Raw genomic sequence first — 144,179 nt, forward strand, 5'->3', positions numbered from 1 at the left:
AGTGTTAACAGACACAATTCTTGCTAATACTTCAACCAGGATGTTTAGATGTGAGGTTAACAGGTATACTTGGAGATACTTAGCGCTTTCATCCATAGTTCTCAAAGATCTTTATAAAGGTGGGTAAGTATCATTTTTCCCATTTTATAGAAGGGGAAACCTGAGGTACAGAGATTCAGATTAAATTAAGACCCAGATTTTCAGAAGTATCCACCAAATTTGGATGCCCTAATTTTTGGATGCCCAGCTTGAGGCAGCTAGAGTCTCTTAGGGCCTGCTTTTCAGAAATGCTGAGCACCCACGACTTCAGTTTACTGATGTGGCTTAAAGCTGGGCCACCCCGACAATGTATTTTGCAATCTTTGTTCTTGCCATTTCTTGTTGATACTGGTGATTTTTTGGGGTAAGAAGGACTTGATCTCATTGCACCTTGAAGAAATAAAAATAATTTGCAGTCAGAACAATGAAGGTCAGTTTTGCCATATACCAGGTGCAGCAGGTTCAACCCTCTGATTTTCTAGTGGGTCTTTATCACATGCCAGTTCTCTGCAGCACTTAACTCAGCACTTACACTAGATCAGGGAACAGGTCATGTTATTCTAGCTTCTTCCTTTAATATTTTCAAACAACTCAACTATATTTTGTTTGATCATTAGACTGCTATGTTTTCAGTATTAAAATTCAGATGTCTGCCACTGTTGTTTGGTTCTCATTAATACGTTTTGGCAAATGCATTGCCATCTGCTAAACTCAAACCATTAACTTGTAAAAATGCTGTACTGTCTTATACCTTTAGAGCACTGCAATAGACTGATACTGTATTCCAGTGAATCTAGTCTTGCATTCCTACTCATCATGATCTGAATTAATTGTCTGCCTTGGAACATCATATGGTTCAGGAACTCCCAGAGCTTGTTTACTACAGATCTGATACATTTACTTTTAATGCTACTATTATAGATTGTTTCCCATTTCCAGTCGTTATTACCAAGGCAAATCTTATTTCCAGCACCCAGCCCAGCTATCAGGCCTGGGTAAATGGGTCTCTACAGGGAGGGGAAGAGCCCTTAGAGGGCTCCGGGTCAGGAACATTGTTAATATTGGACCCATGAAGTCAGACCTCATGATATGCAATGTGCTGTCACCACTATCTGTTAAATATAGTTTAGTGAATTTCAGTGCTGGGTAAAGGTGCTGGATTAATAGCCTTGGAGACTGAGGTTTTATATTAACCAATAAAATAAATGCAGTAAAGGAAGTATCTGTGCAAGCTACTCCCCACTGCCTAACCTAGGGGTGGGCAAACTATGGCCCGCCACCCATTTTAAGCCAGCTCTCGAGTTCCTGCTGGGGAGCGGGATCTGGGGCTTGTCCTGCTCCTGCACTTCAGCTGGGGAGCAGGGTCGGGGGCTGCTCCACACGGCTCCTGGAAGCAGTGGCATGGCCCCCCTCTGGTTCCTACGCTTAGGGGCAGCCAGGAGGCTCCGCTCTGCACACATCCCCTGCTCTACGTACCACCCCTGCAGCTCCCAGGGAACTGCAGCCAATGGGAGCTGCGGGGGTGGTGCCTGCAGCTGGGGCAGCGTGCATAGCCACCTGGTCGTGCCTCTGTGCAGGCACCAGAAAAGGGACATGCTGCTGCTTCCAGGAGCTGCTTGAGGTAAGCGCCACCCAGAGACTGCACTCCTGAGCCTCTCCCTGCACCCCAACCCTCTGTCCCAACCCTGATCCCCCTCCCACCCTCCAAACCCCTCAATCCCAGCCCCGAGCACCCTCCTACTGCCCAAACTCCTCATCCCCAACCCCACCCCAGCCGGAGCACTCACCCCGCCCCCACACTTCCCCCTCAGTCCCCTCCTGCACCTTGAACTCCTGATTTCTGGCCCCACCTCAGAGCCCTCTCCCCCAACTAGGGCCCTCACCCCCTCCCGCACCCCAACCCCAATTTTGTGAGCATTCATGGCCCACCATACAATTTCTATTCCCAGATGTGGCCCTCAGGCCAAAAAGTTTGCTCACTCCTGGCCTAACCAGTGTATTTCAACCATGATCTGGAGGGAACATCTGCAAGGGTAAGAAAAGGGTTCAGCCTCCATAATGAATTCAGTCCTTGGCTTCTGCTATCACTGCCAGTGGTTGTGATGCCTTTTTTCTATGAACTGGTGTCCATTAGGGAGTGACCACCAATTTACAGTATTTCACATAAGGCCACCAGGCCGAGAAACTCTGTTTGCTATCCATCAAAGCCCTGATTTTCTCTGTGTTGTGCTGATACTGAGCCTGGCTCAGAAACTGTAGGGGATGCAACATACTTTGCAATGCCGTCCCCTTCCAGAACAGATTAGAGCAGCCCTGATAGCTTTCCTGGCTGCCAAGTGTCCTATGAGCATAGATGATTGCCACAGGTCATACCCCGAACCAGGGGTAGACTGGGATTTGTAGTGGGGGGAGAATCTGACTTCAGATACCTTGGTTCCCTTAGTGCTTTGCAGGGCCAGATTTAGGGGCAAGTGACCCAGGCAACTGCCTGAGGTGCCAGGCTTTGGAGGCATTGGGGTCGGGGTGCTGTTTTTGTTTTATGACTTTGATGCACGATTTGTGTGCAAATTTATCATTTTATATGACAGGGATAAATCATGCATGCAGATCGTGCATCAAAGTCATGAAATGGGCTACAAATGCAACAGAAGTAAGGTATCCAAAAGTTTAACAAATAGAGGGGGCACCATTTGGTCTAGGGTAAGCCCTGGTGCCTTGTTCTAACCACTAGGCATTGCTGCCTGTCTATATACATTATTGTATGCAGTGGTGGTGTATCTGTGTAGGTCCCAGGATATTAGATATATTTTTCATTGGACCAACTTCTGTTGGTGAGAGAGAGACGCTTTCCAGCTTACACAGAGCGTGTCTTCAGGAAAAAACTGTAAAAGGTGTCTCTCTCACCAACAGAAATTGGTCCAATAAAAAATATTGCCTCACCCACATTGTCTCTATGCAGTCTTCATTCAGTTAAGATTGTTCTGAAGCAGGCTGGATTATAGTCTCTGACAGAGAGTTTGTGTCGGGGAGAAGAAGGAGGGGGAGTGGATCCCATTCTGCTGGAGTGTCCCGGGGGGTCATTTTTCAGCCGCAGTCTCAGACAAGCTAGTTGTAGTTTGTCCAGAAGCCCATTCCACTTACAGTAAGATGGCCAAAATTATTTTTTTATCTCCGGTTATTGTTCTTAGCACACTGAGCATGTTGCCTGCAGCCCCTCATGTTCCTCATTACACCTTGTTCCTGTATTTCCCTTGACTTTTAGCTGAACCCAGCGCATGGCAGCATTTCCCCGCAATAAAAATCCACACTTGGGTCCTGTCCCTGATGGACTGGAGCAACCCAGCCAGCCTCTCTTGCTGGCCTCCTGCGGAATATAAATGGGTTATCGTCGACACCTAGTGGTGCAGAGCTACTCTTACACCGGGAAGTTACAGAGAGGGAGTGCCGCGGAGAGACAGAGATCGGGGCAGCAGAGAGCTGGTTTCCTTCTGACACTGGATGCTCCTCATCAGTTTTCACGCCACACAAGCCCTGTATTGTGCTCGAGGAAAACACAGGGGAAAGGACGATGGCACCACCATTTCTGGGTGATACCTGCCTGGGATTTTAACCTTCTCCCTCCTAGCACATCAAAAACCAGCCTTTGCCAAGGTTCCCAGAAACGACTTCATTGCTTCTTGCTAGCCGGACAGGTGCAGGCAAGTGCAGTTCAATGCGGGCTTGGGGATTTCTTCAGCACGATCACGAAGTGTATATGCTCTAAATGCCTACAGTACTGAGGACTCTTGCAACTTCTTATGTGATGCATTTGCACAAAGGGAGAATTCCTCATTTAAGATGGGTAATAAGCAAACGATATTTACTGATGAACAGCTAGATGCTTATCAGGTAAGATTCCTAATTCTGCATTAAGGAGAAGGGGGTGATCTGAATGTGCCGCTCTGGTTTTTGATGTATGATCCAACTTAGCTTATAGGGACATGTTTATACTTTACTGTCACTCTCCCTCACCTCTTATACCTGTTAATTAGACAATTAGTGTGGGTTTCCGCATTCATATAAATCCAGTTCCCTATCCGGGTGCAAAAAGAACTCTTCCCCCTCCACCGAGAAGAGGAATCAAATCCCAGACATGGAAGGCCAGGAAACAGAGATTAAAGTTTGTGACCACAGTGATAAATGGGAGGTTTTAGAGTGATCCTTGCATTGAGCAGGTTTTAAAGAAGAGATTGTATCAATCAGACACACTTGCACTTCATGTCCCTGATCCCTTCAGTGGCAAGGAAATGTATACAGGTCAGTTTAATGTCTCCTAACAACTGTGTACTGCACTCACTGCTCTTCAAAGATGTAGAGAGGTGTTTTAATTTTAATCCGTTAGATACGGTTGCCCTAGGTTTGCTCACACTTCTGGGTGGAGATATTCCTTCTCCCCCTGACAGAGAGAGATCTGCATTTTGGGAGCAGCACTCTCCAGAAGTGACAGTTTTTTTACATCTTTTTGAATACAGCATGTCACCTCAGTTGCATTTTTCTCTGCCCACTAAAGTCTTTCCCCATCTCCATTCACAACATCTCAGCACACTGCAGAGATGCCTGAAGCAGAGTGGGGAGCTGCCCACACTAGCTGGCATCTTGCACAAATCCAAGAGAATAAAAGATGACAAAATGTAAAATAGGAGAAAGCAGAGAAAAGGGGGAGCTGTATAACCATCCTGAGAGGTATAGAGGGCCGGCTGCTCTGTTTTCTTCCACAAAGGGTTAATAACATTGCAACATTCAGCTTCTCTCCTCCTGACCCAGGACCTGATCTAAAGTCAATAGTCTTTTCACTGACCTCAGTGAGCTTTGGATTAAGCTTTAAAATGGAATGCATAATTTCAGAAACTAGATTTATTTAGAACAACCCCAGATGGGGACAGTCTCAGATTTCTTAATATTTAACAAATACTGAAGTAGGCAAATGGCAATGCTCTTCTATACTTTGCCTGTTACTTCTCACCTTAAAACAGCTCTCCCATGGTGAAATCAGGATAGTTTCATAATACAATATGAGAATAAATACATTCACACACTGATCCAATATCCTGACTGGATTCCTCCCTTTCATAATGTCACAGACGTGTGCTTTGTCATGTTCATATAGTGATCACAAGCAGCACACGGGGAAGGCTCATTTAACCTCACTTAGTTGCTGATCTCACCCCAACCTGCCATCGGTCATTCCAGTATATTCTGTAGCCTAAGCAAGCTTAACCATGGCTATGTTTATAGCAATGCTCAACATGCTTCAGAGAGGGAAATCAGAGATCTGTAAAACACCTAATGTCTGTATTCCTACTACCAATAAAAGTGAACACAGAGCAGAGACCCAGCTGCAGTAAAACAAAACAAGACCTGAATGTAATTAACATTAACATCTTGGCACAAGCTGGCAAATGTTAGAGCTGAAATGCCATCCTTAATTCATTACACTTCATCTAGAATTTGCAGCCCATACCTTTCATAACATCAGGAAATTTATCTCAGACCCTTGCAGTAGCTAGGCACAATAGGTTGAGTTAGCCTATGGAATTTCTCTTCTGCAGGAGGTCATAAAATTAATTAAAGTCACTGGATTTTTAAAAGGGCTGGATAATTTTATGACCAGTAATAACATATGTTTTTATGTATGTTAAGATGCGGGCACTTGAATCTCATGCTTCAGGACATCAGCTAATCACCTCCTGGGTCAGGAAGGAATATTGTACAATTTGTACAAAAAAAAAAAAAGTATGTATTACTCACATACACTGTGCAAATAGGTAGGCAAAGTGTTTTGTTGCTTATTTGCCTTCTCTGGAGCATCAGTTATTGCACATTGGTGGGAGCATGAGTGAAGGAGCAGGAGACCCTATCCTGCTTATCTCACACAAGCAGTCTCATTGACGGTAGCAGGGCTATCTGCATGAGTAAGGCAAACAAGATTTAGCCTAAGATGGAGTTTCAGCCTTTTCCTTTGAATATCCCAACTTGGGTAAATTAATTGCAGCTTCCAGTTTACTCAAGCAAAAAGCCAAATTCCCTGTGCTGGTTATTCCCATCTGTGGGTAAAGGACTTCTGTGATACCTACCCCAGAGCTTCCTTTCCATTCTTCTCTGAGGGCAGATTCAGGGGATCAGTGTTTGGATCCTCTAGATCTGTATGGATTTTGGGAACACCACTATAGCCCTGGGGCATCCACACAGAGAATTCTTTCTTCCACACTGCATTGTGTTCTCCCACTCTTCACTCTGGCTTCCTGCTGACCCTAGATCCCTGAACCACAGGAGCCATGTGGAGTGTTCCACAGGGATGAGGAAGAAGCCACATAACTCCCTGCATACTCCAGAGTAATTCCATTGAAGCTGAAGATTTACATCAGCATAAGTGGGGCAAGGTGTGACCAAGAGTATGCAGTAAGTTATGCAGCTTTTCTGTCATGTACTTGGCAGTGGCCCCATGGTTGCAGTAACTTACATGCTATGCTGTGTAGGTTTGGGGAGGTGGAGAATAGGCTGGAGACCTGCTGACTCACCTGCCCCCTTTCCACCGTTGAAATTCTTCAAAGATGTCTCTGTTGTGCTGGAGGAAGGGGAGCATGGAGCATTGGGCCCACAGCTTTTTAAAATATGGACTTTCCATTGTTTGGAAACAATGGGCGGGAATTTCAAAGGGGCCTAAGAGAGCTAGGATACCAAATCCATTGAGCCTAGGAGTTCCAGATCTACATAGAAGAGCCTCGACCATTTGAGCTAACAGACCAATTCCTTATAGTCTATGGTGCATATAGATTAGAGTACTCTTGATATGCACCTGTGTGCATGTAACTCACAGATGGTCTTTATAAAAGAGAGAACTCACCTCAGCAACATCAGGATTGTGGATTAAGAACATTACTCATGAAATGTTGTAAAAACGTTTAAAATGGACTTTGCAACTGATCAATTCTTATTTTGCACTTTTGGTAATTGGAATTAGGTAGCTTTTTTTCCCCTCCTTTATCTGTCTAGGGCCTAGGCATTTGTACCATACGCATCACAGTGGCATCTGAATGACTCCTTGGCAACTGAGGTATTGCCTTTTTATACATGGTACTTCAATAGAACTATACCATATATGCTTAAGGAGTTGGTCGTTTAGCTCTTGCTTTTAGATCCAGAAATTTTGGGTTCAGTCATCCACAAGATGATCCCTGTGTCATTACACTGTATAATGTGTTTTAAGGAGAAGTTTTTATAAGTCTGGAGATGAATATTTGACTGAAACTGTTTGTAAGAGAGCTATGTAGTGAGACTTGATCATATTTAAACCTCTCCATCTCTTATTTTAGTGAAAGATGGAGGCAAATTAACCATCACAATTCTACAAAGCTACAAATCTCCTAACACGTTCTCCTATCATTTGGCAGCCTTTATTCCCTTAGTGTAGTGCACGAGTTGACAATTCTTTAAATGATCATAAGCACATTGAAAAGCTTTGGAAATTTAAAGGAAATGGGCTTTTGCACAGATTGGTTTCCCAGCAGAACTTCATGTCAATTAAAAACTATATACTAATAGGAAAATTAATCCTACCAGGGCTTTCTGCTTTCTACTGCCATTGCCCTATGCTCAGGTTAGTGAAATCATTTTAACATACAAATGCAAAATAGAAGTAAGGTCTCAAGGAGAAAAGAGTAAACATTAGTCAATAGAAAAGAAACATTTCTCTAACAAAGTGTATTTTAAGATTGAGCTTTTAAAAGCTTCCTAAGGGGCAGTGAACACTCAATTTCCATTCAAATGAAACCCCTGGTGGCTTTGAAAATCCCATTCTCTGTGTCTAAGGGCCAGATTTTGTCACCCGTACTCACACTGAGTAGTATGTACCTGACATGACTTTGTGGGTACCCCCCGTGATTTCATTCAGACCATTTGTAGGCAGTTGTCTACACATGCAAGCTCTTCCAGAAGAAGGTAGGGTTTGAATTTAAAGCAGAATAGCTATTCCAGAACACTTCCACTTTCACAGATAATTTGGAAAAGGGCACTCTTATTCTGGAATAAGAGTGTCCACACATGGAGTTATTCTAGAATAGCTATTCCAGAATAACTCCATGTGTAGAGATGCCCTAAAATAAGCATGTGAGGAGTCCTGGTGTCTTCACTGGAGTCAGACTATATATATATATATATATATATATAGACACACACACACACACACACACATTTAAAAGGTAAGTATATATTTAAGTGTTTTGATGGACTGGAGCCTTAGTCAAGATTATGCTTGCGAAAGCTGCCACATTGACAACCTGGCAATCAAAGTCTTATGTCTATGGACTGAGCATGTCAAGCTCAGGCAACACCACTGTAAGATTTCTTTCACTATACAGCTAATCCGTGTCAGCCCTCAGTTTGGGGGATCACAGCTGTGGTGGGAGGGTGGTTCTTTCTTGTGTCATTGGCCTTGAGGCTGACACTTCCAAGTTCCAGTTGTGATGTGGGTAGGGGTGAAAGTAATTTAAGGACTTACCGGTACTCCGAGAGTCCTTAGGAGGGGCGTGGCCTCTACCAGAAGAGGCGGGGCCTTTAAATCCCCAGGCTTTAAATCAGGGTTTAAAGGGCCTGGGGCTGGGGCTGTGGTAGCAGCAGCTGGGAGCCCCGGGGTCTTTAAATCACCCCCGGAGCTATGAGCCCCAGCCTCTGGCAGAGCTTTAAAGGGCCTGGGGCTCCGCTGCAGTAGCGGCAGCCGGGAGCCCCTGGCCCTTTAAATCACCGCCAGAGCCCCACCGTCGCTACCCCAGGGCTCCAGCAGCAGGGCTCGGGTGGCCATTTAAAGGGCCCCGGAGGGTAGCGGTAGTGGGAGCTCCAAGCCCTTTAAATCGCCACCCAAGCTGCGCTGCCAGAGCCCCGGAGTAGCAGCGGCAGCCGGCAGCTCGGGCAGTGATTTAAAGGACCCAGGGCTCTGGCTGCTGCTACCACCCCGGGCCCTTTAAATTGTCCCCAGAGCCCTGCTGCCGGAGCCCTGGGGTAGTGACGGTGGTGCTCTGGCGGCAAGTTAAAGGGCCCGGGGCGGTACCAGTGGTTGAGTCCCTGGCCCTTTAAATTGCCGCCAGAGCCTGCCACCACTACCCCAGGGCTCTGGCAGGCTCCAGGGACGATTTAAAGGGCCCGGGGTGGTAGCGGTTACCGGAGCCCTGGACCCTTTAAATCGTCCTCAGAGCCCTGCTGCTGGAGCCCTGGGGAGGCGGCGGTGGGTCTCTGGCGGCTATTTTAAGGGCTCGGTAGCAGCTGCTGCAGCCCTGGATCCTTTAAATAGCTGCCAGAGCCCTTTCACCGATACCCCAGGGCTCCGGGGACGATTTAAAGGGCCCGGGGCGGTAGCTGCGTCAGGTGCCCCAGGCCCTTTAAATCGCCGCCCGAGCCCTGCCGCCGCTTCCCTAGGGCTCCGGCAGCAGGGATCTGGTGGCAATCTGCAGGGAGCCCCAGGCCCTTTAAATTGCTGCCAAGAGAAGCTGATCCCCCCGGTATGGCTCACCAGCTCTTACCGGTACGCCATACCGGGGCGTACCGGCTTACTTTCACCTCTGGATATGGGTTCCTGCTTGCTAAGAACTAAGCTGCAACTTCCAACTCATTACACATATGAGGAACAACTGTTAGCTTTTGACAGGGGTGAAAGTAAGGTGGTACGGGATGGTATGGCATACCGGTAAAAAGTGGCCACCAGTACCAGCCCCTCCCGCCTTACTTTAAAGTACTGCCGCGGCATAAGGACCCTGCTTAAAGCGCTGTCACAGCAGCGCTTTATCGTCGCTGCCCCTTTTGCCCCCCCGCCAGGCTGCCAACCGGGGGGCGGGGGCAGGAGCGGGGCGTAGCCACCACTGTACCGGTAAGTTTTCAATTTTACTTTCACCCCTGGTTTTTGATTAAGGCTAGCCAGAACTAGACTTGAACTCAATGTCTAGGGCTCTGAGCCAAAGCCCATAGAATGTAGTGGGTGTATCTTCTCTGAGTTCAATGGACTTTGAATCAGGCCCCTAGAGAGGAAAAGTACAATGGCAAACCCCTGGACAGATCAACTCTTTTGTAAAATAAACAAATGGTATCACTTCTAGTTGCAATATTATTCTGCCACAGGGGAAACAAGAAAATAAAATAAGGATTATAATCTACTGAATAAAGAAACATAAAGCAATTCAAAGTAATAAAGAAATATAATAAAGCAGTGTCAAGACCATATACTGGCCTCAATCTATACCTGGGTGACCTAAATGCAGTTACTGGCTCCCTGTAAATTAGGCTTGAACAGATCATTGGCTACTATGGTTCACTGGTAACTCTTGCCACTTGCTCACATTCTGCGCTTCTCAGAATCTTTCCATTCTGGGTCATGGTTCAAGCAGCAACGCATACGCTGGATGTCATAGATCTGTCATGATGGCGTCACTCAGAAGAAGTTGGACCACATCATCATACATGACAGGCGTCTCTTCACCTCCTGTAGAGTATATCATGGTGCAAAGTGTGCTGCAAATACAGACCAACAACTAGTGGTTGTCCGCATGGCATTGACACTCTGACAAGCAAGTAAGCTCTCTGCAATGATTAAGAAGTTTGACATCGAGGCACTTCTCTGTGTGCCAGGTTTAGCCAACAGGTTTTGTATTGATGTCAGCAATAGATTCTCAGCTCTAGCCGACCTGCCAGATGATGTTGAGGTTGCCTGGTCTCTTTTTACTTCCATCCTCCACTAATCCACTGAGCAGATGATCGGCTATAGACGCCCAGCATGCCGACCATGGCTATCAGAGGAGGCCTTCCAGACAATTAAATTGAAGGCCTCAGCCCGCCAGCACGGTGATAAGCGCTCTCATAATCAGCTGAAGCGAAAGTTCAACACCCTGGCACTCTGCAATCCTGAGGCATATTATAACCAAGTGGCGGATGATGCTGAATTTGGCTTAGTTAGATGAGGCTTAAAACCAGCATTCTGCACAATCCGCAACCTCAGCAGGCAAGAGATAGTTGCTACGAATGCCATCCTGAAGAACAGCCAACGCCATCCATGTAAATTGGATGATGACATCCTCTCACACTGGGTGGAACATTATCACAGCGCCCTGAACCACCCTCCAGCTGCCGCTTGTTCAGAGCTGGATGATTTGGCAGCCACTGTGGTTTTGGACCCAGACATTTGTACTGATGCACCAACGTTGGATGAAGTGAAGCCCATGCCATCTGCAAACTGAAAAATGGATGCGCAGTCAGTGCTGATGACATCCAGAGCTGCTAAAATGTGCTATTGACCATGTAGCTGAATCACTTCTGGCCATCTTTTGCCTGGTGTGGAGAACTGGAACATTGCCAACTGCCTGGAAGGACAGTATTGTCATCTCACTTTATAAGGGCAAGGGACCATGCAGTGAATGTAAGAGCTACGGGCCAATCACCTTGTTGTCTGTGCCAGGGAAGGTGTTTGCGCATGTTCTACTGGTGCATTTGGAGCCCTTGCTACATTGGAAGAGTAATTCCCAACAGTCAGGCTTTACGAGGAACAGGTCCACATTAGATGGCATTTAGGCCCTCTGCTTGTTGTCAGAGATACACCATGAGTTCAAGAAGCCCCAACACCCCCTCCCATGCCCCAACCCCCTGCAGGCCCCATGCCAACTGGACTATAAACTGGAATCTCAATGAAGATCAGAAATGACCGTTTATAGAGCTTCCGGTTGGTGAAGTGCCAGATAAAACAGCTTTTACCGTATATGCTAAGTAGTAATAATAATAACAAACAGTTGAGCCATTGGCTAATGTTAGCTTTTAGCTCAGACTATTTCACATCCCACATGTACTCCTTTGTAAAAACATTGGTCACTATAGGGTTAAAAGATCAATTGATAACAGCGAGGTACTGATCTGAAACAAAGTACTTTTATGGCCTACCAAGAAACACCATTTATAAAGTAAAAACAGGTCAGAAAGTTACATTTAATGATTTTTAAAAACTCTGCTTAACCCAATCATAAGTAGGGTACGTAAAGAAAATAAAATCTAATAATGGGGGGCTAGATAGTGCTACCCTCACTCACATTAGGTGGCTCCTTACTCCACAAGCAGTCCTGTTGAAATCAATGGGACTATCCATAATGGAAACTACTATCCAACATGAGAAAGAAGATCACAATTTTGTTCTTGGGCCCTGATGTTACACACATGAATAGCCTCTAGGGTTGCCAACTTTCTATTAGCACAAAACCGAACACTTTAGCCCTGCCCCTTCCCTGAGGCCCCACCCCCGTCCCGCCCCTTCCCCGAGACACTGCTCCCCACTCACTACATTCCCCCTCCTTCAGTGGCTCACTCTTTCCCACCCTCACTCCCTTTCACTGGGCTGGGGCAGGGTGTTGGGGTGCAGGAGAGGGTGAGGGCTCTAAATGGGGGTGTGGGCTCTGGGGTGAGGCCAGAAATGAGTGATTCAGGGTGTGGGAGGGGGTGAGGGGTTGGGGTAGGAAGTTGGGGTGCGGGAGGGGGTGAGGACTCCGGCTGGGGGTACTAACTCTGGGGTGGAGCTGGGGATGAGAGGTTTGGCGTGCTTGGGGGTGGGGCCGAAGGATTCAGAAGGGGGGGGGCTGTGGGTTGATGCAGGGGGTTGGGAGGGGTGAGGGGTTTGGGGTTCAGGAGGGGGTACGGGCTCTGGGCTGGGGGTGCTGGCTCTGGGGTGGGGCTGGGGATATGGAATTTGGGGTACAGGAGGGGGCTCCATGTTGGGGGGGCTCAGGGCTGGGGCAGAGGGTTGGGGCATGGGCTTACCTTGGATGGCTCCCGATCAGTGGTGCAGCGGGGCTAAGACAGGTTGCCTGCCTGTCCTTGCTCCATGCTGTGCCCCAGAAGCGTCCAGCAGGTCTGGCTCCTCGGTGGGGGAGAAAGGGAGGAGGCTCAGCAGCGTGTGCTGCTCTCACCTGCAGGCACCACCACCCCAGCTCCCAGTGGCCCCCCCGCTTAGGAGCCAGACCTGATTTTTAACGGCCCAGTCGGTGGTACTGACCAGAGCCGCCAGGGTCCCTTTTCGACCGGAACACCGGACACCCGGTCACCCTAATTAGACTCATTGACTTCAATGGGACTCATAGGAGGCAAACCAAGGTCCTGAAATCACATTTCATATCGCCATTGAACATATACCATACTAAATTACTTTTACTGTCCATCAGCTTCTGCCTCAAATTGCAGCTGTAGTCATTCAAAATAACAACATCAAAATCTTAAGTGTTCTTACGTGACATTCTGACAGCAGATTTTAAAGGCAAAACTTTACCAAAAAACAATGAATAAAAAGCAGTTTTGGCTTTACTACTGTAAATTATCTTGCTACAGATTTAGGTAATCTAAATGTTAAAGCCTGCATTGCACATTCTTAGTCTTCCAATCCAGCTTGTGTGTTTTTTCTGAGATGAATCAAATGCCCACTTAACAGCTACCATCATCAATATCGATCTAGCTGGCATTTTGATGGTCAGTTTTTAAAATTTGTTTGCAAATATAGACCCCAGTTCAGCAAGGTACTTAAGTATGTACATAACTTTAAACCTGTGAGTAACCCAGTTGACTTCAATGGGACCATGCATGCGTTTAAAGCAAGTGCTTGAATACCACACTGAACCTGGGCCATATTGATTTAGAACGATAAAATCAATTTCAATCTCACAACAGCTCAACCATAATCCTAGGGACATATTTTTATCTGTACAGTAACTGATTACATTTGTAGAACATTTGACGATCAAATCTTAAAACCCTACTGGAATCCCAAGAAAAATGACTGAATTATTATAGTTATGAAAAAAATCACTAATGGACAGTGTTGGTGGCAAGAACCTATACCCACTCACTTTGGGCAGACTCCGGTTAATTCAGGATGTGATTCCCTGATTGTGTCTTGGCAAAATCTTCTTTGCCTCAGTGCAGTACAATATAAATTTTGACATACTGTAAAAAATAATTAGGAATTTTCCAAAGTAAAACCTCTGGAATAAATCTTTTTAAAATTTTTTAAAACAGATGCAAGTGTTGCTGCATCAAATATTTCTTGTTTCTGGAGGCTGCTTTTGGAATTTAAATAAAATATATATTTAACTTTTAAGGGCCTGACCCTGTTCACATTAAAATCAGTGGCAAAACTCCCCTTTGGTTTCAGTAGGTGAAGGATCAGGTTCTTGTTACTTTTTGCCTCAGTTTGTCATTCTCTTCTGGAGTAATTGGATTTGATATGACCATTTTGCACGATTATTAGTTAGATAAGATGAATGAGGTAGTGTCTTTTACTGGACCAACTTCTGTTGGTGAGAGAGAGAAAAGCTTTTGAGACACACAGAGCTCTTCTTCAGGTCCTGCATACATGATTATTAGTTGTATTACAGTAGCACTTTGAGGTCCCATTGTGCTAAGTGCCATAGAAACACATTGGAGCAGGGACTGTCTCTTCCTTAGAGTTTATAATCTAAATAAACCAGTGTCGAGCCAAAGGGGGTAGGAGGGGAACTCGGATATACTTAATGAAGCCACACCAGGCGCATAAGTATAACCAGTTTTATTGCCAAAGTATAATAAGCTTCCCAGCCTTCATGCATTACTAAATACATGCTTTCCAGCAAGCAAGCATCAACGCTTACGCCTCTTCTGCTACGGACAGTCCCGGACCCTCTAGCCTTGTCCTTGCGGGCTCGTAGCAGGCGCTGCTCCAGCATGGGGAATTCCTGGGCACTCACAAGGCCAGGGTCCACAGGTGAGATTGTTCATCTAAAGCAATTCACATAGCTGTTTTTAATCATCACCTCCTTTTAAGGGGGGGGTGCATATTCACCTACAAGCAGGCTCTGGCAGGAAACGCTGCTGTTTTCTATTCCCACACTTCACAGTCTTGGGCCTCGCTTATCTCTTCACTTGTTTATTCAGTCCAGTGGCCGCATACCAGCCCAGCCAGTCAAAGCCAGTTCACTACTAGCTCCCGCCCCAAAACCATTCTGTAATAACAGCCCAAGGTAACTTGCGGTCAGCCCCAACAACCAGACACACAAAGAGTGGGAGAGCAGAGACAGAGGCCCAGACCTCAAAGGCATTTAGGCCTGGTCCACACTGACCCCCCACTTCGAACTAAGATACACAACTTCAGCTACGTGAATAATGTAGCTGACGTCAAAGTATCTTAGTTCGAACTTACCGTGGGTCTAGACGCAGCAGGCAGGCTCCCCCGTCGACTCCGCGTACTCCTCTCGCAGAGCAGGAGTACCAGCGTTGATGGCGAGCACTTTCGGGATCGATTTATCACGTCTAGACAAGACGCGATAAATCGAACCCAGAAGATCGATTGCTTACCGCCGGACCCGGAGGTAAGTATAGACGTACCCTTAGTTGCTTAATTCCCATTGATTTCAATGGGAGTCAGGCACCTATCTACCTTTGAGGATCTCAGCCAAAGTGACTTGTCCAAAGTCCCAGCAGCTAGTAGCGCAGCAAAGACTAGAATCCAGATGTCCTAATTCCCACTCTTGATCCCTACTCACTAGGCCATTCTGCCTTCTACTACTGTAGAATAAATCTTTCCCCTACATATTAGCTTTTAAATAATCACTCCAAAACCACACTGTGTTGAAGTTATGATTCATTTGGAGTTGATCCGTTGACTGCAATTGTGCCTCACTTAATGAATTAAAAGCATGCACATTTTCTACCATAATATTTGCCTGGTTATTTTTTATTCTTAGAATCCTCTAATTAAGAACTGACATCAGCTTCATTAGGGTGACCAGGTGTCTGGTTTTCGAACAGAACACCTGCTCGTAAGGGTCCCTGGTAGCTCCGGTCAGCACCATTAAGGCAGGCTAGACCCTACCTGTCCTGGCACCGCGCTGCATCCCAGAAGCGGCCAGCAGGTCCAGCTCCTAGGAAGGGGGGCCATGGGGCACTGCCCCCACCCTGAGCACTGGCTCCACACTCCCATTGGCCAGGAACCGGCCACTGGGAACTGAGGGGCGGGGCCTGTGGCAGGCAAGAGCAGTGCGTGGAGCCTCCTGCCTCCCCTGCCTACTAGTGTTGGACTTGCTGGCTGCTTCTGGGGCACGCGCAATGTGTCAGGACAGGCAGGCAGCCTGCCTTAGCCCCGCTGCGCCACTGACCGGGAGCAGCCCGAGATAAGCCCCTGCCCCAGCCCTGAGCTCCCCCCAAACCCAGAGCCCCCTCTTGCACCCCAAAGCCCTCATCACTGGCCTCACCCTGGAGCCCATACCCCCTCCTGCACCCCAACCCCCTGCCCCAGCCCTGAGCCCCCCTAAACCTGGAGCCCCCTCCTGCACCCCAAAGCCCTCATCCAGAGCCTATCCCCAGCCCAGAGCCCTCACCCCCTGCATCCCAACCCCCAGCCCTGAGTCCCCCCCAAACCTGGAGCCCCTTTCTGCACCTCAAACCCCTCATTCCCGGCCCCACTTCAGGTACTGCAACCCCAGCCCAGAGCCCTCACCCCCCCTGCACCCAACCCCCCTGTCCCAGCCCAGAGCCCCGTCCCACACCCTGAACCCTCATTCCCGGCCCTATCCCAGAGCCCTCAACCCCTCCTGCAATCCAACCCCCTGCCTCAACATGCAGCCGCCTCCCGCACTCCAAATCCCTTAGCCCTACCTCCCAGCCTGGAGCCCCCTCCCACACTCCAAGCCCCTGCTCCAGTCCAGTGAAAGTGAGTGAGGGTGGGGGAGAGTGAGCCACCAAGGGAGGGGGAATGTAGTGAGTGGGGGCAGGGCTTCTGGGAAGAGGTGGAGAAGGGGGCAGGGCCTTGGAGAAGGGGCAGGGCTAGGGTGTTCTGTTTTGTGCCGTTAGAAAGTTGGCAACCCTATTCATAATAAATATACCCTCTATGAAGCATGTGCAATATAAAGAGCAGAATTATACACTTGTAATCTTACAGGTTTATTTACCCTTAAATAATTGATGTGATAAATGTGCATTGCAGTAACCTCTCAAACCTGAAGCTTTAGTCTCAGAGCATCATCATCTTTGAATTCCTTTGTCAGTCATCCTGCATCCCCTTCTTGCTTTCCATAGCCCAACATGAAAATATTTGCCCCCAGAATTAGTGAATGGTTGGTTGTAAGTCACTCAGTGGGCTTTGCTGCTGCCATTCATAAACGGCAGGCTGCACTTTTGTGGCTGGCGACACCAGCAGATTCCATTGAGGGAATTACATCCTATGTACTCTGGGGCCATCTATCATGCTATGCTCTGAATGTACATTTGACATTTTTGTAAAAGTAAGTATCAGCATTTGCAGCACAATTATCTATCTCCCTAACTGTTAATGCTACTGAAAATTTACAAAGATGCAAATAATAGTTTACAGCAAGGTCTTACAGCAGGGGTAGCCAATTATTTTTTGTCAAAGTCCAAATTTCTTGGTCAAGATCCAGACTCCAGAGAAAATAATATTAAAAATTAATTATAATAATAAGTAAAAAGATTTCTGGGTCTGTTCAAAAGCTTCTGGCGGTCCGGATTTGGCCTGCAGTCTGCCTATTGACTACCCCTGGCTTACTGGACTGGGAGAGAAACTATTTGCAATCATGTCAGTGGGTCATTGCATCTCAGTACCCCTAAGGTCTATCACTGTGTTAGTATGAATCCTCATCCACCAGCTGTGGCACATTCATGGACACAGACTAAAGCCCCTTCTCTCCCCTTATTATAATAACACATACAGCAGCCTCTAGAGTGTGTTCTGTGTATCACAAAGCACTTTCTAAAATTGGGTAGAGACAATTAACCTCATATTATAAGCAAGGCTGAATGACTTGCCCAAGGTCACATACCCAGTCAGTAGCAGAGCCAAACCTGATTTGCTAACTCAGTGCCTTATCCTTTATACCATAGGGCCCTTATAAACTTGACTAGTTCAGTTCACCTGCTCCTTATTCCTCTCCTGAGCATAGAGTCTTCCATCTCCCAGGATTCTCAGTTAGCATGTGCATCCACACAGTAGCACTCTAATCCAGATTATAGCTGCATTTAAATAAAATGCTGTTAAATTTTATTAATGGAGATACCCTATCTCCTAGAGCTGGAAGGGATCTTGAAAGGTCATTGAGTCCAGCCCCCTGCCTTCACTAGCAGGACCAAGTACTGATTTTGCCCCAGATCCCTAAGTGGCCCCCTCAAGGATTGAACTCACAACCCTGGGTTTAGGAGGCCAATGTTCAAACCACTGAGCTATCCCTCCCCCCTTAATTTAAGGACTAGAGGAAAAAATGCCTGAAGCTAGCAGGAGGCATTTACATTTAATTTCACCTATTCACATGCTCTGAGAAGCTATGCTGGAAAGGTCTACAATTTACAAGGCCTAACTACAAAAGGTTAAAGGGGTGCACTTGTGGACCTTATGGAGGTAATGTGCAGACTTGTTCTCTCAGTGAGTAGCTCATGACCTGTCAGGACACCTTAACTCCAGAAAGAGTGTCAGTGAGGGAGACCCTTGTGTTGAAAGTACCCTAAAAGCATGTCTGTTCCTTAGCTTGGCCTTTTTGCTTTCCCTTCAAATTGTCTGTTTCATGACTCCTTGGAAAACTTCTGCAAAGCTGGACCAAGGGCTCTTTATCATAGGGATTCAAGGCTCTGTCCTAACACATGCAAGATGTATCCTGTGAAGGGCACTTCTCTGGCCATATAGTGTGCTGGATAGCTCATGAATAGTCCTTAAAAATCTGTATACGGAGCATGGCACCCCGAGAGTTCATTAAGGGCTCTGCTAGCTCTGGCAAATCTAGAGACACTCTGAACCTGACTCACGACTGCCTTGTCACTTACGTAAATGTGTAAAGTGCAGGTAAAACACTGCCATTCTCACTTGGTGATGTTTTACACTCACTTTGCATGAGAGCACTGTAAATAAGTACAAAAAGGGTACTAGAGTATCAGGCCCAGTAAATCTGCTCATGGTCACAGTAAAGTTAATGGCAAAACTTTCATTTCCCTCATTGGCAGCAGGATTGAACCCTATGTCTACAATTCAAGCTTTGAAACTTGACATCAGCCAAAGGTCTTGTGTGAATCTGCTAACTCAGGGATTCTCAGACTTTTTTACTGGTGACCCCTTTCACACAGCAAACCTCTGAGTGCGAACCCCCCCCTTATAAATTAAAAACACTTTTTTATATATTTAACACCATTATAAATGCTAGGGGCAAAGCAGGGTTTGGGATGGAGGTTGATAGCTTGCGACCCCTCATGTAATAACCTTGTGACCCCATGAAGGGTCCGACCCCCAGTTTGAGAAACCCTTGTGCTAACTGTACTTGTGCTGTAAACAGCTAAGATATTAATTGAACATTTATCTGTATTCTGCCAAATGCTGCAGTAGATGGTTTTATTCTTGGTGTCCAGACAGAAGTCTTCATTATTTCAAACTTCTTTTAATGCTAGAACCAAGAATTTGGATCCAAGTTTTTGAACTATCCCATTTTACAGCTTGGGTTGGAGTCAAAAGTCTCAACCCTGCTCCCACTGAAGTCAATGGAAGTGTTGCCATTCACGGGGAATTTAATGGACCTGATTCTCCAGTGGCCTTGGTGTAAGCATTCATAGTGCTCCTATGCAAACCGAGGACCAAGCGCTACCAGATTAGAAAGGTAACATCATATCCCCACTTTACTAACTGTAAATATGTATTATTAAATTACAAACATTTAGGTCTGATCTACACAGAGTTTTTGCACTGATTTATTAACAAAATCTGTTTAAAAACGATTTAGCAAAATTGGTGCCAAAACTGTTTGTAGACCAGCCCTTGCATTGAGAACATTAAGAATGCAAAGTAAAACACACAAAAGTTAGGAAATGCTAAATTAAGGTTATCCATGCAACCTTAATTCAGCCCTCTTGTACACATACTATTTTTGTCACAGAACCCTAGCTTTAACCAGGGCTTTATCCTGCATCGTGAAAGTTAATTGGAACTGTTGCTTTAGTTTGAAAGGGAGCTGGATAAAGTGCTCAATGCTGAGCTTGGACAGTAAATGAAGCAATTTTCTAGTCTGGGTTTTTTTTTTAACATTTTTCTTTTTAAAAAAATCCCAAAATTCTATCAAGTGCATTTATTTGTTAGACAGCAATAGAACTCTGGGTATCAGACTTCCTGGGTTTTCTGCCTTGTTCTAGGAGGAGAGTATGTTCTAATGATGAGACCGGGGGATTGAAATTTAGAACGCCTGAGTTCTATTTATAGTTCCACAGGAAAAGTATTTTCCAGCATTTAGAGCAAGGGACTAAAGTTAGGACTCTTGGGTATTTTTTTTTTTAATCTGTAGGTATCATAAAGGTAAGTATGCAGAAGTAGCCCAATTTTACTGAAAGCATATCCAAGCCTATAGATTTGGCATATTCTTTGTGAGAAGCAGTGTGGCTTAATGCAGTGGCTCTCAACCTTTCCAGATCACTGTACCCCGTTCAGGAGTCTGATTTGTCTTGCATACTAAGTTTCAGCTCACTTAAAAACTATTTGCTTACAAAATCAGACATAAAAATACAAAAGTGTCACAGCACACTAGTACTGAAACATGTGTGTCTTCTCCAGGGTCCAGGCACCTAATTAGTGTAGCCATGCCTGCGTGCGCACCTTAGAGGGAACTATCCGTGGACCACCTGAATGGAGCTCACTGACCACTGGTGGTCTGCAGACCACAGTTTGAGAACCTCTGGCGTAGGGGAATGAGGCCCTGCCCAATAGTAATGGTTGTATAGTGCAGAGGGTGGGATTGGAGCTCATGGCTGCCTGGCTCTCAGTCTATGCATTTTTTCCTAGGCCAAAGGGCATTTTGGTGAGGAAAGTAGGAGCAGGCACCCTTTTGTCAATGTTCTAAGCATTTAGAATTCTGTGTTCACTTTGAAGGGCTCTGGGATGCTCATTAAGGCCTGAGAACATGTACAATACAGCCTGGTAGGAAATCAGATTGTACCAGAAACTTGTGCATATGCACAAATGATGATTTTCTGTGGCTTAGATTTTGGCTAAATCTAGATAGATTTTCATAGGGGCAGCAAAAGGCACCTCTCTGATCCCAGGACTATTGCTCTGCTGAAATTCAACTTCCTGCTGCAACCTTGTCCCAACCTTGTGCACCCAGGAAAAGGTGGCTGGAATTTATCCCTGAAAGCATAAGATGGCTATTAATCCTCCCATGAGAATGGAAGAGAACCCCTCCCCCTTTTCTCTTAATCTCCCACCCCAAAAAACCTCTTTCAAAAGTCATCCAAATTAGGGTTATATTTAAGAATTGATCGCCTATGCTGAAAGGCCAGTACTTCTCTCTTGCTAATTAAGGTAACACATAATACACTACTTGGAACAAATTTCAGATTCTGAGCACATTTGAACAGACTCAGACTCATGACGTTTAGGCCTAGTGTTCAGTGTAAAGGTGATGGGGTATGGGGGAAGGAGAATTTTGAAAAGTTAATTGGACTTGGTTGGTTTATGACCAAAAGAAGCTCATTATATTCACTGCCCCAGTCAGATATACAGAAAAAAGAAATTTAATGGTGAAGGTGCATTAGCAGATAATGTGCACCTTTGGTTGTATGACATCTAACTTCTAAGGACATCAATGACCTTTCAACAGACATCTAATTAACTTTTATTTTTAAGGGCATTGGGACAGCTTGAATTGAACGTTAGGTCTACATAAAAGGAGGAGACATACTCTCAGTGGCTAAAGCATGTAACATTGTGCATTTCCTACTTGGAGAGCAGGATCTTGGTTCCAGAAACTTTCACACACAGAGAGCACCTCTAGTGGGTTGAAGGTAGTTCAGCATCTGTATAACAGTGGGGATCAAAAAGGATTAAATATTTTGGCCGGGGTCATGGGGATAAACTCTTAAGGACAAATCTTCAGTTTGTGCAAATTGTTATAACTTGGTTTACTATGGACATTTACACCAACTGAGGATCTGGCCCCTGCTTGTATGAAAAATGCCATCGGAGCTTCAATACCCATGCAGCACAGACTGGTATGTGGTTGTTAAGGTCTGATCAGAAAGACCCACATACAGTAATGTACATGGTAGTAAATGTTCTATCTCTTGGAAAGATGGGGTGATTCTATTGGGCTTTGAACTTCTAGTTTGAGGGAGGCTGGGTATTGCCAATCTAATACATAGACTACTAAACCCGTGTCGCTCCCAGCCCCATCCACCCTCCACTATGAAGGAGATAATATAATGTGCTAGTTTACTACTTATTCTTTCTCATTATATAATTTTCTGTATGAATGAAATCGCCATATGAAAATTAGATGATTCACCTCCACGTTTATCCCGGCCAAAAGTCTTTAATTAAATTGGAATTAAATTGCCAGAGTACCAGCCACTACAAAATTTAATAAAATTATTTACTATATGCCAGGTGGGATCAGCCAATCTTCTCAAATGCAAGACACTTTTTAGACATTGGGCTGATGTTTGAACATGCAGCCCTGAAATGAGTTTATAGACAGTGTGTTATGTAAAGTGCCTATATAAAGGGATGATGCCTTTGTTACTAGAGAGAAGCTTGAACCAAAATCCAGGGTGCAAACATCCATGAAGTTTCTACCAAAACTGCAGCTATCAACATGCCTAAACTTTGGGGTAGTTTTAATCTTATCCACACTTTGCAACTTGGCAAAGCCAGAGTCCATAGTCAGGAGCCCGAGCCAGTGGTCAAAACCTGAGGTCAGAAAGTGCAGCAAGTAAGGTATTAGGCAAGGAAGGGCTCAAGGTAGGGACAGGACCAAGGCAAGACTAGGTAGAAGGCAGGAGCAGCAGGAGCAAGGTAGCACAGGAGCAGGTACACTGGTGGGCATAAGTGTTGAGAAGGTAGCAAGCTGCTGCTCTTGCTGGCTTAAGAGCCACCCTGCTGGCCTCGGCAGCCAATCAGGTTGTGTGGCTAATCAAACTGCTGCTGCAGGCCAGCGGTACTGATGAGGCTGCCTGGAGTCTAGTCCTGCTGCAGGCCTTAATTCCTGATGGTTACATGGATGGCATTTTCATCCTCTGGACAGACAACCTAAACTCCTTCATACATTTCCACCATGACTTCAACAACCACCACCCCCATTAAAATTTCTCTAGAACATTCTCACATTAGCATCAACTTCCTGGACTCCACGATCAGCTTCAATAATGGAACCCTACAGACAACTATATCCAAGAAACCCACAGATCACCACACCTACCTTCACAGATCCAGTAACCACCCCAAACACACCAAGAAATCTGTTCTCTATAGCCAGCACTCAAGTACCACAGAATGTGCTCAACGAGAAGGCCTGGGATATACACCTTAATTCACTTAAAAACACCTTCACCCAACAAGGACACTCCATCAGAGAAGTAGGTCACCACATCATAGAATGGGCCACGCAAATACCCTGAGAGAACCTGCTTCAATACAAAAATAAAACCCCCTCCGATCACACACCTCTTGTTGTCACCTGGAACCTATATGGGATATCATCAATCAATTACAACCCATACTTGATGGGGACCACATCCTAAAAGACATCTTTCCTGAACCCTATCTTCTGGTCTTCAAATAATCCCCCCAACCTGTCCAGGCTCATCTCTAGAAGCAAACTCCCCACAGACCAGGACCCACGAACTGAAACTGGCACCAGACCCTGCCAGAAGAACAGATGCAAAACCTGTAGCCATATCTCCACTGCTATGATAATACAATACCCCCCACAACACACCTTTCAAGATCCATGAGTCTACCCATGCCTATCACAAAATGTGGTGTGTAGTAGGAAGAGGGCCTGAAACAGAAGCCCTTGTATCAGAGGCCTAGTATGAGGCCTGGGCTAAAGTAGTGGTCAAAGCTTTGCTAATATAAAGCAAAGTCAGTCATGACTAGAGGCAGGGCTTGCTCACAGGACCTGGCAAGAACAGGGCTGATATTGGAGAAACACTAGGGGTGGCTCCAGGCACCAGCACACCGAGCGCATGCCTGGGGCGGCAAGCCACGGGGGGCGGCTTGCTGGTCGCTGTGAGGGTGGCAGTCAGGCTTCCTTCAGTGGCATGCCTGCGGGAGGTCCGCCAGTCCCGCAGTTTCGGCGGCAATTCAGCAGTGGGTACGCCGAAGGCGCGGGACCGGTGGACCTCCTGCAGGCATGCTGCCAAATCCATGTTACCAGTGGACCTCCCGCAGGCATGCTGCCAAAGGCTGCCTGACTGCCGTGCTTGGGGTGGCAAAATACATAGAGCCGCCCCTGAGAAACACACATTCCTAAGTAGTGCTAGGCACAAGAATACCCACACAAACACATTCCAGAAGGATGGTGGCACCTAGCCACTGAAGGTATTGATCTGGGGAGCTAGGACTATGCTTCATTGACAATAAACCTGACCAAGTGCCTTCATACCTTAACAGATCTTGTGGTCATTGGACGGTTTGCTCAAGGTCTGCTGTGCCAGCTACTTGCACAGAACTGGGACGGCACATAGAGGGAACACATGCAGCCAAACAGCTAACAACATGGTGTACTTCTTCCAATGCACTAAATGCCCCAAATAACAACTATGTGGGTGAAACAAGACAATCACTCTTGAATGAACTTACACAGAAAAATGATAAAAGACAAAAATATATCTTATCGCCTGTGGGTGAACACTTTTCACAAAGTGATCACTCTATATCTGACCTCTCAGTCCTCATCCTCAAAGAAAATCTGCACACCTTCAAAGGACGAGCCTGGGAGCTTAAATTCACAACTTTGCTAGATACTAAAAATCATGAACTGAACAGAGTCACTGGATTTATGGCTTCTTACAATAATCTGTAAACCACTTAACCCCCCCCCCCAGCCTTTTCCCCCCTTTCCCCTCTCCCATGACTGGTGAGATGTTAATGGGTCACTTCATCTTGAATGGTCCCTTGAAATATGTTAACTACTTATGCTAAACAATCTGTTCTACCTTGTATATAGCTGTGACACTCTGAGTACATTTCCCAAACCTGAAGAAGAGCTCTATGTAGCTCAAAAGCTTGTCTCTGTTACAACAGAAGTTGGTCCAATAAAAGATATTACCTCACCCACATGACTCTCTATACCACTGTAAGACCCCATTGCTATTATAAAAATAATCATGTTCAGACTTGGCTGAGGGACATTGTCATGGCCCACCCTTGTTATAACACGGGATGTTTTTTTTCCTGGGTGCACTGTGGAAAGCCATGTAAAGGATGGGTTCTCAATCTGAGGATCAGCACCACCACCCCTGGATGGCCAGAGGGGAGTCCTGAAATATTTTTCTTTTTAACCTAGGGTCACAGTTTGGCAAAGGTTGAGATTCACTGATAGAAAGGACCCAGGGGAATGGAGAGCTTATCTTAGGAAAGGAGACTAAAAGAGCTTGGCATGTTTATCCTAGCAAATTGAAGGCTGAGAGGGGATATGATTACTGTCTATAAATACATTGGGGGATAGGGGTAAATACCAGGGAGCGAGAAGAGATATGTAAGCTAAAGGACACTGATGGCACAAGAACAAATGGATATAAACTGGCCATGAATAAATTCAGGGTGTAAATTAAAAGAAGGTTTCTAATCATCAGAAGAGTGAGGTTCTGGAAGAGCTTCCCAACAGGAGTAGTGGGGGCAAACAACCTAACTAGTTTTAAGACTGAACTTGATAAATTAGTGAGCAGGATTATGTGACAGGGTTGCCTGCAATAGCAGAGGACTCAACATGATGACCCTGGAAGTCGCTTCCAGTTCTATGTCCTATGCCACTGTGCTTTAGCTTAAGGCTCTAACAGGATTAAAACATGGCTCCCTAACATGAGTAAACCGTGCTTTTTTCTGTCCCCACACTCAAAAAGAAACTATGTTATAAAATAGCTGGGCCACCACTGTGTTTCCAAATCATCTTTAAATGTGTTTATTTCTGGAATATAGAGCAGCTTAAGTCATTCTTAAAAGGTAATTTTGTCTTTTTCATCTTTGCATCCACTTGCACATAAATCCCCCATTAGCTCGCTAGTTAAATAACAGTTTCCATGGCTTTCCTGAGTCTATATAATTACAGGAAGATTGCTAGTGACAGCATCACATTTATTTGTCAAACTACACCAGCCGTTCGTTGGTAAATGAAGTGTCTTTAAACTATACCTTGACAGTAGGTGCTGGAATTAATGAAGACTTAACCAGCTGGCTCTTATTTCACTTTGTGCAGTTCCCAGACAATGTGACATCACTGTCAGCAGCTCACAAGGAGCCCTCTGATTGTGCCCCTGTAACACTATTCTGTTACACAATACGGGAAAGGAGGAGCAGCCTCTCCTACCACTTCGTATAGAGAGGAGCAAGACAACTTAATAATTGATGGGAGCAGGCGTGATCGCCTACCTGGAAACCTGAGACAACCTAGAGGATGCTGCTACAACCAACTATTGCCCTTCCTGGAAGGAACAGGCAGTTGGCCAAAATGATTCTCAGTGCAGGAATTAAATGATTTTTCTTCAGGGGTCTAAAGAGCAAGAGTATTTGCTTCCCCTACCTGCTCTAATCAGGACATCTAACGGGTCAAACATTATTACCTTGCCACTAACTGACTGTGGAAAATGCAATATATTTTACATTATTTACATTAAAAGGAAAATAATTAAGGGCCAAATCCTCGTGCCAGCCTGATAAGCTGGGCAAGTGCTGGACACAGGAGTATGGTGGGGTGGAGCAGGAGGAACCCTCCTGCCAGGCCATGGAGCTGTGCTGCTGAGGCTCTGCTCCCTTCATGTGCCTCAGCCACAGACTGGAAGACCAGAGGATGCCCATTCCCTGTGTTTCCTCCCCAAACATTGCCCCTAGCCTCTTGTCCAGGAGAACCGTACCAATTATGTTACCAGGGAACCCTTCCTAGCTGTGGAGGCTGGGGCGAGATTTGCTCCAAGTGAATGACATTATAGGCCAGTCAGCCTAATTTTGATACCTGGAAAGATACTGGAATACATTAACAAAAAATAAATTTGTAAGCACCTAGAGTCAAATAGGGAACAGCCAGCATGGATTTATCAAGAACAAGTCATGCCAAACCAACCTAATATCCTCCTTTGACAGGGTTGCTGGCCTTGTGGATGAGGGGAAGCAGAATGTGATATATTTTGATTTTAGTAAGGCTTTTGACAGTCCCACATGACATTCTCATAAGCAAACTAGGGAAACGTGGTCTTGATGAATTTACTATGAGTCTATGCTGGAGGAAGGCGCTGGAGTAACAGAGCTGGTGAAGAGGAATTTTCTCTTTATCCACAGAACTGCACACTGCAGTATGGGCAGTGGCAGGTTATGTTTCCCCACAGTGCCTGACAACATAGCTCATCCTTTACCTCGTGTTGGATCAGCAAGGTGCTGAGCACTCTGGCCTCAATCCAGCAAAGCACTTGGGCATGTGCTTAGCAAGTGCATTGATAGATCAAGGCCAGAGTGCTCAGAACCACACAGGACTGAATCCCTGGGGAGCTTGCTGATCTAGGTGTAAATTTTCCACGGTCCATTCACTTGTTGGCCATTACTGAGACCTCCACCAAGGGCATCAACTAGAAGCAATGATGATGATGGGCTTTTTGCGGTATGGTCAGAAGTGCCAATCCTCAGGGGAAAAAAACCCCATTTCTTATGAATGTTTGTAAACTCTGACTAAAAAAAGAATCAGACATGGTTGAACCAGACAGCCCTCAGAATCACCATGAGCTCTGGCTGCTGTGCTTGGTTGTAGTCAGCCAACTCTGCTTTGAGGTTTAGTAAATTATTTCCATCTATGCAATGGCTTGTCTCTCCAAATACCATTGGGAAAGTGGATTAATTTGTAAGCTCATTGGAGCGGGACCATCTTTTTGTTCTGCGTTGTACGGTGCCTAGGATAATGGAGACCTGGTCCATCACTGGGGCTCTTAGGTGCTACCACAATATAAATAAGTATTAATAATAATTGTTTGCTATTTAGTTTGCTGTGTATATTTTGCAGTAAAAATTCAAAAGTTAAAAGACAGATTCCCCCCAAGTCCATTTATTGCATGTTTTTGGCACAGAGATCTTATTGGTCTTAGTCCCCTTTCTAGTCTGGTCATCTCACAATTCTGAGGCTAGCCTGAACAATGCCACACAAAGCACATATAGCAGACATGATATGTTTTCTGATGTTTCAGTCCATCAATAAATAAAACCCTTCTGACAGTCGCGTTCTCAGTTTTAGGTCAGTTCACATTTCAGTTATTTTACAGCCTACATTTCCCAACACCTCATTGTGAACCTAAACCAGGCTATGCATAAGATTACCTTCTTTTCAGGAATGTAGAAACCATTTTCTTGCAGTTGATAGCTGTATCTCTCTAGTACAGTAATGTGTTTTCTTTTTTAACAGGATTGTACCTTCTTCACTCGGAAAGAAATCCTTCGGTAAGCAGATCATACTCCATTCTTCCTTCATAATTTGTATGGAAAGGGCCAAATTATGCTCTCCTCACTCATGTGAGGAATCTCAGTAAAGCCAATGGGACTATTCATGTGAGTAAATGAGCACAGGATTTGGTCCTAAAATGTATCTATAATATACAAATGTATGAACTCACCAATACTCTACTAGCTAGGGAATCAGTTCTGCTACTGTTCTTATTGTCATACTGTTACATTGGCAAGACAGGTGATAGCAAAAAACAACTCTTGTAGTACCATGGCAGGGAAACTCAGGGAAGTCATTCTTCTGTTGAATGCCTCCCAACTTGTACTGTCATCTAAAATAACTTTGTAATTGCTAAACCTGCTCAGTTTAACCACTAAGGGCCCCATCCTTTCTTGTTAATGAAAGTTGTGCTATAGACTTTAGCGTGAGCAGAACAGGTGGGCCTGAAATTGCAGTAACATTAAAATGTGTTGGGTTATGGACAGCTTAATTTTCTTGAAGATACTAGGGCCTAATCCCATCCTTCTGAAGCGGGCAAAAATCTCATTGACTTCAGTGGAGGTGTTTTGCTTGCCTCAGTGCAGGATTGAGCCATACTGCGATCATCTGTGAGAAATGGCAGGTAAAAGGTTTTTGTCTTTGCAAATGTTAGGAGCTGTGTTGAGCTCATGAATAAATGTGTTCTGTATGGAAAACATTCTTTGCCTTTGCCTTTGCCTTTGCCTTGTGTCTGTAAAACTCCATGAGTCAAATGTTCAATGAGTTCTGTCCACAAAAGACTAAATGGCTCCATGATGAGTATACAGTTATTGGGAAAGTGGAGGTGAGTTTTAGCCAATAACTTGGATTATCTCTCTGTGCACAGAGGAAAGGATGCAGTCCTGCCCTGGGCTTCCTCAAAGCTACTGAGAGATGCATCCACTTATGCTGGGGCTGAATGTGTCCCAGGTCTCTACTGTCTTTAATTTATTATCTAAAATACTGCAGGGCTGTGGGAGAGCATTTCTGTGATGTGAATTGGCTAGATTGTGCTAGCTCTGAGCATGTGTGCAAGGGTGGGAATGGGTGCAAGGACCAGACAAACCCAGTCCCTGAACACAAGGTGTGAAAAGCTGTTCCAAGCTAGCACCAAGACAGGCACTAACTTCTTCAAATGTAGCTGCAACAGGTGTAGCAGCTGCTTCGCTCTCACCTTAGGCCATCAGACATTGAACCTTTCTCAGGTGCATACTGTGTTGGACTTGGTCACAGAGACCTCCTTGGGACTGTCACCGGATGTGCTGAAACTACCTCTGAACCCATTTTCCCTGCCAGCTTGGGACTCCAGAACCCTGTCTTGTTGAGCCAGACACTCTACTCCGCTGCAACATAGACCCAGGATCTGAACCATGCCCCCAAAGCTGCAGACTTTAACCAAAACTGCTCAGCAGGTTTCCTATCTACAGCACCCAGACACCCAGCTCCCAATGGGATCCAAACCCAAATAAATTTGCTTTACTCTGTATAAAGCTTTTACAGGGTAAACTCATAAATTGTCCGCCCTCTATAATACTGATAGAGAGATATGCACAGCTGTTTGCTCCCCCAGGTATTAATCACTTACTCTGGGTTAATTAATAAACAAAAGTGATTTTATTAAGTATAAAAAGTAGGATTTAAGTGGTTTCAAGTAATAACAGACAGAACAAAGTAAGTTACCAAGCAAAATAAAACAAAACACGCAAATCTAAGCCTAATACATTTAAGAAACTGAATACAGGTAAATCTCACCCTCTGAGATGTTCCAATAAACTTCTTTCACAGACTAGACTCCTTCTAAGTCTGGGCCCAATCCTTTTCCCGGTACACTTCTTGTTAGTTCCAACTCAGGTGGTAACTAGGGGATTTCTCATGACTACAGCTCCCTTTGTTCTGTTCCACCCCCTTTTATATCTTTGGCACAAGGCGGGAATCCTTTGTCTCTCTCTGGGTTCCCATCCTTCCTTCTAAATGGAAAAGCACCAGGTTTAAGATGGATTCCAGTGTCATATGACATGTTCACATGTCCTGTGAGACTTCATTACTCACTGGCTGGCACCCACATATACAGGAAGGCTTACAAGTAAACAGAGCCATTTACAACCAATTGTCCTGGTCGATGGGAGCCATCAAGATTCTAAACCACCATTAATGGTCCACACGTTGCATAATTACAATAGGATTTCAGAGTAATACTTCATATTTCTAGCTTCGGATACAAGAATGATACATTCATACAAATAGGATGAACACACTTAATATTTGGAAAAAACAGATGTAGGCTCAAAAATGTGGAATCCCAGCAAAGAAATAATCTACACTCAGTAGATTATAAGATTTGTAATGATACCTTACAGGAGACCTTTTGCATAAAGCATATTCCAGTTACATTATATTCACACTCATAAGCATATTTCTCATAAGCATATTTCCATAAACATATGGAGTGCAATGTAACACATGCCCCCAGAAGTTCCTGCTGGGATTAGGAGCTCCCTATTAACAAATAGGGAGGAACTCGTTGAGAATTTGAAAGTAGAAGGCAGCCTGGGTGAAAGTGATCATGAAATCATAGAGTTTGCAATTCTAAGGAAGGGTAGAAGGGAGAACAGCAAAATAGAGACAATGGATTTCAGGAAGGCAGATTTTGGGAAGCTCAGAGAGCTGATAGGTAAGGTCCCATGGGAATCAAGACTGAGGGGAAAAACAACTGAGGAGAGTTGGCAGTTTTTCAAAGGGACACTATTAAGGGCCCAAAAGCAAGCTATTCCACTGGTTAGGAAAGATAGAAAATGTGGCAAAAGACCACCTTGGCTTAACCACGAGATCTTGCATGATCTAAAAAATAAAAAGGAGTCATATAAAAAATGGAAACTAGGACAGATTACAAAGGATGAATATAGGCAAACAACACAGGAATGCAGGGGCAAGATTAGAAAGGCAAAGGCACAAAATGAGCTCAAACTAGCTACAGGAATAAAGGGAAACAAGAAGACTTTTTATCAATACATTAGAAGCAAGAGGAAGACCAAAGACAGGGTAGGCCCACTGCTTAGTGAAGAGGGAGAAACAGTAACAGGAAACTTGGAAATGGCAGAGATGTTTAATGACTTCTTTGTTTCGGTCTTCACCGAGAAGTCTGAAGGAATGCCTAACAGTGAATGCTAATGGGAAGGGGGTAGGTTTAGCAGATAAAATAAAAAAAGAACAAGTTAAAAATCACTTAGAAAAGTTAGATGCCTGCAAGTCACCAGGGCCTGATGAAATGCATCCTAGAATACTCAAGGAGCTAATAGAGGAGGTATCTGAGCCTCTAGCTATTATCTTTGGAAAATCATGGGAGACGGGAGAGATTCCAGAAGACTGGAAAAGGGCAAATATAGTGCCCATCTATAAAAAGGGAAATAAAAATAACCCAGGAAACTACAGACCAGTTAGTTTAACTTCTGTGCCAGGGAAGATAATGGAGCAAGTAATTAAGGAAATCATCTGCAAACATTTGGAAGGTGGTAAGGTGATAGGGAACAGCCAGCATGGATTTGTGAAGAACAAATCATGTCAAACAAATCTGATAGCTTTCTTTGATAGGATAAGGAGCCTTGTGGATAAGGGTGAAGCTGTGGATGTGGTATACCTAGACTTTAGTAAGGCATTTGATACGGGTCTCGCATGATATTCTTATCGAGAAACTAGGCAAATACAATTTAGATGGGGCTACTATAAGGTGGGTGCATAACTGGCTGGATAACCGTACTCAGAGAGTTGTTATTAATGGTTCCCAATCCTGCTGGAAAGGCATAACAAGTGGGGTACCGCAGGGGTCTGTTTTGGGACCGGCTCTGTTCAATATCTTCATCAATGACTTAGATATTGGCATAGAAAGTACACTTATTAAGTTTGTGGATGATACCAACCTGGGAGGGATTGCAACTGCTTTGGAGGACAGGGTCATAATTCAAAATGATCTGGACAAATTGGAGAAATGGTCTGAGTTAAACAGGATGAAGTTTAACAAAGACAAATGCAAAGTGCTCCACTTAGAAAGAAGAAATCAGTTTCACACATACAGAATGGGAAGAGACTGTCTAGGAAGGAGTACAGCAGAAAGGGATCTAGGGGTTATAGTGGACCACAAGCTAAATATGAGTCAACTGTGTGTGATGCTGTTGCAAGAAAAGCAAACATGATTCTGGGATGTATTAACAGGTTTGTTGTGAGCAAGACACGAGAAGTCATTCTTCCGCTCTACTCTGCTCTGGTTAGGCCTCACCTGGAGTATTGTGTCCAGTTCTGGGCACCGCATTTTAAAAAAGATGTGGAGAAATTGGAAAGGGTCCAGAGAAGAGCAACAAGAATGATTAAAGGTCTTGAGAACATGACCTATGAAGAAAGGCTGAAAGAATTGGGTTTGTTTAGTTTGGAAAAGAGAAGACTGAGAGGGGACATGATAGCAGTTTTCAGGTATTTAAAAGGGTGTCATAAGGAGGAGGGAGAAAACTTGTTCACCTTAGCCTCTAAGGATAGAACAAGAAGCAATGGGTTTAAACTGCAGCAAGGGAGGTCTAGGTTGGACATTAGGAAAAAGTTCCTAATTGTCAGGGTGGTTAAACACTGGAATAAATTGCCTAGGAAGGTTGTGGAATCTCCATCTCTGGAGATATTTAAGAGTAGGTTAGATAAATGTCTATCAGGGATGGTCTAGACAGTATTTGGTCCTGCCATGTGGGCACGGGACTGGACTCGATGACCTCTTGAGGTCCCTTCCAGTCCTAGAATCTATGAATGTATGAATCCCACAGGTTGTGATTTGTTGTAGGCCTGGCTGTAACTTCTTTGAGAAAGCGTTCCTCCCCAGTTGTGTACCCCCAGGAACGATATGTTATCATTACAGCTGGAAAGACATGTCATTTCTGTGTTCAATGTACCCTACAGAAAGCCATGCAGATAAAATAAAAATGAATGATAATTATATGTCCAGTCAAGGCTGCAGGACTCTCAGTTCTGCTGAAGAACAGCAACTTAGACAATAACAGAATTTGTCACAATTGGTACAGAGGAGTGAAGTGAGCACCAAACTAATGGACAAATTCGTAATGTAACTTTTAGAAATTGTTCAGTGATATTCCTGGGAGTTTGATATTGGGAGAAAGCATATAGCTTCCTGTGAAAATTCAGCCTATTTATGCAGACATGGCAGCACTGTATTCATCAAGAGCTCTGTAAAAATCAACTGATGTTGCACTCCTGTTGCACAGATTAATTTGATTCTCATATGCACACACACACACACTTTTATACACATCTCTAAAATGAACTTCTAATGCCACGTCCCTCTGTGGAACTCAAAGCACTTTACAAACATTAATGAATTAATTGTAACTGGACTACACTCCTGTGAGGGAAGTAATTATGATGATCTCCATTTTAGATAGGGGAAACTTAAGGACAGAGACAGGGCCAGTGCAAGGAAGTTTCGCGCCCTAGGTGAAACTTCCACCTTGCGCCCTCCCCACCTGCCCTGCGGCAGCTCCCCGCCCCCCCCCGCGGCAGCTTCTCACCCCCCCAGCCGGGGGAGCCGTGCGGCAGCTCCCCACCCCAGCTCACCTCTGCTACGCCCCCTCCCCGAGCACGCTGTTGCTGCTCCACTTCTCCCGCCTTAGAGCGGGGGCAGAGCAGAGGTGAGCTGGGGTGGGGAGCTGCCGCACGGCTCCCCCGGTTTTTTGGTGCCCCCAAATCTTGGCGCCCTAGGCAACTACCTAGTTCGCCTTAATGGTAGCACCGGCCCTGGACAGAGAAGATAAGTGACTTGCCCTGTTTCATACAGGAAGTCTGTAGTTAGGACTGAGACTGTAGATAGGACAAGGCATCTATAGTTAGGAATGAGTTAGGACTAACACACAGCTTTCTTGATTTCCACTCCTGGGCTTTAATCTCAAGACCATTCTCAGCAGCACAAGGGTGGAGAATGCTTTTGATCATTCCCATGTTGCTGAAGGAGGTACTGTATGTGGATAGAATCTGGAGAACAAAAGGCCAGAAAGTCTGACTTAATTTCTGAGGAGAATCTATTAAGAAATATTGATCGGGGAGAAGGCTATAAAACTCTTTAATAAGTTAGAGTCTTTGACATATAAGCTGGAGTTTGTTACAGCAGGCATCCTTCTGATGCACTCTTAGGTAACAAAAAGTTAAGTGGTTTACGTTCAAGGTTCTGGTCGGCTCTGAGTTCCAATTTCATAGAGACATGTTAACAGAAGGTCAGAATGTTTGAACCTTTTTTAGGTGTGGTGATTTGCCAAGCCTTATTCAAAGCTGCCTTTCTCTCTGGAGTCATTTCTGTCTCTCCTATTAGTTCATTTCTGAGGGCATGCTGGAAACACTCAGTAATAGAACCAATAGCCTGAGAAAATCATTGACTTCATCACAGTCAGAGATGGGATGAATTTCTGCTAAACATACAATATGCAGGATAGGCAATCCAGAGAGAAAAAATTACAGACCAATGAAGAATTCAGAACACCTGCATTAAAAGCCTGGCTGAATATGTCTCGGATGACAATCAGTACTAATGTGTCAACTAAATTTGTGGCAAGAATTTAATATTTGGAAAAAACAGATGTATGCTCAAAAATGTGAAATCCCAGCAAAGAAAGGAATTAAGGATTTAATTTTCTTCATTAAAGTTCTTATTCCCAAACTGCTAAAGCTGAACATGGAGAAGAATTTTTTTTCTTATCAGAGAAAAATTGCTTTATACCCAGCCCCCTCACAGCCCTGCACCAGTGACCAGCTTACTTCAGCTGTCTGTCCTCTGGGCTAGAATCTCAGCTGTGCCGAGTCTAGACTCACTGCAGAGTGGGAAAGAAAGGCCATCTTTGAGCTTCCAATTCTGGGGTATCCTTGGGTCAAAATGGCCCCCAGCATAATTTAGAGCAGCCTATGGGCTGTTCTAAACTATGCCATCTATAGTGGTCCCAAGGTAATCACAGTAATCTCAAAACTGGCAAATTGTAGCTATTATACATAATTTAGAACAACTTGTGTGGTCTCATTGCTCCTCATGGCACAAATCTGTGTAATATATGGGTTCATGAAATTTGAACAAGCACAGTAATGACTGAGACGCTAATGACATTTAACTGGATTTGAAAGAGACAAAGTAAGAGAGCAAATTTCCAAATACAGATCATGGTTAATATGTTATTGAAGGGGAAACCCTAGTTAAAACTCCTGATAGGTGTCTGTACAAAGAAAATATTTCTGCAATAGCAACTAAACAGCTGGAAAAATAGTGAAAATGGAATAGGTTCAGATGCTTATATGATTTACAAGCTCATTTGAGCAATTCTCTGGGTTATTATTGATTACCAAGCACATGTTCATTTTATGTGCTACTTGCTGATGTGGCAAGCAATTGAATCCATCCTTTGTTTCTATAAAAGTAAGGCTAACTGATTAATGTTGTCCTGCTCCAGCTGGCTGATTGAACCCACAGCCAATCTAACTGCATTGACAGGCAGTTGTCAGTGGTGATGAATCTCTATAGCGGCAATGAAGTAATTTGTTCAACAGCATCCTCCCACATGTTAGTGTTCTTATCTCTTTGGCCCACTGCCAGATTGGTTGCCTTATGGCATTGTCTAGGTCTCTAGTCCCTGTTACACTGACTGGGTCTCATCATACAAAGGATTTGTGCAGTTGTCAGTTTCTAGGCTCAGGAGGTTTTCTCCCGATGACTCTGAATTAATAATATTCTACTTCCTTGGAATCATAATCATCTCGATTTTTTTTAAATTACTTAGCCTTTGGTTTTAGGAAGGCCCCTTCACAACGATCCCTGTTAACATTATGTGATTTTAGTCTCACAATCTGGGAAGTATTACCTAGTGTGTTTGATCTTCTTAAGCCAGCTGACAGAAGGAAAATCTAAAAGATCATTTGTAGAAGATAAGATAGGTTTCTGCTTATTGTGGTCATTGTTTGTCTCAAAAACTTTTTGATATGTGCAGCCATATATTTCAGTGGACAACCTAGAGATAAATTGAAGCGAAGGCAGATGAATTACATCACTTTTGTTAAAGCAAAAGTTTTGTTTGGAGACTTTTCCCTATAATATTTCATTTAGTGAATCTAGCTTGCAGATGGTGATGGACTGATGACTCTGGGGACAGAGGTCTTTGTCCATAGTTAGAGAGCAGACAGTAACAATACAAGCTTCCTCATGCTGCCCTGTCAATGTGCCTGATCCCTGACCTACAAGGGAACGCAGGGACTATGGTTGAGATTCTCAAAGGTATTTAGGCACCTAATTCCTATTGAAGTCAATGGAGTTACATACCTAAATATCTTTGAGGATCTGGAATTTTACCCATTTAATCATTGGCCTATTCACTGAGACTGATAGAAGGAATGCAAATGTAATGGTGTTTTGTATGATCTGGAGCATGTGCACTATGACAGAGAACTGGACTGAGACCATCAACTTATTTCACATAAACCGTAGAACAGGGGTCAGCAACCTTTCAGAAGTGGTGTGCCGAGTCTTCATTTAGTCACTCTAATTTAAGGTTTCACTTGCCAGTAATACATTTTAATGTTTTTAGAAGGTCTCTTTCTATAAGTCTTTAATATATAAGTAAACTATTGTTGTATGTAAAGTAAATAAGATTTTTAAAATATTTAAGAAGCTTCATTTAAAATTAAATTAAAATGTAGAGCCCCCCGGACCAATTTCCAGGACCCAGGCAGTGTGAGTGCCACTGAAAATCAGCTCGCGTGCCGCCTTTGGCACGTGTTCCATAGGTCGCCTACCCCTGCCGTAGAACAACCTTTAAAATTAGTAGGGACTATTGGTCACTACTGACTTGGGTCAGATATGAATGAGCAACCTAAGGAGATAGGTTCTCTGTCGCATTATCACTTCCCTGATTCATCCAATTACTCAGCTATATTGTTTTAACCTACGGTTCAGACTGTGCTGTTGTAATGTCAGGATCAAATCACTTTGTTATGGGGGCATAAATACTTTTTGTCAGTAACCGTCTGCTCCATATAAGGTCCTTACAAACAATTTCTCATGTGCTTAACTTCAAGCTGGCAAGCAGTACCTCTGATGTCAATGGAATTACTCAGGCTTAAAGTTTAAGCATGTGCATAAGTGTTTGCAGGATCAGGATTTAAGAGAATGCATCAGGGGAATAGCACTGCACAGGTTTATTAGACAAAAGCCAAGGTTTTAATAGTGGTCTCTCATCAGCTGAGACACAGTAGCAGTTCATTTCAATGTTCCTGGCATTACAGGGGCAGAAGAGCCGCCAAAGTTACATGGAACAAAAATCTAGTGTCTCCTTGTCTTAGGGAGGCACAGTGACAATGGGTCTCCTCTCACTCCTTCTAAAAGGCTGGCAGGCAAAGAGTTAATTCCCTAAGTTTCCTTCTCTCTACTTTGTTGTGTGCTCACAGGGTTGGTTAGTATTAGGGTATGTGATGATTTTGTAAAATTTAGGCTCTGTTTCAGTTTTAGTTTTTGTTTAATCTAGGCGATTTACCTGGGAGGTAGGCACACACAAAAAGACTCAGGAGGAGGCAAAAGACAACCACAAAAGCATATTTGTCATGGTTAGTTTTGTTAAAAATCCTTCGTGCTCTCTTCTCTTTTGTGGAGTTTTCTCAATACGACTAAACTAGCGTGAGCATCACCCTTCCAAGCCAGTGAGTGGACTCTATTTCCCCCATGTAACATAGATGGTTACGCAACATGCTTATGTTTAGCTTACAACAAAATATCCAGTAACATACTTGGTCCAAAATTTAAATTTTGTGTCAACAAACCTTTACCAAATGTAAGAGCACTAGGAATGTGGGTGTGATTTTTGTAATTCTAATGGAAAACTTTTGCCTTCTTAAAAAAACTAAAACCAAAACCATTCCTCAGAGGTGTCTGCATCCCAAATGATGCAGTCTTGTGCTAGAGCATGGAACCTAAAATTGAAACTTGTATGAAGGATGCAGAGTTAATTGCCACTTTTGAATATATGAGTAACAAAAAATTGTATTTGATTAGATAGTAAGCTCTTTGGGCAGGGGATAGTCTTTTTGTTTGTTTGTTTGTTTGTTCTGTTTATACAGCGCTTGGCACAAGTGATCCTGTTCTCTGAGTGGTGCTCCTAGATACTACAGCAACACATAGTAATGATATTAGGAAAATTGGAATTGCCATAACAAATCAGACCAGTGATCTCTCTAGTCCAATACTTGGTGTCCAACAGTGCCGGTGTCAGCTGTTTCTGTGGCAGGTGCAAGGAACCCCGCAATGGGTAGCTATGGAATAACTTGGCCCCAGGGAAGGGAGATTGGAAAATAAAACGTTAGTTAGATGCTTGTAGATTTCAAGGCCAAAAGAGAACTTTATGACCATCTAGTGTGACCTCCTGCATAGCACAGTCCCTACAATTTCACCAGCTGTAACCTGCATTTAGTTTAACAGGGATGGTTTGTGATCTGAAGCATGAGGGTTTATATTCCACTATTGCCAGCCCCAAACATTGAAAAATCACGAGTTAGAGTCTAAAAGATCATGTGATTTCTAAATACAAGGTTTTTGGGGTGCTTTTTATTCGGTTTCTGGTTTCTGAGCTTTTAGAATTTACATTTTCATGCTTTTCCCGCAACCACAAGGGCTAGTAACTTTTTTTAAAAATGAAAGTTGAGATTCTCATGTAATAACATGACTCCAGGAGCTGGGGCTATAAGAAAATCAACAAATATTGTGAGACTCTTGATTCAATCATAAGTTGGCAACACTGATATCCCTCCCAAAACTCTTGGTCTTTTAATATCCTTATTATAATTCTGGACATTCTTAGCCATATAAATGTCCAGTCTTTTTGATTAGTTTTTCTTCATTGTCCAAGCTCAGTGAAATGCAAAAATTAAACAAGCAGTGAGAACTAAAATAGATCTTTAAAATACTTTCATCTAGAACAAGGTAAGATGTCAGTAGTACAGGGAAGGAAAATTGTTTTAAAATAGGATCGTGCTCAGAATCCTTCTTTAATATTAGGAAGTCAGAATTTGTATATAATTATATGGAAACAATCTATGGGCTTCAGAATTATTTTCTCTTGCAACATGTATAAAGGCACATAAGTCTTAGCACTGTATGTTGTCAATATCACATGTACAGCTTTGTGTAGCAAATTACTCAACCTGATCTGGACAGTGCTATGGTTGAAAATTCAGGGCTAATTTATCAAGTATAATTGACCCTGAAGAAATCTGTGGCCTGTATTGCTTCTTATTCTGCTACTAATTTGAAAACTATAATGAGGAAAAATGACATACAAGTTCTTGTACTGCAAAAATATATGGTGATCTAATAGCACATTAGTAATACATAGTCACAGATAATGGATGAAGATGAAGAACAGACTCCTACAAAAAGCTGACAGGCAGCAGTTTATGTATCAGTACTCTGGGGGAGGAAGGGTTGGGTATGTGCAGTATCAACAAGATACGACCTCACTGAACATGGGGCCCTTGGTATTGATGGCAATAGCTAAGTGTCTAATTTTGTAAATAAGAGCCACAGGTTCTTTCTTTTTACTCCATCGCCCCTAGGGGTCTCTGGGGCAAAAGATCTCTCTTCCCCTCTGATCTGGGCATATTACATTTGCCTTTTTCAAACTTCTATAATTTTGGCACTTACTCTTGAAGAAAAATACCTAGTATTTCCCCCTGTAAGACATATTGTGATATGGTATAGAGGGGCTCATGGAGTCACTCCTCCAACAGAAACAGACGCCCTGTTCAGGGATCTACATGCAGATTGGGGGATAGAATTCACCTCCTAACCCCAGGGCAGGGCACGAGGAAGCAATCTAATCTAGTTGCAGAATACTAGATGGGAATCAGAAGACTGCGGTTCTGCTCCCTGCTCTACCACTGACTTGCTTATGTGACCTTGGGCAAGGCACTTTATCACTATGCTTTTCATCTTTAAAATGGAAATAATGAATCTTATACTCCTTTGTAAAGTGCTTTGAACTCTGTAAATGAGCTTTATAGTAGCTAGGTAGAATTATTTCTAACATACCTATCACCTAGATCCATAGGCTCTGCAGCCCCTAAAATCCCTAGGCTAGAATAGGAGCTCTGATTCTTGGGCACCCACTAGATAATGGTTTGTGGTCATCAGATTGGCTTTTATTGTGGACCATTGGCTACACCCCTTCCCTTTGCCCAAACTCTTTCCCTTATCCCCGGGGTGGAGCTTGTGTGGATCGCAGTTAAAGCACTGACAAGGGGTGTGAAGTGCACCTGATAGGTTGGATTGAAATTCACCACTCAGCAGATGGGTCTAACAAATCTTTGTTAAGGCAAAACACCAGCATTCAGGGATCAGTTAATTACAATTGGGCAGCACATCCGGACAATCTCACTATTGTCTTTCCAGCACTGGACAATTCACAGCTTCTACTTCCCTTTATTAAGCTGATTTTATATAGCTTTTTGGGTTTTTTTTTAATGCATATGTATTAGTTTCTCATTCTCTATCAGTTCTCCAGCCCTGTCAGTAAAAGTATTGTGCCAACTTCCAACTTTATGCCGGTCTTTTCTAGCTCTGTAGTTGCTTGCATCTTCTGTTTTCCTTACAGACTTGATTACTCTGCAATTTTTTACACATGCGGCACACTTAAGGTGACCAGACGTTTCGTTTTTAAAGGGACAGTCCCATATTTAAGCCCTCCTGCAGGTATCCCACTTTTTTCTTAGAAAAGGGCAAATTTTCCCAGATTTTCTGTCTCCCCCCATCAGTACTAGAAGGTCCTACTGCTGGGCGGATCCTTGCTTGCCAGCTGCCAGTCGACCAGCGGTGAGTAGCAGGGTCCAGTGACTGATGATGGGGATGGGTGTGCAAGGCTTATGGCGGGGCAAAGCTGCAGCATGTGGGTCCGGTTGCTCCCCCTGCTGCGTGCCGGTTCTCAGACAGCAGGAACCCGCCCCACATCCCATTTCCGGACAGCACTGGCTGTGAGCTGTGGTAGCTGGTGAGTGCAGGTAGGTGCCAGGCAGTGGCCGGTTACATGTCACCTCTGCTGCCTACTCACTGTCCGTTTACGTGCTCCCCCTCTTGCTGTCCTCTCCCTGCTTTGCCCCTTCACTGCCCCCAGCCCCACTGCTCCTCCATATCCCCAATGGTGGGGTGTATTCTGCTCCCAGACCCTAGTTTGAGTGCTGAGCTCACCAACAGCCTGGTCGGCAGGCTCCTTCCTTCCCCCACTACCTCTGGCTGGGCTGGCGCCCTGAGAAAGCCCAAGACCCTCCGGACTGGGGCACTGTCCATGAGGAGCCAAGCTCTGCATGTGCTAAAGCCTGGTACAGCACTGGCATGGGGAAGCCTCTTCACCCCTCATTTAAGCTCTGGAATGGCAGTGGGGAAGCCATTTCCAGCCTGTTCATGGCCCAACCCTGTAGGCTCCACAGCAGCCCCCTGGGCAGGGGCTTAGCACCCTTTTCACCTGCTCTGTCCCCTAGGCACCCTCCCCTGCTGAGCCACCTCTCTGGCCTGGTTTGCTGAAGCCCCTGCAGTCAGGTTCCCTGGGCCCTGGTGCACAAAATGCATCCTTAGGGCTTAACCCCTTCCTGCCCATGCTGTAGTCGGGGGACAGGTCACAGCTGGGTTCTGTCGGTGGCCAGCAGCAGCCTGGAAGTGTTAGCTGCCTTCTGCCTTCTGACACTGCGTGGGCAGGAAGGGACAAGCTGCTTTCAGCCATACGGGAGCAGGGGGTGGGTGGGAAGAGATGAATTCTGCAAAGACACGGGCCAGGTCATCCCTCCCTCCCCCGCCCCCCACCTGCCCCATGGCTGGAAGCAGCTCCCATCCCTTCCCTCCCACATAGTGCCGAAATGCTGCAGCTGGCCACATTCTGATATGAACCCTGGCAGAAATCTGGGGATGGGGGGCATGCAACCCTGCGTGCCCCCACACACGTTGCTTCAGGAAGACACGGCACCTGGTACCAGGGGAGGTGGGTCCATCCTGGGAGCCCTGCCAGGCATGGAGAGTGGAGAGCACCAGACAGGGAGGGTCGAGTCGGTCGGTCACCCCCCCGTGTGAGAGAGATGTACGGGAGTGTGTGTGTGTGTCACCTCTCCCCGTGTGAACCCTAAAGCTTTAAAGATAAGAAGATAAATAAAACTAATCCAACTATGCCGTATTTCTTTTTAACAGGGGCTCAGTCAACTTGATGTTAATCTGAATGTTTGTACTGCAGAGTGCTGATTGCCATTGAACTAGCTTGAACATGAGTAATTTTACCAGGGGTCCCGTATTCAGCATAGGGAGATATGGTCACCCTAGCCACACTACATATGGTCAAATTGTAAACCTTTTAAATCCCAACAGGCTTCTGTCAGGCCTAAATACACCTTCACTCCCAACAATAGGGAGCTGTCTACTCTTGTACAGTGGAGAACAGGGCCTTCTATGCCTATTGGTGAATCTTCTCCTATCTGGATAGTACACTGGTATGAACAGAAGAACATAAGAATGGCCATTCTGGGTCAGACCAAAGGTCCAATCAGCCCAGTATCCTGTCTACCGACAGTGGCCAATGCCAGGTGTCCCAGAGGGAGTGAACCTAACAGGTAATGATCAAGTGATCTCTCTCCTGCCATCCATCTCCATCCTCTGACAAACAGAGGCTAGGGACACCATTCCTTACCCATCCTGGCTAAAGCCATTAATGGACTTAACCTCCATGAATTTATCTAATTCTCTTTTAAACCCTGTTATAGTTCTAGCCTTCACAACCTCGTCAGGCAAGGAGTTCCACAGGTTGACTGTGTGCTGTGTGAAGAAGAACTTCCTTAAAAGCTCTCCCTTCAAATCTAGGGCTTATAATCAATAAGCCTCTTACTGAATCAGCTGATGGAGGTTTTTTCTTTCTGCTGAAAGGCTGGATGGCTAATGGATTCTGCAGTACCATTGATGTCCTTGCTTAGTTTTCATTTTGGGTTCAGTTCCTCTCTGTTTCCAGAATCCTATCATTTATGCCAATGGTAAAACCAATATGACCTCTTTTTAAAATTGAACATAAACTAGCAGCTGAATTTGTCAATGTGAAAGTCTTTGGGAATGCTCAGGAATCAGCTCCCTTGCTTGCCTGCTAGGCTAACTTGCAGTAAGCTGTCATGGCTATGCTTGCATCTACTCCATACAAGAGGATTCAATGTGCTTTCCAGTTTCATTCATGCAACAACTTGCGATGGGCCAAATTCACACCGCCCCTCTTACACACACATAACCCAAAATAGGGGGCCTGGAGAGGAAGTGCGGGGTACTCCGAGCCCTACTTCTGGCTTCATCAAAACCAGTTCAAGCTCTACAGTTAAAACTGTGGAGTGGGAGACTGAGTCGAAGTGGGGGCTGGTGCAAAGGAACAGGATTGGCTCATTCATAGGCTCCTTGATGCACCCCTCCCCCATTTCACCAAGATCATTCCAAGCCATGGTAGAAGTAAAGGGATTGGAGGAGAAGGCCTTAAGTTCACAGTGGCTGCTTTTACAGCGTGGACAGGACAAGGGATGAGGTCAGGTCAGGACAAAGGCTGAGGCTGAGGCACCACTTCTCAACACTTTCCACTAGAGCTCCTGTGCAGTCTCAGCCAAAGATAAAGTTACCTGCCTGGCAGAGAACCTACAGGAAGGCGTCAGGAGTTAGCGAAGATGGATTATCTCATAGCGAAGGTCACTGAACTGAGACTAAGGAGGTCAATCCTTGTGTCTGCCATAGATGTCTTGTGTGACCTTGGACAGGTCACTGAATCTCTCTTTGCTTCTATTCTCCACCTATAGATACGGGGATAGATAATACTCGCTCTGTCTGGCTTGTCTATTTCGATTGCAAACTCTGCAGACATAGGTGGTAGGAACTAGGGGTACTGGTGGTACTGCTGCACCCCCTGGCTTGAAGTGATTTCTATCATATACAGAGTTTACAGTTTGGTTCAATGGCTCTCAGCACTCCCTCTATACAAATTGTTCCAGCACTGCTGCAGATCAGGGAGAGTCTTTTACTGTCTGTATATACAGTGCAGAAGGCTCCTGATCTTGGTTGAAGCCTTTAGGCGCTGCTGTAAGATGAATTGCACATAGTACTACCCCCAGCCCTCCCTTTAAGTGAATACTCTTTCAGGTGCATGGAGCCTCGCTAACTTAGGGAGGTGTAATTCACCAGCATTGGTTAAACCTGGCTTTACAAGTCGAGTGATTAAAGAACTGGGAAAGCAATGTACTGAATGTTGCAAATGGAAAATTGTATTTAAATTAGAACCCCTCAATGAATCAGGGAAATAGATGTTTCTAGAAATCAGGGGGGAGAAATGTACAGAAATGTAAACAGAGCACTGTCTTGGCCTGCTCTTATCAATTCAGTAAGGCACCTGGGGATAAGAGATGGCACTAATGACACCAGAAATGGTAACAATTTAGTGTGAAATTCAACTCGCTGCATTGTCCTGTGACAATTATCTATTGTGATACATCACAGTCTGACTGCCACAAAACCCTAATATATCCTGAGTATCATAACAGAAGTTGTGAGGAAGCAATATTTCATACCAGGCTGTCATGTTTCCCTAGACACACAGACCAAAGCATGCTCTTACAGCCTAGATGACTGCGGTCACCTAAAGAAAACAAGGGGCTGATCCTCGGATAGGACTCCATGTGGGGAGTGAGGGAACCCCGGTCTAAAAAACCCCCTTGCAGGATCTGGGCCAAAGAGAGAGAAAAGCGCACATCTCCATGAGAGAGAGAAAGCAGAGTGTGAATCTCAGATCCTTGCATTACATAGAAAAAAAGGCTTGTGAAAACAGACATTCTTGGAGCTAAAGCTGGGGCTAAACCCAGTGAAAATGGGTTATTCCATAGGCCGAAAAGATGCTCGTGTCTGATGCACAGTGTCTAGAACAAAAACTTGAGAATAACACTATCAAGGGCTGAAAATCATGGGAGGGAGGAAGAAAGGAATGCAGGCTTCTTCGGAGCCTCATGTTTCCTCCTCCTACTAGTGTGACGGTTCTGAGAAACTTTATCTATAACCAGCATACATTATCTGACAGACAGTAACCCAATCAGTGGCATTTTATTTACTGTATAACTGTCTTCATTGAGTGCAGAGTATTATCTGCAGAATAGATCAGAGTGGGAGTCAGTTAACTTCCTGTTGCTAGTGTATGATCTTGGGCAACTGACATCCTCTTTCTTTCTGCCATAGTTTTGCCATCTGTATAATGGGGATAGTACTTACCTGCTGTAACGGGTTGGATCACAGAAATCCCCTTGGGACTGCCAACTGATATGCTGAGACTACTTCTAACCCGTTTTCCCTGCCAGCTTGGGACTCCAGAACCTTGCCTGTTTGAGCCAGAAACACTAGCCTGCTACAAACCCAGACAGAGGTCTGAACAACGTCCCCCAAAAGCTGCAGGCTTAACTGAAAACAGCTTAAGAAGTGTTCCTGTCTCCAACACTCAGATGCCCTGCTCCCAATGGGGTCTAAACCCCAAATAAATCCATTTTACCCTGTATAAAGCTTATACAGGGTAAACTCATAAATTGTCCACCCTCTATAACACCGATGGAGAGATATGCACAGCTGTTTGCCCCCCCCCCCCAGATATTAATACATACTCTGGGTTAATTAATAAGTAAAAAGTGATTTTATTAAATACAAAAAGTAGGATTTAAGTGGTTCCAAGTAATAACAGACAGAACAAAATAAATTACCAAACAAAATAAAATAAAACATGCAAGTCTAAACCCAATAGAGTAAGAAAGTGATTACAGATGAAATCTCACTCTCAGATATGTTCCAGTAAGCTTCTTTTACAGACTAACCTCCTTCTAGTCTGGGTCCAGCAATCACTCACACCCCTGTGGTTACTGTCCTTTGTTCCAGTTTCTTTTAGGTATCCTTTGGGAGTGGAGAGGCTATCTCTTGAGCCAGCTGAAGACAAAATGGAGGGGTCTCCCAGGGGCTTAAATAGACTTTCTCTTGTGGGTGGAGATCCCCTCCTCTCGCCTATCCAAAACCAGCTCCAAGATGGAGTTTTGGAGTCAAATGGGCAAGTCACATGTCCATGCATGACTGAGTTTCTTACCAGCCAGGCCACATTCTCTCAGGAAACTGATCAACTGTTTCACGGAGGCTACTTAAAATTAAACAAGTACATAGCCAATATACATAACTTCGAATACAAAAATGATATATGCATACAAATAGGATGAATATATCCAGGAGATCATAACCTTTGCAGAGATATGTTACATGACATATCTAGCATAAAACATATTCCAGTTATGTCATATTTACTTTCATAAGCATATTTCCATAAAGCATTATGGGGTGCAACATCACACCTGCCTACCAGGGCATTGTGAGGTTGAATTAACTACGCATTGCAAAGTGCTTTGAGAGCTTTGGATGGAAACTCTTTGAATACAGCTGTTACGTGTTGTAATTACTGAGTATGTCTCAGTTCTCCAATCGCACTTTTACTTAAATTATACTAAATTTAAATTTTCCACTGAAAGATGACTGAGTACACTTACTTCCCCTAAGACCTATACACTATGGAGAAGGATTTAAAATCTAGATACCAATAATGATCTTAAAGCTCTGAGTCAACAGCATGGACTTCATTCTAGACAAAACATTGCCTCATTTTGGTGATGGTCAATGCACAGGGAAGATTTGTTTTTTTTAAATAATTTTAAAATGTATTAAAATAATTGAGTGCAGAGATTAAGAACAAGTTAATTTAAAAAAGTGTAAGGCCATCAGAATAGGCAGTTGCATCCTACACATAGCAACACACTTGCTGGATAATATTTTCTACTTATGACTAAGGCCACGGATTTAATGTAAAAATGTGCAGATATAGACCAAAGATCAGTGTGTGTTAGGTGTACCCCTCTGTACGCAATCCACAGAGGATATGAGTCTGTTACAGTCCTCAGAAACAGCCCTTGACTCTTTGGCTCTAGAGGTAGAAACTAAAGCATTTTGCTCTGGGAGCCCCTAGCTCAATCTTTGGTTGTGATCAAAATGGAAATAGTCACACAGAACCCGGTAGGAACATGGGTCTATTCAGACCTTTCTATTGTCTTCTTGCCTCAGAGCCACACAGATTCTGTGCAGCTCAATCAGCAGTGAAGGCATGTGCACAACCTGTCTCTCCTGTAATTGCTGATGGTAACAAATGGTTAAATTGTCCCCTGTAAGGCAGCCGGTGAGCTATGGTATTTCTGTTACGTGTTTTGTCAATCTAATTTTCCAGCAGACAAGTTTTTATTCCGGTAATAATGTTTCTGTTAGCAAACCCGTCTGTCTCTATTTCTCCCTCTAGACTGGTATAATTTGGCAAATTCCCAACCCTGCAAGTACAGGTGTTCAGGAATGCTTGGCTTTCCCAGCCAGAACACACCAATTCTGTAAATAAAAGTTATAATGCTTGAGATGGACTGAGCCTGGCCAGCAAACTAGTGGGGGAACAAGGTGCCAAACAGCATGCTGCAGAGGGGGTGGGCAAATGCACCCAACAAGCCTCAAAGCCTGCAAAGGAGGGAGAAACTGGTGCGTTCTCTTCTCTGCCCCGTATACTACAGGATCCCTTTTGTGCCTGCCTCCCAGGGGGGTGAAAGATATGTGCTGCTCAACATAGCATGCTCTCTTCAGCTTAGAGTGGATTTCCAAGCAGAAATTTGCCTAGGAGTCATACTGGCCATACCAGCAGTGCCCCCATCTAAGGGGCTGGAAATCCTCCATTTAAAGGGAGCAAGTGCAGTAAACTACTGATGCAGGAGCACACAGCTCTTACTAGAGCAAGTTGCAATGTGGAAAATGGGGAGCTGAAACAGTGCAATGGCTCTTGTTCTATACACACATTTTTACACCATCACTCCACATGGGGTGCTCAAGATCCACACAATTAAGGGGAGAAACCCCCTGTATGTTCAGTTTATAGGGAAACTCATGAGATTGTGCCCAACAGACTGATTTTGATTGTAGATTGTAGATTTGTTTGATCTCTGTTAGTAGATTGTGGATCTTCCTACCCCACATGAGAATAGTGTATAACCTGAAAAGTCTGTAGTGCTGGCTCTAGTTTTTGATGGTTCTAGTTTTTAACTAATGTTTCTAGTTCCCTGATGAATGGAAAATGTGGCTTCCATACAAGTTTTCATCCCCTGCATCCCCATTCAGGTGCATCTTTTGTCAAAACTTTCCCTTTTAATACTCCAGTTGGGATGCTCCTTTCCTGGCAGTCTCAGCTAAGACAGGGGCTGAACTATTCTGCTTTCTAGGGGTGGTTCCTAGATGTCAGAGTTGAGACACAGTGGCAAGATGGGGAATGTGGGAAGGGTGCATCGTGGAAAGGGGGAATATGAGATTCTTAAACAGTGCTGTGAATTCATATGACTAATGTTGGGAATAGCCACACTACATTCGCTGAAAGATAAAGAACAAATCCTCCCTAATGTATGAACAAAATGTTCACAGTAGTTTAATTATTCTAAAACAAAATGGTCATCATGGCTGGCTCAGGAGCTTGTCAACACAAGTCGACAAGTGGTTTGAAGTGGTGGGGAGGTTGGTGGGAGAATATTTAATATTGGTTTTAGTGGCTCTACAATTTACTGACTGAATTTACAGAAGGAATCAAGCTACATTTGACATATCTACAAAAAAATTGGCTACATGCCCATCTACCTGCCCCTTCTCTTTCCTTTCCCTTTCTTATACTATTTTATTGTAAACCTAATTTTTATAAATAATAAGAAGTTCTCCAGTGTATTTCTATTCAATGTAGAGAAGATTTAAATCAGGAAACAAGGGAGTCTGGATCCATAATACATCAGCATAGAGATTGATATCATACAACCTTCTAAACTTCTCAAATGCCCTTGTGGATACAATCCCCCTCCTTCCTAATTTTCTAGCCTTCCATCTCTCTATTAGAGAACAATTAAGTATTGAGCTGCAGGTCCCGCTGGCTGGGGTTCAGTCCTGTAGTCTCTGGTCTCGGTTTCTCCCTATTGTCACCCTGAGGTCCAGATGTAGCGATTGCCCCATGTTTCCTGCTATGAGGCTGCTTCAGGTGTGTGGTGGGAGCACCCTTCGCTGCTAGGTTGTCCCAAACTCTTACAACTAGGGCTGTCAAACAATTAAAAAAATTAATCACGATTAATCGCGCTATTAAAAAAATTAATTGCAATTAATCACATGATTAATCGTGCTCTTAAACAACAATAGAATACCATTTATTTTAAACATTTTTGGATGTTTACTACATTTTCAAATACATTAATTTCAATTACAACACAGAATACAAAGTGTACAGTGCTAACTTTATATTTATTTTTGATTACAAATATCTGCACTGTAAAAAACAAAAAATTTGTATTTTTCAATTCACCTCATACATGTACTATGGTGCAATTTTGCTCTTTATCATGAAAGTTGAATTTACAAATGTAGAATTATGTACAAGAAAAAACTGCTTTCAAAAATAAAACTATGTTAAACTTTAGAGCCTACAAGTCCACCCAGTCCTACTTCTTGGTCAGCCAATCACTCAGAAAAACAAGGTTGGTTACAATTTGCAGGAGATAATGCTGCCTGCTTCTTGTTTACAATGTCACCTGAAAGTGAGAACAGGCGTTTGCATGGCACTGTTATAGCTGGCGTTGCAAGATATTTATGTGGCAGATGCACTGAAGATTCATATGTCCCTTCATGCTTCAACCACCATTCCAGAGGACATGCTTCCATGTTGATGATGGGTTCTGCTTGATAACCATCCAAAGCACTGCAGACTAACGTATGTTCTTTTTCATCATCTGAGTCAGATGTCACCAGCCGAAGGTTGATTTTCTTTTTTGGTGGTTTGGGTTCTGTAGTTTCCGCATCAGAGTGTTGCTCTTTTAAGACTTCTGAAAGCATGCTCCACACCTCATCCCTCTCAGATTTTGGAAGGCGCTTCAGATTCTTAAATCTTGGGTCGAGTGCTGTAGCTATCTTTAGAAATTTCGTATTGGTATCTTCTTTGCATTTTGTCAAATTTTCAGAGAAAGTGTTCTTAAAACGAACATGTGCTGGGTCATCATCCGAGACTGCTATAACATGAAATATATGCAGAATGCGGGTAAAACAGAGTAGGAGACATACAGTTCTCCCCCCCCCCCAAGGAGTACAGTCACAAATTTAATTGACGCATTGTTTTTTTAATGAGCATCATCAGCATGGAAGCATGTCCTCTGGAATGGTGGCTGAAGCATGAAGGGGCATACCAGTGTTTAGCATATTTGGCATGTAAATATCTTGCAACGCCGGCTACGAAACTGCCATGTGAACGCCTGTTCTCACTTTCAGGTGACATTGTAAATAAGAAGCAGGAAGCAGTATCTCCCGTCAATGTAAACAAACTTGTTTGTCTTAGTAATTGGCAGAATAAGAAGTAGGACTGAGTGGACTTGTAAGCTCTAAAGTTTTATACTGTTTTGTTTTTGAGTGCAGTTATGTAACCCCAAAAAATCTGCATTTGTAAGTTACACTTTCATGATAAAGAAATTGCTCTTCAGTACTTGTATGAGGTGAATTGAAAAATACTATTTCTTTTATCATTTTTACAGTGCATATATTTGTAATAAAAAATAATAATATAAAGTGAGCACTGTGCACTTTGTATTCTGTGTTGTAATTGAAATCAATATTGAAATGTAGAAAAACATCCAAAAATATTTAATAAATTTCAATTGGTATTCTGTTGTTATAAGTGCAATTAATTGCAATTAATTCTTTTACTCGCGATTAATTTTTTTGAGTTAATCATGTGAGTTAACCGCGATTAATTGACAGCCCTACTTATAACCATTGAGGAGGCAGGACTTCACCTGGGAGTTGCTCCAATGCACAGATCTATCCCAGAGCCTGTAATACCAGATACAGAACCCCTGTGACATTGCAAAGAATCATTGGTGGGAACAGGACATAAATCCCACAAGCCTAAAAGGAACTTTGTTTCCATCAGTCACAAACAATCTTGACAGCCCCTCCAGCCCTGGCTCCTTAGTCCCAGGTTAAGGTGCCTCTTTCGCTTTTGGCTGTGGCTGATTCTTGGTTCAGTGCAGGCTCCTAGGGACCACATTCAGATTGTGCTCCTTGGGCCTGCCCGTCCAGCTCTGAGCTCAGACTCTTGGCCTGATATGTCCAGGCAGCAGCTGCATGTGCCCTCTCCTGCAGCCCATGCAGTCCCTTCTCAAATGGTAGTCCCATCCTCTAATCAGAGGAGGATTAGGAGCAAGAAATAGGGCAGGATTTCCTGCCAGCGCTCTAGCCAACCAGGGCTCTGGGAATTTGGAGAGGCCAGCCTGGGGTCTGGGCTAGGGCTAGTCTGCACAGTACTATCTGCTACTGATCTGTGGAATTGGGGGCTCCACATATGGATAAGAATTGGGCTACGGGCCACACTAATGTATGCCCTACACCTACTCCTTCCTGCGTGCAGTGGCTCATTTCCTCTGGGCCTAACACCAAGTCAGGTAAATGTTGTTTCCCAGGCTAATCCCATTTGCCTGGGCACCTTGGCTGCAACATCTTATCTGAACCTCTTGAAGAGCCTTGGAGAGCAGCTGCCTGTGTGCTCCTGAGTGTTCCATCTAGGCCCCTCTCTGCTCAGCTTGTGCACCTAACTGTCCCAATAAAACCCATCACTTTGATTGTACTGAATAGCTGAGAATGCCAAGAAGAGTAACAAACCACTGCATTGGACCTGCTGCTGCTACAAAAGATGGTGAGTACAGTCTGTGCAGCTCATGCCACCCCAGGTCATTACTCTGCCACCTTCTTCTGATCTTCCCCTAGGGCAGTGGAGCGCCTACACAAGGCTTCCTATATATTGCACACTCCAGTGAATTTCTCTGGGCCTTGGGAAAGAGTTGAGGTCAGAGCCTGGTTCTGAACACTAGATTCCCTGAGTCTCATTTTTTTTGTGCTCAGACCACTACAGTGTGTATCTTTCCCTCCATTTTAAAACAGTGCTACAAAGGAATAGTTAGCTACCAATTCCATTATCTTTTCTGTCCAAACTCCTTGGCCAATATTTTCCACATTCATATGTCTGTTATATTGGAAGGTGATTAACTTCCTGAAAATGATCTAGAACTTGGAGACTTCATTCTTACCTCCAGTTTTCTAGAAGCAGTTAAAAGTTTTTATATGCACAATTTAAATTCACCACTGGCATAAGCAGCTACAACTCCATTGACTTCAGCAAGACTGAAGGATCAGGCTTATAGTGACCAACTCTTCCATAAAAAGAAGAACAGGAGTACTTGTGGCACCTTAGAGACTAACAAATTTGTTAGTCTCTAAGGTGCCACAAGTACTCCTGTTCTTCTTTTTGCGGATACAGACTAACACGGCTGCTACTCTGAAACTCTTCCATAGTTGCACTTCATGCCCTAATCTTAAATAGCCATGTAGCAATGTAGATTTTCTGTTTCTTTCACGGTTTAAACCTTCACTGAGATCTTTCTTTGTCTTGTCTGATAGACGATACTGACCTATAGTAAAATTCACTACTGGAGTGAAGCAGCACAACTCCATGGATGCCAGTGGAATAGTGCCTGCTTACACCAGGAGTGGACTTGGCTGCTGCTGTGATTTAACCTGACCACATAAGTGCTTCAGTAGTGGGAACTGTGAGGGTGCATAACACCTTGCAAGATTGGACCCTAAAGTAAAACACAGAATCTCTTTGCCCACATAGGGTAGCTAATGCACAGAGAAACCTGCCTTAGAAATAAACAGCTAGTTCATGTGTTAAATTAATTACTAATGATACAAATAGATTGAAAATAATGCATAAAAATGAGTGTTTTGAATGGCACACTCTCACTTGAGCACAATCCATCTCTGAAATGTTTTTTTTTTCATAAGCTAGAAGCCATATTTTGCACTGGAAGAAAATAGTATTGAGAGGAGCTAAGCTGATTTTGTTGCATTATCTTGCGATGGTGGTAGGCTGATACGAGTCACTAGTGAATGGTGAACTGGGCACTGAGCACACAGCTGGTTTATAATGCAATGTGACCTAATCAGCATTTCACTTGATACTGATAGTTCTTTCCAAGACACGCCATTGTCACTGAAATCTAGTAAAGCCATTTTGCATGTAATTTTTTGTAAGTATACAAAGTAATCTAGCATTCAACTTTGGATGTTTTTATTTAAACGATTCACACTATCAAATGTGTTGAAATCGATTCCTGACGTATAGGAGAAGATATAATATTCTGAATAAATATGTGCAATCTATTCTGACCTTGCTTCTACTACTAGCTTATGATATTGCGAAAGCACTGCAGAGTTAATGAGATGTTTAATGTATTAGGGTCGAATGGCCACTAAAGCTTCTACTTATTTCTAATCAATGAGCCATTACCAGCTTTTATCTTTTGTTTTCAGCATTCCTCTGTGTGTGGAGTTCTTATTATGAAGGCAGTGTAGCCAGCTGTAGTGTGTTGTCATTGCCTAGCATGGTGGTGATTTATGGGTACCAGGCCAAAGAAGAGTTTGCCTTTGGGTCTTGCCTTGGGAAAATCTGAGTCTCACTCTGATAAAAAATGGACAGCAAATGAAAACAGTCACTGCAGCTGTGAGAGCTTGGAAATCCACTTGGCCATTTTACTGAAAGAATAAGCTCTCTAAGCCCACACATGTGAGGTCAGAGTCCTGGGATGCTCCCTTCCTGAAATCTGTCACCAAAAGAGAACCCTCAGTGGGTCTGCTCCCTCCTAATCACCTCCACAGCACCAACTTCTTTCTTTCCCCCATCCCCCCAGCCACCAGAACACATACTGCATCTGGGATCTTTACAGGGTCAAGACTGAACAGGTCAGAGTACAGAGTAGATGGATGCTTATCCCTCTCTGGTCCCTTGGAGATTCCATGGAGAAGATACTATAGCCTGCAGGACTGCTGCAGTCAATGGAACCATGTTGCAAGGGAAGTAGGAGCTGCTGGGGGCTAGAATGAGGGTGGCTTCCATGTGGTTGGCCTCAATTTTCCCCCAGATCCCAAGGGTTGGGACAGACCCTGGAACCTTTTCTAGGGGGCAAACCCCACATTGCACCCTTCTGACAAGATATGGAGTTTTTCATGAGGGGGGACAGGACCAGAGTAATTAATGCAATTTTAAATTATTTCCAAATACCCTTCCTCCTTTGAAGGGCATGGAGAGCTCAGAATCCAGGTAATGCGAGAGAGACCTTCATCTCCAGGCCACTGATCCATCAGATCCAACTCAGGCTGGTATGACCAGAGGTCATCAGATGAAAGATGAAGTGATTTCTGCCCCTGTAAGAACACAGCAAGTGTTAGAGCTGCTAGCCTTTAGCATAGAGGTTGACTGATGTGCTGTGTTAATTTGGGATTAATAATAATTTTCAGCAAGAGATGACTCTCAGCAGACAATATTCCATGCAGTGCCATTCACTGCAACTTTTGGGAACTGGTAGCTGAATCTGACTCTCAGCACTGAGAACTGTACTTGTTTCAAATAGTGGCTGTTGCATGACTGACTGATGTGATTATCTGCCTCATAAAAATAGGAGGATTATGGCCCTGAAACGAAGCAAGTATTCAGTTTAGGAAATAGCCCCTCTATACTTTGGCTTTTACACTGTAAGATTGATTAGAAATACATTCAGCTCCCCTGTCAAAATCAAATCTGAATCCAAGTCTGCAGAGGTGAAAAGCTAGTGCAGTAACCCAGGTAAACTGCAGCTTGTTACTAAAGCACATTCCTGAATGACTATCTAACGATGCCATGATGCCTAATCAAAGCTATTGCACTCCTTCATACACTGTACTCTGTCTGCCAGTTCTCCATTAAGGTTGATTGTAGAGATTGACGATACAACACTCAGCTCCCATAAAGCACAGTGTGTGCTTACCAGAAACAGCCTTCAAGAGAGGAACTGATCTGCTCAACAACACAAGTTTGCAGGGGATTTGAAAATGGAGTTAGTCTCTGCAGTTTGAATAAAGCTAGGTGGTTGAGCATTGGCCTGCTAAACCCAGGGTTGTGAGTTCAATCCTTGAGGGGGCCACTTGGGGATCTGGGGCAAAATCAGTACTTGGTCCTGCTAGTGAAGGCAGGGGGCTGGACTCGATGACCTTTCAAGGTCCCTTCCAGTTCTAGGAGATGGGATGGGAAACCTAATATATGCCCTATTTTGGCAACAGAAGCAGGCCTATGCTAGAATAAGATAGTAATATATAGGGAGGGAAAAGGCATGCAGTATCCTTGATCGTGACTGAGCAGCTGCCCTCTCTTCCTCTAAATGATACTTTCCTTAATGGTGAATTGTTATCCTGGGATGGGTTAGACACTTGCTATTTATATTAGACAAACACAGAAACAGATGTGCTATGCTAGATCTTTCTTGTATTTTTCTTCTCCTTTATTCGGAGTTCCATCATTTCCTGATTGTATCCTTTCTCGTCTGCCAGGATCTGCATCTGAATCACGTCTGCATCTGGGACATAGGGGAGAAGGGGCTGAGTCTCTGCTTTAAGTAGCATTGCATACACAATGTAAAGGTAATTACAGAGTTACAGGACACGGAAAAAGGATATAGCAACAACAGGTTAATTGAGTTACAATAATATACATTAAACAGGATGTAGGTAGAGGAAGACAAATACAATTAACATCTATTCTAAAGAGTGAATTGCCTAGATATACAATAGTACCTTTTAACATTCTTTTGAAGCTCACCCGCCAATGAACTGGTACACTTAATACTTCTTTGAGGTCTTGACCTGAGCTAGCCAGCTGCCAGTGCCACATAAACCACCTCCTATTTCTCTAAATACACACCAGAATGCAACTTTAATTCTAGATATTATCAGCTAAATTATGAACCAGTGGCTCTAATGGAGAGGTGCACAGTTGACTACATAGGTGTACATAGGGTAAGTTCAGGGATAAAACTGGTGGAGTAGAGCAGGTCACATGTTCAAAAGTGGCCCTTCCTACACTTTTTAGGTGTCTGTGTTCTCTCCCCCTAGCATCAGTCTCCACATGCTAGCAGGAGTTTAGAGGGGTGCATCTGTGGACACAGTCCAGTTTCAGCAGTGATTGCATCCCATAAGGATGCAGTGGGTACCCCAAGGAGCCTCCTGCAATCTCTTCCTTACCTCCCCATGCCAAGGACAACTGCCCTGAGAAACTGAGATTACCTTATTTTATAGGGCAGGGGTTCTCAGACATCATTGGACCGCAACCCCCTTCTGACAGCAAAAATAACTTCACAACCCCAGGAGAGGGACCGAAGCCTGAGCTCACCCAAGCCCCACTGCTCTGGGCAGAGGGGCCAAAACTGAAGCTCAAGGGCTTCCGCCCCAGGCACGGGGCTTGTAACCTGAGTGCTGCCCCCCAGGGCTGAAGCCCTTGGGCTTTGGCTTCAGCCCTGGGCAGTCGGGCTTGGGCTTCAGCCCTGAGCCCAAGCAAATCTAAGCCAGCCCATGCAACCCTTTTCAAAGGGGGTTGCAACCCACTTTGGGGTCCCGACCCACTGTTTGAGAACCGCTGCTATAGGGAAAATGTTCCATTCAGAAGGTGCATTCTCAGCACGTGCACAACAGCATTATCCTGCCTTAACTGTTTATTCATGTCACAGTGTTTAATCACTGGATTAACTGTTACTCGAGCTAAAAATGCACTCCCTCTTCTCCTGTACTTTATGCAGTCATCCATTATCCTGAATTAAATGTTTTACAATAAAGCAATTTTTTGTAAAGTTCAGCCATGAATATCATTGCAGCAGGCGATTCCATTCACTTGGTCCCATCTCCAAAGATTCTCAGAAACCTGTCAATACTTCCTGTCTGTCAGACTCCAGAAAAAAACAGGGACAGCCTTTGTTTTTTGTCTAAAAGGTTAATTATTTACAGGAAGTAGCTGGAAATCCTATTCCACTTCAACGGATATATTCCCAGCTCTCCGTGCTCGAGGATCAATGTCGGAATAAACAGTATATGAAAAAGCATAGAAAAAAATCAATAGATACATTTTAGTAAAAACATCATGGCAGTGAGATGAAAAGCCAGGTGATCAGACAATTGCCTGGGTGAGAGAAGAGATAGAACTTAGGGCTGAATGGGAGAAGTTTGTGACTCTGCGTTTCAGTTTAGATTGTCAGACTTGTCTCTCTCTTCAACTGAGAGTGAGCTAGAACTAAAGCCTATGGGCCCAATCCTCAGCTGGTAAAAACTGAAGTACTGGTCCATTAAGTAGTAGATGGATGGGCCCAAGAAGAGAGAGATCTGATCTGTGGTAACAAAGAAACAAAGCAAACAATAGAGAATAAAATGTTATTTTTTCTACCATTGGGATGGTGGCATTTGAACCCTTTCTGCCCTTTACCTCACAATTCCTCTCTTGTCTCTAACTCCCTGGTATTTTTATGGGAGGGTGGAAGGAGGGAGGACAATCAGATGGGTGAGCAGCTCAGTCAAAATTACTGTTAATTATTAAACCATTTACAGAGTACCCTGCCACACGTCCCTGCTTTCACAGCTAGCATTGGCAGAATGGCTCTGATAAGCAGCTGTTAGTTCAACTATCTTTAAAAATAAACCTTTGTGTGTCTTCATAGAGAGATTTCCAGGTAAAACACATAGGTGCATTATTAACAAGTACAGGAAGGACAGATATTCAGGTACATGGTGCTGTGTTTTTCTACCTAAGAACATGCATTTTCCTTCTGATTCTAAAAACCGAACTTAGTTCTCTGATCAGAAGTGTTGTCCAGTTCTAAAATTCTGGCCATGCTTCCCAGCAGTAGGGCAAACAGGAATCGGTTTTATTTACGATCTCTGATAAGCTAATCACATGGAACATACTCCTGTCTGTGTCTTTCTGCCTTGTTGTGTAGCTTAATCATTCTAATAGCCTGCCAAGGAACATTGCTTGTAACGTTCCCTTGGTGATGCCTCCTAACATTCATGGACTGCTGAAATGCCACAAAGAGATGCAAATGTGCTGCAGGAATATCGTTTTCCTTTATACAGTTGCAACAGCTAAATGTTTAAGCAATGAGAAAAGCACAAACAAGGAGACAGGATGCATTGGTCAAGGAGGCACAACTCTTGCACAATTTTACTTCCCAAAATGCTTTACAAGGAAGCTAATTACGTGAAATGGGTCCATGGTAAATAAGATGAGCACTATTGTTGGACTTACACTGGAAGACACAAGTGGCTTGGTATCCTGTGGGACAACAAAAGCAGTTCTGTAATCTAATATGAAACTCAGTTGCTTTTCTGAACAGGATGAGATTGACAACACCATACTCTTATTTTGCAATTGACACTCACATATCACGATGAGCCACATCAGAATTTGGACCCATTTCTATATAAATAGATTGATTTGGTTTCTCTGGATAGGATAGGGGGTCCATTAGCAGGAAAGGTCCTTTTATTACTCTTGGGGTGTGTTTACTTTGTGCTAATGTTGTATGTGTCACAGAAAGACTGAGTCTCAGTCTTCATACTGAGCAAAAATAACAGCTATTCCAACTGCTGCTCTCCTCCTAACCCTCCCCACCACCCACTCACTGAGCCCTCATCCATTGCTCTTATTTTAAAAAGTCAGATACTGCACACAAACACAAGTCCATGATAGCTGGGATACATCGTTGCCATCTCTCACACACCTGCCCAGTGTGTTGTTCCTAGCAGAATGTTACTTGCATGGGGGACATCATTTATTGTGACACCACTTAATTTGGTGAGCAGCACAAGACACCTTTGTATTTCTACCAAAATTTCACTCAAGACTGGGTGAAATTCTACGCTCTGTGTTGTGCAGGTCAAACTATGATCCTAATGGTTTTCTCCCAGCATAAAATCTATGAAACACAAACTGTTGCTCTGATTCCAGCAAAGCATCCTAAGATGAGCAATGGGGAAATGCTACTTTGCTATGTGTGACAAAGTTCCTCCTCTACCTTGGTGGGTCCTGCGCTTATTGGCAGATTTGGTCACCTCAGAGCTCTTCCCCTCTGGTGGAGCCCACAGTCCGGGTCAACACTTCCTATGTCTGATCAGGAGTTGGGAGGTTTGGGGGGAACTCAGGCCCACCCTCTACTCAGGGTTGTAGCCCAGGGCCCTGTGGATTGCAGCTGTCTATAGTACCTCCTGTAACAGCTGCATGACAGCTACAACTCCCTGGGCTACTTCCCCATGGCCTCCTCCAAACACCTTCCTTATTCTCACCACAGGACCTTCCTCCTGGGGTCTGATAACACTTGTACTCCTCAGTCCTCCAGCAGCACACCCTCTCAGCATCTTATGCCTCTTGCTCCTAATTCCTCACACTCACACCATAAACTGAAGTGAGCTCCTTTTTAAACCCAGGTGCCCTGATTAGCCTGCCTTAATTGATTCTATCAGCTTCTTGATTGGCTGCAGGTGTTCTAATCAGCCTGTCTGCCTTAATTGTTTCCAGAAAGTTCCTGATTGTTCTGGAACCTTCCCTGTTACCTTACCCAGGGAAAAGAGACCTACTTAGTCTGGGGCTAATATATTTGCCTTCTAGTACTCTCCTGAAGCCATCCTGGATCCCAATAGGATCACTCTCCTGAAGCCATCTGGCCTGACCTTGGCATGTATGGTTACCTAGGAGGTCACATTAATGGCTGTCCTGAGGGAAGTTCTGGTGGATGGACAGTACAGAAGCCAGATAGGTAGGGACTAATGAGAGAATTGGAGAAGAGTAAATCTAAGCAATATGAATAGGCACACTTCATTGTAGGTGTGCTTTGGAATGGAGTCCAGAATGATACCCAGCTGTCCCATTGATAATACATGTGGGGAAGCTTAGAGGGAATGGAATACCGTATTTTTGTAGAATGAAACACCATTCCAGTCTCCAAAGGCTAAAAAGGGTTAAAACATTAATTAATCCTAAAAAATAATATGGGTTTGGAGGTTTTGCTTTCAGCTGCTTCTCCCAGTGCATTTAGAGAAGCCCTTGCAAATGCTGTTTAGAGAACTGTTTAAAGCTAGAAATGGCTGCTTTATCTCAAAGTGCATAGTATTTATGAAACTGCATATTGGACAGAGTCAGCAAACTATCTGTGTGATAGCAAGTACTGCTGAAATGTGATGAGGTCAGTGGGATATTTAATTTCTGTATAGCCCAATTCTTGCTGTGCATTGTAGTTGAAGAAATTATTTTCTTAAGATACAGGCAAAAAATGCTAACAAGACTTGGACACCCCTTTTATGTTCAGCTCCATCTGCTCTTTGTGATACTGCCACAGCTGCAGTGAGAGGGGGACTCCAGAAGGAGCTGCTAGCGGGATATTTTCCATGAAGACACCTTGACTCCAGAATGTGGTCCCTCACCTTGGGGTGAAACAGCTCAGTTCTTATATAAAGAATACCTGTTGGCTGTGGTGTTGAGGCCAGGCTGAGGCCTCAGGAGGGAGAGGTTTTAGTGGGGTCTTGCTGCTTGAATGACTGGCTGGTTTAATTAATTCTGTTGTGCAAGGGCTCAGTACACTGCTGTGTCTCTATGTGACTTATCAGTCCTCATCCTTGAAGAAAACCTTCAGAACACTTTAAAAAGACAAACTTGGGAGCTTAAATTCATTTCTCTGCTAGACACTAAAAATCATGCACTGAACAGACACTGGATTTATGGTTTATTACAACAATCTGTAATCCATTAACCCCCTCTTTTTGTCCTATGACTGCAGAGGTGTTAACAGGCCGCTCTATCTTGAATGGTCCCTTACAATATGTGCTAACTACTTAAAATCATAGAATCATAGGGTTAGAAGGGACCACAAGGGTCATCTAGTCTAACCCTATGCTAAGATGCAGGATTTGTTGGCAGGATATGCTAAATAATCCACCATGCATTTTGCTGTGACACTGGAAGTACCTTTCCCAGATTTGAAGAACAGCTGTGTGTAGCTCGATGGCTTGTCTCTCTGACCAACAGAAGTTGGTCCAATAAAAGATATTACCTCACACACCTTGTCTTTCTAATAGCCTGGGACTGACACAGCTACAACTACACTGCATACATAATATCTGTGAGAACTGTTATTTTAATTGTTTCCATGCCTGCTGGTGGGAATAGATTTATCTAAACTTAAATAAACAAAATTAATAATAGCAGTATTATTATTTTTATTGCAGTAGTACCTAGGAACCCCAGTCATGGACCAGGCCCCCATTATGCTAGGTGCTACATAAAGACATGATAAAAAGACAATCCTTGCCCCCAAACAGCTCATGATCTCAGTATAAGACAAGACACAAACAACAAGTGGATACAGACAGTGGCAGTTACAGTATGCAGCACCTAACATCTTCAAAGTGTTTTACAAACAGTACCTAATCTCTGTTCATGATTAGCAAGAGTATGAAAGTTTCTTCCTTGTGCAATAGAAAATGAACCCATACTATTTTGTTGCAAAGTTATGTTAAGGAAGCTAAAGATTAATATAACCATCAAGGAAATACAATATAATCATCAGGGAAATATAGGCTAAAGTTGAAGCAGAAATAAATACCTGCAAGATATCCTTACTGACAGCTGGAGATTAACCACTGGTTATCCTCCCTCTGAATTTTATCTCCTATCACATGGGAATGTGAGAAACAGTTTTCCTTGAGTCCCTTTCACACTTGGGGTCAAATCCTGACCCCCCTGAAGTGCATGAGAGCTTTGTCATTGATTTCGCTTGGGCCAGGATTTCACTATAGGAGTCTGACTTTTTTTTCTGGCCCCATTCTATCATTATTCATATACCTCCAAATTGCAGCACCAAAACTAGTTAACTGAAGCTGTATGACAAAAGGCATTGTAAATTCATTTGATAAATCACAAGCTTGCTGACAGAGGACCATCCATTAGCATGTAACCACATTCATCATACTGTGAGTGTGCTGAAAGCTTTTGCACAGTGATAAAGAAAATGTTATTTCAATAGTTGCTGATGGTTATATGAGCCAGAAGCTGATTGAAATGAGCTTAGAGAACCTTCTGGTGTGCTGCTGAATATGATGGTCAAGACTGTGGTTCTTTAGTGTTTGCACCCTTTGGATTGTTTAAACAAATGCATCTCTAAAAAACTCTTCCCTATTCTTTTTCTATCTAAATAACAAGCTGATTCATGTCATTATTGGATTCTTTTCATGATCAAATTTAATACCAACTAGATCTACAATAGATGGGAGTCCTGGGTGTTTTTATATGCTTATTTTTCAGCACTTGATGTCGTAAGTGACCTCTGAAAAATGCATGGAAAGAGAACATAATCTCAGAAGAGCACATAATGCAAAGCATATATTGTCCTTTGGAATGTTGCTCAGAGTAAAATTAAAACATCTAAAGTGCAGTGGGAGAGGATGAAAGAAAAAACATGGGGGCACAAGGAAGCAGAAGTAAAGAAATGAGATTATAGGGGGCACATTGTAGCTTTCAGGTTTCACCCACTTTTATTGCAGGTGAGCTTGAATCGATCAAGTATCACTTGAGAAAGTTTATTTGTGGCATTTCTCAGGTGCCTAACACCTTGATGTCTAAGTGCTGAGTGAGTTCTGAAATTGCTCTGGCCCCGAGTATATTTGCTTATTCTGAGTAGTACCTTAAACTCTGAGTAGTCCCACTGAATAAAACAGGATTACTCAAAAATAAGATACTATTCAGCATGGTGGAACAGGGTCCTTGGTGAGCATGCAAAACGTCATGATGCAGTGACAACCTTGATCATGATGACGTTGGGTTATAACATTGTGTAGTATCATGACTTACCAAGAAAACATCCTAGCGTGAACATCCTGATCTTGTGAGTCAGGAGCTTGTTCTGTGGGACAGTTTAAGAAATTGGCAGCCTTAGAAAAGAGATGAGAATAAGACTTGGAGCCTGATCCTTGTAGTTAGTGGGGGCTGTGTACTCATGTACCCTCAAATCAAGCCTATAGACTGGAAGACAATAAGTATCTTCTCAATACTGTTATTGTTTTTAAATAACTATACACAATAGTGCAGCCTCGTGAGGATCGGCCCAGTGTAGGGGCCCCTCAGTGAGTCAAACACAAGTCATTGGGCTCGATATAGGCGTTATTGGGTAAAATTCTATGATCTGTGATATACAAGAGGTCAGACCAGATGATCTGCTGCTCCCTACTGGCCTTAAAATCTATGAGTTTATGACACAGAGCTAGTGTAGAGGCTTCTATGTTACCTCCTCTTCTCCTGCTCCTGGTGCAGCAGGTATAACTGAAGGAGAAAGGGGACATGGCTGGAGCTTCCTTATCCTCCATCAAACTTTGGTTGCTGTATCAGGCCCTTGTGCCTTTTGACAGCCAATGTAATTTAGAGCAGCTCTTAGGCTGTTCTGTGTTACACCCGGCGAGCAGAGATGCATAGACAGGTCAGGCGTCTTTGCAATATCCCCCCTGAGGTGCATTGTGTGATCCTTAGCCATAGCCAAGGCTCCGAGCCAAGATGTATAATTCTGTCCTCTGGGGTTTGGTGATTATCAGCAAGCTAATCAGGCAGTGGTTTATAAATGCTTTGTATATCATGTGCCTAGATTCCCTTGATGAAATTACATCTGTAAATGTACATAGATAGGCTATATCATACTGTCATATAGTACTAAGAACATCCTATAGAAACCTTCCAATAAATTGAACCTATAAAGGAAAAATATGACTTTCATTTTTCTACTAAATGCATAAAAAATTACTTTAGCCAAAACGTTACACATGGAATCTTGGAAGCATAAATGAGATTTTTAAGGGCTCTAGAAGTGGTTAACTGTGTTTGATAGCTGTGGGGACATTAACTTCTCTTAACATTTTGCTCTTGGAAACCTTTGTAAAACAGTCTGGCCTACATATGACACTAAAGAGCACATCACAGCTTGACACAGCTTCTCTGTGAAATGCACTGAATGCAGCTGAGGAGAATTGCAGAGAAACAGCTGACAAATTATAATGCTGATGCAGATCAGCCTTTATGAGACCCTTCAGATATTTCTTGCTGTATAGCTAGGTGATATAAAATATTTAGGCACAAATAGCTGTATAAAATCATTTCAAGGGGCACTCGACTAGATGGCATAGGGAATTGGTACTGTAATGCAATCTTTCACTTGTAGATCATTGATACTGATCCAAACTAGGGGCCAAATCCTGCAGAGAATGAAAATTGTCCTTATCTTCCCATGAGACTAGTCCTTACTCAGGTGTGTAATGCCATTAAATTTAGTGGAGCTACCTATTCATAGATTCCAAGGCCAGAAGGGACCATTGTGATCATCCAGTCTGAGGCTGTGAGTGAGGGTGTTGCAGGATCAGACGGCAGGTCAACAGTAAAGAGCCTTTGGCATTGTTAAGTGAATACATGCTCTCAGTAACAGCAACTACTGAGCAACCTGGCTGTATTTTCCAGTACAGCCCAAGGTTAAGTTTCCTTTATCTCACTAGAACATATAGCAAATCAATGTCAGTGGCAAAGTGACTATGTTATCCTCCTCTAAACCTCTCCTTAAAACCCATTTATGCCATGCTGCTGGCAATGATTAAGGCAGGTGGTGCACTGTGCCCACTGCTTATTACACTAATTATAACTGACTCTTTGTTCCCCCGTGTGTGTTTGTATCCACCTGTTGTCTCTCATCTTCATTAATCTGTAAGCTCTTTGGGACAGGCACTATGTGTACAGAACCTAGTATAGGGGAGCCTGATCCCAGAGTGGGGCTCCTCGGTACTACTGCAATACAAATAATAAGGTGCAGCAGTGGTGTGAGACCAGGGCTCCTCTGAACTATTGCAGCTGGATACTGGGATACTGACAAGTGCCTTCTCTGGTATTTGCTTCTTTTTTGCTTTCTGTCTTGTGACTGGATCTCTGACTCACAGATGGTCAGGGCAGCCATTATCACTGAGCAAATTTATAGCAAATAGTGTGTTAGAATTTCACCTCTTTCCCTATGTGTGAATTGTCCGCAGAGAGCGAATGATTTTTTCTTAGATGTGGTATTCTTTAAAATTAGTCACCAGACAATTTTTGCAAATAATGTTTGGTCTGCAGGTTGTTTGAGAGCAGTTCATTGTGAGTATATAATGCCCAGAATCTGAGCTCAGTTAGATTTGATTGGGCACAAGGTATTTAGGCTCCTTGAAATCAGTGGAAGATAGGAGCTTAAATACCTTTGTGGTTCTGGGCCACTGTTCACATGGGATGGTTCTGTTAGAATCAGTTTACTGAAGCAAAGACTCATGTTTGCAAATTCAAAAGTTTGTTTCCTGCTAATGTTCTTCAATGTTTTCTTTAAAACTGGCTGTTTCTGCAAATGCTGCCACCCATAAACTCATTCACTGGAATATTTGCCATGAAAGGAAACAGTTGGGGTGCAAGCACATTGGAAGCGACTTCATTTAGAACCAATATTTGTGCAGTTTTGCCCAACTCATGTGGGGACAGCTCTGAGCGAAGAACTGAGCCATAGCACTGCCACGGCATCTCCATAGCACTGTTTGGAATTTGCTGTAATGCTTTAATGAAAGATCTAAACTTACATCAGTACCTAAGGATTTAGTGAATACAAAAAGCCTCTGCCTCCCCTGCTCCCAGTTTCCTCCCTAAACAACATTATTATGTATCATTATTATTTTATTTTATTATTTTAGTATTATTTTTATTTATTTATTATTTTATTTCATTTTGTTATTATTGGCATCATAGGCTGTGTTTATAGAGTGAAATTGGGTTTAGGAAGCTCCTGGTTTGCTTCTCTATGGGGAAAAACCTAGTAGTGGTCTATTGCATTTCAACACACTAGTTTGATTGATCAGCTGTGGCAGTGGTGGGCAAAATAGTCATGTGGAGTGCGTGAGATAGAAGTATCCTTTGCAGACTGGTATAATTCATTGCTACACTAGTGGGTCAAAATCTCCTCAGTGAAGGGTGTGCAGGTAGAAAAGGGAGCTTGGTTTATGTATCCATGGCCCAACCAAGGATGCTATTGTCCACTGGGGTGACCACGAGCACAGTCATGTATCCTTTGTCTTTTAAACACCTTTTTGCCCAGGTCATTGGCCCTCGAGGGGTATGTCTATGCTACACCCGGGGCAAGCCTCCCAGCTTGGATCCACAGACTAGAGTTAGGGGGTCTCGCACTAGGATGCTAACAATAGCTGTGTAGACATTGCTTTGGTGTTGCAGCTCAGGCTGAAACACCCCTGCCTCAGGCTTGACAGCCCAAGCTCCAGCCCCTAGCTACAACATCTACACAGCTATTTTTAGTGTGCTAGTATGAGCCCTGCTAGCATAAGTCTGTGGAGCTGGGCTGGGAGTCTCGCTCCCAGAAGCAATCTAGACATATTCCAGATGACTCTGTTCTTGCATCACTGCATATCAATTGCATAGACATACCCTAGCTGATCCTGTTCTTGTGTAGCTGCACAGCAAATACATCTAATGAATGGCCATGGGCCACATTTGCTGTGTGGACATATTCTATAGACTGGGTCTGACCCACCCACGGACTCACCAGTTCCATACCTAGCTTATTGTATCCTGACACCTATGAATGCCACTCCTGCTTTGCACCCTGATAGGGGTCTAATGGACATTACTTGCCGTTTGCATGTCAGGTACTGGATCAAGCTCTCTTTATTTTCTCAGTGGTATGCAAAGGTTTAGAGAAAATTATGAAAGCAAAAATAATTAAATTCATAGATCTAAACAATAAAGGGGATGTATTGCAACATGGGTTTACCAAAGGTAGATAAAGCCAGACTAATCTGATTTCCCTCTTTGAGAAAATAAATGATTTTTTTGATAAGGGAAGCTCAGTAGATCTAATATATTTGGACTTCAGTAAAGCATTCGGCACAGTTTTAATTCAATTTAATTAATGTAATTCAATTAGGGAAGGTGCGGTCAGTACAAACACTGTAAGGTGGATAAGGAATTGGTTAAAGAGAAGAAAACAACAGGCTGTGCTGAAAGGTAAATTATTGTATGGGAGAGAGATTACAAGTAGAATTCCTTAAGGATCAGTCTTGGGAACAATCTTATTCAGTATTTTTATTAATGACCTTGGCTGAAGAAGTAGGAGTGTGCTAATGAAATTTGCTGCTGATGCAAAGTTGGGAAGCATCGTCCATACAGAGGTGGATTGGAGTATTATACAGGAAGATTTGGATGAACTTGAAGACTGGACTGACAGCAATGGATGGAAATTCAGAAGTACAAAGTGCAAGGTCATCCATTTAGGGTCTAATAATAAGAATTTCTGCTACAATTTCTGAGGGCTCATCAGTTGGAAGTGTCAGAGGCCATAAACATATTCAGGCTGGAAATTAGAAGAATATTTCTAACCATCATAGGAGTGAGGTTCTGGAACAGCCTTCTCACAGGAGTTGTGGGTCAAACAACTTAGTTAGTTTTGAGAGAGAGCTGGACAAATTTGAGTGCAACTGTGACGGGTTGCTTGTGATGGTGCGTGGCAGGGCTCAACAGCCATGGGGCTCACTTTTGGTTTGTATCCTATGTTTCTAAAGCTCATGCTTCACGGCTTGAGCCAGCCACTGGCAGGAATTAGGAAAGGATTCACCCTTCCCCCTCAGTGTATTCTGGGAGGTTTTTTATCTCCTTCCTCTGACGCATCTGGGATGGCAGTGGCTGGAGATAGGTAGGGTGGGCTAGGGCTCTGCGGTGACATCAAGCTTTCTCTCTATCAGGTGCTTGGTTGGCTAGTTCTTGCTCACGTGCTCAAGGTCTAACTGGTCGCCATATGTGGGGTTAGGAAGGAATTTTCCCCCAGGTCACATTGGTCATGACCTTGGGGTTTTTTTGCCTTTCACTGCAGTGTGTGGGAGTAGGTCACTTGACAGGATTATCTGGGTATATCTCATTTAATCAATTCCCTGCCATTGTAGGGGCCTCGAGCACTGGTTCACTTTGGTCCCTCCCATTGTCTGCCTATGGCACATGATAGTTTAGTCTCCTGTGGGTCTCATTTCCATTGGTCTCATTTCTATTGCTGGATTTAGTGTGCTGGGTGGTGTTGGTGTACTCTGTGATATACAGGAGGTCAGACTAGTTGATCCCTTCTGGCCTTAAATGCTATGACTCAAGCAGCAAGACTCTTGTTTTAATAAAAGTAAATGGGGCCTAAAGCAGCAAAACAATGTGAGCCTGTTTACTGAATGGAATGGAATTAGTTACTTAAAGGACTTCTTTTTTGCTTGTTTGCAGGTTGCACGGCCGATACCAGGAAATGGCACCGAACATTGTGCCCATGGACTACACCAAGGATCCAGATGTTAAACTACCTATACAGCTTATAATTAACATGCCTGAACTAAAGGTATTGCTTCTAACTGCTTAAAAATGGCATCATGTTAAATTTGCCTCAAGGGAGTGAGTTTGATACCATGGTTGAGTGATAAATAATGTGAGAAGCTGAGTTCCTCCTCTTCATATTCCAGGCAGGACCAATGTCAGACATTGGAAATGATTTATGTAACTACAGGAAGTACAGACTTCCCCATCACCAAGGGAGCCAGGACCAGTACTTGAAAGGGTGGAGAGGTGTCTCATCACGATGTCAGCTGCATGTATGCAACTCCTGTTGAAATTGATGGAAGCAGTATGCAAACAACTGATAGGGCCCCCCAGGAGTTCTTGGCTCCTAGATCTGTGCTCAGACCACTAAGCCAGTAAGTCTTTCACTGTGATCTGTGGAGAACTTGCTGGTGGTCTTCAGAGAGCTGGCTTATCACAGGTGCTGGTTCCTCTTCCTTGTTTCCTGATGCTAAATTGCCTAAAAAAGAAGCTGAGAACACACTAACTACTCCCCATATTACTTTTCCATATAAGCAAGAGCTTGTGTTGCTACAGGAATATCACATGGTCTTAGTGGGAGGAGAGGGTGTCCATAAGACAATCAAAATGTGGTTCACATCATGCAAAAATTTGGAGTGAGAAATATGAGTCTACACATCTATCCTTTAACTAGTACAGCAACTAAATGTACCATAGTTTAATAGGACAAGTGTAGATTGTTAGACACCATTTAACCTTTTGAAGCAAAGTATTGAATTGTACCAGTTATGACATAATATGTTTGTTTGTTTTTTATGTAATATAAAATAGGTTAATAGAGTTTCTATGTACTATCATGCAAAAACCACAGTCAAGACACTGCTGCCGTCATTTGAAGTGTCACCCAAATATTTAAGGGAATGGTGCAAAAATGTAACTGGTGGTCTTCATTTCAATGGTTTAGAAAATCTCCATAATGTAGCACAGCAATCAGCACCTGAATGGAAGCAAAAGCAAATGCATTATTTTTGTGAAAAAGTAAATGTACAGTTCTGAAGTCAGCATGCAGTGAAACGCATTTAAAGCCAAACTCAAACCGAAGTTCAGCACTGTTAGTCCCCTGACTACCATGTCCGGTGCATGCTCAGGGCAGGGGCAACATCATACATGTTCCCAGAAGCCCATTTGACTCAGAAAAATGTATTTATTGAAGCACCAGACATGATAGTAGATTTTTTTGACGATATCTAGAAATATATAATTTGTTTAATGTAAATAGAGAAATGAAGGGCTTTCAACCTGTAAGAATTTATTTTATAAAAAGATCTTTTAAGACTATTTTTGAGAACTTCTGGCATAATTATGATTTGCCGGAGGCCTAAAACATGTAGTTCAATAGTAGGATTCAGGAAGAAAATTGGAGGTTAACTGAGGGTTCTTTTGTGCTGGGATACTTTGATTTCTTTAGCAAGATCAAAACATGAGTCTTGTAGTATTTATAAATTCTCGTTATGTGCTAACCGTTTAGGAGGCAAGAGAGGGTACAAGAAGATGCAGAAGGCTTTCAAAAGTTGTTACCAAAAACGTAACCAAGAAATACTTTACCAAAAAGTTCAGAAAAAAGTCCTCATGTGAATCAACCTTTTGAATGCCATCAGTATCATAAATACCACTGTTACCAGCATTATAACATATTGATATTCAAATTTTATCACACGTCACTTTTTTGACGTTAGTGATTATCTACCTTACATTGTATCAAAGTCACAATGTGTGATTTAACTCATTACTCTAAAATTAGGACAAATAGACTTTCTACCCTGAAGTTCAGCTGTTCAGCCCCAGCTCATGAAGCTAGGCAACTCAATTCCACCCAGATCAGAATCCAGCCCCAGAATGGTTTTTACTAATTAAGCATACCAGCTATACGGGAAGCCTCTACCCTTGGTTGCCATGATAATGCTATGTATCCAACCAAACATTCCCTGGCACCTCACAACTCATCTCTTGAGAAAATTAGTGATATTTTAACAATGTGGGACAACATGTAGATAATCTATGAATCCAAAAAGATTCCCTCCCATGTTCACCATGATATATAGCATGACAGTAGGAACAAAAGACAAAATAAGGGCAATTCGAGGTTTATTACTTATTTACAAACCTATATATATGCAATATTCCAAGAACCATTATTCTTCTGAAACATTCTGTGAAATGATATGTTTTAAAACATAATGTTGAATTGTTAATTTTATCATTTGTCACAATAAAGAACATTTTAATAGCTTATAATATGAATAGACTATTTTGGAGCAGTAAATATTTATTTCAGAACCCTTTTAATCAGTCACTGATGTCCTTTTACATAATATATCCTATTATTAAATCTATAAAATATTTTTCATAGAGCTCAAAGCATGTGTTAAAGGTGGGTAAGTATTATTCCTATTTCACAGGTAGGTATACTGAGGCACAGAGATTAATAGCCACATTCTTAAAATATGGCCTTTAATTTTAGATACCTCAGTTTTTTAGTGGATAGCTTTAGACATATTGACTAAGATTGTCTGACTTCAATGCCTAAAGTTAGGCTCCTAAATCCATATTTCAGTACTTAAATCAGTGGCCCGATTGTCAGAAGTGTCCAGCACCCAGAAGTGTCCAGCAGAACCAATTACATCTTTGGGCTAGATCCTCAGTTGTGACAAGATACATGCAGTGCAGCTGAGAGGGGAGGGAAAACAAAGGTGGTTTAAAGTCTCCTTTTGCTGCTCCCCAGCCGTACAGCCAACCCCTAGTGTAACTTAGAGCAACACCCATGTTGCTTTAATTTATGCGCCTTTGCCTGTGGCCTGAAGGGGACATTCCAGCAGCCAGGGGTCTATGGCGTGCAAAAGTAACCTGTCCACACAGCCTTCCTCTCTGGCTGCAAGGGTGGATGGCATAAAGCGTCTCTGGTGGCTCTGTTATTCCTAGGGAATTCCTGATTCCTGGGGGAATAATGAGGGGGCCAGATGCACCGAGTTTACAGTTGTTGTGTGTCACTCAGGTGGTGCAAGGCAACTAGAGTGGGACCAAGGATTTGGCCCCTCTGTACCTGTCTATATCAGATAAGTATGCTTATCTGTAAAATGGGAATAATACTTACTCACTGCTCTGAATTGCTGTCAGATTACTGGATGAGTAGTCCTATACACAAGTGCAAAGTATTGTTGTTTGGGGCACTATGTTATACACCAGATAATGCCAGTTGCCAAATCTACGTTGACACAAAGTGAAAGGTGGTTGATCTGAAGAAACTAACCATCTCACATACGTGGTAAATAGGAGGGTAAAGCAGCATGTGCTTCACATTTAACATACTTATTCAGAATGGAAATATGTCCCCAGTTGTGTTTAGCCTTCCACCTGCTGCTGCTTTTTCAGAAACATTGCATGCAAACTGAATTATGCCCCTGTCAGAAATCCAGTTATCACTCAGGGCTGTTTGATTTAGAAACAGTTTCTTTGACTCATCCATCCCCCGCAAGGACATCTTACGTAGATATGAAATGTAACTCTCTAATCTGTCATACTGGCAGCTCACCCATCATGGCAGAATCTAAGGGCTTGTGGAGTTTATATGAAGAGTCAGCACACTTTCCATTTTACATAAGCACCAAATGGAAGAAGTGGGGTAACTGAAGAGCTCTGGGTATTGGTAATGGGATATGAAACCCTTTGGCTTTAGCTCAGTGATATGAACCCAGAACTGGATGGCACTGACAAAAAATGTAACTGTCAGATAGCAGTTAGTGACCCTACAAAAAGTAAGTTGTTAGGACAACTGAGAAACCTCAGTTCTGCTCCCATGTGATGTCAGTCATATGAGATTGGGCCGTTGGCCTTGAGAACTAATCCCTAGAGTGACCAGGAGGAGTCACCAGCTCAGCAGTGAGTGGTGCATCCAATGACAGGCCCCAAATGATGAAGTCTCTAGGAAGCTACCTACCGTGAGAGAATATCAATTGATTAGGTATAGTTCCAATAGAACATACTTGTTCCTAAATTACTAATGAGGCATAAGACAGAAGTTTCTTTTTAAAATGTGATCAGATTTTGAGTTGCAGGAATAAGACTCCCCCTCCTAAGATTGAGGCAGGCTGCTTAGAAAAAGAATAGGATGTAATAGTGTTATATAGTATTTCTTTATGGGCCAGAGTTCTCATAACTACCTTTAAATTCAGCAGAATCTATCTGGTCTTCTCAGTGAGAATATGCAAAACCTTTAAGGCTTCTTGGTTGGCTTTGAGAAGGAGTTTATAGGAGAAAGGAGCTGGATGAAACTCTTGGAACTTGCTTTTGTGAAAACAGTATGACAAAACTCAGTGTCAAATTTGTGGTTATTACACAACAGTTTATTTTTCAGTTTCATAAGAGTTTGTAGATTTCTTGAAAAGATTGCTGTCAGCTTGCAAATTTTTGTTGGTTGAGAAACTGACTCTCAGACTATTTGTAAAGAGATTACCTATATTTCAGTCGCTGACAAATTTGCTTCCTGTGAGGAATTTGGTTGGAAGGAGGGGATTTGATTTCCTATTTTTGCCAGGGCTGTCTTAAAAATTATTTGTATTTATTTGTAGTGTGGCAGCACGTAGAAGCCCCAGTCATGGACCAGGACCCCATTGTGCTAGGGGCCATACAAATAGAACAAAAATAGCCCCTGCCCAAAGAGCTTACAGTCCAACAGCAGTGGTCCCTTTGATTTATGTGCAAAGAAAAGATGCATAATCTAGCTCTGCATTTGCAATTTTTCCAAATGTAATGCCAAAAAGATTGCTGTAGTGGTCTTTCCCATCAGTAGCTTTTCAGCGTCGTAGAGTTGAAGATAAATCTAACATCTGAGTCTCTCTAAAAAGAAACAAACAAAATATCTATTGAATTCTAAGTAAATTTGAGAGATTTCCAGTATACCTGGCTTTTCTCCTACATTTTTTTTTCTTTTTGTATCATTTGTAGTTACTGCCAAGACTGAGCTCAGCACCACAGCCGCAGGATCTGATAAATAGATAGAATCAATAATGCACTTTTCTAAATTAGATTCAGAGGGAATTAGATGTAGAGGAAGAGGGATCACTACTACACACACTAATGGTTGAGCCAGGCTGAATTTAAATGCAACTTCCATAACTCAAGGAGAGAAAGTTTGCTGACGGTCACAAACCTTAATCTGCCAGGAATCATGCATTAATTAATGATAAAGTGAGGGAAGAGCTTCCATTGCCTGAGGAGGATTCAGTGTTGGGATAGGAAAATATATACACGTATTAGGCCAGATGCTCAGCTGATGTAAATCTGTGTGTTCTATTGAAGTCATAGAGCTATGCCAATTTATCCCACCACAGCGGCTGTTAAATTAGGTTCTAGATTCTCTACATTTTAACAGTTCCATTACATAAACACATGCTAATATATCAGGGGTCTTTTTTTTAATCCTAAATGGGCAGCACTACTAATAGCCTGGACCTTGAGGGTTTTTCACATTCAGCTGAAACATGCTGAGCAGAGGTCTTCCTTTATGACTAGATGGCCACATCCAACATGATCATCTTGTGCTATATAAACCATGCCTGACTATAGCTTCGTGACTGAAAAGCCATTGGTAACTTCTCTTTCTAGAGTTAGCTTATATTGGAGAGAGTCTTTTTGTTCCACCTGCTGTCCACAATGCCTTAGGCCCTGGTAACCCTATCAACCTGCTCCTGCAGAAACATCCACATGGGGGTCCTACAGCATTCTCGTTGAACCATTCCACTGAGGATGGTTGGATCTCCACATCCCTCTGTGTTGGCTCCAAGGTCCCCTGCACTATTCCCTGACAGGGGGGTTGCAGTGCAGGGATGCTCAAGGCCATTTTTACACCTTTGATTCTTTGTCTGAGCTCTTCTCCCTGTATTGATATGGCTTGTGTGCTCTGTCCATTGGACCATTCACATGTTTAAACATTTTGCTCCTTTCTGAAATGTGGCAAATAGTAAAACAGAAACCCAAGAACTGCCACTGGATAAAGCAGCACAGACAATAAGAAAAACCCTTTAGCTGGTCATGAGCTGGATTTTTGAGCAGAGTGTTAGGTGCCAGAGAACTGGAGCAATTCTTGATCTGGAAAGACACTGTGCTGAGCTAAGGATACAATAGTCCCCAGTGTCTTTTGTTTGCTCCCTATGGTGAAATGGTTGCACATTTGGCTAAAATATGTCATTGCAGTTAGCAATAGAAAAAGTTTATTAGATCATTGCATCTATTCCTCTGCCTTAGCTCAAGAACTTATCAGATATTAACCTGATACCTAACATGATCTTAGCTAGCATCTAAGAGCTGTGTGACAAGCTCAGTCTCAATTTTTGGCATTTCGTTTTCATTATGTAGGGGAGGTAGTCTGGTTGATAATCAAACAGACAGTTGATCATCCAGATCAATAAAAGAGGAAAGTAGAAACAAAAGAGATTTTAGTCTGGGAAAGGTATGCATGTACATTCCATGTGTCACTCAGGCTACTAGGGTATTATTATCCTTATTTAGCATCATGCATGTGTATTATGCTTTACAAGCACAAATAAAATAACAAGGGCCTGACTTCTGCTAGTTACACTGATGTTGCACCTCATAATGCTTTATGGGAATATGCTTGGGTAAAACATATTCCAGTTATGTCATACAGGGTAAAATGGATTTATTTGGGGTTTGGACCCCACTGGGAACTGGGCATCTGGGTGTTGGAGACAGGAACACTTCTTAAGCTGTTTTCAGTTAAGCCTGCAGCTTTTGGGGGACATGGTTCAGACTTGGACCTGTGTTTGCAGCAGGCTAGCATGTCTGGCTCAAACAAGGCAAGTTTCTGGAGTCCCAAACTGGAAGAGAAAATGGGTTAGAGGTATCAGAGGGGTAGCCGTGTTAGTCTGAATCTGTAAAAAGCAACAGAGGGTCCTGTGGCACCTTTAAGACTAACAGAAGTTTTGGAGCATAAGCTTTCGTGGGTGAATGCCCACTTCATCGAAAGCTTATGCTCCAATATTTCTGTTAGTCTTAAAGGTGCCACAGGACCCTCTGTTGGGTTAGAAGTAGTCCCAGCACATCAGTTCCCAAGGGGTTTCTGTGATCCAACCCGTCACATACACACCTACCCACATTGAAATCAATTTGGAGGCACAGGTATAGCTTAGGGCAGAATTTGTCCCAAGTTCCCTCCCTAGATAAGCTTAGAATGTAAAGGAAATTACTAGAATTGGGTATGACCACAAACAATATTCAGTAAATATTCATTTAAATTGCCCAGAAAACTGGTAAAACAAGCTATAGACAAGAATTATTTGCAGCAAATATGCGGTAAATTCATTTTGATTAATGAATACAGCTGAAAAAATTTCAGTTTGCTCAATAGCAATCCATGACCAAAGGTGACATTTGTCCAATTACTTAAGAAATAATCATCAAGCGCTAGCAATTCCACCTTTCCCTTTCTAGTCAAGTGCTTTACTAGAATCCATATCCACATGAGTAAATTAGTATTTTGGGAAATGTCAGTAGATAAGGGACCTTTTTAAAGGCTACAAAGATACTTTTCTCCTGCTTCTACATCAATTATTGCACTTATTATTGTAGATGCAAGTGGGGTCAAGACGTTTATTCTTTTCCATACTATATTCAAGGCCAAGTGGTGACATAAACCAAACCTAAAATATGTGCTCTCTGGTCAAGGAGTCACCTGGGAATGTCACAGAGTGGCAAGTCTTTGAATAGCAATGTCAAAGCTGAAACATAGGAGATTTAGTATAAAAGCAAAAAAATAGCCAATGAGACCTCGGGCCATAGAGGCTGGGACTCTCAACATCTAAGGATGTTAAGAGTCCAGCTCATATCAGTGAGAGATGGGGATGTAATTCCCAGAGGCTCCTCTGAAAATCTTAAATTGCGTCCACACTACCCCAAATTCGACCTGGCAATGTTGATTTCAGCACTGATCCCCTTGTCGGGGAAGAGTACAGAAATCGATTTTAAGCACCCTTTAAGTTGACAAAAATGGCTTCGTCATGTGGATGGGTGCAGGCTTAAATCGATCTAAGGCTGCTAAATTCAACCTAAACTCGTAGTGTAGACCAGGGCTTTGTTATAGTGCCTTTGTCTACAGGGCCGGTTCTAACTTTTTTGCTGCCCCAAGCAGCAAAAAAAAGCGCCGCCCCGCTGAGCCCCGCCACGCCGAGCGCCACGCCACCGGAACACACCCCCCACCAAGCACCACGCCCCGCCCCCCCCGCCGAGCGCCGCGCCGCTGGAGCACCCCCCGCGCGAGCGCCACACTGCCAGAACCCCACCTGAGCGGTGCGCCCCGCGTCGCCCCCCTGCTGAGCGCCGCGCCGCCAGAGCGCCCCGCCCTCCCCACGGAATGCCATGCTGCGCCGCCCCCTGCCACCCCAAGATTGGCCGCCCCTTACCAGGTGCCGCCCCAAGCATGGGCTTGGTTGCCTGGTGCCTGGAGCCGGCCCTGCTTGTCTACAACTATGACTCCTCTTGGTATTAGTATATGGGTCTTAAGCATTCCAGATGAATCTGCACTATTGATTTACATAACACAAAAACATTTATAATGCAATCTTTTTCCATCCCATTCCTTATGCATACTAGCATCTTATTTGATATTTTGACTACAGCTGCACATTGAGCTAACACCTTCATTGAGCTGTCTACAGTGATGTCCAGGTCCCTGAGCTGACACTGTTAATTGAAAAGGTGTATGTTTTAACTCTGGATATTTGTTATCCATATAAATGTCCAATCTTTTTTTGAATTTTGCTAAGTTATTGGCCTCAATGACATGTATTTCTATTTTTTTTACCCAATGTGCATTGCTTTTCATATGTTAACTTTGATTACCGTCATATTGCACATTGTAGACTATAAAACTCCCTTATACATATCTAGAAAGACAGACAGGATGGACCCAGATGTTATAAAATATTTAAATAATCATCTCCCCAGCCCTTGGTTATACAACTTTTTTTTATCAGCAGACGATGGTCACATCTGCTAGTGAACTTTTTAGCTGTTTAAAGCATCCATCCATGATATGAACATCTCAAGTTAAAAGTAGAGATGGGCCCAAACCAAAACACCCCAAAATTTGGGGAACTTCTCATTCTGACCAGTTCAGGCCAAGTCCATTTCTGTTTAAAACATCTTAACATGACCTCAGTAGTCCACATAGCATAGTATTCTCTTGTTGATGCAGTGACACTCCTCCATTAAAGTCAAAGGGGATTTATGTGCACACACGGAAGGGAGAATACTCTCAAGATTTGTTTTGATATTAAGGCATTTCTTAATAACAACCAAGCCACTCCTGCTTGGTTATCTTGACCTGTTCACAGCCCTAAGTATTTTTAACATGCAATTAGCTCATGCTCACAGTACACAGTGTTCTGAATTCACTGATCGAACCACAGATAAATACAAAATGGATGGGATTAAAGCAGAACATGAATGTTTTATAAAAGGCTTTGGAGAAAAATGATAGAGGTGTAAACAACAAATTGCATGTCACAATTCATAACTAGAATGGCAGAAAAGCTTACATATAATTACACATACTCTAATGGCCAGGTGCTGCCTTGGTGCATTGTATTCCAGGACTGCGTTTCATAATATACATTGTAGCATGTCCAAAAATCAACAGAAAGGGTAATGGTTATAGTAAAGGTGGGTTAAAGGGTGGGTTAAAATAATGAGCCTAAAGATTAATGACAAATGTAATAAGCCCATCCAAAGGGGTTCTGATGATTTCAATCCACCAGACCAATGTTCAAGCAGTCTATTAGATTGCAAAATTCTCAGCATTAACGGTTCTTTCCTGCTTCTCTCTCTCTCTCTCTAATTTATATTGTGACAGGACAGAAAAAGTTTTTTTAACAAGCTAAACCCAGGTTTTGAATTTTACAATGGCTCTTTTTAAAACAATGAATGCTGAAGGGAACTCAAGAAACTAGGAAGGAACACAATCCCACAGTTTATGTGAAAATGCTTTTCCCTTTAAATATTATGAAACCTTAATCTGTGCTCCATAATATCTGTGAGAGTAAGGGGGAGACGTTTATGGCGGTGGGAGGTTGAGGCAAATCGCCTGGCGGACGATTTTGAGCAGCCAGACACCAGGGCGATTAGAAGAGCACAGACGTGCTGTGCATCAGAGAGGCTTTGAAAACCAGTTTCATGACTGCCCAGGCTACAGTGTGACAGTTGTGTGTGTTTCTCCTTGATGCAAACCCACCCCCTCTGTTGATTTTAATTCCCTGTAAGCCAACAACCCTCCCCGCTTTGATCACAGCTGGCAAAGTAAATAGAGTCACTATTGTTTTGAAACCATGCATTTTTTCTTTAATTAAAAAATTCTTTTTAATTAAAAAAAAAAGTGTGATAACTGACAAGGAAGCCCAGGTGGGGTGGGGGAGGAGGGAAGGACAAGGCCACATTGCTTATTGTAGCCACACTAAAAATCAAAACTGTTTGAATGACAGCCTTCTGTTGCTTGGGCCATCCTCTGGAGTGGAGTGGCTGGGTGCCCAGAGCCTCCCCCCTAACACGTTCTTGGGCGTCTGGGTGAGGAGGATATGGAACTTGGCGAGGATGGCAGGCGGTTATACAGTGGATGCAGTGGCGGTCTGTGCTCTTGTTGCCTTTCCTGCAGTTCCACCAGATGCCTGAGCATGTCTGTTTGCTCCCCCATTAGCCACAGCATCACTTCCTGCCTCTGCTCATCATGCTCACTTTATGCTTTCCTGGCCTCTGTCACTGTATGCCTCCATGCATTCAGCTGTGCCCTATCAGTGTGGGAGGACTTCATGAGCTCGGAAAACATGTCATTGCGAGTGCGTTTTTTTCGCCTTCTAATCTGCGATAACCTCTGGGACAGAGATGATAGGGGGAGTGTAGAAACATTTGCACCTGCAGGGGGGGATAAAAAGGGAGAGTAGAATTTAAGAAGATACATTTCTGAGAACAAAAGGGAGACTCTTTCACAGTGAATCAAGCCAATCACAGCAGACAGCACATGTGCTTTAGGTACAAGGTTGCATTTTGCCTTTTATATTGCGCGCCTGCCAGTATGGTGACACATCACACATGGCTGGGCAACAGAATTCGGTTTCCAGGCAGCCATGGTAAGCCAAAGAGTACGCGGGGTTAGCTTCTTCCGCCTTCATACCATGTGGGAATGGTTTCAAACTGCAGCACCTTCCTTTCCCATAGCAAGAAATGCCAGTTGGGTTTGCTATTTAAAAGGAGGAGCTGCTGTTTTCGGATGGATGTGCAGCACATCCCTCCTCCCACCCCACCGTGTGGCTATTCTCTGGGATGATCCCTTTTAGCCAAGCGCAAACAGCCCAGCATGAACAGGGTCCTTTTCTGTTCCCTTACAAAAATTCCCCTATTTCAACCAGGTGACCATGAATTATATCCCTGTCCTGAGGCTAACACAAAAAGATATAGACCAAATGTTGCTTGAATGTGACCAAAACCCAGGACCATTCGCTGCCATGCTTTGTGCTGCAATGATTCCAGGCTACTTGCTACTGGCTTGGCGTAGTAAAGTGTCCTACCGTGGAGGACGAAATAAGGCAGCCCTCCCCAGAAACCTTCCGCAAAGGCTTTCAGAGTACCTCCAGGAGAGTTTCATGGAGATGTCCCTGGAGGATTCCCGCTCCATCCCCAGACACGTTAACAGACTTTTCCAGTAGCTGTACTGGCCACGAATGCATCCCAAGTCTTCAAGGAAAATCAAACATTAAACACAATTGCTTTTAAACCCGTAGTGTAGTTACAAATGTGCACTCACCAGAGGTGCCTTCTCTGGGTTCAGGGTCTGGGAACGCCTTGGGAGGGCATTGGCTCCAGGATGATGAAAAGGTCCTGGCTGCCAGGGAGAACGGATTCTCCGCTTGCCTGCTGCGCATTCTCCTCCTCCTCCTCTTCCTCATCCACAAAATCCTCCTCCCTGTTGCCAGAGACTCCCCCCTTGCAGGTGTCCACAGACAGTGATGAGGTAGTGGTAGGGTCCCCCCCTAGAATGCCATGCAGCTGATCATATAAGTGACATGTCTGGGGCTCTGACCCAGAGCGACCGTTTGTCTCCTTTGTCTTTTGGTAGGCTTGCCTGAGCTCCTTAACTTTCACGTGGCACTGCTGTGTGTCCCTGTTGTAGCCTCTCTCCACCATGCCCTGTGCGATTTTGGCATATATATCAGCATTTCTTCTTTTTGATCAGAGTTCGGCCAGCACAGATTCTTCTCCTCATACAGCAATCAGATCCAGTGTCTCCCATTCAGTCCATGCTGGAGCTCGTTTGCAATTCTGGGACTGCATGGTCACCTGTGCTGCTGAGCTCACCATGCTGACCAAACAGGAAATGAAATTCAAAATTTCCCGGGGTTTTTCCTGTGTACCTGGCTAGTGCATTGGAGTTGAAAGCGCTGTCCAGAGCGATCACATTGGAGCACTCTGGGATAGCTCCCAGAGGCCAATACCATTGAATTGCATCTGCACTACTCCAAATTCAACCTAGCAAGGTCGATTTTAGCGCTACTCCCCTCGTCGGAGAGGAATACAGCAGTCGATTTTAAGAGCCCTTTAGGTCGACGGACTGGGGTTGGATGTGTAGAGGCATTCCTTATAAAATCGACCTAACCTCGTAGTGTAGACCAGGGCTAACAGATTATTTGGGCATAAGCTTTCGTGGGTAAAAACCCACTTCTTCAGATGCAGTCAACTTCATATAAAGTGGGAATCCATCATTTACAGCAGAATGCCACAGTCGTGTGCCTGCAGTTTTCCTTTGAAAGCCGCTGGGATTACTTAAACTCATTGCCGTAGGAATGCATAGTGATTCGGTATTGGCAGGAGAGCAACGTCAACAGAACGATTGTTACCATTCAAATAATGTCTCTGAGTTTTTTAAAACGACACACAAGATCTCTTCCCTAATGTGTTACTAATTTTTATTTGCCATTTGTCATGACTCATGTCATTCTGTCTTTCCCCCCATATTTGGTTTCGCTCCATTGTATAGAAGCACTGAGCTGGGGGTGTAGAGTGATTTAGGAAGGTAGGGCTGCTGCTGGCATTGTATTTTCTGTTTGGCTTAGGAAAAAAGGGTGTGAAAACCAGATACATCATATAAATAATTGCTCCTAAAGAAATAGGGTAGTATGGAAGTGTGGTGCCAGTAGTATATTTGGCCCAGCCATGACTGTACAATATCACAGTCCTTTTTGGACCACATGGATTCTACAAAAATCTGTGCAAGTTCATAACAAAGAAGTAGGCTGTAATTCAAGTTTACCAATCCGGCGTGTCCCTTTATATATATATATTTGATTTCCAAAATGTACTGTTTATTTTCTTGTAAAACGTATAGTGTTAGTTCAATATGACGCAGTTGCAAAACAGGCTAATATCATTCTGGGGTGTATTATCAGGAGTGTTGTATGTAAGACATGGGGGGTAATTGTCCAATTTCACTTGGCATTTGGCACTCAGTTTGAGTATTGTGTCCAAGTCTGGGCACAATGCTTTAGAAAAGATGAGGACAAATTAGAGTCCAGAGGAGAGCAACGAAAAATGATAAAAGGTTTAGAAAACCTGAGCTATGAGGAAAAGTTAAAAAACCAAATGTGTTTAGTCTTGAGAAAAGAAGATTGAGGGGGACCTGATAACTAGGGTCCTACCAAATTCACTGTCAATTTTGGTCAATTTCATGGTCATCGGATTTTAAAAATTGTAAATGTCATGATTTCCGCTATTTAAATCTGAAATTTCACAGTGTTCTAATTATAGGGGTCCTGACCCAAAAAGGAGTTGTGGGAGGGTTACAAGGTTATTGTAGGGGGGTTGCAGTACTGCTACCCTGCCTTCAGAGCAGGGCTCTTGGCCAGCAGCTGCTGCTCTCCAGCTGCTCAGCTCTGAAGGCAGCGCTGCTGCCAGCAGCAGTGCAGAAGTAAGGCTGGCATGGTATGGTATTGCCACCCTTACTTCTGCGCTACTGCTGGTGGGGCGCCGCCTTCGGAGCTGGGTGCCTGGCCACTAGCCACCGCTCTCCAGCCGCCACTCTCCAGCCTCCCAGCTCTGAAGGCAATGCAGAAGTAAGGGTGGCAATACTGCACTCCCCCTCCCACAAAATAACCTTGTGACCCTCCTGCAACTCCCTTTTGGGCCAGGACTCCCAATTTGAGAAATGCTGGTCTCTCCCGTGAAATCCCTATAATTATAGGATAAAAGCACACAAAAGACCAGATTTCACAGGGGGAGACCAGATTTCATGGCTGGTGATGTATTTTTCATGGCTGTGAGTTTGGTAGGCCCCTACTGATAACATTCTTCACATATATTAAAGGAGAACTTTGATCAATTGTTCTCTATGTTGACTAAAGGTAAGACAAGAAGTAATGGACTTAATCTGCAGCAAGGGAGATTTACACTAGATATTAGAAAAAGCTTTCTAAGTATAAGGGTAGTTTAACCTCTAGAAACAGCTTTGTAGGGAGGTTGAGGAATCTCCATCATTAGAGGTTTTTAAGAACAGGTTGTACAAACACCTGTCATGGATGGTCTAGGGTTACTTGGTCCTGCCTCAGTGCCGGGGCTGGACTCAATGACTTTTTGAGGTTCCTGCCATCCCTACACTTCTTTGATTCTGTTTCTTTTTTGAATAAAAAGGGTGGCATGGATTCATATTTTTCCTTGTAGACATTCTGTTAAATTCATTTGCTGCCTGGAACTTAGAGGCAATACGATATATTTTTTTAATGATACAGCCCATCTTGGTCACTTTCATTTTCCACTTAAAGATACATTAATATATTCATGTGATTTGTTTGGAAATATATACTCAGCAATATATATACACTAAAATGCCTGAGTTGACAAACTTCAAAGTTCTTTGACCACAGAGATACCAAGGCCATACCTACATTAGCGAGCTTACAGTGGCACAGCTGTATGATGCAGCTGCACCATTGTAATATTGCTCATGTAGCCACTCTATGCCAACAGGAGAGAGCTCTCCTGTCAATATAATAAAACTACCACAACGAGTGGCAGTAGCTTTGCTGACAGGAGATGCTCTCCCACTGACATAGAGCTGTGCACATTACCACTTATGCCAGTGAAACTATGTCGCTCAGGGGGCTGGGTTGTTTTTTTTCCGCACCCATGAGTGATATAAGTTTTGCTGACATAAGTGGTAGTGTAGACCTAAGACATAAGTGGTAGTGTAGTGTAGAATTACCTTATCTTACTGAAAGATAAGGTCATTCATTTGACTGTGACCCACACACTAAGCAGCACGATTTCAAAGTCAGAGTCAGTTTTGAAATTACCCCCTATAAAAAAGCCATACTTCCGGGAGTGATATTGACTCTTAAGTCAACAATGACCAGCTGATACATGGTGGTAGGCATGCGAGTGATATTATAGAAGTGTTTTAGTATCTTGTACAGTGTCAGGTTTTTGTTATACAGTGAAAGCTTTGCTATCCAGCATGTTGGGGAGATGGGGGGTGCGAGCTAGTTAAAAATTCCGGTTTACTAAGAGTTCTACTTACCAATGGAATACCAATTTTCAAAGAACTAGAATACAATAAAATGAATAAAGTATTAAATAGTATACAGGTACTCACCAATCCAGTAGTAATACTGCACTGCAGAGTGATTGGTTTCTTGAAGCACTTAGGTGTGTATACAGGTAAAGTTTTCTATAGGGTTATCTTATTACAGTACATATTACTATGGGCAGCGCATGGCATACACCCAGATCACTAAAAATGCACTTAATACAAAAACTATACTGAACATAATTTAATCTTTCTTTGATGATTCAGAAGGCACACTTCAGGAGCTTCCAGTGCTTCAGGGTCATCATTATCAACATCAATTATCATAGTAGATGTAGAAGGTGTAGGAGACTGGGCTGAATCTGTAATGACCATCTGACCAGGAATGCTTGAACAATTTTTATAGTGGGAGTGCTGAGAGCCGTTGAATCAAATGTTAAGCCCTGTATATAATGGAAACCACTTCAAGCCAGGGGATGCTGCAGTTCCAGCACCTACGCCTATGACACACCCTGGAAGCGGCTTTTTTTAATAAATCCCCGATATCAGCTTGTTTACTTGTCTTCTGCCTCTTTTGCGTAAAAGTAGAGTGCAGAATGTGCAATTGCATAACCTCCTGGGCAGTATGCTAGTCCCGGTTACTAGATTGAAGATTTGTATTGGGAGATATTAGAAATGCTGGTTAATGGAGCTTTCTGGTTGATAAAGTGCTGGATAACTCAGCTTTTACTGTATCTAGATTTTAAAAACTAAACAAGTTGCATGCAATCTTTACAATTCCCTATTATTTTAGTTAATTCATCCAGGGCCAAATTTTCTGTGCCTGATTCACACAAGTAGCTCCATTGATTTCACTGGGACAACTTTCATGAGTAAGGTAAGCAGGATTTGGCATCCAGATCAGTGTATCTGTGTGGCTGTTTACCTGACCTGCCCCCATCCTGTTCTCCACACCAGCCTATTTTACCTCCCAGGCTGCAGTTTGCAGGGGGGAGTCTGGAGGCTGCACTGTGTGACTGCTGTGCTTGCTGCTTTTGTGAAGTCCCAGGTTCTAAAAATAAGCCTATGTGTTTTATGCAGGAGAACCCCTTCAAGGAGAGGATTGTGGAGGCTTTCTCAGAGGATGGAGACGGGAACCTCAGCTTCAATGACTTCGTGGACATGTTTTCTGTGCTCAGTGAAATGGCTCCCAGAGAGCTCAAAGCAATCTATGCCTTTAAGATCTATGGTAATGTGTGGGGATGCTGTAGATAAATTGCTCCATTAATTCAGATTAACTGTCTACCTAGGAGAGATGTTCACTGTTAGCTCTGTGCTTAGCCAAAAAGCAAAATGGCTTAGTTTTGCAAGGTGCTGAGCATCATCATCATCATTTGCTGAGCCAATCAGCAAACATGCACTTAACTTTAAAATCCCCGGAACTACTTATATTCTTGAAGTTAAGCACATGTAGGATCAAACCCTAGGAAGAGATGTTTTGGTATTAGAGATGACCTTAGTGTAATTCAGGGATCTTCCCCTCTAGATATACTGTATTATTTAGTCCACTGAAATGTCAAAAGATCTTGTGGTATGTCATTGTGACAACAGCAAAGATGGTAAATAAGATTGTTTCAGACTTCCAATATCAATTAAATTCTAGAAACCAGAAGACCATCGGAGAGCATGATGTTCACACAAAGATAGTATCTGAATTTTTCTCTTGCTTTTTTCTTCTGGCCTGTTTAGATTATCTTTGCACATCTGATGATTATCTGTACAAGTCCACAGCTGATCATTATGATGCTCCTACGCAATTCTCATTTTGTGTTTCTAATTTTAGACACATGGAAGAATGCTAAATGAAGCACTAATGGTTCTGAAAACGTGAATCAAATCTTTTTATATTAGCACTTAGGCAACATTTTGTAGAAAATATTCTTGTTGTGCATCTTTGCACAACAATTTCCTGGGAGAAATCCGCTTCATGTGCTTTCCAGGATGTTTGCAAAGCAGTAATAACAGAGCTCAGGCAACAAACTGCTAATTTCTATAATAATCAAAAGGTTGAAAGTTCTTTATTAGCTAGAGATTAGTGACTAGATCCTGGGGTCCAGCCGAAAAGGATTGAGCACAAGTGAAAAAAGGTAGATGCAAAGGTGGACAAGACAGCATATCTCCACTCCCCCGTCAGTACAAAATTACCGCCTCAGCTTGCCCTGTCTTTGAAATGGATCACACCTTTCCAAGTTTAAAGCAAGGTCTCCCCTCCTGGAATCTCACTTACTAAGAAGGTCTCCCCGCCTCTTTCCGGCTTCCGCCCCCTCCCCCGAGTGATGCCGGGAGCCAGCAGGGCGGGTAGAGCAGAGCAAGGTGGGCTGGGGCTGGGTCGCTCACTGCTGTCAGCAATAGACCCCCTGCTAACTCCCCAGGCCGCCCTGGACCCTGCGTCCTGCTGAAGCGCAGGGACCCCCAAAGCATGGTAAGCCTAAACATTGGTGAAGCCAGGTCCACGTTCCTAAATATTGATGGAGCACGAGCACCACGGGCCCATATAATTAGCCACCTTTGCCTGTGTAGGGTTTCCTTTGTGAGAGCTGAGAGAGTCAACCACTTGGCTATAGCCCATCATAGAAAAGCAAGCAGGAACCAAACCTGCTATGTGTACATTTTCTTGCCAGATAACTTACTAAATCTTGAGGCATACAAAGCTGCAAATCTGACAGTTCCATCAGGCTTGGAATATTGCTACTCAGTGGACAATTAGGTTCTGAGTTCATGTGACCATGGAAGTGCTACGTGGAGATTTATTGGCAACTTATTAGCTGTTTGTATGTTAGATGGAGCAGTACAATAATTTACTATTTCCCCCATCACTTCTGTGGTTGGTGTCTCAAAACATCAATGTTAGCAGAAACCCGGACTGAATGGTAACACTTCTGAATGCTGGCCTAGTGCTTGCTTGTACCGTACAGAATCAAGTCCTGTTGAAATAAATGGGAGTTACCTGTTGTGAGAGAAATTGGCCCCAAGTTTGCTGGGTTGAAGACAGACGTAAACATTTGTTTAAACTGTTTTCTTTTATACCCATTTTGTTAGAGTAAATTAATCTGGAGAGAGGTATTGACAATCTTCTTTTCTTTTTTCCTATTCTTGTTTAGATTTTAACACTGATAACTTCATTTGTAAATCTGACCTTGAAAAAACCCTCAACAAGCTGACACGAGAAGAGCTAACAGCAGAAGAAATCACTCTAGTTTGTGAGAAGGTGATAGAAGAAGCTGATATGGATGGTGATGGGAAACTAGCATTTGCAGACTTTGAAAATATGATTTCCAAAGCACCAGACTTTCTCAGGTATAAGAATTGCCTTAAAAACTATCAAATGTTCTTTTTGTACATGTTTTGTTGCAGTTGGAAAGATGATGGCCTTGCCAAATGTTGACATGCTGGAGTAACATTTGACAGGCTCTAAGGCTGAGTTACAGTTTATCCTCTTTTGATGACAGAAAAGCAGCAATGCTTAGGGTTTTTTATTTACACTTCTGCCCTGGTGTTCAGCCAAGGTCTCTGCACTTTCTCCAGGATCAATGCCTTGCATATACTTGCCTTTTTATATTATTATTCATTATTATTATTATTCTGGAAGATCTCCTAAAGTGTAGTGTAAACGGAAAGACACCCCGGGGCTCAGATCCTCAGTGGTATTTAAAAGCCTAACTCCTATTAATTTCAATGGGAGTTAGACGCACAAATACCTTTTGAGGATCTGAACCCAAGTCCTTCAGCTGCAAACTAGGGGATGACATCTACCCAGAAATCCCTTACTTTACTGACTATTTGAAGACCAAGAACTCAATGAGTTTTGATTATCTTTGCATTTGATTTTCTTAGATATTTTCTTAGATGTTTTGATCTTTTAAAAGCTCAAATGATACTGTCCTCAGGCAGGCCCACTGACAGCAGTTCCAGGCCCCAGAACAGTCAATGGGCCTCCACGCACGCACAAGCCACGTCTGCGCAGATGCAGTCTGCCTGACATTTGGGCAGTGCTGCGCCTATGCTGCTGGTGCCCAGCGAGCTCTTCCAGCACAACCAGGGCTTCCATATGCCCGCTGCTCGGTAGGGTTGCCAACTGTCTAATCGCGCAAACCCAAAGACTCTTGCCCCGCCCCTGTCCCACCCTTCTCCAAGGCCCCACCCCCTGCTCACTCCATCCCCGCTCTCTCTGTCACTCACTCTCCCCCACCCTCACTCACTTTCACCAGGCTGAGCCAGGAGGTTGGGGTGCGGGAGGGGGTTTAGGGTGCGGGCTCTGGGAGGGAGTTTGGACGCGGGTTGCAGGCTCTAGCTTGGGGGGTGGGTTGGGGTGCAGGAGGTGCCATTGTTGGCAGGGATGGCTGTACCACCTCACAAGGCAGCTGCATGAGGGGAATCCATGCCAATCCTTTGCTATGGGTTTCCGGCCCTGAGACTTCAAGCAGCTGAGCCCTGTAGCTGTCTTTCCTTTCCCAGACCTCTTCCTGTATATTTAGACTGGCCTCCTCCCTGGCTTGCTGCTTGCTCTTTAATGGTACACTCACTTCCAGCTCTGTTCTCCCTGAATGACCACTGTCCTATCTCCCAGCAGACCTGATTCCTAGTTACATGACCCTTGTGCTCTCTCATTTCTTCCAGCTGAGGAGGCAAGCTACACCTGCCACAGATGAGGCTGAATCCCCAATCCCCTTAAAGGTCCAGCTCACCCTGTGACATCTGTGTTCTGGGAATTTGTTCCATGAGACAATGTTAGAGACCCAAATGATGTAGACAAGTTCCTTCTTTGCGTAATGGACCCCTGTGGAAACTCCTAGCCCAATTGCATTGCCATGAGTATTACTTAGGGGAACTTGGTCTTTCATTGTGCAGGACAGTTTTTGGTCATCATCTTTAGATCCTGAATGAGAGGGCAGACTGTTTCTAGATTTGTTTTTGTTGCTTATAGTTGTAGCCATTATAAGGAATTTAACTTATCCATTATGTTCATAAATGGATACCAGTCCCTTCCAGTTCCTCTTGGAATTCTCTGCTAACAAGGAACTGGTAGTGCTACTGAAATGCCCAGATTTGTTCCAAATAACATGATCCATGGCACAGTAAAACAGTCACAGAAACACATTGCTGACCTGATGACATATTGTATAGAGGAATATGACAATGTTAATGTCCTGGAGATGATTGTTTCATTGTGAAATATGTGGAGTGTAGATTCAGACATACAGGCAAACCAGATTCCCACGCCAGCAACAGCCATATGCGAGATCACCATCCCTTCCTCTTGATGAATTTCAAAATAGCGCTGTATAGTAGACATCTCAGTACTTATTATAAAAAATTGTTGTCTGGAAGCAGCCCAAGTGGTATCTTCCATCATGAGTAGATGCCTAACTGTGAGAATCCCTAAATTCACTATTTTCTGGGGTTCCTCTGTAGTATGGCTGGCATCAAAGTTCCTACATTTAAGCACTTACCTGTTAAACTTGCTGATTAATCCAGTAGTGGTCTATGATCTTCATTGAACTGCTCCTCAGTAGGATGTGGCAGCAGAGGAGCAGAAACTTCATTCTGACCAGTACCACATGCCAATATCTGCTGATCCACAGTCATGACTGTCATGAGCATCACTTTCTCTGGCTCTTTTTTACTTTTTTTCAATACTGCCACGATCAGCCATTAGCAGCTCTGTTGTCCAATCTGCTGTGGACTTTTCCTTTTTCTGGATTCTTTTTCACCACTTTCAGCACTGTCACAGTCGGGGAATTGGCAACTCCGTAACCCTGTCTGTCATGACCCGTTTTCTTGTTTACACATTCTGATGCCACATGAAACTGCTCAAAATGGCGTATCCATTTTGGCCGCACTGATTTATCAGCAGTTACAGCATCTGAAGTTGTTATGGGAGCCATTAGCTCCATTGTCTTTGTGACGGGTTGGATCACAGAAACCCCCTTGGGAGCTGCCACCCGATGTGCAAAGACTACCCCTGCTTCTGTTTTCCCTGCCAGCTCAGGACTCCAGCACCCTGTCTTGCTGAGCCAGACACTCCCGTCTGGCTCCAGACACAGACCCAGGGTCTGAATCACTTGTCCCAAAGCTGCAAGTTTACCTGAAAACAGCTCGCAGTAGCGTGCTTGTCTTTAGCACTCAGATGCCCAACTCCCAATGGGGTCTAAACCCAGATAAATCCGTTTTACCCTGCATAAAGTTTATGCAGGGCAAACTCATAAATTGTTTGCCCTCTATAACACTGATAGAGAGAGATGCACAGTTGTTTGCTCCCCCAGGTATTAATACATACTCTGAGTGAATTACTAAATAGAAAGTGATTTTATTAAATACAGACAGTAGGATTTAAGTGGTTCAAAGTAGTAACAGACAGAACAAAGTAAGTCACAAGCAAAATAAAATAAAATGCGCAAATCTATGCCTAATCAAACTGAATACAGATAATCTCACCCTCAGAGATGCTTCAGTAAGTTTTTCTCAGACTGGACATCTTCCAGGCCTGGGCACAATCCTTTCCCCTGGTACAGCTCTTGTTGCAGCTCAGGTGGTAGCTAGGGGATTCTTCATGATGGCTCCTCTCCTTCTCTCTTCTCTTCCCCCCTTTATATATCTTTTGCATAAGGCGGGAACTCTTTGTCTCTCTGGGTTTCCACCCCCCCTCACTGGAAAAGCACCAGGTTAAAGATGGATTCCAGTTCAGGTGACATGATCACATGTCACTGCAAGACTTCATTACTCACTTGCCAGCACACACATATACAGGAAGACTCACAGGTAAATACAGCCATCTGCAGACAATGGGAGTCATCAAGATTCCAAACCATCATTAATGGTCCACACTTTACACAATTACAATAGGCCCTCAGAGTTACATTTTATATTTCTAGTTTTAGATATAAGAGTGGTACATTTATACAAATCAGATGATCATACTCAGTAGATTATAAGCTTTGTAATGATACTTTACAAGAGACCTTTTGCATGAAGCATATCCCAGTTACGTTACATTCACTTATTACCGTATTTTCTCTAAAACCAGCTCAGTTACATTATATTGACTTATTATCAAGTTTTTATAAAACCATATAGACTGCACAACGTCACAGTCTTTATTCTGCTTCAGACTCTATGTATGCTGCTTCTGTCCTTTAAGGTAGTTTGATCTGTCTCTCTGTACCTGTAGAACTGGCCCCCCCTTTTCTGTTTCTAGAGCTCCATGCTGCAGCTCTCCATGGGCTCTCTCTAGGGCTCCATGCTGCAGAGTTTATTTTTCTGGGTTCTCCCTCTTTTTGCCCTTGTCACCTCTTCTCTATGCTGGAGCTTTTCCTGCTCTCACTGCCCTTCTTCAAACCTTCTCTGCTCTCTTTCTGTTTAGCCCCAGATTGCTCTGGGCCTGCTCCAGTATTGGCAGGTGAGGAACTCAGACTGTTCCCTCTCCCTGCAGAAGAGTTACACTGACCTTTCTCTTCCTTTCCTTTTTTTGTTTTTGTTTTTTGCTCTCTCTCTCTGGAGGTGGATCTGTCACTGCTGGCACACCTAATGTGAGCCCAGAGACACGATACTGCAAGCCCTTTAGCAGAGAATAATCTCCTATCCAGAGGTCCCTCAATTTATTAACTTTTTTACAACATGCTGGTCCTCTCTGATAACAGGGGGACCATAAAACCTATGAGTAAAAGATATTTCCCTACTAGGCACCTGTACCTTCACCAGTGGACTCAACAGTGGGAGCACTAGCACAGGCAGAATACAGACATTTTGTCTAAATCCTGCTCTGAACACAATAGCCTTTAAAACGAAATGGAACTCGTTTGTTTACAGATGGGCTTGGGGTCTCTTCTCAGCATTGCTACACCCACTGGGCCTGCAAAATGCTGTATTATCTGAAGAACATGCTCTGGGATCTGAAAGGGCAATGCTTACTCTGATATCTCATGAGGAGATAAGGATGCCCAGCACCTAATGGAATTAAGCCCTCAACTTGTATTGATTTTTAAAATTATAGAACGGTAGAAAAAAGAATTAAACTGAAGACCATCCTCTTTCTGGTACAGAAATGGGAAATATGTAACAATGAGTTTTTCAGGGCTTGTTGGGGCTGGATTAATTATATTCATTGGCATAATTTATTGAATGTAAGTCATGATTAAGTCTGCGAGTCTGTCATGGAGGTCATGGAAGTCACAGATTCCGTGACTTTCTGGGACCTCCGTGACTTCTGCAGCCTGCTGGTACCGCTAACTCCAGGACCACCCTAGCACCTTGGGAAGCCCTGGAGCCAGCCACACCGGCTGCTGCTCTGGCAGCCCCAGGCAGCTGGTCCCTGGCACTGCCCTGGAGCAGCTCTCCGGGACCGGTGGCGCTGGGACCCCGGACCGCCCCCTGCCAGGACCAGGGGGACCCCAGGCCGTCCTCTGCCTGGACCAGCAGTGGCGGGGTTGTGGGGCCCCAGGCCACCTCCCACCCAGACTAGTGGTAGCAGGGCTACAGGCCGACCCCGGACCAGACCGGCAGTGGCAGGGCCCCGGGCCGCCCCTCCACTCCCCAGCAGCAGCAGAGCCCCGGGCCACCCAACCTCCAGCGGGGGGGGGGCCTGGCAGCTCCCTCCCCCCAACAGAAGCATTGTCCTGCGCTGCCCCCTCCCGCCCCCCCTGCAGCAGTCTTCAGGAGCGCCCCCCTCCTAGAAGGTAAGATTTAGTCACAGGTATTTTTAGTAAAAGTCATGGACAGGTCACCGGGCCATGACTTTTTGTTTATTGCCCGTGACCTGTCCATAACTTTTACTAAAAATACATATGACTAAATCTTAGTCTTAGTCATGATTTATGAATATACATGAAAACATTGTGGTAATTTGTCCTCATGAAATTAAAGCCAGAGACTATAGCAATTGTATAATTCATACTGGTAATACAGAACCAATTAAAATAATTAAATACTGCAATCTTTTCTGGATCTGCAGTTAGTTTTATTTTGGCGATTGATTTTCTTTTGTTTTCTAAATGCTACTTGGGCCTATTACTGAGCAAGAAAGATGCCCTCTAAGCAAAGAAGGGAAAGTTGAGCTTAATACCAGAATCAAAATCAATTATTTAGCTCACACATACCAGTTTTTCCAATATTGGACTTCTGGAAACCATGCATGTTTTCCCTTGCACATTTCGTATTTAAAGGAACCTTGTGAAAAGGCAGAGCTTCCACTTGTACACAGACCTCTACTCCGATATAACACTGTCCTTGGGAGCCAAAAAATCTTACCGCATTATAGGTGAAACCGCGTTATATCGAACTTGCTTTGATCCGCCGGAGTGCGCAGCCCCGCTCCCCCCTCTCCCCCCCCCCGAGCACTGCTTTACTGCATTATATCCGAATTCATGTTATATCGGGCCGCATTATATCGGGGTAGAGGTATATTAATAAAATACTCTACATAGCCCTTCCGCCTATCATGGTACCTAGATACTACAGTCATAACCACATTATAGCTACCATAGGCAGATAATGCAATTGAAATGCAGGAGACTTTCCAATGACTGGAGAGGATTTGCTGATCATTGGACTATCTTCCCCTGCTTCATCATCATGCAAAGATTTCACCCTTTGCTTACAGTGTCACAATGGGTACTATGGTACAGAAGGATGATCTCCATTCCAGTACAGGAGTCTCTCTGGTATAGATAGTGAAGGGGAAAGATCTATTTTCAATTCACTAGTTCCCATCAGCCATGAATTTACACTGAGTATATTAAAAGGGATTTTTAAAAACTAGATTTCATCTATAGAAATGTCCATTATAACTATTGTTTAATAGGTGAAATTGTGGCTGCATGTCAGAGAGGGGGTGTGAGTGGAGCATCCATTCAAGTGTCCGCTACACAAATAATCACTGCTAAAAGGGCCTGTGGGGCACGGTGGTGTGCCAGTTGGAAATGGAGCCATAGGATCTGCACTTTTGTGACCACAAATGCCTGTAGATGGGTAAATTCCACCCTTCCCTAGTTCCTCAGGTTTTGTGCAGGGAGGACTGAATTATACCAGTAATGTTTCAGACGGGACTGAACCAAGACCACAGACCTAAATACTCAAAATTTTGAGGAAGATCGGATTTAGATCCAGACCCTATTTGCATTACCAAAGCCCCAGGTATGAATTCTTCCTCTCTTTGTTCTGGCCCTGAACTTTGAGGCTTGGGCTCATCTGTGCCTAATAATAATTGCTCCTTGTTAACTTGAAACTGAGATGTTTTCCCCACAACTCTTTGTTCAGACATAGAGCATTTAGTTAGTGTGCACTGGACTGGTGGCATTGATTTAAAAAGAACAACAGAACAAGGGAACTTGAGGAGAAAATATTTGTCTAGAGAATTAAATGGACTTTACAAACACTTGCATTGTAAGAGGAAGAAAACAGGTAAAGCCAAATTTGGACTGTTAATCTTGGCACCACTGGCTAGTTTTATGACTTGTAAGTAGCCTGGAGGACACACAGCAGTTACATGTATTTATTCAGCATACAAAATTTGAAAAATGTCACATTGCAATGAAATTTTATCCTGTATTTCACTGATGCTGACTGGGAACTGAGTGCTGCATGCCCACAGGGACATCACTTGAAGAAGGTCATTGACAATGTACCAACTCAAGAGGAGCTGCCACAGTGTCGATGAGAGAGTCTCCTATACATTAAAGGCTGCATGTCAGGCATCACTTGACTAATCAAGTGTATCAGTTTGAGCAATTTTAGTATCAGGTACCCAGACAGTTGAACATGTCCTCTGAAATAATAGACAGCATTCTAATTCTTAACTCAGTTTAAAAAAAAACTCCTTTGTAAATTTCTCCATGTAGATTCATTGTTTTTTTCCTTACAGTAGGAAATGCTGCAACTATACATGGAAACCTGGTAGAGAGAATGGATCAGCTACAAGGGATGGGAGCAGGCATGAGGACTCTGTAGAGGCTGTAGTTTTATAGGCTGCTTGTGCCTCCACTTTCTTTACAGTTGTACAGTGGAGACTTGCAAACTGCTGTCCTAGAACTCAAAGGCAGCTGAGGATGCTATACAATCCCAGCGGCTCCTGAGAGAGGATGAGGGAGGCAGTGGAATGTTTGTCACTGTAGCCGTAAAGTCCCTGCACCCTTTCTTTTTCCCCCCACAGCGTGTGGCATTTTGGGATGGTGGCAAGGGGTAAGTGGGTGGCTTGCTGGTGGGAATTGAACTGTGGATGTAGGTGAGAGAGCAGATGGATGGAAGAGCTGGTAAACAGTTAAACAGTTAGAAAACTAGCAGAGAACAAGGGATCTCTGACAATACCGATGGCTCAAAGGACTATGTTAGCAATCCTCCTCCTTTCCACCCCAATCCCCACTTTAATAACCACTTCTGCCCCAGTGATCCCCTGCTACCACGAAGGCCTCACAGAGCCATAGGCAGCCAGCTGTACATCTATTCCAGGGCAAGGCTGGCCACGTCTGGCCTCCGGGCAGCATACAGATGATTTAATGCTGGCCCCTCTGGTGGTGCTTTGATTGCAGGTTGAGTGAGCCACAGGATCCTCTCTTTCCGGAGGGAAGAGTCTGTAGAAAGAGTCTTGCAGTGCTCAGACTGAAGTGCTCCTGATAAGGCATGCCCTGAAGTGATGGGCTTCCTTCCAGTCTCTCACTGAAAGCCATCTGGCTCATAGCTTCTGACCCTGAACCTTGCAGCTGATCGCTTCCATATTTAAATCCTCTGTTGTGCAACACTGATACAAATGCATGTGCAGTCGCAGGTAGGGTGATCAGATGAGAGATGTGAAATATCGGGGTTGGGGGGGGGGGGGCCAAGAGAGAAAAAAAAAAAAAAAACCTCAAGAGCCAGCGGCGGAGTTAAAAGAAAGAAAGAAAGAAAAGCCGGAGCACAGGAAAAATTGGTGGGGTCTGAGCACCCACCGGCAGCTCCACGCCCCGCTCCCCCCCCCACCAGCTCACCTCTGCTCTGCCTCCACCTCCCCTGAGCTGGCTGCCGCATTCTGCTTCTCCCCCTCCTCCAGCGCTTGCGCCGCTATACAGCTGATTAGCGCAAGCCTGGGAGGGAGGGGTGAGGAGGAGGAATGCGGTGTGCTTGGGGAAGAGACGGGGCCAGGGCGGGGATTTGGGGAGGGATCCAATGGGGGAGGGAAGGGGCGGAGTTGGGGTGGGGGGGGCACGAGCCCCCTCTGCCTGTGCGCCGGAGCACAAAATATCGGGACAATTCGCGTCCAGACCGAATATTGATCGGGACGCGGGACAAACAAGTAAATATCGGGACTGTCCCAATAAAATCGGGACGTCTGGTCACCCTAGTCTCAGGGCCAAGAGGAGGCCGCATGCTGTGTTTTCTCAGTGGTTTCTCTTAGAGCCACCATGTAATGGCTATAGGAAATGAAACAGACAGTTCCCAGGAGCCTCTTCTAAGCAAGCCAGGCTGCATTCTGAACTTGAGGAGTCGCCTTTATCTGCTGCTTTATTGTTTGATCATTAAGAGACATTCAGCAGCTTCACAAGTCTTTGGTTACACTATCAGCAGAGATGGTTGAAAAGTTCAGGATTCAGGCATGAGGATGAATCTGGCCTAGGGTAGGGGTTCATAAGATTTCTGCTGTCTGATCTGCATCCAAACTGGAAAATAGTTTCCTTCTGTTTTAAATGGAACCTGGAACACACATTGATGGGCATGTTCAAAGGTGGAAGCTGAGCATTCACACTCCAGGAAATTCATCTGGCTATGTTTTTGAGACTGTGGGAGCATGAGTATGATGCATCATTAGTATTGTTTCTGGCAGCTGTGCCTACCTTACTGCCTGTTTGCATTATTTTTTGTAGCTGGATTTGGTATTTTTAATTATCCACTGAAATAAGGGAATTATATTATTACTAACCACAGCAAAGCATACTGCCGGCACATGTTGGACAACTGATCCTACCCTCTCCTGTTAGTGCATCTCTGTCACAAACTGCACACATCCTCCTCAGTCTCACGTTGGAGCTCCTATTGAAATGCAATGACCAATCATGCTGAATCTCACAAAACTTTCTTAGTGGCAATAAGATGTAGATGTGCATTGAATAGGGACTAGTGTTCAGAGTTTGTATGCTAATGATAGACAGGGTGGATAGTAAGTTGACTGGCAACTTCCATTTCATTGACTAAAGATCAAGTTCTATTCTAGGTTTTCAGTGGTAATGAAGCTTTTTATTTAACAGATGACACCTGCTGCACCTTCTGTGTACAATATAGTAGCATTCCATTGGACTGGTTCTTTGACACTGTATAAGGTCTTATGAAACATTGGGTGGCCAGCTGCTCCCCCTTCTCTGCTGTCACCAAACCATGGTGCAATACTTAGCTCTGACACTTCTTGTACTGTATATACTGTGGCATGAGTGTATCATCACTACACAGAATGTCTCAAAAAATCCTTGACTGCTTTTGGGCCTAGGACTGCTATTCTACATACTCAGTCATATGCATCTCAGATTAGTATGGCCCTTGTCATTTTTTCAATGCACATTTTGTGGAAGGTATCATTTGCCCCTTAAAGAGAGAGAAATTGGCATTGTTGTGGCTTGCCTTTTCTAAGTTACCATTTGGATGCCTCTGTATATCCCCTTGTTACCTTCATTATTTCTTGTATTGTCATGACTGGTTCTCAGGGTCTGGACCTGATCTGTTTATACAACAGAAGGCATGTATTAGAGGTCTTCATTACCTTACTCCTCCTGTGTGCTCTGTATCCTGGTCATACTTGAGTCTTATACTGAACTCTGTGTTCTCAGTTGTTTACCCTTGGTTTTGAAAATCTGTGCAAGTGTATTTTTAATATGAGGCACTCAGATTCAACCCCCAGTGGGGTAGGGATCTACTTCACAAACTACCATCACAATAGGGAGACCAAGAACTGAATGGGTCACTGAGACTAAACAGCTCTCTCTGATAGTCCCTTCAGAACCCGGGCTGGAGCCTGCTATTCGGTAGCAGTACAGCAGAAGCTTGCAATTCTTACATCTGCGGTCTGATTGCAAAGCTTCCAGTGGTTTTGCTCTGCCTTTGCTTGCAATCTCCAAGGGCTCAATCATGAACTCCTCATGGTAAGGAGAAACCATAGGGTTGCCAGTACCTCTCCCACATACATGGGCAGAGAGTGGGCAGGCAGGGGTGGAGAAAGGGCATAGCCAAGACTCCATCCTTTCAACTCACTGACTAGCATAACTGAATGGGAACAGAGGGGGAAACTGGGACCCTGCCCTGTTTATGGGGCAGTGTAACAAGCTAGCCTTCTCCCCAGCTCACATAGGTTCCACTGCCCCACACAGTCTTTTCCCAGGCAATTTTATTTTCCTAATATAGGCTAAATGAACAAAATCAGTTTCTTAGCTGACTCTGGGCTACCGTTCCCAGGGGATTCTCCCTCTTTTCTCAGACTTTTCTGCTTCAGGGCTTCCTGCAGGAATCTTCCATGCTCTGCTTACTGAGCACTGCTACCCAGGGCTTTCTTCTTGGGGGCTCTTTTTCCCCACCAGCTTGCCTCCCCAGAGAGCCTGGCAACCTCTGCTGGGGAATTCCTGCCGCACCTGCTTCTTGCAGATCCTTGGCTCTGACTCTCTTGTCTCCCTGGATGGGCCACCCCTACTTTGCCACACTGTTCAGCTTCTTTGGCTTCAAAGAAGGCTTCCTTTGAGTGCCTCGCACACTAAGCCAGTCTGGAACCACCTTACCCAGCTCTGGGGTCCCATGGAAAAGGCCTTCAAAAATGTCTCCAGGACCACTCAGTCCATAATTTTCTCTATGGAACTAGTCTCTGGGCATAACCACTGGGCAGCCAGGTCCACTACCCCTGTTCATGCCCTCCACGGGAATGACTCAGCCCCAAAATAGTGCTGATATGCCTCCAGGGTCAGTCCCAATCTGTCTAAGATAGCAGCCTTCACCACATGATAGGAGCGCCTGCTTATTGCTCAACACTTGGTAGGCTGCCAGCCCCTCACCTGTGAAACCGTGCTATGTGGGATGCCCCAGTGAATTTTTCCCAATCCGCTGCACTGGGCACTAACTGGAAGGTACATAGCGTGGCCTTTGCATCTTCCCCCGACCCCAGCTTTGCCAGTCCAGGGATCAGCCAGCTCAAGCTACCCTAGGGTGACCAGGTGTCCGGTTTTTGACCGGAACACCCAGTCGAAAAGGGACCTGGCGGCTCCAGTCAGCACTGCCAACCAGGCCGTTAAAAGTCCGGTTGGCAGTGCTGCGGAGCTAAGGCTAGTCCCAACCTGTCCTGGCTCCGTGCTGCGCCACTGACCGAGAGCCACCAGAGGTAAGCCGGTGCCCCAACCCCCTGTCCCAGCTCTGAGCCCCCCCCCAAACCCAGAGCCCCCTCCTGGACCCCAAACCCCACATCCCCAGCCCTACCCCAGAGCTTGTACCCCCAGATGGAGCCCTCTCCCCACCTGCTCCCCAACCCCCTTCCCCAGCCTGGAGCCCCCTCCCACAACTTGAACCCCTCATTTCTGGCCCCACCCCAGAGCCCACACCCCCAGTTAGAGCCCTCACCCCTCCCACACTCCAACCCCCACCCCAGCCCAGTGAAAGTGAGTGAGGATGTGGGAGAGCGAGCCAACGAGGGAGGGGAAATGTAGTGAGCGGCGGGCAGGGCCTCAGGAATGGGGGCATGGCCTCGGAGAAGGGTCAGGGCTAAGGTGTTCGGTTTTGTGCGATTAGACAGTTGGCAACCCTAAGCTATCCTCTCTAATACCAACTAAATTCCCCAGAGTCTCTTGGGCCAGCCACTTCTGTAACCATTCTTCTTGCTAGAAATGAGCCTCTTGCCACTGCTGTTGAATGGCAAATGTGCCTCCTGCTGTTTCTGGAGGCTGTCCATTAACTGAAGGAGCCTGGGCTGGAGCTGTTTCTGTTTCTGCTGCCACTGTGCCCTTACCAACAGTTTTATCGCCTCCTCCACCTTGCCTGGTCACCCAAACTGGGTGGGGTATCAGTCAGTGTGCAGAGGCTTCAATCTCCCCTCAGTTCCAGAGGCCAATTGTCTGCCTACAGCTTCCATCACATTTAACAAGCTGGTCTTCTCCCCAGCTCACAGAGACCCCACTGCCAAACCTGGAGTCTTGCCTCCCGTCCAGGGGATTCTGCCAGCCTGCCTATTGCTCCTGATTCTTGCAGCTCCCTGGCTCTCACTCACCGGGCCTCACTAGGCCCAGATACACTCTTTTAAACCTAACTGGGATCAGCTGAACAGTCATAGGTGCATTGGCCCTGCTCCTTCTTAAAGGGGCCAGTCATCCTGTGACAGGCAGCTCAACTATGTGCGGCCCATTACTCGGACTGGATTATCTAGGGTTACCATTCGTCCGGATTCCCCTGGACATGTCTGGCTTTTTGAGCTAAAAATAGCATCCTGGGGGAATTTGTAAATGTCCGGACTTCCACCCCCCCCCCCATGCAGAGTGCGCGCGGCTAACAGGGCAGCCGGCCGGATGGTGCCACTTACATGGGGCTCCGACAGCCAGAGAGAGCCCCTCCTCTGCCTCCCCTGCAGCAGAGATCACTCCCTCCCTCCCTGCATTCACAGATCGCCTCCAGCAGTCTGGAGCTCCTCCACTGCTGCCCAGCGTGCCGGGACGAACGGCTCAGGCCGTTCCTGAGCAAGTTCACAGAGACATTAGGCGAAGGCCAACAACAAGGGGGCCAGGAGGTCGGAGAAAGGGCAGGAAGGTTTTGGAGGGGGCAGTCAAGAGACGGGGGCGGGGGGCGGGAATTCGGGGGGGGGCTTTCTGGGGGAGGCGTGGATAAGGTTTTGGGCAGTCAGGATACAGGTAGGGGATAGGGTCCTGGGGGGCAGTTAGGGTGGGGGGGGTCTTCAGAGGGGGCAGTTAGGGGACAAGGAACAGGGAGGCTTAGGTAGGGGGTGGGGTTCTGGAGGGCAGTTAGGAGCAGGGGTCCCAGGAGGGGGCAGTCAGGGGACAAGGAGCGGGGGGGTTGGGAGTTTGGGGGGGGGCTGTCATGGGGCAGGAGTGGGGAGAGGGATTGGAGCAGTCAGGGGACAGGGAGCAGAGGGGTTTAGATAGGTCGGGAGTTCTGGGGGGGGGGCTGTCAGGGGGTGGGGAGTGGTTGGATGGGGCGTGGGAGTCCCAGGGGTCTGTCTGGGGGTGGGGGTGTGGATAAGGGTTGGGGCAGTCAGGGTACAGGTAGGGGGTAAGGTCCTAGGGGGCCAGTTAGGATGGGGGGAGGGTCTCAGGAGGGGGCAGTCAGGGGACAAGAGGCAGGGGGAGAGTTGGGGGTTCTGGGGGTGGGTGGGAAGTGGGAGGGGCAGGGGTGGGGCTAGGGCAGGACGGGGGTGGGGCTAGGGTGGGGCTCCTCCCGTCCTCTTTTTTTACTTGCTGAAATATGGTAACCCTAGATTATCAAGTTACAGTCCAAACCCTAAATCCATGTAAAAATTACTCTGACTAATCCCTTAGGTAACAATACACCTACGACAGCGAGGCATTTCTCTGTGTGGGCTAACACACAGGAAAGACAGCCATTTGCCCTAAGAAGCATTGCCTTTGATTTTCCCCAACATTAAATGTTTGCTTATTCATTGATCTCCATTATTTCTGGTGTAACAATCTTGATTGGCCATTCCAAATATTTACTGCTCACTGCATGGAACAATATTTCCTGTGTCTAGACTGAATTTATCTCAAACTCCATTTATGGCCTCTGGTTCTCTTGCCTAATCAGTGCCACAGGACGTAATGGTCCTGTAAGTGGCAACTATCTTCATAATATTGGAGTGTGGTAGTAAAACATTTTTTCTCTTTATAAAAATGCTCCTGTGAAGGTCTCCAGATCTATGGAGGAAATACCTACCCAACCATGTACAGATACAGCCACATTTTCAAAGATACCACTGATTTTGTGTGCCTCCATTTTCTGATACCCAATTTGAGACACACATTAGCCCTTGTTTTTAGAAATGCCTGAGCACCCATTGACTTCCGCTGTAGTTTTGGGTGGTCAGCATCTCTGAAAATTAGGCCCAAAGGATCTCAATAACTGAGGCATCCAAAATCCACGGCCACTTCCGAAAATTGTGGTCTTCTTGAATCTGGTGTTCAGAGATCCTAAGTGCCTGCAGTTTTCAGTGACTTCTACTGAGTCTATGGGCATTCAACATCTCTGAATATCTAGCCCAAAGTATTTCAAGTTTTATATTCAGATACAGGAGTGTGTTTTTAAATATTTGCTCTTGCATGCAACCAACCATGGATTTTTTTTAAGCCATGCTACACTGCTATGCACTTGTACATGTAGTACAGTCATTATCTTTGGCACAAGGACTCAGCATTTGTTCTGATACCGGCTGAAAGTCAACTATGCTATCAGTGAACTTTTTCTCTCTCATTTCTCCCTTTGCAAACCTTTATTTAATGACACTGTGTGGGTTTAATCTCCTAGAGACAGTTTGCCAAGCTTTGTATTGCTGTCAAGGAAATGAAGATGCAGTAAAGTGTATTGCCTGATTTGCACTCCTGTGTTGAGGAAATGATTTTTTTTTTTTTTAATACTTTGAGAAAACTCAACTATAATCACTGACCAGGGCAGAGGAAATATGCATTCTTGGCTACTATCCCAGAAGCTGAATAAGTTGTAAATGATAGTGACAGTTGCTAGTTCAGAAAATTTGATCCCACTGGGTTTATTTCACTCAAAAATGTTATCATTAAGAGCCTGCTTGTAGCTTAATGGAAGCATTAGCACTCTGAACCGGCACTGGATAAGTGTTCTGTTCTACAAGACTGGTTACGTTTTCCACAGGAAATTGTTTTATAAATCATCATGGAAGCTTAAACTTATTTTAAGGCCTGAGGATGATACACAGCGTAGCAATTTGAAACGGGTCTTGAGAAAAACATGATATTAGCAACACGCCAGAGCTGCCAAAACCAGACAGGGAAACAATAGAGAGGATAAAAAGTATATATGCTGATGGGAGATGTACCATCTCTGAACCTTCATCATCTGCCTTCATCCATTGGAAGCAGCTTCATCATCTGCCTTCATCCATTGGAAGCAGAACAGTCTGCACCTTGGGCCCAATCCTGTGTGAGGTTGAGGGCTCACAAGAGGCACTTAGCATCTCACAGAATCTGTCCTACAATGCAGATTTTTCAGATCTTAAGATGTAAGACTAAAGCTGGTCAGGGACCTGGGGGAGCAGGAGGGCTATTGCAGAAAAGTTTGAAAAAATGGGGGTGGAAACATTATTGTCGTTTAAAAAACCCCAAAAACTCTAAAATTAAAAACTTTTTTTTTTTTTGGACAAAAGTTGAGTTTTCTCCCTGGAAACCAGATGCTTTCTGTGCAAAATTTAGTTTACTCAAAACCCCCGTTTTCCATCAAAAACAGTTGTGATGGAAAATTTTTGACCAGCCCTAACAAAAATGCTTTCACAAGCAATAGATGGGTTTTCTGTGTTCATGGAAGCTGCAGGTTCTGGGCACCTGGATTTTAGAGTGCTAAGGAGGATTGGGGTTAGGGAAGTTACTAGACACGCTAGCCCTAGAGTTTTATCTTAAACTGGTTTAACACCCCTTTTTTCAAAACCCAATAATTTGGAAGCTCTTTGACAAATGCAATCTGTATTTTACAGTCTCCAGGCTAACGGTCCAGATTGTGGTGCACCATATCTGCCTGTGCCATAGATTTAGATTTTTTAAGGCCAGAAGAGACCATTTTGATCATCTAGTCAGAGCTGCTGCATAACACCCATAGGGCTTCCTTGAATTAATTCCTGCTTCAAATCCAATAGCTGTGATTGAGCTAGAGCATATCTTTCAGGAAAACATCCAAACTTGATTTTAAAAATTCTGGAATCCACCATAGCCCTTGATAAATTGTTCCTGTGGTTCATTACCCTAACTGTTAAAAATCTGCTCTTTACTTCTAGTCTGAATTTGTTTAGCTTCAGTGGCAACCAAGTCAAATGCCTTACCAGAAGCATCTAGACAGACATGGTGGATGTGGTATCATTTATTGGACCAACTTCGGTCAACATTGTTACCTTTATCAAGCAAGGTTGTAATCTTATCAAATATGATATCAAGCTAGTTTGACATGATCTATTTTCCATAAACCCATGTTGATTGGCATTCATTATATTCTCCTCCTTTCATGGTTTATTAATTGAGTCCCATATCGGCCATTCAATTCTTTTACTTGGGATTGATGTAGTCCAATAGATCTATAGTCATTCAAGTCACCTTGGTTACCCTTTTAAGCTATTTGTCACAACATTAACTTTCTTCCAATCCGCTGGAACTTCCCCAGTTTTAAGAGTCATTAAAAATCAATATTAGTGGTCCAGGTTGCTCCTGAGCCAGCTCTTTTAAAAAGTCTTGGATGCAGGTTAACTGGACCTGCTGATTTGAAAATGTCTAACTTTAGTAGTTACTGTCTAGCATTTCCCTAGCTACTGTTGGAGTGGAAAATATTTCATCTTCAATTGATATGAATATATCATCTGGCTTTTTCCCAAATATTCTAGTCAGAATAGAAATATTTATTGAACATTTCTGCCTTTTCTGCATTACAATTGCCAGTTCTACTAGTTCCAGCCAATAATGGACCAATACCATTGTTAGGGTTCCTTTTTTTCCCGATACACTGAAAATTTCCTTCTGACTGTCCTTAACTCTGTTGGCAATAGATTCTCCATGTGTCCTTTTGCATCTCTTATTGGTTTTCTACAGTTTCTAGCTTATAATTCATATTCATTGCTATCAATTTCCTCTTTTTTCATTTGTTATATTGTTTTTAATTTTTATTTTTGCTTTCACTGCCTCTAAGCCAGCCTCTTTTTTTTAATTATTATGGCCTTCTTTCCCAATTCTGGAATTGTGGCTTTTTGAGTATCTAGTAGAATGTTCTTAAACAGCTCTCAATTATCATTCATATTTTTCTGTTTAAATTCTTTCTCCCATTTGATTTGGCTCATAATTATTTTCAGCTTTGTGAAATTTGCCCTTTTAAAGCAACCAGGGGTACGCGTAAATTAAAATGTCATACAATTACTTGTTAATACTGATCTATGTACTGAAATGTAAGTACAATATTGATATATCAATTGATTTATTTTATAATAATATGGTAAAAATGAGAAAGTAAGCAATTTTTCAGTAATAGTGTGTGGTGACACTTTTGTATTTTTATGTCTGATTTTGTAAGCAAGTAGCTTTTAAGTGCGGTGAAAGTGAGACAAATCAGACTCCTGAAAGGGATACAGTAGTCTGGAAAGATTGAGAGACACTGTTTTAAAGCACCAAGTATATATGTTACTGGTTGGGGATTTATTCTGTTTGCACATAACTAATGCAATCAAGTCATGATGACTTTCACCTAAGCAAGCACTAACTTTTAATTCTGTGATCACTTCCTCTTTATCTGTCAAGAGGTCTAATATTGAATTCTCCCATGTTGGATGCAACACTTTTGGAATTAAAAAAAAAGGTCATCTATAATATTCCAGGTGGTGGGTGGGGAAATTGTACTGGCACCATGAAACCTCTAGTTAGTATAGACCATTCAGGTTTAAGTCCTCCATGATAATGCAACTTTTTTTCCCTACACATTTTAGATAGGTGCTTAAAGAGCCAGTCATCCTGTTCCCTAGTGTGATTTGGTGCTCAGTAGCAGACACCAACTAGTATCCAATCTTGTTCTTTATATGAAGCACAAGATCATTTGTTTGTGAGTTGTCAGTAATTTGGAAACAGGTAATGCCATTTTTTATGAGTACCACTTCCTGTCCCCTTTATTCCACTCAATGCTTCCTAAATCGGTCATAACCATTGATTGTAACATTCTAATCATATGACTCTTCCCACCCAGTTTCAGTAATACCAACTAGATCAAATTAAAGCTCATAAATGAGCAATTCCAATTCCTCTTGTTTATTACCCAGGCTTCTGGCTTTGGGATATAGGCAATTTAAAGAATTTCTTCTCTTCAGTGGTTGAATAAGTTTGTTCTTGACATCAGGATTTTCTACTACATGAGGTTTAATTTGTTCCTACTTTTCATCCTCCTGTTTTGTTGTTAGTCTAATGCCCTTGCGGATATTCTACCCAGACTGTCCTCTAGAAGGTTGGTTCTTCTTCTTCTGAATGGAGGCCATCCAAACTACACAGCCCCTTCTGGTCCATCTTCTATGGGTAATGTTCCACCAAATCAAAACTTTCGCCCTTATATCACTTACCTAGCCAGCACTTTGTTTTCAGAATCTTCACAACCAGTGTTCCATTGCTTGCCATCACAGTACTGAATGTAGAACTGCATCGAGAAAGAAAGCCTTTCACATTTCCTCTCTAAATTCCCCTGTTTACTGCTTCTATTCACCTGCTGAATTCGCTGGCAACTGACTTCTGTACTAAGCGTTGCTACTTGACTCCACACCCTCGCTACCAGCAGGGATTAACCACTCAATACACTTCAAACATAGGGCTGATGACAGATCCAGAGGTCCCAATCATGCAATCCTCACAGAAACACAAACAGACCTGTCTCACCTGGCCTTTCAGGTGAAATGTTCTGAAGCCGCAGAGGACCTACTGAGCCAAATTAAGCACTGGTATTAGCAGACCTTCCCCCCGTGAGGTCAGTGCAGTTCCATCTATCTTATTCCAGGACTGAATTTGGCTCACTGAACAGATATTTCTGGGAATATGGACATTCCCCCCCCCCCCCCCCCAAAAAAAAAAAACCCACAGGACTTGACAGGACAGGACTTGTCCTACAGATAACTAGCAAGTACAAACGCAGAGTCCAGCCCTGGATCTTAACCATCCCAGGGAATGGAAGTCCAGATGTCATTTCAGAACTTGAGCATGATGCTAAGGCTCCATCAACCTCAGGTCTCGGTAACTTGCTTATATTCTGCCAATGTCATATGAACTCCAGAATGAGTTTGCATTCTTCTTGTCTTTCTGTTTGAGAGAGATTCAGGTGGCAACATTCAAATCCAGTACTAGGGTCTTGATTCAGTTCAGCACAAAGATTGAAGCCATTTGCAAATTTCTGGTCTGAATCAGAGCTTGAATATAAGATACCCCTGAATTCCATAGGTCTTGGTTTGTAACTCCACCCTCCACCCACTACAGCACCATAATTATGAATGAATCAGTTACTCTACTGTATATACTGTATTCTGGAATAAATTCTTCTCTGTTTCACTGGTATATATCCAGATCAACACTACTGAAATCAGCAGAGTTTTTCCAGATTTGCATGAGTGTATCTGAGAGCAGAATTTGAGTTTATAAACACAAGAGAGTATTAGAAATCGCAGTGTTCCTTGCTGAGAGACTAATGAAATCTTCCAGCGTCAGGGAAGCATTCTAACCTAGCTGACCTTGTCATCCATTCATGTGCATAGCTCTGTAGTCTAGTTTACAGCCAGAACCGGAACCAAAAGTCTCTTTAATTAAAATCTCTAAAGAACAGCTTGGTAGACTGAGCCTTGGGTTAGTGGTTTTGAAGAACTTCTGGAGGTCAACTGCAATACATTGGAAAGGGGCTCTAGAAATCATAGTTGTGACACTATTGGACTAAATCGCTACTGCTATGTTACTCCATAACTGAAGCTGCTTTGATTGTATCTTGAAGAACATATTACCATCCTGTGTTTACTTAGCTTATTGCAAGGAGAAAGGAAAATATGACACTACTACTGGGAAATGCATCTAATTTTTTCTTATGGTACATTGAGGTTTTGCGTTTGAACTTGTGCTCTGTGATGCTTTCTATCCATTCCCCCTCTATAAATGTGTCCCTGTAAAGCCAGGCTTCCAGAGTTGTTCATCCACGATAACATGGTGAAAATCTTTTTAAAGGGCAGTACTTTCCCTCCTCAGAATAGCATCACTATGCCCCAAGTCCTGACATTTAACACACAGATTGAGTAGTTGGGTTTCTCTCTGGAGGCCGAGAGAAAGAATCTCTTCCCAGGCCATTTCATGGCCATTAGTAATCAGTGTAGCCTAGTGTATAAAAGCACTGGACTGAAAGTCAGGAGACCTGGGTGTCACTGGCCTGCTGGGTCTTAAGCATGCCACGTCACTTCTCTGTGCCTCAGTTTCCCCCTCTGTAAAATATGAATAATGATACTGATCTCCTTTGTAAAGTGCTTTGAGATCTGCTGATAAAAAGTGCTATATAAGAGCTCGATATTATTACTACTGTCCTGAGGCTGCAGAAGCTTCCTAGTGTAGTGGTGAATCCACCAGTTCTGTTCCTGCACCTCCCCTGGCCCATGCATGATTGGCAGGGAAGTAGGAGCAATGCAGTGTACAAGGAGATCCTGCAGAGCTTGGATCGATGCCTCACAAAATCTTGTCCCTTCCTTCTCCCCCTCCGAACCCACACAGTCTGTGGCCCTCTGCTGAAGAAGGGCCCTCTGTTGAAGAAGGGCAAGGGTTTGAACAAGACAGAGCACCTCTCGAACCTCTTTATTAGCTATGCCATCAGAAAGCTAGAGGCAGTGATGTACTAGGCTATACCTCTATGTGCCATATGTTTAATTGTCAATAGCTCTGGTAGCTTCTTGCTTTGTGGAGTTGTGTAATGTTTAGTGGCAAATAAGTTAACATGGGGTCCTGTAGGCTAGCCACAGTAGGCAATACTAGCCCCACCCAATGCTGAATATTAGTCCCCTAAAGCAGGGGTCTCAAACTCAGTTTACCTTAGGGCCAGTGCCAGTCCTCAAATCCTCCCGGCGGGCCAACAATGTGACTGAAGATGGTGTTCAGAAAAGAAAACATTTATATTGTATTTTTTATTTTGAATTTCTTAGAAATAATAAAACTGTCATACAACGTTATACAATTCTTCGCCTGCCAGAGAGTTTTTAGTGTTTGCCAGACACCTGGCAACGCTTCAGTTCTGTCAGTTTGGTGATGTTTGGCCTCAGTGACTGAGCAGTTGAAACCTTCAGGATTGCAGCAAGGTGTGCATCAGATAGTTGTGTTCGGCATTTTGACTTGTTTATATTCATTGTGGAAAAAAGTGGCGCTGCCTCCATGACTGACTCTGCCCGGCAACTAATGATGCTGCCTCCATGGCTGACTCTGCCCGTCCACTAGTGATGGTATCTCTGTCCCTCTCCCACAGCCAATGGGAGTTGTGGGGGGCAGCACCTGCAGCAGACATTGCGAGCAGCATGGCTGCATGCGTCTCTCCTCCATGGGCCACAATGGGGAGGTTCTCGGGCCACAGATGGCCAGCGGGCTGGGACTTTGAGACCCCAACCTAAGGGATTTAACCAATAATGATCTCCTGAGATTGCCCCAAATAAAAACTTCTCCACATTCAGCAGAACTGCCAGAACATCCCCACCAGCCCCAAACACACACAACACTAAGCAAAGAGGAGACCAGGTAACAGTCTTTCCTGCCATATCTCCAGTGACTTAGTGAAATTGTACCTGGGATGAATCCGGCCCATTGTTTCTTGACTGAGCTGCAGAAAGAGGAAAGGCAATGTAACATCCGACACAGCTTTTCCTAGAAGTTCCTCCTTCCAGCAGGTAGAAAAATAGTGTCGTACTGCGGTGTTCTGGGTCTCCATGCTGGCAGTCATTAATGACCAAGGCCCCAGTTCAGCAAAGCACTTTAGCACCTGTTTGAGCAAAATAGGATTTCAACACATGCTTAAGTCCTTTTTTGAAGAAGTAAATTAGCCACTACAATTAAATGCATGCAATTTGCACATTGACACCCCTCATCTGATAAATAATGAGTTAGATCCAAACTGAAACAGCAGATCTCAAAACCTTCTGCACTGAACTCTCAATAACCAAGGCTAAGCTTTCTACTTGCGCCCATCTCTGAGAGACCAAACTCCCCCTGTATTTAGACAGGTCCAAGTTTTGGAAGAGTTCATACCTGAATCTCAGCTTCCTTCCCCAGGGCCATCTCTAGATAAACTATTGTTTTGTGCCATGAATTACCTTCCTGTCACACACTGATTGAAACTGGAAAGGGATCTCCCTGCTGCAAAAGGTTGGCAAGTCAAATACTGTATCTGGATTTTTAAAAGGGTGGAATAGTTTTGTGGCCAGCACTGCATCTCACTATCTTTCTATGAGGGTGATTTATAAAACAATTGAAGATATTAGAACTTCCAGTAAAACATCCTATTTTAAGTATAGGGAATATTTCTCAAACCAGTAGAAACTTTCAACGTGGCAGACACTTCTTAATCCTGTCATCCATTCATCATTTTGGTACCTGATCCCTTTAGTTGTTAGGCACTCTAAGAGAAGTATAATCCAACCTTATGCTTCATGGTATAAACTGATTACCACAGAGTCAGGAAGGGATTTCCTTTTCACATATAACATTGTGTGGTTGGCACAGTTCACCTTCTTCTGCAACATCCATATTTGGATAAAGGGCATGGTGGACCAGTGATCAGATCCATCCCTTCCCACTTTTCTCCATTAAAATGGGCTCTTCGAGAAAATCCCTTGTATAATGACAAGTGTTGATACCGCTTAATTTCTTTTTTCTTTGCAGTACCTTCCACATAAGAATCTGAAGATGCTGGTATGAGCCACTGTTATCAGAAATGACTTGACATCAGTCCTGCCTCTCTGAATCTCAGGCACTTTGGGGGCTTTTGTCCTCTTATTATGGCTTCTTAGAACTTGGCAACAAGGACTGGAATCATGCTGGCCCATGGGGGAAAGACTCATCACTGATCTACAAGACCTTTGGGATGTCTACGTTTTTATCTTCAATGTTGTCCGACATGGCATTCTGGAAAAGGATGGTTGACTGGGTTTTTTTAAACAAGAGAATACTATTAAATGTATTTCCCTGTAGTTTTTATATTTATGAAAATTTAATATTGTTCTTCAAAGCAAAAAAGAAAGACAGATATAAGCTATGGTGATTTTCCCAGAGGTTATTAATTGAAAGAAAGCACTGGCCTTAAAATAACGAGATGCCTCCACCATTCTGTTACACAGCTGGGGATCATGCATGGAAATAATTTGATTAAAATTTGCAGTCAAGATCAAGTTCAGGGTTTTGAAGACAACCACATACTGGGTTTGCCATTTAAGTCTGAAAAATGTCAGGTTGCTGGGTCTGGTGCTTAACCCTCAACCAATATTTTATGGATTATCATATCCTTATGAAACTTGAAGTATTTTGTATGACATCTGCATAAGTGATTCACTTCTTCCCAAGACCAACTTTAAATTGTGTCTTTGTTCTTCAAGGAGTCTTGCCTTTTCTCATGTCTTGGGCTGATAATGTTGGATAGAAGAATACTGTCATCTGTAGCCCCAAGAAGCACAGCACCAGTACCAAGGACACAAAAAAGACATTTTAAAAACCAGCTATGCAATTTTTCTCATAAAATGCATGAATGCAGCTCTGTATTTCTCTCTCCTACCCCTCCTGAAAATCAGCTTTGTCATTCCTTTTTTAAATTCCACTATTGGTTAGGTACTGGAGCATGACGACAATCATACTTGTATAACTGTTCTAACAGTCAATAGAAGGGCTCTGTCATTTACATGGCTTCTGTATCAAAGTCACCTACAATTAAAACATCTTACTGATTTATCATTCTTTGAGGATTTTTGTCCTGAGCTATAATATGAACATTAATTCCCTTTTCTGTCAGTATTTTCCTCCAATCAGTGTAATCTTAAATCTTTCAGGGAATATGTAACTGTCTGAAATTTCTGTTGCATATTGACCTAAAGAGCTCCTTAAAGGAGAGAGGGGAACCCAAGGGTAAAATGTTCAAAAATACTTAAGTGAGTTAGGCGCATGATTTCAGGTATAGTGGTGTCTATCTGGAGTAACTCCATTGGAATAAATTCACATATACACCAATATACCTGACGTCAACCTCTGCGCCTGGCCTGAGGAAAGCAGATGATCCTCTGCTGCAGTGCTTCCCGTCCTGCTTTGCCTCTTCTTATTTCTTTTATTTAGACATTTGCTGCTGTATGTTCTTCTGCTGCTTGATAGTCACAATTTCCTCTGTGTCAGCAGGTGTACGATGCTGCAGTCATCTGACTTCTCTGACACCTCTTGGAACTCCAGGTCTATATCCTACACGTGGCTCCGCTCATCTGGAACCAGGCTCATACTCCTACTTCCTGTTGGCTGGCTCATCATGTCATTATGCATGCTAGAAGCATTGATGACACACTACCACTGGATGGCATCATAACACCATCTCCTGTCCTGTCTCAGAACAGAATTCTTCTACCAGGTCATTATTTAAACATTCCTCTGACATGTATGATGTCACTATGGCCTGTATGAGACTACATTAAAAGAGGAAAATTGTTGTTTCAGTAGAGATATAGTTCCACAGAGAGTTACATAGGAATGCTGTATCTGATTAGACCTATGATCCACCTAGTCTAGTATCTTGCCTCTTGGTGTATTGGACAGTACCAGGTGCTTTGAAGGCAAGTGCAAGAAAACTCGTACTGACAATTTTATAGAAAAATGTGTCCATAGAAGTATTTTCTAACCCTCTGACATTTAGAGGTCAGGTTATGCCCCAATATATGAGGATTTATATCATACAATTATCCATATACAGCAACTCCTCACTTAATGTTGTAGTTATGTCCTTACAAAATACGACTTTAAGCGAAATGATATTAAGCAAATCCAATTTCCCCATAAGAATTAATGTAAATAGGGGAGGGTCAGGTTCCAGGGATTTTTTTTTTCACCAGATACATTATATACATATACAGTATAATTTTTAAACAATTTAAAAAAAAAACAGCGTCCTACTGTACTCAGCAATGATGATTGTGAAGCTTGGTTGAGGTGGTGGAGTCAGAGGGTGAAAGAGGATGGATCATCTGACTGCTCCTCTTGCTGTTCTTTCCGAAGTGCCAGGGGGTTTTCAACCTCCAGCTTTGCCCCAGGCCTCACCCCACTCCACCTCCAACCTGCTTCTTCCCGCCCCTGCTCCACCCCCTCCCACTAAGCGTGCCATGTCCTCGCTCCTCCCCACAACCCCCCCACCCCAGCCTCCTGAATGCTGTGAAACAGCTGATTGCTGCAGGCAGGAGGCACGGGGAGGGATGGGGGAGTTGCTGATCTGTGGGGCCACCAGCGGGCAGGAGGCACTGATGGGGATGGAGGGGAGCTGATGCGGGGCTGCCGGCCCACCCTGGTTCCAAGCCCCACGGCCAAACAACATTATAAGCAAACATTGCACAACTTTAAACAAGCATGTCCTCTAATAGATCAGCAACGTAACAATGAAAGATTGTGTTAACCGGGATGACATTAAATGAGGAGTTATTGTAAATATATAATCCATTGTTGAATCTTATTAAGTTCTTGGCCACAATGATATCTAGTGGCAGTGCATTCCACAGGTTAATTATGCCAATAAGTAAGTGTATGTGTGTGTGTGTGTGTGTGTGTGTGTGTGTGTAATTTTACCAATTTAAATATGCTAACTTTCAATCTCATTAGATGTCCCCTGATTCTTTTATTATGAGAAAGGGTAAGTACAAGCACCCATTTTTTCTTCTCTGCACCATTCATTATTTTGTATATATTTATCATGTCCCCTCTTACTTATTTCCTCTCTAAAGTCTGAGTCTTTCAATCTTTCCTCATACACAAATCTTTGTAAGCCTCTCATAATTTTTGTCATCTATCTCTGAACCCTTTTTATTTCTGCTATATCCTTTGAAGATATGGTGACTGAAACAAAATATATTATTCCAGGTGTAAGCAAACCATTGATTTGTATAATATTTTATACAAATCCTAATATCTTGGTTACCTTTGAACACGGCTGCACATTGAGTACAGGTCTTAATTAAGCTGTCTATAATGATCCACATGTCTTTGTCCTGCACTGTTATAATTAATATAGAGCCTACTAATGTGAAGGAGTAATTCAGATTAATCTTTTAGATGTGTATTGAATTTTATCTGCTTTATGTTGCTTGTTCACCAACTTCATTAAGTCCCTCTGAAGTGCCTCACAGTCTTCACTGACCTAATAATTTTGTGTCATCTGCAAAAATTTTATTTCAGTGGGACTTAAGCACATACTTAAAGTTAAACATGCATAAGTCCTGTACTGAACAGGAATGCTTTCCGAATTGGGGTCATCTTGATGAAAGGGTCCATATCACATTACCTGTCCCCTGAGTAGGCCAGAACCTGATGCAATATTTTTGCTTTTCTAGATTCTGGCTAGTTTAGCTATTCCAAGTAAAATATTTGAAATATAAGTTAAAAAGTGAGATAATGTTATGCAGAAAGTAAGAGTCGCAGTAGTGTGAAAGACCTGAATGAATTCAGATTTCAATGCCACCTGATATCCTGGAATAACAGAGGAGAAAGGAAGCCGGAGGTGTAGTTTTGTATGTCAGTGAAAATGTATAGTGGAAGGAATTGCACTTGTCAGCGCAAGAGAGCCATAATGAATCAATTTGGGTTGAAATAACAGAAGGATTAGAGGACTTATAATGTTAGTGCACTATGCACCTTCACTGCAGGACAGACAGTGGAATGAAATTTGATGATGAGATAAGGAAGGCATTAAAAGATAACAGGATTATGATTATTGGTGATGCCCTTCAAAATATGTATGATAGAGACAGAAAGGAAGGGCACAGTGAAGCAAGGCTGAGCAAATGTTCTGCTTTTCCTCTCTGAATCTGGTTCCACTTATGTGTGTGTGCGCAATATTCATGGAGAGAGATAAATAACACTAAGTGACTATCAAATTCCCTCCAGTGGGGAAGAGGAGGAGACTGCTCTGGTTGGAATTTAAAGGGTATCAGTATTACAGGATAAAGTGCCTTTCTTTCTTTGGTTCTTATCTCTAAAAGAGCTCCTAGCCTTTCCACAGTCTGGAAGAAGAGGAAGCAGAGGAGGGAGCTCCTGGCAAATTCACTGCTGCCACCCACTTCTCGAGATGTCCCATGTTTGTGAGACTAGTGACAAGCCAACATTATGTGAGTTCAGGAGCGCCACAGAATACACCTGGGATCAGTCTGGCCCACTGTGTTCATGTTTTCCTCAGTCAATATCTGGTCAATAGATCCAGATATTCCCCTCAACATAAATCAATAGCTGCTTGTTATACCCATTTTATGTATGGGTAAATGGAGACAGTGAGTTGCCCAAAGCTACTTAGCAAGTCAGGGGTTGCCAGAAACAGAACACAAGCGTCTGGCCTCCCAATCTCATACTGTAAATTCTAGGCAATCCTATCTTTCATCTGCGTATGCTTTTGCATATAAATATTTTGGGCCAGACTGGCCGCCTTTATGATGTGTGCAGATTGTGGGTGGATTTCTGCATAATTGAAATGTCCACTTCGGTGGCTGATTGTTTCCAATTGTGATTTTATAAGAGTTTCAAAAATCTTAATTGTTTTCTTTGTCAGAAAAGACTGAGGGCCTGATTGTGCAATCTTTACTCATATGACTCATGAAATTAGTCACATGGAAGACAATAGTAAATCTGTTATTTACTTTGTAAGTTTATTTGGAGCAGGAACCTATCATTTATGTGTGTGGTGTCTGTGACTACAATAAAATAATGATGGTAGGATTGAGCCCTGTAATCAGGTTGCCTAGGCAACCTGCCCGCTCCCTCCCGGCTTGTGCACCCAGTTGTAGGTCCCCATTGTTGGATGCTGCCTCTCCAGCTATGGCACATTTGAATCCTACCCCTTCCAGGGTAGCAGAGTCCAAAATGAAAGGATGACAGTGAACTTAAAATCAGGGTCACCTGAGGATTGGTCAAGAGGACCCTGCCCTTCTACCCAGGGCTTGTCACTGTGCAGTTAATCCTTTTAGTCTGTCTTCCTTGACCTACACATCCCATCCATGGGGAGGCTCATTCAGGTAGCACGTTGGCTCAGGCTCTTGTCTGGAACCAGGCTTCCCTCATCAAGGAAGAAGCAGAGCTCTGCTCTCCTTCCTGGTCAGCCCTGAACTGGACTAGGTCTCCTTCTTTTAACTCCTCTCTCCATGCCAGTCATTTGTTGCCAGTGTAGCAGGATGGGGCTGACTGAATCCATAAGCTCTCCTCAATGCTCTCAGTGCCAGCGTGGGGCCTATCTGCTCCATCCCGAACTCCTTATTATCAATCTAGCACTTTCATTCCATTTCTGTCATAGAAGCCAGTCCAACCATTTAGGATGTAGGAATTTTTTTATGGTTATTAAATAATCAGATTCAATTAAGGCTGAATATTGGGAGAGTGTTTCTAGCAGGGCCGTCTGTTAGACTGAGAAATGATCTCCTAGCAAAGTGATGGAAGCCCCATCATTTGGGACATGCAATAATGTAATGGACAGTGGACTTCAGGGAACAATCCCACTAGGGCAGAAGATGGGCTACTAGGGCTTTTCCATCATGTGTCTATGAAAATAAGAGCTGCCTGTTGTGATAGTGCTTCAAACACTGTCACAGGAGTTTGCTCTAAAACAGAACCACAAATATTAAATGATTATCAGCTCTTTGGGGCAGGGCCTATCCTTTTGTTCTGTATTTGTACAGTGCCTAGCACAATGGGTTCTGGGCCATGACTGGGACTCCTAGGTGTTACCGCAATACAAATAATATATAATAACTCTTCAGTGAAGGAGACACCACCAGCCACCATAACACTGACAATAAAGGACAGAGTGGGACTGCCCAATTTAAAGCCAGCCTGAGTGAGTGCATTTTAGTATCTTCTATAGATTATACAAATGTGTCACTAACTCCATCTTCTGAAAGAAGATGTTAGACAGGACCAGGACCAGCCCCACTCCCTGTATTACCCATTAAGCCCCTCCCCATAATTTGTCTTTGGTCCTCCACCAGTAACTAATCCATGTAACTGTACTCCTATCTGAGCCAATTGGGACTAGTTCTGAGAGTGAGTTTTTGGGAGATAGTGTAACAAAGGCATCACTGAAGTCAAAACACACTGAGCCAAATTGTGCCAGTTAGGCACTGAAACATCCTGGGGCTGCTGCAGAGCTGTATTCGGGTAGGTAGCTGCATTTCAGACACAAGCTTCTCAGTGCACAGGGGCTTGTACATAGCCTACACTGTCTTTAGGGTGGTGCAGCCTGCTTCCCCCAAGTCTCCTCCATGGGGAAGGGGGGACACGGTGGGAGCAATCCCTGCCCTCAGAGTATAGGGAGTGTGACCCTGCCTTTGAGTGCTCCTCCCTCTTCCCCCAACACAAGTGCCAGCCTCAGTTGGACCCTTTACATTTGCTGCTTTCATTTTGGCCACTGATTTAATTGTTCTATCAAAGACAGTGATCAATATCATCTGGGAAGATTTACACTGCAGAAACGCAGTGCTGCTTACGGTTCCACTATTCTCCAGATGTCGAGTGGGTCATTTTTCTTTGAATAATTATCCTGTCATTTTTCTTGAAACAGAAGTCAGGCTTATGGAGCAGACATTGGAAGGCATCCCTTTGCTTTCCCCTTTTGAAAATTAGTCTGTTGTGCCTTCATTCTGGCTGGCCTTGATGGTGGATTCCAGGCTGCAGGCTCCCAGTGATGGAATGTCCACCTGGAGGGGAGGACACAAAGTAACTGGAGCTACTTAAGACAGGCCAAAGTGTGAGCAGTACTGGGCAAGGAGGGTTTGGGCCAAGGCACCATGTCTCTTGGGCAATCTCTCCTAGCAGGGTTCCAAAAGACACCTGTCCTGAACTTAAAGCTGTGCTCTACTAGCAGAGAACCTGTGGCGGGATGTCCATGATCCTTATGCCTGACCCCATTCTGAACGACTACCCTGGAACAGCTGCCCTGCCCCCCACAAGCTTGAGCAGGGGCACATTACCCTCCACTGCACTCATGGTCCATTTTAGGATTTGGCAGCCTTTGCTAGACAGATGGATTTTATTCATTCCTCCCATTATATTTACTCCCAAGGGCTCTGGTCCAACTCCTGATAGAGCCAAAGAGTCTTACCAGTGACTCAGTGGGTTTTGGACAGGGCCCCAATCTTAATTTCTCAATATTTGTTTTGCTGAAATCCAGTCCCCTGGTGCTATTGTGTCCTGTGAACCCATTCATTTATTAACCCATTCTTGGTTATGCTGCCTCCTGTGAACCCATTCCTCGCCACACTATTAACCTATTCCTGGCTATGCCACCTCCTGTGAACCATTCCTTACCTAGCCACGCCGCCTCCTGGGAGCCCCTTCCTCGCCACGCCGCCTCCTGGGAGCCCCTTCCTCGCCACGCCGCCTCCTGGGAACCCCTTCCTCGCCACGCCGCCTCCTGGGAACCCCTTCCTCGCCACACCACCTCCTGGGAACCCCTTCCTTGCCCACCATGCCGCCTCCTGGGAACCCCTTCCTCCGTGCTGCCTCCTGGGAACTCCGTCCTCATCACGCCGCCTCCTGGGAACCTCTTCCTCACCACACTTCCTCCTGGGAACCCCTTCCTCCACACTGCCTCCTGGGAACCTCTTCCTCACCACACTACCTCCTGGGAACCTCTTCCTCACCACACTACCTCCTGGAAACCCCTTCCTCATCACACCGCCTCCTGGGAACCCCTTCCTTGCCACGCCACTTCCTGGTGACCCAATCCTCACTATTCTGCATTCATATTGTGTTGTACTTCTACTACTTCTAAGCTTCTCTACTACACTCACATACTCAGTGAGTTCCTCCCTCTTATCAGTTAGAAGTAGATCCAGTGGTTTCTCCTCTGTAAGGAAAAGAAAGCTAGAGGGTGACAGGGAACAAAGAAAAGGGGGAGGAAACAATAGTAAAAGTGCTAAAATGCATGTCAGCTGCTATGTGGGGAGTGGAATAAAACAAAAAAGATTTTAGTAGGCACTACAAGAGCTCAGCACTTTGGAAAAGATGCTCAGCACCCTGCAGCATTGGGCCCACCAGAGTAATGGAAAAGTCTGGAATAGTTTCCAAGTAAACAATTCTCCATCAAGATGAATAAAAAGTGCCTGCTCATAGAAGGTCCATGCCCAGCCAGAGGGAATTTGTTACTGAGCTAACTTTCAGAGAGAAGGGGGTTGGGAGAGGCTGGGAGAGGGTTGGCTAATTGAGGATTTTCTCATACAAGAGAGGTTATTAGACTCTTGATATATTATGATACATCTGAAGAAGTGAGGTTTTTACCCACGAAAGCTTATGCCCAAATAAATCTGTTAGTCTTTAAGGTGCCACCAGACTCCTTGTTGTTTATGATGTATAGATGTTATCAATTTTGATGTCATCAGCTGATGTTTACAATCTTGTTCCCTACTAAGGGATAATAAGGAAACAAGCCTCTTCTAGACATGAACAAAACAATACAATGGAAGGAGAAACGTGTCTTTGAAGATGACTCTCCCTGTTGGATGCAGGTGCAGGGTTGTAAGGCTGCACCTTCAATATAGCAGTATCAATGGAAAAAGCATAGAGCCAGGTCTTGGGGAGAGGGTGCAAGGAGCCTGGAGCATTCACAGTCCTGGGTCTTGCACTTCCTGAGTCACAGTGGCCAATGTTATTAAGTAATGTGTGGTTAAGGATTAATGACAGACTGGAAACTGTTGGAAATATATTCCTTCTAAACTGCTGGAATTAATTTCAAAAGCCTTGGGGGTTAGTTGAACCTGTTAATGAGAATTGAAGACAGGTGGAGCTTTACTTTCCTGGAACAGCAGGAAGCACAATCTATTTTTTCTGTTCATGCAACCAGACATAAGAGCACCCAACCCAAGCTCTGGGCACCTTTGACAAACCCTTAAAATTACTTTCATACATAAACAGACTCTGGCAATTACCCACAGACAGGGCTGACTCCAGGTTTTCTGCCGCCCCAAGCAGCGGAAAAAAAAACAGCTGATGGGCGGCACTTCGGCAGCAGCTCAATCGCGCTGCTCCATTCTTCAGCGGCACTTCGGCAGCAGGTCCTTCACTCCCTGTCTTCCTCTTCAGCGGCACTTTGGCAGCAGTTCAAAGAGGAAGAGAGGGACTGAGGGATCCGCCGCCGAATTCCTGCTGCCCCAATCACGGACGGATTCCTGCTGCCCCTTTGTATTGGCCGCCCCAAGCACCTTCTCTACTCCCGTAGTTTAAAGATGAAGTGCAATTTGGTAATCCCCCATCTGGATTTCACAATTGCCAGAGTGGTGGTCTTGTGCCTGTGATATGTAAAAAAGAAAGTGCTATTTGGGAATAGAAGAAGAGAGGAGAAATTAGAGAGACTATGTATTGGATCCCATAGTGTGGCATATGGAGTGAAAAGTTAAAAGCAGATTTCAGAAATGCACTAGATTAAAAGAACATATAATGCAGCCTCTCCTATCCCTTATCACCACCTTATTAATTGTGATTCTGAAATTTAAAAAACATAGATATGGATTCAACCCCCCTTGTACTTTAAGGAAGTTTTCATTACTGAAAAGTAAGTTGTCATTAAAAATATTTCATTTGCAAGTTTCAGAGTGATCTGATTTCGGCCTCTCAGAGTTAATTATTTCATCACTGAAATTGTTCATGGGCAGAAGGAGGAACTGAAAATCTTTGATTGTACCATAGTCAGTCATTATACAAATGGTCTTCCCTTAGATTTGTATGATGAAAATGTCAATTGACATAGACTATGTCATTGACATAGTCACCACACCAAGATCAGGGACCCATGCTCCATTCTCCCCTTTCCTCCAGGACTCAGATTTGTTAAATGCTCTGTGAATGATTCAAAGGTCTTAGTGGGCATAAGACATAAGAAGACATAGACATAAAACATAAGAATGGCCATACGGGGTCAGACCAAAGGTCAATATCCTGTCTTCCGACAGTGGCCAATTCCAGGTGCTTCAGAGGGAGTGAACAGACCAGATAATCATCAAGTGATCCATCCCCTGTCACCCATTCCCAGCTTCTGGCAAACAGAGGCTAAGGACACCATACCTGCGCATGCACAATGCCTAATGTGTGCTTACAATCCTGCATAGGCATGTGGGAAAACTATCCCTGATTTATGCAGGTAGTGAGCATGTGCAAGTCAGGCCTGTGCATTCCTCAAATGTAGGCTAAAGTGTCCTCCCTTTTTGCTGTAACTTTTTCCTTCTCAAAGCCACTGTGTCCTTCCTTAGGCTCCAACTGACCTCAGTGGGCATTTTACCTGTGTATGGACTTCAGAACTAGGCCCTCAATTACTATTTTCATGTAAAGCAAGAAACTCCAAATAGTTGTATACTAGTAGTCAGGGCCGGCTTTAGGAAGTGCGGGGCCCGATTCGAACAGTTTTGACGGGGCCCCGGCAGGGATGACTGAAAAAAAAAAAAAACAAGTAAAAAACACGTGGGGCTTGTACTCACCGGGCGGCGCTCCTAGTCTTTGGCAGTGGGTCCTTCACTCGCTCCGGGTCTTCGGTGGCACTGAAGGACCTGCCGCCGAAGTGCTGCCAAGGACCCAGAGCGAGTGAAGGACCCGTCGCTGAAGTGCCGCCGAAGATCCGGAGCGCTGCCGAGTGAGTAAAAATTAAAAAGGACCCTCTAGCCAGGGAAGGGATTCTCAGCCACTTGCCCCCACCCCAGCGGCCCTGCCACTGGGCGCGGGGCCCTCTTAGGCGCGGGGCCCGATTCGGGGGAATTGGTGGAATTGGCCTAAAGCTGGCCCTGCTAGTAGTGTAAGTGTGGTGGGCTTTTGAGGGAGAGGATTGGCTAAGTTCCTATAGGTTAATGTCCTAGCAAGCATTTATATAGGATCATTAAAGTGAGTGATGGAAAAGACCCATCAGAGCATCTGGGCCATTTCCCTGCAAACATATGATATAACACCCGAAAGAGAGGCTGGGTGGATAGTAAGCTAATGCTAATGTTGAAGTAATCCTTACCAATATATCCATGCTACTTTAACAGTGCTTAGATGTTACAGAGATAGGTGCATTAAAAATGCCTTTGATAGATTCCATTTAAATGTTCTGTAAACTTTTGTTTCCCTAAAAAAGCAAATGGTCTTCTGCAGATCCAGTAGAGAAGTCTACTCCCCTTTGTCTTCATGGCAGGATGGACTGTTATAGAAAAGGGCAGAGTGGTGGGATTTTAGCTAAAACAGAAATTTTGTTTCCAGAATATGAATTTAGGCTCTAATCCTGCAATTGACCTCAGTGCACATGGGAGGAGAACTTCACACAAACAAAGCCGGTTGCAGGATCACGGACTCAACTGGAACATTATGAAGCAAATGTGAGGGAGGTTGCTCCACCTGAAGAAAAGGAATAGTAAACATGCATGATCTCAGAAGACAGTTTGATTCCAGGAAATTCAGTGAGGCTCTTCAGTTACATAGAAGCCCTGGCGTGTTATATAGACATTTCAATGACCATAATTATTTGAATGGTGAAAACACAGGTCAGAATGAAATGGAGATACATTCTCTAGCATAAATTTACATTTCTTAATGATGTCAATGGCACTAGGCTTGATATTTTCAGTGGTCATTCTTTATGCACTGATTTAGCTTTGGCCTTCCATTGAACTCTCTAGTAAATGTTCCTCGTAGAAGCTGGGAATGAGTCTTATAGAAGTAATTCACTGCCAGTATTTTTCCATTTTCAGTTATTTCCTGTCATTGACATTACAGAAGCCGGGAGGGTGGGGTGCGCAGGGTAAGAGAGGAGTCCAGAAGGCTGACTCCACATCACTGGGCTTTTTGGACCTTCTCAGAAATTCACAAAGTCTGATGCTGAGGATATTGATGCTGTGAGTCCAACCTAAATCTGGCTAGAAAGCTACTTGCTTATCTCAGTGTGGTGGACTCAGGATGGATAGCTGATAGCCAAAGACAGACAGATGACTTTTAAAACCTTTTAAGCCAATGGAAGTCAACAAAAAACCTCCCATTGACTTCAGTGGGCTTTGGATCAGGTACTTAAATAATATCTTCCTTTATTCAAGCATATGGGTGAATAAAGCAAGTAGATGACAAACCAAAGAAGGCAGATGACCAATGGGCTCTATTTTCTGTAGAACATTAGTACGGATTCCCCCCTCAAAGAGGATATGAAACGAGGTTTGCTGCAATGCAATGAGGTGCAAGAAGAGAAGAAAAGACGCTAGGCTCATTTTTAGAAAATACGTTAAGGGAAGGTTTGGATTGTAGTAGGCACTAGAACTGAGGGGAGCAGTGAACTTTTGTGGTTCACAACCAATCTGGTAAACTTGGGCCATTTTTAGGTAAGGTGGGACTGGATTTCAGGCAACTCACATTCTACTCACTGGGGGAGGGATTTCCAGTGTCAATTGGTATTCACATGAGACTCAGCATTTTCAGCTAATTTCCCTTTGGCTTCTCCAGCCAGCACCTTCAAAAGTCAAAGCAAAACTGCCAAAGTGTGAACCCTATATATGAAAAATTAATAAGGAGAGTTACTGAATACCCCATGAGCCAGCACTGCTGAGGCCTGGTGCCCTAAATCTCTCACATAGTCACAATGAAAGAGTTCACTCAATCTGTTCAAAGCAAACTTCTTTGTTATGGCCTGCTCACATTTAATCACATTGCTTCCTTCAGAAGAAAATAACAAACTTTCTATTGAGCCCCGTAATTTCTGGTATAATTAGGCATTCAGGTCTATAACGTTAATAGTCATGCCAAGTGAGTCACCAAATCATCATCCTTTTCTCCCAGGAACATTGCCCTTGGTCCTGCAGCCCAGGACTCAAGCACAGAGAGATGTTTCTGCTGAGCTGCGCTCATGTGCTCTGCGGGTACCACACAGCAGAGAAAAATGTGCATCATGCCTAGCACAGTGATCTGGCTCCTGTACGCAGGCTCCTCTGAATAAGGTATGTGCCATCTGGAGACTGATATGTCTGGTGAAATGGTGCGGAAGCCTTTCCCAAAATCCAGCCAGACATTTCCTGGTAGCAGGAAGGCTATTAAATTAATAATTTTTTGTTAGTGGCTTTTTCTACTATGTCCTCTCTTTAAGTTACACCAATTTCAGCTACCCTATTGATATGTACACAAAACCTCTAAATTTTGCCCATTGAGGGCCCAGTTATGTTTCCCTTTTACTCACAATGAGCAGCATCATTTTGTACAATAAGTCCCATTTGTTTCACTGGGTCAGTTGCAGACTAAGGTGTTAATCAATGTTGGTAAAATGGAGACAGAATAAAGCCCTGAGTGTAGTGTGAAATGAAACTGAAACCAGAGCTGTCTAACCTCATTGTGCCTGGTGCACCTTTCCATTTGAGGTTTGTTGAATGTACGCTACCCACAGCAATAAGCACTGGGGTTTTTATGAAGAGCACTGTTCTTTGAATGTGCATTGTATTCTCATTTCCTGTAACATTCTACAGTGAACTCGTCTAGCATTCGCCATCATGCCCCTGGTTGAGATGAGTACATCTTGTACATATGGCGGCTGCATGCTGCTTGCCAGCAGCATTTCCTTTTCCTTTGGCATTACTGAATAAGCACTTACTAAAAGTGTACTGATAAAATATTCACTAGGAAATATATAAAATAATAAACAATATTTTGAAATTGTCATCAACAAATGCACCCCAACTCCAACCTCAGCCTTTTGAGAATTCCAGCCTCTTGTTTGCTGCTTTAGAGGTTTACTCATTAGTTACTCTCATTTCTTTAGAGCCAGTCAGAGGATTGAGTTAGTGGAATAGGTCTGGCATTAATATCCTTGTCTTTCTGGACCACATTATGTTTTTCAGGCGCTACAAAGGGAATTTGCTTTTGGGTCTGATTCTGATCATGCTGATGTAGCCCACAAGTAACTCCCCTGAACTCAATGGATTGGTACTGGTGTAAAAGTTACATAAGTTAGAGGAGACTCAGATCCACTGTCTGTATGTTTATACATTTTATTTTGATTTATTATGTGTACTGCAGTAGCACCTAGGAGTTCCAGTCACAGGCCAGTACTGGGCACTCCATTGTACTAGGCGCTGTACAAACACAGAACAAAGAGCTCCGAAGGCAAGTAGCATCTGCATTCCATCAGCTGGCAGCTTTTTATTGTCCCTGTGAGCAGATGTCTTTCCCAGCTTGCCCTAAAACAAAGCCCATGCATGGTATAGAGTCAAAACTCCACACTTTTCCTTTGGCTTGACTTTATTAAGAAATTAGTAACACATAGTTACTTCTCCTTAGGTTTGGCTACTCCTAGGGTTCTGATTTCAGGCCTGATCAGTTTATACTTTAAATCCTTTCTCCTCCAAGAGCTACTCCTGCCTCCCTTATAGCCAGTGGGGTAATGAGTCACCTGCCTCAATGAGTCATCAGGATCCACTTAACCCTTTCCCCAGCAGAACAAACATCTGCTCACAGGTTGGGCAGTTCAAGAAAACACTGCCATCTTGTCCAGATTCAATTTTAAAGCCATTACTAATAAGAATACTTTACAAAAATGCATTAGCCCTTTAATAGCATAGGGGGCTGCGCTTGATGATCTCATGACATCCTTCCAGCCCTACATTTGTAGGGTTCTATGATTCCTCTCCCAACAAATTCTTGGCCCATCTAACATATGCAACCCAAGTTAAATGAATGCAAGTATTTTGTTAGTCGCCACCTACTACATAAAAAGATTTAAAATATTATTTTCCACTTCCTTAGTGCAATATGGCCACGCTCAAACATTCAAAAGTCATGAATCAGATTTAGCTTAAAAAAATTTTGAGATTAAAAAAAAAAAAAAGAACGTTGGATTTTTTTTCCTTCTGAGCTTTTAGCCTTAACTTTACAAGCTTTTCTCTACAATCATGGGGGCTAGAAACATTTTTTTTTTAAGGAAAGCAAAAATTCTTACATCATCAGAGAACACACAGGAAGTGGGGCTTTAAGAAAAATACCAAATATGGCAAGATTCATAATACAGTCACAAAAGCTAGCAACACTGCTAGCACCTCTCACCTAAGTGTCTCAAAACCCTTTATAAAGATTAACTAATTAAGCCCTTGTCTACCCACTCCAAAATTGTGCCTGTGATTGGGCATGTGACTCCACACAGGCTTCAAAAGGGTTAATGTGTAGCTGAAATGCCAATTAACATACTGGGCTGTACCTGGAGGGAGAGCCAGGCTTAATTGAGGATGAAACCCAGCTGGTGAGGGGCTGGGTGAGTAATTATAAACAGAGGAAGTTGAAAGCAGAAAGGAGCTGGGGGAAATAGTGCAGATAAGAATATTAGACAAATATCTGAGGAATGCTGGGCATTAAGCAGATGAAATGCAGCTCAACACAATAAACTGCCTCATGCTGTTAGTGTTAAAGTGTGAGTAAAAGAATTGTTTGAAAAGAAATGACTAGAAATTAAAATCTATAGTTATGGGGTAGTAAATCATATCTGCAAAATCATCTCTCGGGATGTGGATTTAGAATTATATGATAAAATAAAGGGGAAGAAAGAGTCATCCTATATGGCAGGTAAAGTTTATGACAGTGGTACAGAAACCAGGGGGCCAGGGCCCTCCCACTTTTTGAAAGTGGACAGGCCTGACCTATCCACTTTTCTGCCAGGGCAGACCCCACCCCCTTCCCTTCTGAAGCCCTACCCTGTGTCCAGGCCAGTGTGGAGCTCGGCCTGGGAAGCTGGGAGCCACGTGGACCTTCCACCTGCCCGCAGTGCGGGGAGGGCTGAAAGCAGCCGCCTGCCCATGTCCCCGCCCCTTGGTCCCCAAGCCCAGGGCAGGTGGAGGGACCCAGGCTCCCTACAGCTGCCCACGTGGCTCTCCCCAGTTCGGCTCCTGCCAGGGCGGTGGGGCTTTGGAGCCACCGCCTGGCCATGGTAAGAGCCACACCGCAGGCAGCTGTGGGGAGCTGGGGAGCCTCTACCTGCCCTGGGTGGAGGGTCTGGGGGAGTCCTAGGGGTGGGGCTGCTCTCAGTTGGCCCCCCTGCACCATGGGCAGGTGGAGGGTCCGCCACAGCTCCGGACATGGCTCTTATCATGGCCAGGTTGTGGTTCCAAGGTCCTGCCTTCAGCGGGAGCCAAGTCGGGGAGAGCCGTGCGGGTAGCTGTGGGGAGTCTGGGTCCTGCCACCTGCCCTGGGAGGTGGGGACACGGGCAGGGGGCTGCTTTCGGCCTTACCCCAGGCGGGCTCCCCAGTCCCACTCTGGCTTCCAGCTTGGCGAGGCCTCAAGGATGGGAGGGACTTCGGCGGGGGGCATGGAAGGGGACCCCAGCCCTCCTACTTTGGGGAAGGCTCCGGCACCCTTGGTGTATGAGTTTACATATGGTAAATGGAGTCACTTTTGCGTTGCCAATATATACTGATGGGTCTAAAGATGAAAAAACAGGACTAGTGGGAGCAGCCTCTTGCCTCCCTGACGGAGTTAGGAAATCTAAAAGAATATCTACTTTTGTAGCCATTATGACAGGTGAATTGGTGGGAATACTGTTAGCATTAAACTGGCTAAGTGATGTACTAAACTGATGGCTAAACTGAGACTGTGAGATTAAGGGCCTGATACTGCAAGGTGCTGAGCTCTTGCAAAGTCCTTCATTGGGAGTTGAGGGTGCTCAGCACCTCACAGGGGGCTGGTAGCACTTAGAAATCCAGAATCCTGACTCCCTGTCCCTCAGCTCTAACCACTACAAAACATCCTCCATTCCCCATCCCCTCCCCCCCTTCACCTGGGGTAAAATGTAAAGGGAGTGGAATGTCTGAATTACTAGTTAATCCGCTGCTGCAGAATCTAATCGAGTCATTATTACAAATAATGCAACTTCTGTGTTTGGGGCTTTGGCTTCTAATTAATCTCCATCTTCCATCACACTAAGGAGGGGAAATGATGCATTGGCTGCCGAGGAATAGAGTCAAGAACACTTCCCTGGTCTCTGTATGACAGATTTAGTCTGCCCCCACGTAGGACCCTTAATCACCTCCATGGCTGCTGAGGCAGCCAATTTCTAAACTCTTTTTCAGTTTAAAAAGTCATTATAAGTGCAGGAAGAAAAGTCAGCTGGGGTGAGCATTTTTAATCAAGATTTTTAGAGCATTTTTTTTCTTGCAAGGGATTTTTTCCCCCACCTAGTGTGGTTTTTAATTCTCTGAATGTCCCCTTTACTCTTAAGCATTCTGTAGATGATGCTGACTATGTATGTATCTCTTTATGATTAAATTCATGTATATATTTCGGACCCAGACTTTGTTTAGTTTAATGATTCTTGTTGGATGAAAATTAACCTCTGACTTTTTGCTGTTTTCAGTTATGATTTATAGCCATCTGCAATGCCTAGTAGTGACTCATAATCTGAACTCTTCTGACTCTTCTAGCTGTGTTTTTTGAGATTGTGAAATATATCTTTAAAAAATATAAATAATAGCTGTAGGCAAGCTTGAAAATATCAAGGAAGGTATGGGAGTTTGGCTCTGATATTTCTTTGAACAAATGTGGTCAATAAATCAGACTGGCCAGAAATTATACAAGAACAGGTTTTATTGCAAGATTTCCAGTGCTTCTAGATTTGGATGAGAATTGATGTATCTTTTCACGATATTTCTCCCTCCAGTCCCTGCTGAAATGAAGAAGTTCAGAGAGATGCAAACTTTTGCTTTTAGTTTTGGGCAAAGATTCTGATGGGCTGTTATGACAGACAAGCCCAAGGTACAAAGCTTAGATTTGGATTTTGAATCTCACAAAGTTTTGGGGGTGTTCAGATCATGGGTTTTGGCTTAGCCCACCATACAGCTAGGTTGCACAGGCAAAATTTGGATTTAGAATCTCCCTCAGTTTAAGGGGGTTGGATACAGTAGATGGGAAAGCCTGATTCTTCCCTCAATCCCACTGATGTAAATTATGAATAACTCCACTGAGGGCAGCAGTGTTATAGGTGTAAGACCAGTGTAATTGAAGGGAGAATCCAGCCTGGGCATTTGGCCCAAGTTTAATTGTTTTACCTGAACATGTTTACCCACTAACCTAAAATGGTCTTCATAATAATTTTGAAGGAGTGTTATGTTCTTTAAGGACATCTGAACAGATAAACAATAAATTACCTAAGCTTCAATAGGGGAAAAAAATGTTGTCTGCCAGACTGGGTGACTTTCACTCCAGTTTCCCAATTAATCTTCCCCATGCTGTGGTAGTTTCCATTCATACTTGTATTAGAGTAACACATGGAACTGCATAGGATGTGGTACAATTGTTTCATATTCCACTTGTGCACAAAAGACCTTGCGTGTAGACAGCCTATATCTGATCTCCCTGTGGGGAGGAATCAGATTGGCTGGGTTCTCCATAAATACATCCTCAGAAGAAACAAATTGCCTCATCTCTGACACTCTATAGGCCAGATATCTCTGCTCATGCTTGACTCCCTTCCTGACTAGTCTGGAGGCTGAGGAGCATGAGCAAGGCTGGCTCCTCTTTGCTGATCACTCACTCACACCAGGATTAATAATATCTGGAGGATGCTTCTAAGATTATTATTTATCTTCTGCAGTTCCCTGTGATCGTTGCTGTGGGTCGTCTCCAGCAGCTGTCTGCGTTCTCAGGAACAGAAGGGGCTGTGTCAATACATTCCCATTAGTCCCCGATAGTTTCCATTCTGGGCTACATAGGACTCTTGGGATGATTTAAAACATTGTACATATAGGCAGCAAGATCCAGGAAAGGATAATGAGCCTGAGCCTGTGTGATGGCTACCATCTCGCCCAATACACTGGGGCTTGAACTGGGGACTTCCAGAGCTAAAAGCATAAGCTGCTGTAACTTGAGCTCAGGAGCCAAGGCTCATTAGCTGGGGTCTGTAATAACGCTTCTCTGCGGATTGGCACAGAGGGGACCTGTAAGACACACTTACCAATGGGTTACATGCAGTGATGAGCTCCCAAAATCCCAATACCGGGTCCTCGGCGGTACTTCAGCGGTGGTGGGGCCTTCACGTGCTCCGGGTTTTTGGCGGCAGGTCCTTCACCCAGAGCGAGTGAAGACACTCGCCCTCCCCGCCCCGCCCCGCCACCGAAGACCCAGTAGGGAACCGCACGGTGAGTACAAGCCCATGTGCCTGTCTCCCCCGCACCCATCCAACCCCAATCCACTTCCTGCCTCCGATTGCCCCCCTCAGAACCCGCAACCCATCAACCCCACCACTCCTTGTCCCCTGACCACCCCCTCCCGAGGACCCCCCACCTTAACTGCCCCCCAGGACCCCAACCCCTACCCAACTCGCCCTGTCCCCTGACTTCCCCAGCCCCATCCACCACCACTACCCCAACAGACCCCTGGAACTCCCATGCCTACCCAACCCCCGCCCCCCGTTCCCCATCCCCGACTGCCCCCTCCAACCGTTCAGGAGCTGCTGAGCTGCCCAGAGTGCTGGCGCCAGCGGCGCGGCGCACTGGGGCTCTACGGGGGGGGGGGAGTGGGGGAGTGACCAGGGGAGCATCCCCAGCTGGGAGCTCAGGCGGGCCGGACAGGACACTCCCGCAGGCTGGATATGGTCCGCAGACCAGACTTTGCTCCTTTACAACCGGTTCTACACTGGCTTCTAAATTTAACAACTGGTTCTTGCGAACCGGCTCCTGCTCACCACTGGTTACATGACATACTTTCTCTGCTCAAAGAAACTTCTCCAAGTATCTGAGATCCACAGTGGTTTGAATCCAGGATGGACCCCCACTTGTGTCACAGCTGCCATCTTGCCTGACACACCAGGGGCTGAACTAGGGTGACCAGACGTCCTGATTTTATAGGGAAAGTCCTGATATTTGGAGCTTTTTCTTATATAGGCACCTATTACTCCCACCCCCGTCCCAATTTTTCACACTTGCTATCTGGTCACCCTAGGCTGAACCAGGGACCTACAGAGCTAAATGCACATGTTGCTACAGCTTTAACTAAATAGGTTGCACCAAGCTGCTATACCTGGGGACTGTAATGACTACTATCCGCTGCACATCAGTACAGAGGAGGAACTGTAACACACACACACACACGGGTTACACCTGAAGTCAGTGTCAAAACTCTGATTAACTTCCAAAGGACTAGAATTTGGACCAACGTCTTTAGAAATACAGTGAAGCTGTTTGCAGAATTGGCCAGGTGATGAAAATGCCCCTTGGCAATTCTTTTTTACATGTATTGTGAATCTGAAACCACCTGTTACACTTATGGGATCAAAGTCTCAATAGGCCTCCTCAATTGCATGTGCAAAAATTCACTTTTGCGGCCAACAGATGCACTAGCAAGTCTTGTGGGTACAGCAAACGAGGTCAGTTGAAATGTAGAACGTCACACAATATGCTGTTGGAGCTCTAACTTTGAGCTACTGAACCACTAAAACGGCAAGTACAAAACCTACTAGAGTAAAGAATATTCAAGATAAAACCATGTTGCTCTGGATCTTATGTTTAATGTGGCCAATGTGAGGGGTGTTGTGTGCATGCACATTTACATTTCATGTCCCCAATTCTTGGCTGGAGATGAGAAACCCATATTGCAACACTCAGCTCAAGCTGAGCCTCCCCTTTGAATTAAAATTTTTGGTTATGCCCCCCGCTACCCAGACAGGCTGGGTGGCCTGCTGAGGTGAGTCAGGGGATGGAGGTGGCATGGACACTCCCTCCCTGAGCCCCATAGGGCAGGGCTGGCCCAAGCCACCTGGTGTTGCTGCTCCTGCCCCCCAGATGTTCCTCTGCACCCCCCATGGGAGGGTGTGCCCCACAGTTTGAAAACATCTTGAAGCTGTTGCTAAATAGAAGGCAGAAACCTGGAGGGTACGTGCCCCTCTGTGCCCTCCTGTGTCGCCTCTGGGGTGTACGTGATAGACTACATTATTTGGAAAGGGGTACGCAGCCTCCAACATTTGAAAACCACTGCCTTAGTGTAAAATAGGGAGGTGGGGGCTGTGGGAACAGAAAAATGTGAGGGTTAACGTTACACAACTGCTAAGTAATCCTTAAACAACCCCAGGCACACATGCCAATGCGAAGATTAACTAACATAATGGCTGTGTAGCATATTGGTAAGCACCAGCCGCACACTGCACACCAGGTTATAAGGCAGGGACTCAGAATATTCCCCAAATAACACAGATCCACATTTGAGTGTGATGCATCTGTAAATCCCGGCTGCATGGTGAGCTGATGAATACCTACAAACAGCCCTTTCTAATGGCAGCACTATTCGGTCTAACTGTAAGATGCCTTCCAACAAGAGTGGGATCTAGCTAGAAACTGTGGATCACCCTGTTGGCTTGTGCTAATGCCTGCTCTGCAGTAAATTGAGAGTAACTCAGTTTATGTCTATTGGCCTGATCTCACAACCCTTACATCAGCAGTAAACTCAGTTTCAACAGGATCACTGCCATGAGTAAGGAATGCAGGATCAAGCCCACTGATTCTTCTCTCACACCAGTTTTACACTAGTCTAACTCCACTGTTCTGAATGAAGTTGTTCTGGATTTTGTGCTGGTGCAATTAGGATCCAGAATAGGCCCCTTAGGTTTTACCAAAAGAGACTGCAGTTTGCTGTATCACACTTAGGGCATTTCTCCTTGATTTGAAGATGGGCATATGGGCGGAGCGGCTCCATTGCTGAAACACAGACACACTGACAGTGCACTAGCAATGGACCTGAGCTAGGTACAGGGATACGGCTATAAAGAAGACTTCTTAGAAGGAGGCAGGCAGCTTTGTGACTAACTCTCCTGCCCCGTCCCCATCACACACAGTATAGTGATCTGTTTCTGAAGCTGTTCCACAGAACATGCAATATCACCATTATTGTGTGAAATGAACCACAGGCAGTGAACAAAATTAATTTTAATGGCTCTGAACAAATTACATACAGGATATGAATGTTTGTATCTTTGCAAGATGCAATCTTTATAGCTCTGATTGAAAAGATACATGCAGGAAAGAGGGCAGATTTCCAAATAAGCTACAAATAGCAGGATAATTTATTTTTCATTACTGTGATGGGGCGTCTGCCCCACACTGGTGGAGAAAGGGTTAAAAGCAGGCCTGGGGAGGTTGCGCAGCAGACAGCCAATCAGAGAGGGGCTGCAATGAGCAGCCCATCAGGGCAGAGCAGGCCCATATATAAAGAGAGCTGCAGGGCAGAGGGGACAGGGCAGAGAAGGTGCTAGGGCTACGGGGAAGTGGCCAAGGGAAATGGATGGCAGGAGTTGAAGTAGTGTTTTTTTTAATCTCTTGACCACCCTAATAAAAAGGTGGGTATGTGTGATGTGAATTGTGGAGCCCCAGTCATAGACCAGAACTTCATTGTTTTAAGCACTGTACAAAGAACAAAAGCACTGACAGTCCTTGCTTCCAAAGAGCTTATAGGCTAAGAATAAGAGTCACAAGTTTCTACAGACAGATGGGGAACATATGTTCATATATGCCAGTAGTTCTTATTACAACAAGGTCTGCGATATTGTTCATAAATTTGTATGTTCAATAAAGTTGTTGTTGTTGCACTGCAGGTCCAGGATTGTTTCCTAGCTGAATAGCTCTAAATTGGTTCCTTAGAAACCGATATAAAAACAGTGCTGTCCCTGTTGCTCTACCCAACCAGGGACACACAAGGCAAGATGATGCACACTTTCAGCTAATCCACACAATCTCTCTCTCTCTCCCCTATTCCAATTTAAAACTGTCTGTGATTGAAGGATTGCTTCTCCGCAGGCTTGGGGGAGAATTGGCATGGGGTGGCCAACTTCCACTATGTGCTTCATGCTCCTGGGCTTAGGACGCTAGGCAGAGGTGAAAGTAAGCTGGTACGCCCCGGTACGGCATACTGGCAAGAGCCGGTATTCCGTACCGGACCGGCTTCCCCAGGTGGCAATTTAAAGGGCCTGGGGCTCCCAGCTGCGGCTGAAGCCCCAGGCCCTTTAAATTGCTGCCAGAGCCCCGCTGCTGGAGCCCCAGGTAGCAGAGGTGGCCGGGACCCCTAGGGCTCTGGCAGGGATTTAAAGGGGCTCTGCTGCAGTAGCGGCGGCTGGGAGCCCCTGGTCCTTTAAATCACCACAGGAGCCCCACCACCACTACCCCAGGGCTCTGGCAGCAAGGTTCCAGCAGCAATTTAAAGGCCCCGGGGCGGTAGTGGCGACTGGAGCCATGGGCCCTTTAAATTGCCGCCTGAGCCCCGCTGCTGGAGCCCTGGGATAGCGGCAGGTGGGCTCTGGTGGCAATTTAAAGGGCCTGGAGCTCCGGCTGCTACTACCGCCCTGGGCCCTTTAAATCTCCGCTGGCTCCGGCAGCGGGACTCAGGCGGTGATTTAAAGGGCCCAGGGCTCCCAGCCGCCACTACCACAGCTGGAACCCAGGGCCCTTTTAATCTCGATTGAAAGGGCCCAGGACTCTAAAAGCCCCGCCTCTTCCGGTTGAGGCCATGCCCCTTCCGGTTGAGGCCCCACCCCCTGCTCAGGACTCTGGAGTACTGGTAAGTCCTTTAAGTTACTTTCACCCCTGACTCTAGGTCAGTGCCTGAATTTGGTCCTAAATTCACATAGCTCAAGTGAAAAGAAAATTGAAGTTGTGCAGATTTCTATGAACCGGGGGCTTTGTAACTATCTGACAAACAGTAGATATTATTCATTTTCCAGCATTTCATCTCTATTTTTGCTTTCATAAACAGTACAGGCTAAAGATGTCCCTGGCTAAACCCACAGGCGTTGGGGGAAATTACACAAGGAACAAATTTGTCTCTGCATGTTTTTCTATGATCTTTAGTCTAGGCTAAATGGAACAAATTTAAAACTCTCCTTCATGATTTATTCTTCTTGTCAGCAAAAAAAAATCTTCTTCGCTTGTCCATCTGCCAATAAAAAAAAGGAGAAAGTATGTATTTTAGATAGATGGAAAGAAACAGTTCCCAAGTCTCTGACAGCACAGTTGAATATTCTGTATATTTACAGTCATTAATACTTGAAAACTAGCAATACACAGATTCAGTGACTGGAACAAACCACCTCCAGATGTTAAACTTCTAAATGTACTTTTATGTATTTAACCATAGTCTCATGTTAGAGATTAAAAAGTTCTATTGGGCCCATCTGGTCCATCCAGTCCTGACTGTTTTATACAGTAGTTATTATACAGTAGTTAATGCATTGGCCACTGTAGATTTGTATGTCCAAACCAAGGGTCCACCACCTCTCTTGAGAGAATATTCTACAGCCTAATGCATCTCCCTGCCAAAAAGTTCTGTTTTCAGGATATATGGTGATTTCTTTTCCTTTATCTTGCCTGTAATAGGAATACTGCCTATAACAACAAGCTATAATTGCGAGAAATGTTCATTTTTGGTCATCCTGATGCCTGGCTTTTTTTTTTCTTTTGATATCTAATCACAAGCTAAAGATATTTATAACTTTGAGCTTTCTGTCCTGAATGGAATCCTTTAAACAACCCAAATCATGTCCTAAGTGCCTAGAGGTTTAGGACTTTGGAAATTTGCCTGAGGAAAACTGGATCTGATCCTTTTGAATTATTCTGAATGGTACTTAGGTTTTATTTTTAAAGTCTCTTAATTGTACTGTACCTTCTGGTTTGGTTTTGCTTCTGCTCCCTTCACAAGGTCTAGAGGAATTTGCTCATACGTGTTATCAGGAGCAGGAATTTGCTTTGCAGATGAGCCTTTCTGGAAATTTTCAGGGATCTTTTCATATGTATTTTCAGTACAGTTCTCTGTTCTGGAGGATCTTGTGTTCAAAGACACCTCATCATAAGTATCATTGGGTTGTACTAGAGAAGACTCAGAAGCTTGATCATGGGTAGATGACATTGGCCGTCCGACAGGAATCTGTTCATAAGTATTGTTTCCATTATCAGAGCCAGAAGCAAAAGGCTTACAAGCTTTCACTTTCTCAATCTGCCCATATGTGCTATGTGTCGATGAATCATAAAGGATCTTGTTGTTTGGTTTTCTAAGCCCTTCATTGCTTTGGAGGGAGGTTGCATAGGTTGCAAATAGCTGTTCTGAATCTTGGTACTCCACAGAGGTCCTACCTTTAATGGGTAACTTCGGAGACAACTTAGGGGGTGTTGTAGCAGGAGTACTTAATGTCAACTTCTTTGTGTCTGCAGAAGTTGATGGACAAAGGGATAGGGAATGGACCCTTTGACCCCAAGGAAGTGAGGAATTGCTTTTGCCTTGCTCGAGCATAACTTCAGAATAAACAGTTTCTGTAGGCGATGGTTTTATAAGATCAATTTTTTTGTCATAAAAACGTTCGGCTTGCTTAGCCAAAGCATACACCGAGCTGATTTTTTTGCTAGGAGAGTAGTTTGCTTGGTCTGGTTCTCCTGGTTTTTGCTGAGTGTCACCTTGTGATAAACAGCCTGATTTCTCAATGAGGATTTTGTCGGTAGCAGAGTGGGTCTCCAAACTAAGGCCTCTGCCATTCATATGGTGTTTGTTCAGCTCTGCATATACAATGTTTCCTTGATCGTTTAAATCTTGCTTGAATGTTTCCTGCATAAGCAAGCTGCTCCTATCCGGCAGTGGTGGGGCTATGTCTGGATCCTGATATGATGGAAAGGAAAGAGAGGAACATAATTTTCAGGAGTCAGTAATGAATATAAAATGCAAGGCATCAACAAACGTGATGAGATACATTCAGACCATGGTTACTCCCAGGCAACTTCACAGAAATCAAAGAATCCTTAGGCATTTTAAAAATCCTGTAGCACTTACTACATCCTTACTTAGATCCGAGTCCTTCCTCAGAACTCTTATTGAAGCCAATGGGGAATTTGGCCTGATTCAGAATAATTGAATCAGGCCAAATCAGAATTTGAGATTTTCAAGGCAACATAGGGGACTTAGCTCATTAATTTTCCAAGGAGGATCTATGGTTACATTCTCTCTAGTATTTCTCTGAAAATCTCAACCAGCAAGAATTTTGGCCTGTCTCTAGACGTCAGTTCCTCACCCCTGAAAAGCAGCAGCTGTTCAGCAGCTCTCTACCTTTTTTTTTTTTTTTTTTGTGGTTGGGGAGGTCAGATGTGGGCCTTAGTGCACTGTGGAGAACCACAGAACCAAATGTTCTACTTTAAGTAAGGGGTCACCAGAGCCATACAGGAGAAGAGACCATCGCCTCCTTGATCTGTGACTTGATGCCTCTGCTTATGCAGCCCAAGATTGCACTGCTTTTTTGATGCCAAGTCACATTGCAAATTGATATGTAACCTGTCCACAATCACTGCTAGATCCTTCAGCATCACTGCTTTCCTATGACACTTCTGGGAAAAACAGGGGATATGTGTTTATAGGATTACATTCATCCCCATGCGAAAGGCCAGTACAAGGCCTGTGTACAACTTAAGTCCCACTTAAAGCTCTATTTTGAGTACCCAGGCCTTACACCTGGACCACTGCATGGGGTGAACTTCACTCTTCACTAGTGGCCAAAAATATGATCACATTTTGTTTGCCTAGTAAAGTCACCTCTGGCAGAAGCTGAGAATGGATGATAGGGGATGGATCACTTGATGATTACCTGTTCTGTTCATTCCCTTTGAAGCACTGGCAATGGCCACTATTGGAAGACAAGATACTGGGCTAGATGGACTTTGGTCTAACCCAATATGACCATTCTTATGTTGACAGAAAATAATTCCAAGGGCGATGTTATAATGTTACTGAATCTGTATTTCTGATTCTGAAACATCACCAAATTGGTACGGCACTTCCTGGAACATGGTCGCAGCACAGCAGGTCACCCTAGCGACACTAATTAATTCAAGATACCTGCTGTCTCTGCTTCAAACAAGTCCCCAACAGCGGGACATTACTTTTGCATTCTGCATAAAACCTACCTGGGAGTTAAAGTTCTTTCTTTCTCCTGATAAGTTCTTGTGCTCTTTCTTTGACTTTGGAGGTAGAGAGGTGGCTTCCTTCATTAGCACAGTGGTTTGTGAGCTGCCAGACGCTTGCCTTATCAGCAAGGGATTGACTTCTCCACTGTTTGATTTACTTTGCTTTGAAGAGGTTTGCTGATCCAAAGCGATCTCATCATATAAACTGTTCTCAATTGGCTGTGGGGGAAAAAAAATAGTAGTTGTTTACTAAAACACGTCATGAATAACTACTATGGTGGTAAGTGGGATGTTCATGCCTTTCCTGAGAGATCAATAGCATGAACTCTTCACTTTTTAATAATGATATAAATAAGTTCAGTTAGCAACTTTGAATTATTCATTCTGCATAAGGCAATACCTTCTTAAATAGCTTTATATAATACTCCACAAGGAATGTTAGGAACATCAAATTGCTGTGCCGGAACAGACCCATGGTCCATCTAATCTGATGCCCTATTTCTGACAGTAGTTGAGGTGGGATGCTTCAAGAATCAAAGCCTCAGGAATTGTACACACTACCACTTATGTTGGTGCAACATATGTTGCTTAGGGGTGTGAATAAGCCATCCCTCTGTGCAACCTAAGTTACACCAACTTAAGCACTGGTGTGGACAGCGCTATGTCCTGCCAACATAGCTACCACCTCTCATGGAGGTGGAGTAGTTATGCCGACAGGAGAGAAGTCTCCAATTGGCATAGAGCCTCTTCACCAGACGTGATGCAGCAGCATAGCTGCATTGGTTCAGCTGCGCTGATGTAGCGCTCCTAGTGTAGACTAGCTTTCAGATGCACCTATTTGCACCGGGGGATATTTCTTCTTTTTGTTTTGTGCTGTAGAAATAAGATGTGCAGGTAATCTGAAATTACAGCCAAAAAAGGCCAAATTCTGCTCTTAAGTAGTTCAAATCTTTAGCAACTCCCTTGACATCAGAGGAGCTATTTATGATTTACACTGGTGAAAATGAGAGCAGAACTGGGACTAAAGTGTATCTATTCTCCCTGTCTGATAACTACTTATGGGCTTAGATTAGCAAGAGCCTTTGACAGCAGTGAATTACCAGCAACATCCACAGTGAAAAGAGTGTTTCCTGATGGGCCTCTGATCATTGAGACACTGATGTTCTCTGCACTAAAGCAACAGTGCTTATATTTTAACATTCTTTTCTTGAAACATTACAGAACTCTAACACAACAGCAACCAAAGCCTGCAGCCTCAGCTGCCATGGGCCCCATTTTCCAAAACAGAGGAACTCTTTAGTCATACCCATGTGCTTACACAATAACAGCTACTTCATATATCCTTCCCCTTATTAGTAAATAAATAAATAAACTTCTGTTCTTTCTCCATCAAACTATTCCTCAAAGATTCAGCAATGTTCAGTGAGTCGTGGGGCTTAACTACTCTACCACTGTGTGTTTTTATGGGAGTTGCATCAGGCCAGTCAGCAGACTATACTGAAGATGTAGCTGCTTCTTGTTGTAGCCGACATCATTAGTAAGTGAGCCCAGTGGCTCTGTGCAGATGGGTATGGCCCTAGACAAGTACACAGATATTGTGATGGGTGAGTACACAGAAGAATGTGTCTGTGAAAACTCAGATAAGTCATTTGTTCAGTGGATCGCTGGAAGCAGCAACAGGTGTTTTGTGTTTTTGTTTCAGCAAGTGTCCTCTGACTTAATCTAGTATGATCTTGGGGCAAGCAGGTATCTGACCTCAGCCCTGTCTCCTCAGCTGCCATCAGTCCAAATTCTAACAATTTCTCCTGGTTTAAACGTCCTTGGGTATACAGCAGTTTTGGCACAGTGATAGTCTTTGTTTTTCCTTTTTATTAACTCTCACATTTGTTTGTGAGTTTCTCTTTGAGCTGTACCCAGATGGGGAAGTTTTTGTCCTGATCTGACATCCCAGCAGTAATTTCGCATGTAGCATATCGCTTTTTAACAGTGTTGCCAAGTAATTTAGCAAAATAATGAGAGAACCTTCCATTGTATGTGTAGTCTTTAACAACTTTGTAAAAAAATTAACTCCATACTCTACCAGTTTATTATGCTGAGGGTATGTAGCACTGCAGGTTACATGATGAAATCCCAAATCTTCTGTGAAGGCCTTAAAATCTTTGCTGGCAAACTGAGATCTATTAGTTTTTACTATTTAGAAATCCCAAATCTAACAAAATAGCTCTACGCTTTAAGATCATCTACACTGATGTGGCCTCCTTTAGCTGAGCCACCTCTACATAGCTTGAATATGCATCAATGCCAGTTAAGTATTATCTGTCCTCTAGGATTAAAATATCTACAGTGTCCCAGACTCCAGCTAATGTGCCTATACTTTTTTTTAAGGTAGAGATGATCTGTATATTTGACACGTGACACAAGCATTTACTATGTGAGTGACAACTATGCTTACTCCTGGCCAATATATTGCTTCTCATGCCCTCCTTTTGCATTTTCCATTTCTATATGCCCTCATGAATGAGCCTTCACATTTATTTTGAGTACAAATGGAATCACAAAACCCTTTCCTAGAAGGAGAACACCATCTGGAATTGAGAGAGAATGCCTGCAATATACACAGTGGTTGGCCATGAACAATTTTTTCCCTCTGGAATGTTCAGCATACAGCATGGACTGTAGTGTCTCATCCTGTGCTGTAACACCTTGTAACTTTTCCCAGGTGTGACACAGCACCGGAGTATTTTCTGATGTTGATGTCAATATCCGATTTACTTGCTTGATTCTGATCTCAGTGGATCTCATGTCAGGTGATGAACAAACTGTCAGCTACAGTTAAACAACTTGTTAAATAAATTCAATAGTGTAGTCATATTTTTGAAGCTTCGGTAGCAAGCTTTCAATTCTGGGTGGGGCTTCCCACAGACCCTTCTTTGAGATAGTTAATGGGGATTTGTGATCAGTTTATGACAAATGGTATTTCATAGACATAACTCTGAAAATCTTTGTGCCCTAATGCAAGTCTCAGAGTTTCCTGTATTCTGCTGCATGATAACCTCACATATGGTTTCTTGACTCTTCCCCCTTCCTTAAAACACATGCAACTCACTGATCAGTGTGTTACATGTTCTTCTCTGTGCCTGATCCACTGAGCCTCCAGGTACACAGCCTGGTCCTTAGGCTCAAGCTGTAGAAACTCATGCTTACAACTCTGAAGATCCCTGGCATTGGCCAAGATGGAGCCTATCGTACCTGCCTGCATCTGCAAGTTTGCCAGTTCTGCTGCTTTGCAGAGCTGTATGGCTTTTTCTAAAGTTAGCTTATAATCTCTGATCAAATTTACTCCTGGGGGAATTCTGCAGGAAGCTGCACAGGGGGACGATCATGGGTGGTTTTTTGGGAGGGGGATTTCCTCAAAACAGCGGCGAGGCATTTGGGGCACACGGGGTTACATGCCACTGCCCCCACTCATTTCTATAAGCATAGAGCTGCCCAGTTGAAGGAGGCTGTGTCTGGGCTCCACTGACTCTGCAGCTGAACGTCACCTCCTGGGTCCTACTGCCAGTCGTGCTTCCCTTCAGTGTGCGGGGACCTTCCTGTTTTCTGTGTGCAACAGTGAGTGCCTCTGGTGGGGCTGGGTAAGGTGGGGTGGGGGAAATGAGGGAAGGGGGAGTGAGGGGAAGAGGCAGTGGAGAAGGAAGGGGGATGGAATAGGGCAGGGAGAGGGGAATGTGGGAGTGAGGCATAGGTGCTGGAAATAGGGGTGCTGCTGCACCCCCTGGCTTGAAGTGATTTCCATTATACACAAAGTTTGCACTTTGGTTCAGTGGCTCTCAGCACCCCACTGTACAAATTGTTCCAGCACCCCTGGAGTGAGGAGAGGAGGATAGGACATGGGCATGAGATGGGGAAGAAAAGGGGTTAGGGGAATTGTGGGGGGGGGGAGTGGGAGCCAGGCATGCGGCATCCCCTTTGCAGCAGCTGGGGCTCCCACATTAAGCAGACCCATCAAACCCTCACCCTGACAAGCCCTACCCCCCCACATTTCAATTTCCCCAATGAGCCTCCCACACCCAGACTCCCACCCCACTGAGCCCCAGTCAGCTGCACTTGGACCCCCACCCCATCAAGACCCACTCCCCCAGCACCTAGACCCCCCACTGACCCCTCCACACCCAGCCCCCCTGCAAAGCCCCATCTCCCCACACCCAGACCCCTCCCCGACTGAGCCCCAACCACCTTCACCTGGATCCCCTCCAGAGTCCCAATGCCCCTGCACTCAGAACCCCCTAACAAGCGCCTGTGCATCCAGATCTCCCACTGAGCCGTCTGCACCCAGATTGCCCCACACAGAAACCTCTCTCCCCACAGCTGGATCTCCCACACTAAGCCCTCCACACTTGGATACTGCTGGGATGAGCCTGCCTGGCGCAGGGGGCAGGACCCCAGGGTGTTTCTGGGGCAGGCCCAGCCCTTGCACTGTGTCAGGGTCAGGTGCAGCCTCACTGCTGAGTCCCTGTACTAGGAGAGGTAGGGGCTTCAGGGTGATCTCCCACCTCAGTGCAGCCATTGGCCTGTGCTCCCCACTGCCATACTGGAGCCACATGTATTTATTGACAAATAAAATGTGCAGAATTTTAAAATATCGTGTGCACAATTTTTATTTTTGGTTCAGAATTTTTATTTTTTTGGCACAGAATTCCCTCAGGAGTAGCTCCTGCACCTTCACATTGCTGCAACTTACCACCCACTCTGTCTCAAATTTAAACCTTTTAAGGGGCTAAAATTGCAGGCCTGATCCTAGAGCTTCAAGTCTGTAGTGCACTCTCATATGGAGGAGAAATATTTCATTCTTTCTAGGTACACAATAAACTTCAAACTATACTGCTAAAATCCTATCAAAATCACTCTGTCAGTACTGTCCAGGGGCCAGAGTTGGAAGCTGTTAAGAATATCTAGGACCTCTGCACCAGTAATACCTAATAAGGCAATTTTCCTGACACCACCCATTCTCTCTGCATCCACTGCAATCATACATAATGGGCACAGCTGACTCTTAGTCTGGTCACTAAGCAAACTCAGGTCTACTAGTGGCTTCAAGCCATTCATTTTTACTGGCTGGGTGTGTGAAGTTCTGGCATGTGAAATCACTGTGAAAATTCTTCCTGATGGGTCTCAAATCCATCCACTCCTGGTAGTATGACCTGTTCTTTGTATTTTAATTTATTTTATTTTCATGTTACATAATTCTAACACAACAAAAACCAGAGCCTGGTGCTGGCTGAAGCCTGCAGCTCCCTCATCTAATCCGAGCTGTCCAGCCACACCCCCGTCCTTATACAACAGCTGCACCTTGCAGATATTGTGTCCAATGCATTCTTTCACATATTTTAAGTTCTATCTACTTGTCTAATTTGGCATCAATACCCAAGGCAGTTTACCAGGGTTGAGAACAAATTTTTTGCTTCCTGCACATAGGTGGGAAGACATGGGGGCAACAAGAGAGAACATGGGTGGGGGGAAATCAAATCAGTATCTTAGATGTCTGTATACTAATATGAGAAGTATGGGGAATAAGCAGAAAGAACTAGAAATGCTAGTTAATAAACACAACTATGACATAACTGGCATCACAGAGACTTGGGGAGACAATGTACATGACTGGAATATTGGTATAGAAGGGTACAGCTTTCTCAGGAAGGACAGGCAGGGAAAAAAGGGAGGAGGTGTTGCC

General features: G+C 44.0%; 2 protein-coding genes across 2 annotated transcripts in view; one reads left to right on the top strand and one right to left on the bottom strand.

Annotated features, from left to right (window-relative positions):
- The first annotated feature begins 3,218 nt into the window (after positions 1-3,218).
- CIB2 (calcium and integrin binding family member 2) lies at positions 3,219-112,271 on the top strand. The gene is made up of 6 exons (XM_034784972.1): positions 3,219-3,927; positions 28,479-28,513; positions 68,915-69,026; positions 85,701-85,848; positions 87,761-87,956; positions 111,227-112,271. Exons 1-6 carry the CDS (start codon positions 3,877-3,879, stop codon positions 111,246-111,248), a joined length of 564 nt encoding a protein of 187 aa, XP_034640863.1. The 5' UTR covers positions 3,219-3,876; the 3' UTR covers positions 111,249-112,271.
- A 22,628-nt stretch (positions 112,272-134,899) lies between these two features.
- The window catches only part of SH2D7 (SH2 domain containing 7), a 21,209-nt gene continuing 11,929 nt past the window's right edge, over positions 134,900-144,179 (bottom strand). Inside the window, exons 4-6 of the mRNA XM_034783018.1 lie at positions 138,449-138,667; positions 136,170-137,153; positions 134,900-135,443 (exon numbers count right to left, since the gene is read on the bottom strand). Coding sequence (XP_034638909.1) covers positions 135,393-135,443; positions 136,170-137,153; positions 138,449-138,667 — 1,254 coding nt within the window. The 3' untranslated portion in view covers positions 134,900-135,392. The remainder of the gene's footprint in view (positions 135,444-136,169; positions 137,154-138,448; positions 138,668-144,179) is intronic.

Source organism: Trachemys scripta, chromosome 10 (assembly GCF_013100865.1).
Source record: "Trachemys scripta elegans isolate TJP31775 chromosome 10, CAS_Tse_1.0, whole genome shotgun sequence".
Classification (NCBI taxonomy): Eukaryota; Metazoa; Chordata; order Testudines; family Emydidae; genus Trachemys; species Trachemys scripta.

Coding starts and splice junctions, on each gene's coding strand:
- CIB2 (XM_034784972.1), top strand. CDS start 3,877: ATGGGTAATAAGCAAACGATATTTACTGATGAACAGCTAGATGCTTAT. Junction 3,928..28,478: donor AACAGCTAGATGCTTATCAG/GTAAGATTCCTA, acceptor CTTTTTTAACAG/GATTGTACCTTCTTCACTCG. Junction 87,957..111,226: donor AAAGCACCAGACTTTCTCAG/GTATAAGAATTG, acceptor TTTTCTTTGCAG/TACCTTCCACATAAGAATCT.